The sequence below is a fragment of the Dipodomys merriami genome, unplaced genomic scaffold (assembly GCF_024711535.1).
Source record: "Dipodomys merriami isolate MVZ:Mamm:240054 unplaced genomic scaffold, mDipMer1.0.p SCAF_50, whole genome shotgun sequence".
In the NCBI taxonomy this organism is placed as follows: domain Eukaryota; kingdom Metazoa; phylum Chordata; class Mammalia; order Rodentia; family Heteromyidae; genus Dipodomys; species Dipodomys merriami.
Window position 1 is genome coordinate 7,349,906 of NW_027206069.1, and position 142,775 is coordinate 7,492,680.

General features: G+C 46.8%; 1 protein-coding gene across 3 annotated transcripts; it reads left to right on the forward strand.

The window, feature by feature from the left end:
- The first annotated feature begins 3,818 nt into the window (after window positions 1–3,818).
- Dicer1 (dicer 1, ribonuclease III) lies at window positions 3,819–69,788 on the forward strand. 3 transcript variants are annotated; one of them, XM_069997644.1, is made up of 29 exons: window positions 3,819–4,048; window positions 15,282–15,347; window positions 16,164–16,264; window positions 24,286–24,474; window positions 25,076–25,238; window positions 26,086–26,216; window positions 27,206–27,340; window positions 28,032–28,192; window positions 32,212–32,380; window positions 33,856–34,328; window positions 39,840–39,972; window positions 41,509–41,751; window positions 42,458–42,612; window positions 43,932–44,064; window positions 45,344–45,419; window positions 46,217–46,356; window positions 47,940–48,119; window positions 48,311–48,524; window positions 48,710–48,863; window positions 49,875–50,057; window positions 50,276–50,381; window positions 51,086–51,261; window positions 52,429–53,215; window positions 56,217–56,372; window positions 60,012–60,900; window positions 62,382–62,650; window positions 64,763–64,925; window positions 65,016–65,091; window positions 65,449–69,788. In XM_069997644.1, exons 4-29 carry the CDS (start codon window positions 24,331–24,333, stop codon window positions 65,612–65,614), a joined length of 5,775 nt encoding a protein of 1,924 aa, XP_069853745.1. In that variant the 5' UTR covers window positions 3,819–4,048; window positions 15,282–15,347; window positions 16,164–16,264; window positions 24,286–24,330; the 3' UTR covers window positions 65,615–69,788. The 3 variants fall into 3 exon arrangements, with proteins under 3 accessions (XP_069853745.1, XP_069853747.1, XP_069853746.1); XM_069997646.1 differs by lacking the exon at window positions 24,286–24,474; XM_069997645.1 differs by lacking the exons at window positions 15,282–15,347; window positions 16,164–16,264.
- Window positions 69,789–142,775: the final 72,987 nt, after the last annotated feature.

The following is a 142,775-nucleotide window of genomic DNA, read 5'->3' on the forward strand; positions in this document are numbered from 1 at the left end:
ATAAACTAGGAATTTCTTAACCAGTTAGGCCAATATATAACACAGTGTGGGGGTAGAACTTATTTTCTGTCTCAGGCTTTGGCTCTTTCTGATGTACCTCTGGCTGCTGGCTGAAGCAGAACCTTGGTTCCACTAGAACCTTGGCCACGATGCACACACGTCTGTGCACAACCAATGCTGTGTAATAATGTAGCATGCATCTGCCATTCTACTGCATGTAAGTTTCCTTCTAATAGAGCCACATAATAGCTGCAATGCTAACATCACTCAAAGAATTTTATGGGCAGAATCATTTCTGGTTTGATCTCATTTTTTGTCCAACTTTTTTCCTAATACTTTTAAAATTTAAGTCTTAACTTTTTATGATCTTTAAGTAGTTGTGCAAAGGGGTTTTAACATGTCAGTTTCTGAATAAAATGCATCTTGATCAATGTCATCCCTTCCATTTTCTCCTCCATCTCTCACTGATATTTCTTGTCTGATGATTGCCAAATTATGATTTTTATTATTCTATTACTCCTTTAAAAATTACAAACATTCTATTCTAGGGATTAGCTTTTTCTTCCTATTCTTTTTTTTTTTTTTTGCCAGTCTTGGGGCTTGAACTCAGGGCATAGGCACTGTCCCTGAGCTTCTTTTGCTCAAGGTTAGTGCTCTATCACTTGAACCACATTTCCAGCTTTTTTGGCAGGTTATTGGAGATACAAGTCTCACAGACTTTCCTGTCCAAGCTGGCTTCAAACTGTGATCATCCATTCTTAGCCTCTTGAGTAATAAGGACTACAGGCGTGAGCCATTGGTGCCTGCATATTTATTTTTATGTCAATATAGACTTGTGACTTTTTAAGAGAAAATGAAAATTAGCTCAAGGAAAATGTATACCACACAGCATTGTGATCCAAACAATGTGTAAAGCTCTCTTACAAGATTTTATATGTCCAGACTTAAACCAGTAGCTGGAGCTGATGCAGATACACTGTTGGAACAGAGTCTAGAAGTGAACTATCAAACAAATGGGTAGTGAAAGGGAAACTCTTTGGGAGTCTGGAAAGAAAATTATCTGGCACCATGCCTTATCCTGTACACTGAATCAATTTCAAACAAGTTTCAAATTTTCTTTAAAGGACTGAAAGTCTACATTACTATCAATAAAGAATTGGAAAATTATGGCATCTCCTTACAATAAAATGAGGGTTGAACAAAAGTCAGTAAGGAAGTCAGGCACCAGTGGCTCATACCTATAATCCCAGGTACTCAGAAGGCTGAGATCTGATGGTTGTAGCTCAAAGCCAGCCTGGGCAAGAAAGTCTCTGAGACCTTTTCTCCACTAAACTACCAAAAAAAGCCAGAAGCTGAGCTGAGTTCAACTCACAGAGTGCTATCCTTGAGGATAAAAGCTCAGGGACAGAGTCCAGGCCCAGGATCCATAACTGTGTGTGTGTGTGTGTGCGCGCGCATGTGCTCACACACACACACACACAAATCAGTGAGATACTCTGAACACATATAGATGTATTTTCTGGATATATTTTACTAAGAAGGTACCTAGGATTAAAGGCATGGATTATAGCCACCAGCCACCATCACTGGGCTCTTTCTTTCTGACAGGGTCTCCTTATGTAGCTCAGGTTGGCCTCAGCCTCATTATGTAGATATGTGTTTCTGACTGGCCTCTACCTTGTGATCTCCTGCTTCAGCCTCCTTAGTGTTGGGATTCAGGTATAAACCACCATGCTGTGTGCTACAGCTTTTGACTGGCCCTAAATCAAGAGACTTAGGTTGGCTCTTGGTGGATCACATAAATGGTTATGTGCACACATTTACCAACCAGTATAATGTTCATTTTATACACTTTACTTTTTGTCTTCTTTATGAATACGGTTGGTTCATAAAATGTTAAGCTATGCAAGTGCTACCAGTATTTCTGAGGGTTTATGCTTCAGAAATATGTGATTATTGCCTATTTTGTTGTGCACAGTGGCCTTCCATGTGTGCCTGGGTTCTCATGTTTACCAAATATCCTTTGAAAAGTAAGAAATGCCTTTATATTAAAAAAATCCTTCCTGAAATTTTATTTCTGAGATTTTTGATCTTTGGGGATTTTGGACATTAGGTGATTTTGCTCTTTTGTCATTTTAACATTAAGGATTATGGCATTAGTGATTGTGTCTTTTGGGATGATGACTGAAACTATCTTTTATACTCTTTAATATTTACATATTACTAATTTTGAAAGTAATCAATGAAGATCAGACAAACCTGCTAATGGAGAAGCCTAGTTCTTGACAGATTATAGAAGGATAAGGGGAAGGGCTGACAGTTTGCATTCCCACTGCCAGTGTACCCCAATGCACCTCCACTCTTTATGAGACATTACTCTGCTCTTAAAAGAATCATTACCAAAGATCCTTTACATATTTCCTGAGAAGAACCATTGCTCACCTGTGCTTGATATCAAGAGATAGGTCAAAAGCATTCTCATTCTTTCCTACGTTATGTTTGCCGGTCCTGGGCTTTGTGCTCTTTGTGCTCTATCACTTGAGCTACAGTGCCACTTCCGGCGTTTCATGAGTTTACTGGAGATAGGAGTCTCAAGGTCTTTCCTGCCTAGGTTGGCTTCGAACCTTGATCCTCAGATCTCAGTCTCCTGAGTAGGTAGGCTTACAGGCGTGAGCCACGGGTGCCTGGCTTCTTTCCTACTTTAGCTCGTGATGGTTCTACTTAGATGAACCTTATCCTATATTATGATAAATATATGACCCAAATCCAAGCAATTGAGCACACCACCCCCAAAGTCAGATTAGGCTTCAAATGTCAGTTATTTACTCATCAGCTGTTGTCGTTTTCCAAGTTCTCCAGTTTCTTGGGTTAAAATGGAGAGCCGTTTCAGCATCCATCTGGGGGAGAAGGGCACGTAGAGATGGCAGGCCTCGTGATGGGCAGGGCCTGGCCAGTTGTAACGTGCCAGCCACATGAAGCCTACAGTCTTCAAGTATTCCTTGGTAAAATAAAAGTAAACGAATGAAACCAGTATCGATCCCAATGTATGGGAAGACCTTCCACCCCAACCCCGGGAAGCGATCATCAGGGAGATATTTTGCCTCCCCTGGAGAAAAAGAAAAGAACAAGCAAGCAAGTGGTCCTTGGGGCGGACTTTCTCGGAACGAAGCCGACACCTGTTACCGTCCTTCACCTCCCAGATCCTTCTGGAAAAGACGCCTACGCCCTGCGATAAATCGAGCCCGCCACTTCCTATCCACCGATCCCTTATTCTGCGGCCCCCAGGCCGTGGCGGCCGGGTCCGATCGGCACGGCCAGGCCGCAGCTGCGCTCTCAGTCTCCGGTTCTCGCCTCCCCGCGGACGGAGGGCCCGCGCGGCGAACCCAGGGGACGGCGAGGCCCCGGGAGAGGCGACACGGGGCCCAAGTCCGCGGAGAACGATTACGACCAGGGCTGGGCGCCAAGAGGTGCCGTAATGGAGGCGGGCGAGCTCCAAGAGCCGGCAGAATGCGCCAGGGCGAGCCGGCGCCGCCGCCAGGACGCCGGGTCGCGGGCCGCCGGGTCTCCGCGCTGGGCCGCAAACACCGCCTCAGCCTCCAGCCCACGCCCGCTGTGTCCCGGCTTCTCAGTGGCCAGCGGCCGGGGGTTAACCTTTCACCGCGGCGCGCTGTCCAATCGCAGGCCCGCTCTCATACGGCCGCGGGGCGAGCGGAGCGTGGGGGCGCGGAGCGGCGTTGCGGCTCGGTAGGATTCTCCAAGCGCGTGTGCGCCGTCGCCGCGGGCCGAGCGCGGGCTGCGGGCGAGCCGGGCGCTGCGCAGACTCCGCAGGCGCCGGCGGGAGGGGTCGAGGCGCGGCGCGGCGCGGCGCGGGCTGCTCCCGGGCCCAGGTGAATGGAGTAACCTGACAGCGGGAGCGTGGCGACGGCGAGCGGCAGGAAATGGCGGCGGCGGCGGCGGCGCCGGGCGGCACCGGGAGGCCTGGGCTGTGACGCGCGCGCCGGAGCGGGGTCCGGATGGTTCTGGAAGGCCCGCGGCGCCCGTGCTGCAGGTGAGATGGGCTCCCCGCGGGGCCGGCTTTGTGTCCGGGGCGGGGGCGGCTCCGCCTCCGTCTCCGCGAGAGGCCCGCGTGGGCGCCCGGGGTCGGGCTGCGCGGGGCCCGCCGCAGGCCGCGACGCGGACCTCGCACTCGCGGAGTCCCAGAGCCCCGGAGCGCGGATGGCGCGGCCTGCGGGCCGGGGCAGCGCCGCGCGGCCTGCGGACCGGGGCTGGCCGACCCCGGCTCCTCCGGTCCCGCCGTTCCCGGAGCGGGCGCCGGTGCCTCCCGCACCGAGGGAGCCGCGTCCGCTCTGCCACCCCACCCCGACCGGACCCAGGGTTTTGACAGATCGGGCTCTGCGCGCGAAGCTGGTGCCGAACACCCGGCGTGCCCGCGCTGCACCGGAGTCCCGAGAGCGATCCGGGCCTGGGTCGGACCCCTGATCCGGGGGACCCAGTGGACACCTATGGAAGGCCGCGGCGGGCCCGGGGCAGGCGGCACGGCGCTGGCCTCAGGTCCCTCCCTGGAAGGACCGTGTGTTTATTGGCAGGTGACCAGATCTGGCCCCAGGGGGGGCGGGTGGCCGAGGCCATCTTTGCCCCTCCCCTCGGATGTTTTTGTGCGGGCGGGGGCGGGGGGGGAGGGAGCTTGAGAAAGAAGCCTTTCCCATGCTTTTGAATCTTGGGGGGGGGGGGGGATAAAAAGTCAGTGCGTTCTAGATTAGCACGTTAGGAGAATGTGGACTGTCTGTCAGAGCGGAGCCGCAATCATTTGTGCCTGCAGGACTGAGCTCGTATCTTGAAGATTTGCGAAAATTGGATGAGTTGGGGAGCTCCCGTCTGTGGTGGTTCAAGGGATAAGTTACAGTTCTCTGGATGGTCCGACTTTGAAAACCTTCATCTGATTACAGTGTATTTCTGAATCTTTACAGTTGTGGTTGGTAGTTGTCTTCTTGGAGCTCGTTTTCAGGTGCAGGAGACCATGAAGAGGGGCTCAATTAAGAGTCTGGCAACTTCGAAAAAAAAAAGGTTTCAGAAAAACGAGCCTTTTAGGGGGGAATGGTGCTAGGATTTGAACTCAGAGCCTCTTGCCTGCTAGTCAGATGGCCCACCACTTGAGCCACCCCAAAGTGCTTTCTCTAAAAAAGGATTAAGTAAGCTGGAAATGTATTGGTATAAATATTAAATTCTGTAAGTAAAAAGAGCTCACATAACACTGAAAGATCAATTCTCCTAACATATAGTAACTTTTGACATTATTATTATTATTATTATTATTATTATTATTATTATTATTTGGGTCCTGTCGTGGGGCCTGAACTCTGGGCCTGGGTGCTGTCCCTCAGCTCTTCAGCTCAACGCTAGCGTTCTACCACTTGAGCCACAGCACCACTTCCAGCTTTTTTCTTTTTGCTTATGTGGTGCTGAGGAATCGAACCCAGGGCCTCATGCATGCAAGGCAAGCGCTCTACCACTGAGCCACCTTCCCAGCCTGACATTATTAGTGTTTGGAAACTGGGTCCTGGAATAGTCTGTTTTGCTCCCTTTGGCACTCTGTATGTTATAGATACAGTATACAGATACATATATCCATACATATAATTACTTTTATACTTCATTTAGAGCACATTATGTAAAACTCAATAACAACGTTGCTTTTAATGTGGTTGCCAGTAATGCTGTTTATAGATTTACTTGTGGCACTGACATGTTTTAGGAAAAGCTGAATTAGTCCATTTTAATAAGAGACTTGTTCTTGAAATGGTTTTTGTAAGAATTTCCTTCCCATGCCACCATCATTGTTGTAGATCAGGTCTCAGGAGTGGATTGTGCCTGTGGTTCTGCTGTTGTTGATTTTGATTGACTTGATCTTGGTTTATATTTGTGGCATTATGTGAGAGGTAGTACATTATGTGATAGGCAGTGGAGCATTACTTTCTAGGGAGCATAACACTGCATTAGGATATTTTATTCTCTGCTTTTGTCTGTTTTGGAAGATGCTTGTTTCATTTGAGGAAGCAGGTATTCGTAGACAGTCTCTCTGTGATCTTAATGTGGTCACCTGAGCAGAGAGATAAGAGAAACAGTTGAGCGCTTCATTATTGTGTGCCAAGATGTGTCAGGCTCTTTATATGCATTCTTAATCCATTGTCTTCTAAATGTGACATACAAGTGAAGTAGGACACAGGGCTCATGGCCCTGAGTTGGGAATGTGTAGTGGCAGAGCCAGACTGAAGCATGGCTTGATTTCAGAGTCTTCCAGCATGGTCTTTGCACTGCGCGGTGTTCCAGGGCAAACTGTGCCGTATGTGAGTGCTCACTTCCCTGTCCAGCCTCAGGTGTTCTCATTGTGTCTTATCTGAATACTTCACGTTCTTTTTAGTATAGTAAAATATAAGCTATGACTTCAGCCATTTTAGCTATAATACAGTACACTTAAAATGGAGTAAATTGACATCCTTTTTCTTCTTCCCTAATCAAAAGTCTACCCATTAACATTAAACTCCTCTGTCACTGCTCCACCCCTAGGCAACCTCCATTCTACTTCTCCATGAATCTTACTGCTCTGGCAATTTCATCTAAATGGAATCATACAGTAATTGTCCTTTCCTGCCCAACTTGCCTTTAGGGTTCGTTGGTTCATAGCGTGTTACTTTCCCTCTTTTGAAGACTGAATGATATTCCATCTGATCACCAGTGTAGGATGACTTAAGAATTTTTAGCAATACATATTCTGTAGAAAGCGAACTTCAGATTTGATCCTTTCCTGGCCTACCACTGTGAGGAATGGTATGTCCTCACCAGTCACATGATCACAAGGGTCTACAAACAATACTGTAGGGTATACTTGTAAGCTAGGGAGTTTGGTAGGATAAATTTATCACATACATTTTCTACTTAGTATATTGTGGGCTTCTTGACTCCTGACTGGATGGAGAGGGAGGAGCTCCTGTACATGCCTTCTGTGTTTGTCATTCATTCATGAGTTGGTCTTGACTCCTTTGAACAGTACTACTGGGAATGTAGATACACAAATAGTATCCATTCTAGTCCCTGCTTCTCTTCTTTGGTGATAAGCCCAAAGTGGTCAGATTGTTTCTTGATTATCAAAACACTGGAATGTTAAGTTTTCTCAGGATTCTTCTGGACTTTAGTGCTACAAATAGTTCCTATATGTTTAAAAAAAAAGGCTAAACCCTTTTGAAAACTAGGAATTTCTCTTTAAAAAAATTGGTCCTGGTTTCTATCACCTGTCTTGCTATGCATATGACTGAATTCATTCAGCCGCTTAAATGTAGAGTGATGTGCTCTGGTGAATGCCATAGGAAGGTCTCTCTCTCTTTTTTTTTAAATAGGAGGTTGGAGCCACATGATTTATTTTACCTTTTCCTCTGATAAGGGCAGTCCAGAGTTTAGCTTCTCCATATGCCAGCATGTGTACTATTCTACCTGATGGACAGGGCTCTCTGTAGGTCTTCTCATGTACAGTGCAATCTTCAGTTGGTAGCATTACTTCCTTAATATCCTCCTTCCTAAGCCTGCGGGGCTTGGACCTTTTCCTATTTATTTTTTGATTCACTGACGTTTACCAAACCCAATTTTCACTTCTTAACAATCTCTGGTTAACATTAGAATCTCCTCTGCAGAGACAAGTGTTTAATACTTTATAACCTGAGAGAATCATGTTTTAGAAGACCACAAAAATACCAGTGAAGGTTGGTGGCATGAGGTGTGGAGGTTGAAAATTAGATGAGGAGCTTAGGGCAAGGATAACTCAGGGCCCACATGTAATTAAACTCCCTTTTGTTTTAATTTGCCAAAGTGAAAGAGGAAATGAGACTAATTCTAATTGGCATTGATTAATGAAAGGAAGTGTACCAATTAAGAGGAAACATTTCTTTGTTAAGAATAATTGATGTAGTGTGCTTAAAATAATAGCAATGTGGAAAATGTATGGTCATCTTATAGATGACAGAAATGCTTTTCACATACAGTTGTAAAGAAACTGGATAAAAGCCATAGGCATAATGAAAAAACATAATGGGGTAAAGTCTTTCAAATGGCCTATGAGAAGAAATACTTGAGCAAAACAACTTAAGGGAGAAGGGTTTATTTCAGTTAGGGTTTTAGTCCATACAGGGGAGGGTGGGGCAGAGCAGCCCAGCTCAAATCACTGGGGTTTGGGGGCAGAGGGATCCAGTCAAGGCGCAGTCAAGATGAGCCACAAGTAGGCACTGCTCAGCCAAGCTGTGATGCCAGAATAACCATCTATTCAGCAGTGAACTCCTGTGTAGACCGCGTGGGCTCTTTCAGGTAATGGGTGCCTTATGTGTTGGTCTAAACAGCAGGACTGCTTGGTGGGGCTGGTAATCCTGTAAATGAGAGAAGACAGAGAGGAGACATTATTTTTGAAGTATAGCAAATGAAATGGAAGTTTGGGAGTCATGTAAGAAAGCCATTGTTAAAATAAATTCCAAGTACAAATCTGCTTTCCCATTTACCTAAAGTTGTCGGTACTCAGCTAACCACCACTTATATACTATTAGAGTGTTTGCCACAAAACATTGTCTGAGAATGTCAGCATGACTGTTACCAGAAATAAAATGTGACAGGCTCCAGTTGGGCCTCAGGGTTTTGGGTTTCGAGGTTTGCAGTGACATTAGTGCTCTTGGCTGGGACAGGATAGAAGAATGAGAGTAGTGTTCCTGCGTATCCACCGCCAGGACAGTGCCTGGCCTACAGGAGGGGCCTAGTATTGTTGGGCAAGTACATTAGTTAACTTTATAATGCTTTTTGAAGTTTTTGGAGTCTTAACACAGTTGGGTGGAATAAAATTGCCTTCATATTAACATTTTTAGAAAGAGTATTACTATTCTTAAGTAGCCACCTGGTCCTTCTTCATTTGGGATGTACATATGACTGCATAGAAATGTTACAAAGAAAGAGGTGGTAAGAATCACAGGGCACAGTTGCTGTAACAATTGGAGATGTATTGGTATTGTAGACTTTCCTGTTGTTCATATGGCCTACCCCAATCTTTTTTTTTTTTTGGTGCCAGTCCTGGGGCTTGAACTCAGGGCCTGGGCACTGTCCCTGAGCTATCAGTATCCCTGAGGGATAGGCTAGTGTTCCGCCACTTTGAGTCACAGCACCATTTTTGGCCTTTTGGTAGTTAATTGGAGATAAAAGTCTCAGAGACTTTCTTGCCCAGGCTGGCTTTGAACTGTGATCCTCAGATCTCAGCCTCCTGAGTAGCTAGGATTACAGGCGAGAGTCACTGGCTCCTGGCTTCCGGTTTCTTCTTAAGTGACAGCTCAATATCACTTAAATATATTACAAAAGCAATTATGTCACAAAAGCGTATCTGAAAAAGTTCTTTTGTGGTTAGAAAAGTCAGTTAATTCATCTAGAATTTTGGAAAATGCTATCTTTGACTTATAATAAGAAGGAGCTCACGTAGTTTCGTGGTAGATCCTTGCCTAACCCCAGATTTGGATCCTAGCACTGCAAAAAAAATACGATTCCAGATAATCCAGAGGTGGAGGTTACTGATGGAATGGAATCAATAGCATAAAATGAGCCAGGATTAAGATACTTCCATTCAAGTCGGGCCTAGTTGTGTCCATTGATACTCCTAGCACTTAGGAGGCTGAAGCTGGAGGATCACTAGTTCAAGACCAACTTAGGTTATGTAGTGAGATTCTGACTTGTCCCTCCCCCTGAAAAGAAATCTATGTTTTATTTTAGTTTGAATTTCAGTAAACTCAATTTATGATTAAGGACAACTTGCCCTGGACTTTTCTAGACTTGGTTTTAATTTTCTCAGAAGTATAATGAGAAAATGTAGGAAGTCTTATATATCTTACGGTCAAAATTTCTGGAATGCCCATATAGTCCAGGGACACCTGAGTGTGGACAGTCTGAGTGTGGAAACGTGCAGATGTCAATGCCTTTCAAGCACTGAGGTTTGAAAATAGTGAGCAGGGTGGAGACCTAACTTGTTCTGGGCAGGAAATGGGGGTAAGACCCCTGGGAAGTAAGGCTTGCATGGGGCGATCAGATCTGGGAGCAACAGGTGAATTTTCTGTCTCCCCCACTAGATCAGTGTAGTGTTTGTTGGCTTAGGAAAATCTGACAGAATCCTTCAAAACTTTCTACCTGGTCTGTATGACAGAGGGACAGGAACCCACAGAGCGATGCATCGAGTAGGCACCTAGGGTTGTCTATTTTATTTTGCCAGTCCTGCGGCTTGAACTCAGGGTCTGGGCACTGTCTGAGCTTCTTTTGCTCAAGGCTTGCACTCTACCACTTGAGCCATAGTGCTACTTCTGGCTTTTTCTGTGTATGTGGTACTGGGGAGTCAAACCCAGGGCTTCATGCTTGCTAAACAAGCATTCTACCACTAAGCCACATTCCCAGCCTGGGAATGTGTATACTACTGTACTGCTACCACCCATTTTTTCAGGGTTATGCCTATTGTATACCTATACATTAAAAGGGGGAATTAAAAAAAGGAGACTCTAAATTCTAATTCTTCATTTATGTGTGTTTTAGAATTCTCAAGTAATCTTAGCCCAATCAGAATTGGAGAACTTTAAGGACAAGGCAGAATTCTTGGATAAAAATAACAGAACACCCTAAGGTGGCAAAGAAGTGCCATGTGGAGAGAGAAGTAACACTGAGTTGGATTTTGAGCAGGGGGAATGTCTGACCAATAGAATGAGTAGAACTGATTTTGTACTGCTATTTAATACTTGCTCTTAGTCCAATCCTCTTCAATCAACTATGTGAAGGCATTGCAGAAGAGTGCTTTCTTTTGCCATATGTTTAGAAGACTGAAATTCCACTGACATATGACAGGCCTCTGAAGGAGAGTTTACCAAGTTTATGTAAACCCCTAGCTTTCTGTTGCTGAATATTTGAGGGTTCTAGGACCTAATGAGACCATTCTTGGGTTAAGAACTTGGACATGAGGGTTGGGAAGGTGGCTCAGTGGTAGAGCGCTTGCCTTGCATTCATGAGGCCCTGGGTTCGATTCCTCAGCACCACATAAGCAAAAAGAAAAAAGCTGGAAGTGGCGCTGTGGCTCAAGTGGTAGAGCTCTAGCCTTGAGTTGAAGAGCTGAGGGACAGGGTCCAGGCCCAGAGTTCAGGCCCCACGACTGTCAAAAAAATACAAAAAAACAAAAAACCGAATTTGATATGTGATGTATTTTCAGATGACAAAGAAATGTTCTCAACTTTTAGCCCTAGAGAACACGCGCGCGTGCACACAAACACACATACACACACACACTATACAAGTTGTGCTTTGTCTAAGTAACATGCTCTGGCAAAAATGCTTATGAACAGTCTATTGTAGTTTCAGCTGTATTTGTTTATCTATGTTATTTCACTGTGTATATAATAACAATTTCTCTTAAAATAATACTTGTTATTTCACTGGAGGAAGAAGAAGTTGTTATACAGACTGAGTTCAGGATTGTGCATAGATTTAGCTGTCAGGTCACCTTATTCTCTTACTCTGGAAATTTCTCAGCTTGTGTCTTTTATAATGCTGACATTTTGAAAGCATTCAAGCCAACTGTTTTGTAAAATGAACCTTCAATTTGTTTTTTATGCTTCCTGTGGCAGGAAGGTTACATGAGATACATGCCAGTTTGTCTTAATACAGATGATCTTTGTTACTTTGATCTTAGAGTTTCCAGGATTTTCTACTGTGTAAAACAGTGGAAAAACACCAATTTTAACTATTCAAGTAATCTTTCAGAGGTGTGTAAGCTTTTTGTCATCGTTATTCAATAGTTTTGGTATCTGTTAATGACACTTACCTTAGTTACTAGTGTGATGGTGATTTTTTTCTGTCATTCTGGTTACATTTATTACACATTGAATGTTTTACCAGAAATAATTGATTTGGCAGTACTAGGATTTGAACTCAGGGTCTTGAGCCTGCTAGGCTGGGGTGATCCCATTGAGCTATGCTGGTTCTGCTGGTTACTTTTAGGGGATAGGTTATTTTTAGGGGATAGTGTGCATGAGCTGTGATCAGCCTGCTTTAGGCCTCCTGTTCTAAAAGGGATCACAGGTGGGAGCCACTACCTCTAGCTTCTCTTCTATGGAGAATCTTTCATACGTTCTACTGGACTGGCCTGACCCCAGTTCCTCCCAGTTTCAGTCTCTCTTGGGGGCACTGTGGTGTCCTGAGGAGGGCAGACATAGGGAGTGTGGCACAGCAGTTGTGAGGCTCTGCTGGCCCCTTTGCCTGGACTTGGAATGTTTAGGTGGTCTCTAGGTGGTTCTTGGATGATCAGTCCTTTGTTAGTATTTTTCTTATTACACTGTCTTAATGTACAGAAAATGGAATTCCTTTTTCATGTAGATATTTGTTTGGTGTAAAAGATGAGCAAAGGATAATCACAACTTGAATAAAAATTCTACAACTTGTTGCTGAAGAGTGAGGTACAGAGACTTGGAATTGTGTTAACCCTAAAACCTACCATGAAAGCTGGTGATGTGTTAAGTACTTAACCTATCTCAAAACAAAACTGGCCAGTCTGTGTCATTGTGGGTCACTAGAGGAAGGAGGAGGGTGTTGGTGCTGTTTTCCTGTTGGGACATTTTTTTGTTGTTGTTGGTCATGGGCCTCAAACTCAAGGCCTGGGCACTGTCCCCGAGCTCTTTTGTTCAAGGCAAGCACTCTACCACTTGAGCCACAGCACCACTTCTGGTTTTCTGGTGGTTTGTTGGAGATAAGAGTCTCATAGACTTTCCTGCCTGGGCTGGCTTTGAACTGTGATCCTCAAATCTCAGCCTCCTGAGTAGCTAAGATTACAGGTGTGAGCCATTAGTGCTGGGCCCATTTTTTTTATAAAGTAAATTTTTATTTATTTTGATAAAATAAAGTATCTCCATATGGAGATCTTTTCCATGTGGAGATTTTGATGGATGGAATTTGTTAAAATGGTATTTGACTTATGTTCGTTTTCACTTTTGGAATAAATCTAATTTTAGGCATGATTATGTTGAAGTCTAAACATAATAACATTTATGTTACAGATTTGGAAAACCCCAGAAGTTTGTTGAGTTCATAGAGGAATGTGTGGACAGAAGGGCTTTGAATCGGTGGTTTACATGACAGATATTGAATAACTTATCATTTAAAGGTTTAGGAGGGGAGCCTTCTTTTTAAATTTTCTTTTTTGGCTATATGGATTTGAACTCATACTTGCTTAGCAGGCACTATACCACTTGAGCCACTCTACCAACCTCAGGAAGTTTTTTTTATTAACCCAGAATCATATCTCTATAAACCGTTGTCTTCACAAAGGTCACTCATAGCTTGGATTTTTATTCCTCAGTTCGAAAACTAATACATTTCTGAATTGTAGGATAATTTAAAATGCAGAAAGGTTTAAGGAAAATGAAATATTCAACACAGGAATCAGACATAAATCGGGTGAATATTCCTCTACTTCCTCTATTACTGACCTTTTCTTTAGAAGTGAACTTAGATACTGTCATGGTCTCACTGTAACAAAAAGCATCCTGCTCTTTTCATTCTATAGCAGCAAGCTGGCACTGGGGCTAAGTCCTCCCTTGATGGCCTTTCCACTTCATTTTGAAAGGCTCTTTCAATTAACTCTTGCTGTGGTTGTAATCATTACATCCCCATTGTCAAGATACAATTGCTGACTTTCTCCAGTGGCATGTTTTACGGTTTGGACTCAGGTGACAAATTAGGCCCCTCCTGTGCTAGTAAAGTGGGAAATGTGTATCACCTTCCTGGTACTTGAAGATACCTTCCTTCTAGAATTGTGAGATCAGAGCTTTACAGTTCTGCATACTGAAGTCAGGGAAGAAAAAATAAATTCTGGAAAAGGAAAAGGGAGTTTTCTTCCCCTTATTTCCAATAGGGAGAATTATATTTTTATTTTTACTTTGTATTTGCCCTTCTGCCATATAACCTGTCCATAGCCATGGTGCCTTCAGTGACCTAGGCTTAGTCACAGTTAAAATAACGCTTTGGATCTCCCAGGACACTTTTGGTGTTAGGAACTTAAGCCCTTCAAAGATTTTTAGTTTTCCTTAGTAGGATGTTTGTTGGAGTTAGATTTTTAGTTTTCCTTAGTAGGATGTTTGTTGGAGTTAAAGCAGAGTGTTCATGGTGTGTGTGTGTGTGTGTGTGTGTGTGTGTGTGTGTGTGTGTGTGTGTGTGTGTGTGTGTGTGTGTATGTGTGTGTGTGTGTGTACGTACGTGTGTGCGCGCACACGTGCGCGCATATGTGTTTCTCTCTTACCATGGGACTTTTTGAGGATAGGCTGAAATTGATCATATTACCTGGAAATTAATTATGTCAGAATCTGTCACATGCTGAAATGGATGAGGTTAGAAGTTTCTGCTCATTCATTTTGAACATTCATACTAGGAAGCTGTCTGCTTTTCACCTCCACACTGGAGGGTTCTTGTTACTGGTCTTTAAAAGATATACAATACTACTTCATTTACATGGTAAAGGAGTTGTCTGATGGCTTGTATCGAAACTTAGCCTAAAACTTAACATCTGGTAGGTAGCTTGTCTATTTCAGAGTTATCTTAAAGGATATGAAACAGGATCTCTCAGATTTGTAATTTAAGGCATGGTTATGAATAAAAGTTACAAAGTCATTTATTGGCTTTGTATTACCAACATAAATAAGCCACTGTTATAGTTACTGTGTTATCTTTCTGAGATATAAACTTTATTGCCTAGGGAAACAATTGGATAATTTTGCAATAGTTATTGGATAATCCAGAGTAAGACACTCTAGGCCATGTTCTTTGTTCTTACCAAAGGACAATACGAAATGGATTTAAGTCACTTGATGAGGTAGCTAATTTAGGAGATGCACACGGACATGCTGGGATATGGGAAGATGTGTCCTGTGAAGCATGGCGGCTTATGTACTACAGTGTTTGCTGAGTATTTTTAAAGCCAAGAGTGTTTAATGCCAAGAGTTCTCCTGTGTATCTAACTGGATTGTACTAACAAGTTTTTCCCTCAGTGTATTATGATGCAGTACTAGTTTTAAACAACAGCCCTTTCAGAAATGTACTATCTTCTTGTCCCCAGTTGCTAAATTATTTTATGAGATCTTAATCCTGATAAGGTGAATATGAAAGTTTGATTAAGTAGTCAATTTCTGAAGATTGGTTTTTAAAGAATGAATTATCTCTTCTAAAATATTCTCTCTGATTGTTTTTAGGTTACCTAGGGTATGAATTAATACAGACTTGGAAACTCTGAAAGAACTTAGAATCAGCATTTTGAGGTAAATATGTATATACTAAAGTAGTGTGAAGGGTATGCCAGTCTGAGCTGTTTAGCTCATAGGAGAATACTTGGTGTGTGAAGTGAGAATCATCCATCTGTAATGATGTAAAGGTCTGGGAGTAGCCAGGTGAGAGGAAACCACTACCGATGCGTGTGTCCTCATGAACTTCCAGTGAGCAGGGACACAAGTCTGCCTCATGGCTAACAGACCACTACTTTTCCATAGGAATATTCTATGATCTCACCTAGGAGAGGCACTCCCAATTGGAATTTCTCCCCAACACTAACATTGTTAACTGTGTTCTTGAACTTCGTTAATTCATAAACTAATAATTCTATAAGAGAGCCTAATTTGTTTTTAACTTTGTTTTGGGAAATTGGGATTGCTGGTAGATTTCATGCATGTATGAGATTATTACAAGATTATTTGGATTTTCAGCCAAGTACCCCTACTGGTTACCTTCTTTATTTTATCTGTAAGTGTAAATAAAGGAATAATGCATAATGCTTTAAACTTTTTCTATTTCTAAAGCTCAATAAAGTGTGATCTTTGAAAATGTACTATTTTGAGTTCTTTGTATTCCGTTTGAAATCCTCCCTTGATGGCTTGTCCGGCCTTCTCTGGAAGTTAGGCATGCTATTGTCGCTGCTTATTCTCTTGTTCTTTGTGTTAGTGTAAGATATGGTGTCTTTTGTTTAAAATTTGATACAAAATAATGGCCTTTTATTCAGCTATGCATCTCAGTGGGTTCTTTGGTGTGTGTATTGAGTTTACAGGAGTCTTATACTTGACTATTTTTGCATTTATTTTTAGAGCAGAAGCGTGGGCATGCTGTGATTTTCCAATAATCTGCTATCACAATGTCAAAATGCAGTTCAGACAACAGCAACACAGAGCCCTCAAACACTAAAACGGTAAAGCTGCGTTTTACCATGTGTAGAAGGAGAAAGAGAGTTTATTCATGTGTCTTATTTCTCTTTTTGTTTGTTTTGTCTTGTTTTTGTGGTACCCAGGATGCAAACCAGGGCCTTGCACATGCTAGACAGTTGCTCTGTCATGTATTTCTGAGTGGACAATCTGTGGAAGCTGTGAGACAGCTTCATCAGTTTCATGACTATAAATTACTTGACCAGAAACTTAAAACCTGCAATGGAAAAACAGTCACCAGGAACGACTGCCAGAGCAGTTAACGACAGTCAGTTCATCTGTGAAACTGTAGAACTTTTACTACCAGCAGGAATTCAGAGCTTTTCACTAAGGCCATGTTAAAAGAGATCTGTTAAAAGTTCCAAAAGAATGTGGAATTGGAAATATCATGAGCTTCTGTTTTTACATTATTAGATTACCTATTGATTTAAACATTTTGAGTTTGCTTTCTCTTCATAGAAAGTATGTATACTGAGAAAGTATGTATACTGAAAATTAATTTAAATATTACAACCTTATGGAAAATAAAATTGGGAGGGTTAAACTGTTGTCTTTCATTTCCTTATAAAGAATCTTCTTTGCTCTACCTACCTGTCAGGACTGGTAGGAGGGAAGTAAAAGTGTATTTCCAGACCAATTAGAAATACATATTGAGCTGTCTAGTGAGTCTGCACAGTACATTACTGTGTAGATATTCACTTATTGGTTTCATTTATATGTATATATTGAACATTACAATGGGAAGTTTGAGATAGAAGAATGAGATATATGTCTTTTTCTCTGGGAGTCTGTGTTCCAATAAAGCATGTATGTATGTAGGTCTGTGTGAGTATATGTAAAATGATGTAAATTATGGAAGACAACTAGAAGCTATTTCTGTCATTCAGGTGATGTTTTCTTTCCACATACCTGCTTTCCCCCTCCCCTAGTACTGGAGTTTGAGTTACCATGCCTCCAGGTATAGTTTAGGTATATTTAAATAAAGTCCTGTGCATTTTACTGGAAGTCAGCCTCAGATTGATCCTCCTACCTATATCTCCTATTTAGCTGGGATTACAGGTGTGCACCACTATAACTAGCTTGTTATTTGAGAGGTTTTGCTGACATTTTTTTGCCCAGACCCACCTCAAACCATGGTCTTCCTATCTCCATCTTCCAACAAGGTTGGGTTGGCTTCATGAACCACTGCACTCAGCCTAAACCTGCATTTTTTGTTTATCATATTCTGACTGGTTCAGTATAATGGGTGATAGGCTAAATACAAGACTAGCTCCTGTATTCAAGGATATCCTAGTGTAATGGATTGTTTTAAAGCAAGAGTAGAGATTTAAAAGAAATTATCTGAGTAAGAATTGTAAAATTGCAGATGTATACTTGGGTTTACAGATTGGTGAATGGGATTGAGCACATAGGATTTAAAATATAGGCATCCAAAAAAAAAAAAATCCGGGCGCTGGTGGCTCATGCCTGTAATCCTAGCTACTCAGGAGGCTGAGATATGAGGATAGTGGTTCAAAGTCAGCCCAGGCAGGAAAGTCCATGAGATTCTTATCTCCAATAAACCACTAGAAAACCGGAAAGTGGCTCTGTGGCTCAAGCAGTAGAGCACTCAGCTTGAGCTAAGAGCCAAGGGTCAGCGCCCAAGCCCAGAGTTTAAGCCCCATGACCGACCAAAAAATAAAAAAAGTAAAAAAAAAATAAAATATAGGCATGAATATGTTTAAGTGATCATTTAGGGAGTATTAGGCCTGTACCTGGCAGAGATGATGTGTGATGTAGAGATGAATGGCGCTGTAGGAAGGATGGTCTGGTAAGCTGGGCAGATGATCTCAGTCAGGAGAGGATAGACATTGCAGGATTACATAATTGTGAGCAGGACATGATAATGTTTAAAGCTTCCTTTTTTTGTTGGTTGTGGGGCTTGAACTCTGGGCTTGGGCGCTGTCCCTGTGCTCTTCAGCCCAAGGCGAGCGCTCTACTGCTTGAGCCACAGCGCCACTTCCGGTTTTCTAGTGGTTTATTGAAGATAAGAGTCTCACAGACTTTCCTGCCCAGGTTGGCTTTGAACTGCGATCCTCAGATCTCAGCCTCCCGAGTAGCTAGGGTTACAGGTGTGAGCCACTGGTGCCAGGCCATATGATCACAGATGAATGTGTTTGAGTTCCCAATTTTAATAGCATTCTGTTTAATAAATTACCTTGTAATAGTTTTTTTTACTGCTTATGCATTTTTTGAAAACCTGATAGAATCATTGCCTTTTTTTTTTTTTTTTGGCTGGTCGTGGGGTTTGAACTCGGCCCAGGGGCTGTCCCTGAGTTCTTCAACTCAAGTCAAGCACTCTACTGCTTGAGCCACAGCGCCACTTCTGGTTTTCTGGTGGTTTATTGGAGATAAGAATCTCATGAACTTCCTGCCTGGGCTGGCTTTGAACTGTGATCTTCAGATTGCAGCCTCCTGAGTAGCTAGGATTACAGGTGCAAACCACCAGAGCCATCTTCATGGACTTTTTATTGTAATTTACATGTTTCCTTTCTGTTTTGCTACATTGATATTTCCTTTTACAACATTGTTTCTATTTCCTTTATGTAGAATCTAAATGCTGATAAATGTATACTTCCATTGTTGTTTGATGTTTCTTTCCAACATGTTGATTTTCAAATTGATTTTTAATAGCCAGCCACCTGCACTTTCCATCAAACTCTGCTGATTGTGGACTAAGGAAATGTATGTGAAATGTCATGTTCTTAAGGGGGAGCGTGGGGGGAATGACTTGCATGTTTTGAGAGACAAGTAGTATAATCTGGGCAGTCAGTGAGTTAATTTGCACCCGTTCTTTTCTCAGGCTATGTGCCTCAGTAAGATAACCCTCACTATTCTGATCTTAGGTCCTGTCCCTGCTGGCCTGCAGGCCCGCACCAGGACGATCCTGCGTGGGTGAAGTTGGTGTTTGGGTTCTGCTGGGCCTGAGGAGCAGTGGGGCTAAAGGCTTGTTGTTTGCTTTTAGAATGTGGACCAGCTTGCCTGGGCCATCCTGTTTTCCTTTGTGCTCTTATTTTGTTTTCAAATTAGAGTCTTTTTTCTCTTGTTTCACTAGCAAGGGAAAACTTTCTAGATTTCCCCCATTTATTTCTGAAATAAGCCTTTGCTCCTTTGCAGTTTAAAAAATGATTCACCTAACGCAGAAAGTCGGGGGTGGGGGGAAGGGGAGGAACAACCCTCATCCCTCATCCGCCGAATGGGCTTCCAGCTGTACGGCGCTAGCTCTTAGGGTCATGCTGTGGGGCTTGCATGTTATCTCTTTCTTTTCTTTTTTTTTTTTTTTCTGTTCTGGTAGCTTTTGTTTTTGTCTTATCCCTGGCTTCTTTTTCTTTTTCTCTGTCCCTCTTTTCTTTCTTTCTTTTTCCTATTTGCCTCTTTTCTCTTTTTCTCCTTTTCTTCCTAAAACCTTTTACAGGAAGTGATAATGACAAAGTATCAGTTGGAATACATTTGTTCTTGAGTTGCAGAAATTTCATCTTCAGTTAGCTTTGGTAATAAGGGAATTTATGAGCTCATGTCATTTTCAAGACCAATGTTATGCTGGACTTGCAGGTTGATAGATCCAGTAACCCAGTTTCTTTATTTATGTGTTCTATCTACTGTGCTAGTTTCGTCCTAAGCCTGGGTCCTTTCATGATGGTAATTTCAACAGCAAATGGAGCTATTTCCTGACCCATGTTCATAAGGAAAGAAAGAGTTTTTTTTTTTTTTCTCAACTATCAAATGAAAATCCTGAGCATTTGGCCATTGGATTAGCATCAGCCAGTTCCTCAAGCCAAGGGAGAGTCATGTACCCAGGGGCTTGGGTCTGGGTGACTGGCAGATAGCAGAAAGCTAGAAACTGGGTCTAGTGGGTTGCTGTCGGACTGAGAATACACAGAGTGGGGAATTACTGTTACTTTGGAAGAAGTACAAAGTGAGTGTTTGAGGAAGCCACAAAATCAACTGATGTAGTGCCTGTGGATATGTAAGACATGAGTTCTTCTTCTCTCTTTCTTCCTTTCCCTTTCCCTTCCCCCCCCCTTCCTTTTTTTTTTTTTTTTTTTTTGTGCTGGTCCTGGGACTTGAACTTAGGGCCTGAGTGCTGTCCCTGAGTTTTTGTGCTCAAGGCTTGCACTCTACCACTTGAGTTGCCTCTCCACTTCCAGCTTTTTGGTAGTTAATTGGAGTCTCACAGACTTTTCTGCCAGCAATGGCTTTGAACCACAATCCTCAGATCTCAGTTTTATGAATAGGTAGGATTACAGGTGTGAGCCACCAGTGCCCAGTGACGAGTAGTTATTTCAGTGATAATATGGATTTGAACAAGGGACTAACTAATTCTTTGTGAATAAGATCAGATCTCAAAGGAATACTGTTACTTGGAGGTTTAGTTCAGCATTATTCATAATAGCCAGGACATTGAAATAATAGCATATCTTATCAGCAGACAAGCACAGGAATAAAAGTGAAAAAAATATGTTGCAAGAATTAGAAAAGGACAACAAATGTGTGCTTTACCCATCAGCCTAATGTGCTTTTCCAGTGTCTGTCTCCCTATCTTCCTCTTCCCTCCCCTTTTCTCTTCCTCTCCTGGCTTATTCCTTCCTTCCCTTCTCTTCTGCCTCCACTTTTCTCTCTTGCTCTTAGTAATTCTTTTTTTTTGTGGGGGGGTCCGGTCGTGGGGATTGAACTCTGGGCCTGGGCGCTGTCCCTCAGCTCTTCAGCCCAAGGCTAGCACTCTACCACTTGAGCCACAGCGCCACTTCTGGCTTTTTCTTTTTGCTTATGTGGTGCTGAGAAATTGAACTCAGGGTCTCAGGCATGCAAGGCAAGCGCTCTACCACTGAGCCACCTTCCCAGGCCCTTCTTAGTAATTCTTCATATAGGTTTTTTTCCGAATCATTTGAGAGTAAGTTCCATAATTATGGCCCTTTATTTCCAAACATTCTAGGGTATATCTCCTAAGAATAAGTGTATTCTTTGACTTAGCTTCAGTTCCATTACCAACACTGCTCTTACCAACAGGGATTTTTGTTTGAACATTCCCCCCCCCCCCCCTCTGTACTGGGATTCAAATTCAGGGTTTTGCTAGGTAGCTGCCCTACCATTAGACCCATACCCCAGACCTAGTTTTAAAAATGCTTTCAATAATATCCTTTATGAATGAGATTGGTATCTAAGAAGTACTTGAGTTTGCATGTATAATGTAGCATTATTCACAGTAGCCAAGATAACGAAACAACTAAAGTTTTTGTCAATAGACAGATGAACACACTCTGGAATATTGGTCCTGAAAAGGAAGGACATAGATTAGCATGGAAGTGAGATAAGCCAGACACAGAAAGACAAATACTGTAAGGTCTCACTCCCATGTGGAATCTAAAATGAGCATTCCTACCGACAGAGTAGAGTGACAGTTACAAGGGCAGGAGGTGGGGATGTGGGGCGATGTTGATCAAAGGTACAAAATTTGAGTTACAGATGAGTTAACTCCAGAGGTCTACCATATAACGTGTGGGCCCAGCTTACTAATGCTGTATGTGTCAGATATGTGGATTCATTGCTCACACCACACCAGACAATGGAAGCTATATACAGAGATGTTTCCTGTGCATGTTTACATCAAAACACTGCTCTCTTCACCTTTAAGACAGTCAATGTCACCTTGAAAACAGTCCTATATGATGTTGTTCTCTTTTCCTGCAAAATCCAGACTGAGGTCAAGTATTAGGTTTAGTTCTCATGCTCATGTTTCTTAAGGCCTTTTTAAATTTGGAACATTTTCATCCTTTTTTGTTTGTTTGCACTTTATGATAGGGAAATTATAACAAAGACAGTCCCTCCTCTTTAAAACAATAGTATTTTCTTCTCTTTGATGTTGTAGACTATTTTTCTGAAATTAATTCTTATCCTAACCTGAGAAGAACAGGAGACAGTTGTAGGAGGGGGTTGCTGCTGGTCCCTGGATATACTGGGGCATAGGAAGTGGGCAGATGTGCTGCCAGCCCTGTCTTCTCTCCTTTCTGTGCTCATTCCTCAGGGCTCAGGCTTCTACTCCATCATAGATCTGGCTTAAGCATGTGTGCTGAGTGAGAAATGAGGGGGTCTCAGGCCTGAGGGTGAACAGTTCCCGTCAGCGAGCAGCTGTGGTTGTGAAGAAGTAGATCAGCACCTTGAGAATGGTGCGGGGTGCCCAAGTCAGTGAATGGCTGACCCCCTTAGTCCTGGACTTTCAGGACAGCCTGTTGACTGAACCTGAAGTCCACATGAACTAGACTTCTCCACAGAGCTTCCTGGCAGCTGTGCTGAGAGAAAAAGTAGCCAGTGCCATGAGCCCACCAGTCCTGAGAACCTGGGAAATGTGGGTGCCAGGTGTGGGGTGAAAGGCTTTGGTTCTGTTGAAATGAGCAGATTACTTCTCATGAGGAACATAGGTTCTTTGATCCAGGGAAAATAATGGCTCATTTCTCATGAAGTATTCTGCCAGACTTTGTGTATATCCTTTCTTCCTCTGAGGAGGGCCACAAGAATAACCGTTGGCTATCTGGCCGAGATGCTCAGTTGGGGGGTGGAAGAGTCTGAGATGATCGCCTTGCTACAGCACTTGCTGGATTCTGCTTCAGTGAAGTGAGCTCTGGAATTGGTGGTGGATCTGTGCATGAAGAAACTCCTTGAGACTGCTTGATGGATTAGATACAGCAACTTAACCCCATTTTGTGTCTGGTTGTAAATTTAACATGTCAGGAAGAGTCAGATCTTTTGGTTTTCAGGCAACAAAGAGCTGGATTTTTTCCAGAATAATGGCTGTATGCACTGCCAAGCTTTGAAGGGAGAAAATGTACATCTGAGAGAGGCAAGTAAGGGAAGCTGGTAACTAACTTTCTACTCAAACTTGAAGCCCTAGTCCTCTGTTCTGATTAGGCATTTTAAATTGAAAGACTCAATTTTTATTTTACTCTTTTGCAAAATGAAATTCATTTGTGTGGGGGGGAAACCTGTGAACTACAGAGAAATGCTTAGATAATATGAAAAATTCCTTTTTTTATTTTTTAAAATCAGTCTTGGGGCTTGAACTCAGGCCTGGGACCTGTCTCTGAGCTTCTTTTGCTCCAGGCTGCCATTCTACTACTTGAGCCATGGCACCACTTCTGGCTTTTTCTGTTTATGTGGTACTAGAGAATTGAACCCAGGGCTTTTTGCATGCTAGGCCAACTCTCGACCACTAAGCCACATTCCCAGTCCCCAAATTTTATTTTCTGAACAACCTATTTTGTATATTTTACAATCAAAATAATAACTTACATAATTACACAACAATTTACATATCAAATTTTCATGTCAAAATAATTGGTGAGTTGTACAATTTGGTGGATTGTCAATGTTCATATGGCTTTTGATGAAATTTTATAGGTTAGGTGCTCCAATCTTTCATTATGTATAGGTACCATGTTAAGTGCTTTTATGTGTTGTGTCATTATCAATAATATAGAATTAACAAAAATATATGTATATATATATTTTGTATACTTATATACACATGCATATTTAGGAAGGCATCTTATACAGGTTTTTAAAGGTGTTTTATGGACACTTCTGTCAGAAAATATAGATAGGTATTATAATCTTAGTAGATTTTAAATATCCCATAATCTATTTAAAGTATACCATAATCTATTCAGCTGATTTTTCTTCATAGATTTTTTTTTAGTTGTTTCTGAGTAATAATGCAGCAACATGTTTCATGTACATTCATCTTTGTGCAATTGTCTGATTCATTTTTGTAGGCAAGATTTCAGGTGCACAATGACTGGCTAGATACCGTATTTTGGCTTTTAAAGCAATCCTTTTAAATCAAGAGAAAGCTAGAGCAACTGTGAAGCATTTGAAAAACCCCTAGGAATGATATTCTGATGTTTTTCTTATTTCTGTGCTTTCTTTTGTTTTAACCCTGCATGGTTTTGTAATGGTATTCTTTTTCCCTTTGTAGTAAGCTGTGCTAGAACAAAAATGCAATGAAAGAAACACTGGATGAATGAAAAGCCCTGCTTTGCAACCCCTCAGCATGGCAGGCCTGCAGCTCATGACCCCTGCTTCCTCACCAATGGGTCCTTTCTTTGGACTGCCCTGGCAACAAGAAGCAATTCATGATAACATTTATACGCCAAGAAAATATCAGGTACTAATGAAAATACTAATACCGGAGCATTTTTCACTAAAACAGAATAAATAAGCGTATAGTTGACTCGGCTTATAAAACTCATTTACTCTTTCCAGCCTCCCTCTTCGGTTTTCTCCTTCAAAATCTTAGTCTTAATAGTCCTTGTCTTTCCTAACATCTGCTGGGTAATTGATTTATTAGGTGTATTGTGATGCTCCTTATTTTTATCCTTCACTGTAAACCTGGCCGTCTTAACGTGCGTTTGGGTGTGTCAGTCGCAGTGAGTCGGGTAGGACTTGGGTTTGCTTTGAAACTGTTCAGACATGATCTGGTAGAACCACAGTTGATGTGAGTTTAGTTCCTCCTGCTACAGCGGGAAGTCATTCTTAAGAAGAAAAACTTAGAAATGCTGTTTCAAAATAACTGCATAGCTGCCACAGCAGGTATTTATTCCTCCGAGTGTTATTCTCCTGTAGGTGTAGAAAGTTGTTCTTTGTCTGTTTCTTGTCTGTTACTGGCTAAACATTTTAGAAAACATTGTAATTTCCTAATTTAAACCAAATCCCATGTCCTTGGTGTCTACTTAGGTAAGACGTATGTGTCTTCACTCTATCTCTAGGTTGAACTGCTCGAAGCAGCTCTGGACCACAATACCATCGTGTGTCTAAACACTGGCTCAGGGAAGACATTCATTGCAGTACTACTTACTAAAGAGCTGTCCTATCAGATCAGGGGAGACTTCAACCGAAAAGGAAAAAGGACTGTGTTCTTGGTCAACTCTGGTAATAAAAAATTATTTTATCAAATTCTGTGGAGGAAATTGGATGTGACTTTACACTTAAGCAGATTGGTTTTTTTTTTATATTAAATCATGGAACGTAAAGAGAGTTGAAGCTCTGCTATTTTAAGTACCATTTTATTTCCTTATAGTACTTCTTCCCATCGTTCTGATTCTGTATTTCTCTCAAATGAGTTATGTTGACCTGAGTTAAGAGTCAAGTTTATTTGATTCTATAGCTTCACATTGTCAGAAGGTACTTGATTTTGAGATAGATGCCTTTTGGATTTATGATTGTGCTGCTTCATTTGTTAAAAGGAAGTTAGACATTTCTTAGATGTTAGATGCTGAGTGAAAGTTTACTGATTTTTTTATAGATTTAGTATTATATTAAAAAATAAAAAAACAAGCTGTGAGCCTAAGCTGTATGATTCTCAAATAACCATGGTCTCTTCTCCTTTCCTTAAAGATTTTCTCAGCATGGCTCTGTGCTTTGTTATATGAGACTATCTGATTTCATGGTGGATGGTGTGGTTTTATTGAAGGGATCAGGAGGGGTGGATCTGGACTGAGAGCATTCACCCAGAAGGGACGGTCTTAGTTGGAGCAAGCCTACTGGAAGGGGGCTAGGTAATATGAGGGTCTCTGGAATGAGTGACAGAAGGCACAGTGGCAAGTCTTAAGTACATCTTGGAGGGTGACATTGGAACTGTGACTTTAATTGCTATTTAAAGAACTGGTGGTTAGATACAATAGTAATAAAGATGTTCATAGCTGTATTTAATCATTCATAGTGCAGAGCCAACGAGGTAAGATTTCTCATTTACATGAAATATTGTATTTGTAATCAGCAAACCAGGTTGCTCAGCAAGTGTCAGCTGTCAGAACTCACTCAGATCTCAAGGTTGGGGAATATTCAAACCTAGAAGTAAATGCATCTTGGACAAAAGAGAAATGGAACCAAGAGTTTGCTAAGCACCAGGTAAGACTTGCAGAGAAATTCTGCTCTGTAACTTCTACAAGTCCTTGACTCAGTTATCTGAGTTAGGTTTGAAGATTTTCTTTTCTTGGTCTTTCTCAGTCTAAGGAGTAGCCTTTCTGTACTCTCTTACTGTAAGGTACATCTGAAAATGAATAGTTAGTCATTAGGAAGAAATGGCTTTCATTGATATTTATTTGCATGTAGAGTTGCTGGTATGGTGTAAACGCCTATAATCCCAGCACTTAGGAACCATTGACAGGTGCAGATCTCAAGTTCCAGGGCAGCCTGTGATCCACAATGAGACAGTGTCTCAAAAACAAAAACTAAACATATTTCCAACTTGCAATAATCTGCTTTTAGAAAGTTTATTCTTCAGATAATGTACCAAAGGAGAAGTTTGTTAGTTGAGTTCCTGGCTCCCTGTTACCTCCGTGTTTTCCTGTAGCCAGCATGTGTATGGTGCTGGGAAACAGAAAGTGGTTAAAAGCTGCTTCTTAACTCACTTTTGCCTACCCGTACTACACCATGCTTCTCACATGCTGAGATGAGCCCCTGTAAATAAAGCACCTAAATGTCCATAGAATGACAGGCTGGGAAAAGAACACGTTGTCTTCTAGAAAAGCTTGTCTATTCAGTAGAGGGGAATAATTCAAAACTGTGTGAATTGTTTCATGATTTGGCTAAGTTGGCAGGTCCCATCGGTCAAAATACAGCTATTGAAAAACCTGAAGTCATTTTAGTAGCTTTATCATAAAGATATGGTCTCCTTTATCAAGAGTTTTTTTCTTATAATCTTTTCTCGTGGTTTCTTAATTTATTTCTTGGTTCAAATTGTGTGAAGTTGTACGCATATGAAGTCTTTGTTTTCATTGTGTCTGGTGAATTTCTTAATCTCACCTTTGATATGTTGGCTTAATTATCTGTTCTCATCTAAGTATATCCAGGCAGGGGCACAGCTTGTTTGTATACTGATGCCTACTTTTTTTTAGGTTCTCATAATGACATGCTATGTGGCTTTGAATGTTTTGAAAAATGGTTACTTGTCACTGTCAGACATTAACCTCTTGGTGTTTGATGAGTGTCATCTTGCAATTCTAGATCATCCGTACCGAGAAATCATGAAGGTAGGTTTTTTAGACATTTTCAGATTTAATATTTCATGATCAAATGACTGAATATATACAGATTTTCTTTAAAATATGAAAAATAAGCCAGGCACTGGTGGCTCATGCCTGTAATCCTAGCTACTCAGGAGGCTGAGATTTTAGGATCATGATTCAAAGCCACCCCAGGCAGAAAAGTCCATGAGATTCTTATCTCCATTACTCAGAAAAAGCTGAAAATGGCAATGTGGCTCAAATTGTAGAGCACTAGCCTTGAGCACAAAGAGGCTCAGAGACAGCACCTAGGCTCAGAGTCCAAGCCTTAGGACCAGCAAAAAAAACCCCAAAGATAAGAAAAATAATATTAGTTACCACTGTTAGAAACCTAATTCCAGAATATGAATGAATGAATGAATTTTAATTTAGTTAAGTAAATATTTATTTAAATGTACATTGTTTTTAAGCATTGTAATATAAATGAATTTGCATATAATAATGTTTTAGAATATCTAAATATGTCCATTTGAAAAGCAGATCTTTTAAACAGACTACAGAATTCTGTTATATTTTACTGCCCTTGCTTGTACTGATGTTTCCACTGAAGAAGCTGATTTTTAGTGTTTGTCAGTGGTTGTGGTATTTTTTAACATGTTAGCATTTCTAGTATGACTTTCAGAATGAAGTGTTCACTGTCAGTGTTTTATTATGTTAGCTCTGTGACAGTTGTCCATCATGCCCTCGCATTTTGGGGCTGACCGCCTCCATTTTAAATGGGAAATGTGACCCAGAGGAACTGGAAGAAAAGATTCAGAAACTGGAGAAAATTCTTAAGAGTAATGCTGAGACTGCAACTGACCTAGTGGTCTTAGACAGGTAAGTGTTTCTGATTGCTGGCTTTCTGAGCCTGCTTGTGCCCAGGTTACCCCGTCTGAGGTGTCTGCCCTAGTGCCTTGCGGGGAGGCTGGTTGAATTGAATTGAAGGATTGAGACAATTCCATAGAGAACAGATGGAGACGAAACCGGGTCTGTAGACCTCAGGAGTCCCACGTTAGGTCCAGCACTTACCCCCATATAGAGACAAGGTGAAGGGCAGAGGAAGGAAAGTTACTACACAGCAGTGATGTGAAGACAGCACTTTTAATACACTTCTAGCTGTCTTCTGAGGTACTGACATTGGCTTCAGGTTAAATCATGGGGACGGAGTCTGGGGCTGGGAAAGATGTTCAGTGTTAGCATGGTTTCCGTCACAGGATGGCAGTGGACTGCTAGCTTTGCCTTTGACTCTGAAGGCCTGGCGGGTGGTCTGTGGCCTTCTGGCTAGCTTCTTGTTTTTTTTGTTTTTTGTTTTTTTTTGGGTCCGGTCGTGGGACCTGAACTCTGGGCCTGGGCACTATCCCTCAGCTCTTCAGCTCAAGGCTAGCTCTCTACCACTTGAGCCACAGTGCCACTTCCGGCTTTTTTTTCTTTTTGCTTATGTGGTGGTGAGGAATCGAACCCAGGGCCTCAGGCATGCAAGGCAAGCGCTCTACCACTGAGCCACCTCTGACTGGCTTCTTAAACAAGATAAAAAGAAGTCATTGCCCTTGAGTGGCACAGATGCTTCTGGTGAATCTCAGGTGTTCCTAAACCCCTGGATGGTTGTATTTTTATTTTTATTTTTTATTTTTTGGTACTGGGGATTGAACCTAGGATGTTGCACTTGCTAGGCAAGCACTGCCATGGAGCTGTGTCCCTGCTCTAAGTATTAGCTCTGTGTGTGTGTGTGTGTGTGTGTGTGTGTGTGTGCGCGCGCGCGCACGCACGCGTGTGTGCACGTGCGTGTGTGTGCACACACGCGTGCATACATGGATGCTAGTAATGGGACAGGGCCTGGGCACTGTCCCTGAGCCCTTTTGATCAAGGCATGCATTCTCCACTTGAGCTACCCCTCCAGTTCCTAGATGGTTGCTTTGTGAAGCAGCAGGGAGTGTGGTCAAGGTTCAGAGCCACAGATGCTAAGGAGGGGTGGACTGGGCACTCAGCTTTCAGTGAATTCACAGACCCAGCAAAAGCATCTCTTAGGTTGCCCCTTGTAGAGGCATCTCACCATGAACCCTTGTATCGCCTCACAGTCAGTCAGTTCTTCCTTGTTCCTGGTGCTGCTGAGACCCCACACTTTTTTGCACTTTTCTTTTCTGCTGATGTGTGTTTGTGTGTTTTGTTATTATGACCTAGATGTCTCACACTATGCTAACTTACTTGGAAATTTTTTGAAACACTATTATAATATAGGTTGTAGACTTCTGAGAAGTAGGTTCTTCTGATTTGTAGGTTTGGCTCTTTTGGAGGTTATGTTTTTGACCTTCAGTAATTTAGAGAAAAACATGCATACAACCTTCTTGATTTGCTAAAGTTGGTGGAGGGGAACCTATATAAGGAAATAGCTAGTTACTTTTTTTTGCCAGTCCTATGGCTTTAACTCAGGGCCTGAGCTCTGTCCCTGAGCCTCCCTGTGCTCAAGGCTAATGCTCTACCACTTGAGCCACAGAGCCACGTCCAGCTTTTTCTGAGTAGTTTATTGGAGAATAGAGTCCCATGGACTTTCCTGCCCCGGCTGGCTTCAAACTGCGATCCTCAGATCTCAGCCTCTGAGTAGCTAGGATTATAGGTGTGAGCCACCGGCACCCAGGGAATCTAGTTAAATTTTTAAGCAGGGGCTGGGAAGGTAGTTCAGTGGTAGAGTGCTTGCCTTGCATGCATGAGGCCCTGGGTTCGATTCCTTAGCACCACGTAAGCAGAAAAAACCAGAAGTGGAGCTATGGCTCAAGTGGTAGACCCCTAGCCTTGAGCTGGAGAGCTGAGCGACAGCACCTGGGCCTAGAGTTCAGGCCCCATGACCAACAACAACAACAACAAAAAATTTAAGTAAATGTGACTAATTCAGCTCATATCAAAATAACCGTTATTCTAGTATGAGTTTAAACAACTTTAATTGTTTCCCACTGTGGTGGTTCTCAGGACCGCTGGAGTAAGTAGAAAAAAAACTGACTGCTTTAGGGAGTTTAATAAGGCATGCATTTTATATTAATAATCAAACTTAATAATCAGCTAATTAATGATCACTAATAATTAGGTGTGTGACCATGGTGAATCACTTCCCTAGGCCTGGAAAGTGGTACTGACAGTGGTTTCATAAGATACCGTGATACTAGTTGCATTGGAGCTATGGAAAATACTTTATAGTGTTCTGGCATTTAGTAGGAATTTGGGAAATGGTCTTTGTAGAGCAAGAAAAAGATAACATTTTGGGCTCTACCAGTTTCCAAAATCCAAATCTGTGACTCTTGGGTATATGAGTTTTGATTTTGCCAAGCCTCTACTAGCTGTGATCTACACACATACATCTTACATGTTTTTTAGAAAGTTAAGCTTGGGCTTTTATCTGATCCAAGATTGTGGTTTGGCTTATATGAACAGGAGCCTTGGGGAGAAGTAGTTATTAGAGTATGTTAATAACTCGTGGCTTAGCATTATCTAATTCTCCAATGTTTTAGAGAAAAACATTCTCTAGTTAAATGTAAATTCTGATCAGGGTTGAGAAAAGTGAGCACTGTAGTATTAAATATCATCGCTGTAGTTCTTTAAAATCATCACTGTGTTTTTAGGATATTGATGTGCCATTCTGGTAGTCATGTGATGTGATCCAAGGAGTGATATCACAAATGAACGAATTCTGTGGCAGTTTTCCTTACAAGGGTAATGAAAATAAAGTATACATTTGCAGGTGTTAAAACTTCAGATAGTATGGAAGTAGATATGCTTTATGATAAAACTGGGAGAGTAATGAAACCTGTCCACACAGGCAGTTCTTTGAACATCAGCCTCATGATAAGCTTTTATTCCTTGCAACCTAACAGGTGAACATGGTATTAATAAAAACAAGTAAACTGTTCTAGGAAGCCATGGGCTGACTCTGCCTTTTGGCTCAAATGGAGATACACATTGAAACTAGGTAGAACTGTAAAGGGATCAGAATGTTGTAGTGTGTGTGGATAGGTTATTGGGGCTTAAATTCAGGACCTGGCACCTTCATTCAGCTTTCCCACTCAGGGCTGGCATTCTATTTGACTCATGTCTCCAGTTACAGCTCTTTGCTGGTTATTTGGAGATAACAGTCTTGGAGTTGTCTGTCGGGTCTGGCTATGAACCCCAGTCTTCAGATCTCAGCCTCCTGAGTAGTTAGGATTATAGGCATGAGTGATGGATGCCCAGCTCCCTGCTGTGAACTTAAAAAACAAAAACGAGGTGTCGGGGGCAGAGGAGGCAGTGGGTACAGTGGAGTTAGCTGAAAGCGCCTTCCGAAAAAGATAGTCCTAAGCTTTGGTAGACAGAACCACTTAGTATGTTTGGACTCTCATTTCCTTCAGAAGCCTCCCTGTGTGAGGATTAAAGTTTGAGGCCATGTGAGGTTGCTGCTGTGGTTCTTGCAGTGTAGTAGATGCCCAATTTGTATTCACACCTCCCTCTCCTGCTTGCCCTGGTTAGTGTTCTCTCTTGAGCCAAAGCTCCATTTCTGGCCTGTTGGTGGTTAATTGGAAATAGAAGACTCTCATGGATTTTCCTGTCCAGACTGGCTTTGAACTGCGATCTTCAGATCTCAGCCTCTTGACCAGCTAGGATTACATGTATGAGCCATCAGTGCCTGGTTGTATTCTCCTCTTTGCCCTTTCTCTCCTAAATAGTACTTTACTGGCTTATGGAAAACAACAACATATTTTCTGTGGAGAAATTTAATAGTGCAGAAAAGTAATAAAGAAAACTCTAAAATTGGTAATATTTTGGAATATACTTGATTCTATTTTCTTTTCCTGTTCTTTGTTTTTTCACCATTGTGTTCCTGACAACACTTGCAGGTACACTTCCCAGCCATGTGAGATCGTGGTAGATTGCGGACCATTCACCGATCGAAGTGGGCTCTATGACAGACTGCTCAAGGAACTAGAAGAAGCACTTAATTTTATCAATGACTGTAATATATCTGTACATTCAAAAGAAAGAGATTCTACTTTAATTTCAAAACAGGTAAGCAATACAAAATGTCAACAAAATTGTTTCTTTTTAATACTGAAATGAAATATGCTTCTAGTGATGCTATTTTTTATACATCTGATTGTCTCCTTGAACATCTTTCATTGAGAAGATCATATTAGGTTGAAGGTTGGGTTTACCTGTTTGATCTTACATTGTTAAGAATAGGCCTCTTTGCAGGACTTAAGGACATAAGATATAGGGGTCAGTCATGGTTATATAAGTGTGAAGAGTAGGCCTGGTGTTTACTGGCTTGTTTTTGGCCAACTAAATTAGTTCTTGTCCAGACACTTGGAATAAATGAGCCTTTTGCTCTTTTCTGGTGTGTTTAACTGGACGTGAGCCTGTTGTCCCTGTGGTACGGCTTAGAAGAAATCCTTTAGGGCAGCAGGGTCCCACCCTCTCAGCTTGTTAGAAATGCTAATCATGGGGCCCACTCAGACCTGATGAGTCAGAAGTTCTGGGGTGGGGTCTAAGGAGCCCTCAGTGATCTTGAAGGCACTTCAGGACTCATCCTGAACCTCACTCTGTGGGTGTGCATCCATGCTGAAGGCTGATGTTCTATACAGTCTTCATTTCTCCCATGCTGCTTATTCCTAGAGCAGCATGGCTGGACTTTTTCACCCTATTGTTTCTTGCTTGTTCCATACTTAACTTACTGTATCTTTCATTGCTATGCAATTCCCCTGTTAAAACTTGGCTCTGATCTAAAGTTGTATGTGTATAGGGGGTAGGGCACTCTGGGTAAGCTCCAGGCTCAGAATCTGGTTTAGCTGATCTTTAAGGATGAGCCCCACCCTTGGGGTAGGCAGAGGACAGTGCTATGGTGGGTTTGGGGTACTCCAGTTACCTTTGCAACTGCTGGCAGGTATCCTTCCAGCATTCATCCAGCACTCATAGCACTCACTGTGATAGAACATTTAAGACCAGATAGTGCAAGGAAAATTGTGGTGTCTTTAAAAAGAAGTTTTATTATTGTTATATTTGTTTATGAGGAGTCAAACCCAGTGCCTCTTGCCTGCGAGACAAGTATTCTACCAGTAAGCCACATTCCCAGCACCATGCGGTGCTCTTTTTGAAGGCCTAGAACTTCTAAAGTAAAAACTGCCTGCCCAGTTCTTTGAGTAATTTGACAGGAAGGGTAGGATTCAGTTGTGGTTCTAACTAAATCAGAGATCTAACATTAACTTTACTAGATTTTATTAGCCTTATTAGCCTTGCATCTTGTAATGACTATTTCATTATTTTTGTTAGAAAAAGACCTAGTTCCAAGTATAGATCCATGGAACTGTAGAGAAAATCTGAATTTTTTCCTGCAAAGCTGGAGACTGGACCTCACTGTTGGTAGTTATTGGTGGTGGAGTTGATTTGGAAGGGGCATTTAGAATATAGCTGGAGTAGGAGCTAAAGCATATGGAGTGAGCTGGACCATCAGCTAGCACCTGGCTTTCCTCCACTTTTCTTTGTAGATACTGTCAGACTGCCGGGAAGTGCTGGTGGTGCTGGGACCCTGGTGTGCTGATAAAGTGGCTGGGATGATGGTAAGAGAGCTTCAGAAGTATATCAAACATGAACAGGAGGAGCTGCACCGGAAATTCTTGCTGTTTACAGACACTTTCCTGAGGAAAATCCATGCACTGTGTGAAGAGAGCTTCTCACCTGCTTCCCTTGACCTGAAATTCGTAACCCCTAAAGTAATAAAACTGCTTGAGATCTTGCGCAAATACAAACCATATGAGCGGCAGCAGTTTGAAAGTGTTGAGTGGTATAATAATAGGAATCAGGATAATTACGTTTCTTGGAGTGACTCTGAGGATGACGATGAAGATGAAGAAATTGAAGAAAAAGAAAAGCCAGAGACAAATTTTCCTTCTCCATTTACCAATATTCTCTGTGGAATTATTTTTGTGGAGAGAAGATATACAGCAGTTGTCTTAAACAGGTAAATGTCCGAGGTTAATGTCTGTTTGCACTGGAAATAAGGGAGCTTTTGTGTTGTGAAGCAGTAGGTCATAAAAGTCGCTGTAGGGGGGCGTGTGCCCACGTCAGTGTCATTTACACAGTTCCTTCCTCAGTGAACAGGTGAGGCTGAGCACGGAGGCTTATGTCAGGGAGGCTTATTGAAACAGGTACTCTCCCTAAAGGCTTATTTTGACATGACTGACATTTTAATTCCTCTAAAATAGAGAACAAGTATAGAAAAATTAAGTTACATTCTAGTGAAGCATTGCTTGCTTTTTATTCTATCACTAGATTCAAGTCAAGTATTTATTGGCCTTTATATTTTAGGCTTGTGCTATTAAGCGTTCTACACAAAGCTTTTTCCTTATTAGGTACATTTTATCTGAGTATTGCAGCTCATTTTTTTCTGTTTTGTGATACTGAGTTATCTATATGTTTTTATTGTTGGGCTCCTGGCAGCAAGGTCCTAAAATCCTTAGAATCTTTTAAGTGATGTCTTTTGTATGTTAATGAGTCAGTTTTTGGCTAGCAACTACTGGATTGCTTCTGGATCATTTGGTCACTGGGAATAACAGGACAGAATTAGTGGAGGGGAGGAGGCTGAGGTGAGTTGAGCGTCAGAAGCCAATCTTGTCTTAATCAGTCATGCTTACTAAGGAAGCCCCCATAAATTACCCCATAGGACTGGGGTGGGGGGTCACTCTGGCAACTTCATGAAACCTGAGAAGTGGGTGTGGGAGGCCTGATTTCACTTGGGGTTTGCCATTGGTATCTGATGAACAAGCATGTCCAGGATGAGTGGCCCATGTAGCAGTTGACTCAAGGTGTAGTAGATTAAACGTCTTAGTGACTGAGCCTTGTGGCCTTTGAGATCTCATAATCTCTCCATGTAGATAGCATTAGAATTGTTTAAGCTAGCAAACACCCACCAGATATAGGCTTGTTTGCTTGCCAGCAGCAGGAAAATCCTGAGACCTTTCCAAGTCACAAGTCTTCTGAGGTGATTGTTGTGGTTCAAGTGCAGAGGAAAGAATTTCCAGCATACTTATTGTTGGCTTCATGTCGTCAAGGCTGAATTGGAAAAAATTAGGAGCAACAAGGCTTGCAGTTGGCCTTGGTTCAGACTGTGTACTACCATTTACTGAATGGGAAGGGAGAACGTTTGCAGCAGTGACAGTGAGTCCACATTGATTGTGGGTTCCATCTTCAGTGAAGGCTTATTTTTCTCTGATTGTAGTCCCATCCAAAGAGCTACACTTTCAGTTTGTGGCAAATGATCACTTAATGTATGGTCCTTTGGGTTTGTGGGTTGGATGCTCTATTACTTTCTGCCAAGAAAGAGTCCATATTTTATATTTAAAGACGATGTACTTTTCAGTGAGATCCATTAATTGGCCAAAGTTGATCTCTAAGTGCCTTTTCTGAAAATAGTGATCTCTGAGGAAATTAAGCTTTGTTTCCTGAGGTAATTTCTTTTTCCTTAACTGCTTCTGAATGTTTAGTCGTTTTAATTTTTTTTTTTTTAATAAATGGAAATTAGACTCAAGGGTAGTCGTCTGGCAGTTTTCAGTCTGGTAATTTTCATAGTCATTGAGCCTGAACCTTCCGACGACTACGATATAAAATAACGTCAGGTGCGGAATGACCTTCAAATCAAATTTGAGGTTGGAAGGGGACCCCAATGACTGTCTCGTCCAAGCCACTTAATTTTTATTTTTAAAAAGGAAATGCCATGGACAAAAAAAAAAAAAATGGTTTGCTCTGAGTTAAACTAGTAGTGAGTGGCAGGGATAATTCTAGTATTCCAACAACATCCTAACCCCCAGCGTCCACCTTCTGTTCTCACAGTGCCTCCTGGGCATCTCTGAGTGCCAAAGGCAGTGCTTTGCATTGGGAAGCACCAAGCGGAGGCCAGTAGCTCAGGGCAGCAGATGCATTGTTTCTTAGAACGGGGAAAGGCATTTCAGGGGTTGGAAATCTTGGCACACTTTGTACATCACATAATAACAAATTTTTTTTAAAACTGCACATTTCTAAGCCCAGTTATAGGCATAAAGGATGGCACAAATACTCAAATGTTCAGGGGTTTGGGAAGGATGAGAGTTGGTTTTCTTTCTTTCCTCCAGGTTTCTGAATGCTCCCCGCCATTCTGGGGATTGATCTTTATGCATGTGGATGGAGAGTCGTGTCAGTTTTCATAGCAGGGTTATTAGCCCAAAAAGGTTTATCTAAAATCAATCAGCTACTTCCTATTGACTCTAAGGATCAGATTAATTGTGATCAGCTTTCATAAATGTGTCTGGCATTTAGTGTTCCAGAACGAATCTAGAGCGGTCTGAGGGTTGACTTTATGGGCAGCTAATTAGACATACAATAGAAGTCCTGTTCCAGTAAGCTTTCTAATAAGCTTAGAAAAACTTCCTGAAATCCACATTCTTTCCTTTCCTTCCCTCAGTTAAGGGGGCAGTTTTTTGAGGGTGTAAGCTGTACAGTGCATGGCTGTTCTCTTCTCTCCTGATGAAATAAAGGATTGGCTGCGTGTGTGTGTGTGTGTGTGTGTGTGTGTGGAGTGTGTGTGGGGGGGGGGTGGGGGGGTGGGGGGGTGGGTGTAAGCTGTACAGTGCATGGCTGTTCTCTCCTGATGAAATAAAGGATTGGCTGCGTGCGTGCGTGCGTGCGTGCATGTGTGTAGTATGGATTGTCTGCTTTTGTTTGCCACACCATTCACCTCAAGGAGTTATTGGTTGCTCAGCAATGCTTCAGCACTGCCTATTACAGACAGAATGAGACATGTAAAGTCTGTGACCCAGCCAGATTTGCAGATGTCAGGCATCAGAAAAGACTCCCAGACACTTTGTTTTATCACTGGGTGATTTATTAGTGGCGTATGATACCGATGTTGAGCTAGCCCAAGTTCACTTCCTGTCTCTATCTAAAAGATAGTCTTCTCCTAATAGCATTTTCTTCTGGAATAACTGGAGACTTTTGGAAAGCTAGTAAGATAGCCTAGCATTGTCACATGTCCTCCCCCAGCCTCCTTGGCTTATATCATGTCACTCTATGTGTCAGCTAAGAAAACTCAACATTGTTTAATGCAGGGACTACACTTCAGACCTTATGTTGATCTGCCATTTTTTTCCCTTCCTGTTTTCTAGTTGTTTTGGAAACAAGAGTCTTGCTATGTAGCCCAGGCTGGTCTTGAACTCACGATCCTCCTGCTACAGCTCCCTTGTGCTAGGATTACCGTGCCTGACTCCACTGCCTTCCTCTTTTGTTTTTCCTGTCTGCTCTTTCATCCCAGGGATCATAGCTCCTTGCTCTCCTGTCCTCCATTTCCTCTTATCTGTAAGAAGTTGTTGGTCTTTGCTTGGTTTTGATGAGCACTGATCTAAGCATTTCACATTTTTATAAAATTTTACAAAAATATTGATTTCTGATGCATGGGAACTTTCTTGTTTTTTAACTTGGTTGTCTATAGATAGGATAAGAAGCACTGTGCACTAGAAAACAGGATAATTTACCAAATGGCTTGTTGTGGAACAACTCATATCAAGAGATGAGATTTTCTTTGAGCCATTCCATGGTGGCAAGAAGGTGCCGATTTGTATTTGTTTTGTGAAACTCCTTGTGGGTGGCGGGTGCAGGTTTTACTCTCTCAAAGCCCATGGCTTTGTCTTGGGGCATGGCTGGGCATCCCCTAATCCATCCAGTAGGGAGACGGCTTTCCTCTAAGTGCTAGCGGGATGGGCAGCATTTGACGTCAGCACCTCTGTGGTGTCTCTTCAGTCCTGCAGTTTTCACGCGGGACCCGTGTTGTTCAGGAGAGACACGCCAGCACTAGAGCGCCCTTCCATTTCTCAGCTAGTTGGAATGACAAGATTGAACATTTTGGTGAAGTCTTTGCTTCAGTTACAAGTAATTTGAAATCTGTTTAAAAAAAAAAAACAACCAAAACAACCAAAAGAACCTCTGTTACATTCAAATTTGGAAGTCCATGATGTTTCTAAGGTGATGTGTTACAGGTTTTAAGCATTAGGGTATATTATTTGTTTGCACATAATTCTGTCATCTGCTATTGACACCACACATCCACTGTGATAATGAAACAGACCTGGGACATGAGGAACTTTCTGATTCTGACAGGGTGAGTACTCGCCAGCTAGCCTGGACACACCAGTGTTCTACCGATTAAGGGCAGCAGAGACCTGGTGCTTTGATATTAGCCTGTTTCATGTATTCAAAAGGAAAAAGTGGTTTGACTTAAGAATGCAATTTTCCATTAGGAATTTATACGGTGTGGCGTGACTTCAGAGAAACCATGTGGGATCATTTAAGTCAGGTGTGGAACCATTTATCCTGTGTGCTGAGTTCTCCACTGAGGGGCTTTCCAAAATAGCTGTAATGGCAGCACTAACTGTTACCCTTCGGCCTCCGTGTAATGTGATCCTGTCCTGTAGCTCTTTTCCATGTCTCAGCCAGAAGGCCATGTTTGGTTTTCTGGCACCCTGGGTTAATACAGAGGAGCAGGCAGGAAGGGGCTGCAGCCCTGGGTAGCTTTTCTCATGACTGGATTGGTGGGAATTTTGTGACACTGTTGTGCTGAAATCTATACTCTGCTGAACTCTGGTTAGCAGCCTGGGGAGCAGAAAGTATTAGTACTGCACTTCTTTCCCAAGAGCTCTGTTTGTATCCCATGATACAAGGTGCTGGGTGAGATGAGAGAAACAGCTGTTTTTTGTTGGAAGCAGCTGGCCTGCTTTCTTCCCTGTGGAGGGTGGGAGTTGTTCTCTGGAGTATCAGGATCATCCCTCCTTTCTCTGTGTCACTGTGACCATGTGAGAGATTGTGGTAGCTGCCGAGGCCAAGGCGAGTGAGGACTGTGCTTTTAGCTCATAACATGGTCCCATCTTGGGCCACATTCCTAGGTCACCATTGCCACCTCAAGAGTTGGAGATAATGCAAACATTTCACTGCTCAGTGTCAGTCAGCCTTATATTTGGCAGGGTAAGATCTGTTTGCCAAAACAGGGCTGCAATTTCTGGTGGAGCGTGATAGGATTAAAATAAAAAAATAAAAAAGAGCCAGGCTCCAGTGGCTCACACCACTAATCCTAGCTACTCAGGAGGCTGAGGTCTGAGGATTACAGTTCTAAGCCAGCCCTGGCAGGAAAGTCTGTGAGACTCTTATCTCTAATAAATTACTAGAAAACCAGAAGTGGTGCTGTGGCTCAAGCGGTAGAGTGCTTGCCTTGAGCTGAAGCACTCAGGGACAGTGGCCAGGCCCAGAATCAAGCCCAACAACCGGAAAAAAAAAAAAAAAAAAGACCAAGACTTTTGTTAGGTATGTAGATATAGGTAAAATCAAAATAAAACCAATAAAAAAAACCCTACACTGTACATGTATTTGAATTTTAATAGAGACCTTAAAAACAGAAGTTTAAATGTGTTTCCCTTCACAGTATTTAACTTCCCAATGTGTATGATTTTCTTAGATTGATAAAGGAAGCTGGCAAACAGGATCCAGAGCTGGCTTATATCAGCAGCAACTTTATAACTGGACATGGCATTGGAAAGAATCAGCCTCGTAACAAACAGATGGAAGCAGAGTTCAGAAAACAGGAAGAGGTAACTCAATTCGCAGCGACTGGGATATCAGTCTTCTGAACATGAACTGACTAGCTGCCCAGAGGGACTGGACTCTACTCCCAGGGCCCTAGCAGTTAATCTCCTCCTCAGCCCTCCTCTCTCCTCCCCTCCCCTCCCTTCTTTCTTTTCCTCCTGTCCCTCCCCTCTCCCTCCCTTCATCCTTTCCTCCCTCCATATAAGGTACTTGTTCATGTATAGATTGACTGTCTCATGAGGTGACTGCAGTTATATTAGCTCAGAATTAAAGTGGCTATTAAGTAAATGAATTTGGTGTGTAAACAATTGATTTCCCTGTGTCACACACAACTATATCTCATGGAAAAAAACAGGACTTTGTGGCTACAGATCAACAAGCTGAAATCTCTTAGAGTATTCTTTTCTTTTTCTTTAAAGGTCCTCATTGGTTGGGTACTTTTTAAAAATACTATGTATTGTCTTTGTTTTTTGCCCCAGGGGGTCAGGTAGCAGAATTAGAATTGAAACTCAGAGTCCTGTTCTTCCTAGACAGATACTCTACCACTTGCGCCATGCCATCAGCCTTTTTTTTCTTTATTTTTCCAATGAGGTGTCTCATATTTTTGTTTAGTCCTTCTGTCCTTGTCTTCTAAGTAGCTGAGATTATAGATGTGTACCCCACACCTGGCTTATTGGTTGAGTTTTTCTTTTTCTTTTTGTATTAGGCTAGTGTTGACCTTCAATATTCCCAATCTCTGCCTCCCAAGTGGCTAGGATTAAAGGTGTGTGCCACAACACCTAGCCTTATTTTGCCATTGGCTTTTTAAGGTTTTATACATCATAGCATTATAAAGATGCTGAAAGGTAAAATAATGTTCTTACTTGCAAATAAAAACTTTCACTGAAAGTTTGTTATTTACCTTAAAATTGGCAAAATTAATTCTTGGTAAAGGAATTTTCCACAGTGTTTTGATAATAGCCCAGATTTGGGGTAAACTGCTCTAATAGATCTGACTATCTGAAGAAGTATTCTGTATTGTGGAGTAATGGGACATTACTCCACAATTTTGTGTAAAAGCTTTCATTTTGTTTGAATTCTGGCTCCTTGAGAATTTCCCAAGGTTCCAGGAGTAAGCAAAGCTTATTTTTTTATTTTTAATTCCACGTGCCTTCGGGATGCTAGTGACAGAGTTTGGCATCACTGGGGAACAGACCCCCAGGAGTGAGTGGCTGTTTGCTCACTTAGTTGGTTGGATGTTGTACAGCCCTTTGAGGCATGTGGCTTTCTGTGATGTGGGGTGGGACATGATTGCTCTGTAAAGTAGAGGTACTAGGGTTTCCCACACCTGTTGAGTTGAAGATTGCTGTCATTACATCAGTTTCTTTGCCCTTGTGGCTATGCGCCTGTGTTTTGGTGATGCTCTCAATCTTCTCTAGGCTGACCTTAGAAATACAGCCCAGGGTATGAGCCAGAAATGACCATTGTTAATAATTTTTATAATGATTTGTTTTCTTTGGCAGATTTTTTTAGGATTGCTATTCTTGATTAATATTTTTCAGGTACTTAGGAAGTTTCGAGCACATGAGACCAACCTGCTTATTGCAACAAGTATTGTAGAAGAGGGTGTTGATATACCAAAATGCAACTTGGTGGTTCGTTTTGATTTGCCCACAGAGTATCGATCCTATGTTCAGTCTAAAGGAAGGGCAAGGGCCCCAATCTCTAATTACATAATGTTAGCAGACACAGACAAAATCAAAAGTTTTGAAGAAGACCTGAAAACCTACAAAGCAATTGAAAAGGTAAGATCTTCATTGTTGTTTGTGTGCACGGAAATAGATAGGAGCACTTTCCCTACAAAGGAATCCCAACAAGTGTGCATCACAGACTTTTATCAGGACACTGAAGTATGTCACAGAGCCCAGCACCAGTTAGCAAAGTGCTTACACCATTGGAACACTAGTGCACAGAGAGATTGCTGGGGAAGGGACCCTCAAGTGTGGACAGTAGAGTGTCTGTTGGTGGGATTGTATTGTAGAGGGAGTATGGTGATGTCGTTATACTTGAGGTGTGTGTGTGTGTGTGTGTGTGTGTGTGTGTGTGTGTGTGTGTGTGTGTGTGTGTGTGTGTGTGTGTGTGTGTGTGTGTGTGTGTGTGTGTGTGTGTGTGTGTGGCATTGTAGACCTTGGACTGTATGGGAGGTGTCTCCACATGATGGGAGCTGGGAGGATTCTGTGGTTGCAGTTTTCTGCAGCAGGTGACTTTGGAGTTCCAAAAGTGTGTTCAGGAGAGGTTGATATGTCATATCAAAAGAACCTTCATTTTTGTGGGGCTGGTCTCACCATGTAGACTTGAACTTACCATCCTCCTGCCTCAGTCTTCCCAGTGCTGAGATTACAGGTGTGCACCACCACCCCTAGCTGAAAGAGATTTTTAAAAATAGGTACAGCTAATGTATGGCAAAGCAGGGATTTATTCCCATCCAAAGTTCTGTTTTCACACTTCCAGATTTTGAGAAACAAGTGTTCCAAGTCAGTGGATACTGGCGAGAATGACGTGGACCCCATTGTGGATGATGATGACATTTTCCCACCATATGTGCTGAGGCCTGATGATGGGGGCCCAAGGGTCACAATCAATACAGCCATTGGGCATATCAATAGGTAAGGTAGCTGGAATTGGTGTGGAAATACTGGTATTGCAAAATTTGTCATTGTTGCTTACATTACACTGTCACCAGTCTTTTCATTTATGGCTCACAGTATTTTGATGAAAGAAAAGTGGCATTTTTTATGAAACACAGCCTTTGTGTATAGCCAGTGTTCAGTATGTACAGTACTTTGTCAGTACTGACAAAGCTGACACAATGTACTCCTCCTCCTTTTAGAGTTATTTTTATAAATAACTTTTTTTCTGATTTCCCACCCCCATGTTAGTTTTTTTATTTGCTCCATAAAATTTAGATAATACTACAATTTTCATTAGCAAATGAACTTTTGGTCTTTTATTAGAAATACTCTTATTATAAATTATTTTGTATTTTTGATTATGTTCTAATTTATTTTGTTCTAACGTAACATTTCTCAGACATAAGAAAGTACGTTTACCTATTTAGTTTCCCTATCAGGATGGATTTCATTCATGGGCAAACTCATGGATTTTCTTTAACCTTGTCTCCCCTTACCCAGAGTTGCCATTCAGCTTTCACAGGCACATTTTTTGTAGCCAGTGCAGCCAATCTAAAACCAGGGCTCCTTGCTTTCCATCTCCCTGGTTTCCTTTAGCCAGGAGCCACTCTTCAGCCTTGACCTTGAAAGTTTTTTTTTTTTAATTGTTTGTTTTAATTGGTTATTTTGAGATGGAATCTTGCTATGTGGACCAAGCTGGCCTCAAACTTGTGATCTTCCTACCTCCTCCTGAGTGCCAAGTTCACAAGAATGAATCACCAGACTCATTTGGCTCTGACTTGAAACTTGGCTGTGGTCTAGTTATTTTGTAGTCTGCCTCTCCACTGGAGTCTATAGGATGTTGTCCACATTATGTAAGTCCAGGTTGTATAGTTTGGGCCATTACCTGGCTGAGTGATGCTGTGTTCTTATCCTGTCTTACCGTGGGACTTACGCCCTTACATGTCACTTAAGTGAGGTCCAAAAATATGCTGTTGTGAAGTGACCATTTCCTTACGCTTTAAGCAAAGACTGGGACTGTATAAGATTTATTGTTTCCCAGGGTGACTCGCTGGCCATGTAGCCATTGGTGGTTTGGTGGTTCTTACCTAACTGATGACTATTCTATATATATATATATATATATATATATATATATATATATATATATATATATATATGTGTGTATATATAATTATTAAGGTGTTGTACAAAGGGGTTACCATTTCAATCGTTAAGTAATGAGTACATTTATTTTTTTTGGACACTGTCTCCCCTTCACTTGGATCCCATATTTTTCTTTTTTTTCTTCATAGATACTGTGCTAGACTACCAAGTGATCCATTCACTCACCTAGCTCCCAAATGTAGAACCCAGGAGTTGCTCGATGGTACATTCTGCTCAACCCTTTATCTGCCCATTAACTCGCCCCTTCGCGCCTCCATTGTTGTAAGTGTGGAAAAGAAACAGTTGTGCATCTTAGTTTGTCACTTCTAGCTTGTTCTCATTTTTCTAGTACATGCAAGTTATAAAATTGATTGTGACATCCACTTTGAAAACTAGATTTTTATCTTGTAATCAGCTACATGTTCAGATTTTTTTTTTTTTGGGGGGGGGTCCAGTCGTGGAGCCTGAACTCTGGGCCTGGGCGCTGTCCCTCAGCTCTTCAGCTCAAGGCTAGCACTCTACCACTTGAGCCACAGCGCCACTTCCGGCTTTTTTCTTATGTGGTGCTGAGGAATCGAACCCAGGGCCTTGAGCATGCAAGGCAAGCGCTCTGCCACTGAGCCACCTTCCCAGCCCCCATGTTCAGATTTTTAATGAACTATATAGTTGTCCCCCTCTTGGAATGGGGCTGCATGACCTCTGACCTTCCCTTACTGAGTTGTGGCTTTAACACATACAGTGACATAAAATCATTACATGTAGTTGAACTGTTCTCACTGTGTTACTGACAACTCAAATAACATTCTTTTTGTAGCTCTTATCCTTTCTTTGATCCCAGCACCAACCTGCAGGTTCTATAGATGAGCAGTTTCTGTTCATAGAAAGCTGCTCAGTACTTGAGTCTGAGTTATAATTACATATCAGTGTAGCATCATCTTTTGTTGTATGTCTGTGGATTCATGAGAATAAAATTCTTTAAAATCGTACTGAAATATTTATCAAAATTGTAAACTCTTGTTTATAGTTTAGTTCTTTACTGGGCTGGATTTTTGTGTGTGTATGCTGGACCTGTGGCTTGAGCTCAGGGCCTGGGCACACTATCCCTGCACTTCTTTTGCTCAAGGCTAATGCTCTCCCATTGAGCCATACCTTCACTTTATCTTTTTGGTGGTTAATTAGAGATAAGATTCTCATGACTTTCTTGCCTGGACTGGTTTTGAACCTTGATCCTCAGATTTCAGCAGCATGAGCCACTGATGCCCAGCTTCTGGGCAGGATTTTTAAAGATGATATCTCAGGGCTGAGGATATAGCTCATTGATTGAACACTTACCTAGCAGGTTTGAAACCTGACTTCCACCCCAGCACCACCACAAAAAAGAAGGAAGACTATTTCAGATATGGAAGTTAGGCTTTTTAAAACCCTTTGCTGCTGTCATTTTTCAAAATCAGAATCTTGGTCTTAGTAAATTGAGCTTTAAAAACTCAGAAGTAGAGGCTCAGAGAGTGCATGCTGTGGTCATAAGCTGCAGGTATGTGATGGAAGGCTTTGTCGTTTTCAGGGCCCACCAATGAGCTGTGTACGATTGGCTGAAAGAGTTGTGGCTCTGATCTGCTGTGAAAAACTTCACAAAATTGGTAAGTAAATGGGTTTGGGAAACATTTGTGATAGAACTAAATTGGAAATGTAAAACAAAAAGTATCTCAAGGACTTCCCAGGTTCTAAGGGGTTTTGTGGACCTGGGAACTGCTGTTGTTGCTGTATAAGTGTTGGGTCAGGTCTTAAATATTTCCATTTCCCTTCAGTGTATTTGTGTGTAGTGTGTGTAGTGTGTGTAGTGTGTGTGTGTGTGTGTGTGTGTGTGTGTGTGTGTGTGTGTGTGTGTGTGGCTTTTTTTCTGACCTCCTATTTAGAAGGGATGTATGCTGATATGCTCTCCAGTTGTTTGTTTTGTTTTTTTTTTAATTTTTGAATCTTAGAATTTGCATTCCACTGGGCACTGGTAGCTCGCGCTTATAATCTAGCTACTCAGGAGGCTAAGATCTAAGGATCGTGGTTTGAAGCCAGCTCAGGCAGGAAAGTCTGTGAGACTCCAATTAACCACCAGAAAACTGGAATTGGTGCTGTGGTTCAAAGTGGCAGAGCACCAGTGTTGAGCAAAAAGACCTCAGGGACAGTACTCAAGCCCTGAGTTCAAGCCCCATGACTGACAAAAAGAAGAAAAAAAAATTGCATTCTTGCTCCTATTGACAATATGAATGCCAGAGAAGAGTGTGTGGTGTTGCATTGTGAATGTGTTTGCAGTATTGCAGGCAGAGGTGCTGTAGCTTGCATGATTCTTCCCTGCTTCATAACTTGATGCTCTGTAGAGTACTTACTAATCTGAAAGGCAAAATAGGGTTGTTTATGTTAATTGTCATTCTATGTTTGTTAGGCGAGCTGGATGAACATTTAATGCCAGTTGGGAAAGAGACTGTTAAGTATGAAGAAGAGCTCGATTTGCACGATGAGGAAGAAACGAGTGTTCCTGGAAGACCAGGCTCCACCAAGCGGAGACAGTGCTACCCCAAAGCCGTTAGTATTGCTTAGAACTGAGTGCAAGTACAGCCTTTCTTTCTGCCTGGTGCTTTCCAGATTCCTGCCTGGGCCCTCAGTCAGCTCTCCAGTTCACAGCCCCTCCCACATCTGCCCTTTTACTCACATGTCAAATCTCTCCCCAACCCCCAGCCTGGCAAAGGGAGTCTTGGACTCGTGTATCAGTTCTACACAAAATAGATTTATTTCACTTGAGCAGATATTCCTTCTTCCATTCATTTTAGCAGTGGCTAGGGCAGGAGCACTTGTGTGGGTGTGGAAGGTGCCCCGGGTGGTGGGCATGGTAGGTAGAGCACGCACCATCCCCCTTCAGCAGGAGATAGGCATGGGCTGCAGGTCAGAACAACACCTCTGAATCTCACTTCAGTTCCAGTCATGCTTGGCTTAAGAATTTATTTTTAAATTATTTGTTAATATTTTCTACCAATAAGAACCCCAAAGGCAAGATTTTGCTGTGTACTTAGCATAAATGTGGAGTTTTTGTCTTTTTCAGTTTCTCTTTTAAAATAATGCACCAGGCCAAGCATTTTCAGTATTCAAATCCTTCTCTCTTTCTCTCTCACCTTCCCTTCCCTTCCCTCCCTCCCTCCCTCCCTCCCTCCCACCCTCATTCCCTCTTTCCCTCCTTCCTTTCTTCCTTTCTGTCTGTCTGTCTGTCTGTCTCTCTCTCTCTCTCTCTCTCATTGCAGTGTTGGGTTTGAATTTATGACCTTGTACCTGCTTGGCCAGGTGCTCTACCATTTGAGCTGAGTCCCAAGCTCTTTGTTAAAAATATATATGTATTAATTTTTGTGTGAAATGCTTGTTTCCTTCCTATCCAGGGTTCCTATTAGACTGATTTTTAAGGGACCAGCACCACTGATGCTAGCCAGTGTTGGGAGAAGCCCACTCTGCCCACCTCCTGCTCATGCATTCTGGCTGTGCTGGTAGACTGCTAATCATAGCTGCCTCAGGCCCAGAGTTCTGGATGCTGTGATTTATCATTGCCTTTCAGAAACTGCAAGTCCCTAATCTGTAGGGTGTATTAGTATTGAGAGCTTAGAAACCATTCAAGACCATTTAACTACTCAGATAATGAGACAGTAATACTGATGGTTTCGGTTCAATGAAAGATAGTTTCATTGAAGTAACCAGAGATAAAATTCCACTTATCCCAGATACAGAGACATGCACAGACACACACCAGTCTGTCTGGTGGGATTGTGTATGTGCTGGAAAATATATGTAATGTCCACATATATGAAAAGGTGAAGAGATTATACAATATATTACAAATGATAGTGAGGTTCTCTTTGAGTGCTGTGATTTTTTAAATTGTCTATCTTTATATAAAGTCTGTTATTTTATAGTGAGTAAGTAAGTTAGAAGTCCAAGCAGAAGAATTTCCTAGTCAGAAGAAATAGGTGAAGTGAAGGTGAGAAACTCTGACTTCAGCAGCAGGTGGCAGAGTGATGTAATCGAGAGTTCTTCCCTGAGTACTTTCTAACCTTTTATGTGCCTGGGAATATATCGAGGCTATTTGTATTTGAGCACAATGCTTCATTGTTTCTTTCCAACTCTAGATTCCTGAGTGTTTGAGGGATAGTTACCCTAAACCTGATGAGCCCTGCTATCTGTATGTGATTGGAATGGTGTTAACTACCCCGTTACCCGATGAGCTCAACTTCAGAAGGCGGAAGCTCTACCCTCCGGAAGACACCACAAGATGTTTTGGGATACTGACTGCCAAGCCTATACCTCAGGTAGGCCTTGCCTGCTCACAGGGGCCTCTCACCTTAGTCTGTCACCTGAATCAGTAGTAGAAAACAGCTTACTCTGTGCATTTGATCTCAGCCAAAAGGCCAAGGAGTGATCATCCTTGTCTTCTGAAGTTTACTGTGTTGGAATAAGATGCCTGTTGACTGACATCTGCTTTATTTTTCTTTTGACCCAGATTCCTCACTTTCCTGTGTATACACGCTCTGGAGAGGTGACCATATCAATCGAGCTGAAGAAGTCTGGTTTCACTCTGTCTCTCCAAATGCTTGAGCTTATCACAAGACTTCACCAGTATATATTCTCACATATTCTTCGGCTTGAAAAACCTGCACTCGAATTTAAGCCTACAGATGCCGACTCAGCATACTGTGTTCTACCTCTCAATGTCGGTAAGAAGGATCTGGCAGTACAATGTCCCTTCACAGTAGCTACAGAGCAGAAGTCATTTTATGGTGTTTACTAGGAAAGCCTCCAACTATGATAACTAAATCAGACATGTGTCAATGTACCCCAAATAGGAATCTTATCTGTATTATATTTTAACAAGTTAAAGAGTCTTTTTTTCCCCCCTAAGTTAATGACTCCAGCACTTTGGATATTGACTTTAAATTCATGGAAGATATTGAGAAATCTGAAGCTCGAATAGGCATTCCCAGTACAAAGTATTCAAAAGAGACACCTTTTGTTTTTAAATTGGAAGATTACCAAGATGCAGTTATCATTCCAAGGTAAGTATTTATTACCATGATTACCAAGATTATGTTGGTGCTATTGAGGCTTCAGTGCTTGCTAGACAGGTGCTCTACCACTTGAGCCACACCTCTAGCCACCCACTCCAGGTAGGCATTTAAATAGGAAGGAACATGGTGCTGACATTCTGTTTTCAAAGCTACTTTGTTGATGTGGGGCCGTATGAGCAGTGATGTCAGCGTTGATAGTGTGGATAGGAAACATAGGTGTCTTTTCCATTGGGCTGTTCTCTGCGGTTCACTCACCTAAGAAACAGACCCAGCACCCTGAAGATAAAGGTCAGATCAGCTAAATTATACTCAGTCTTTCCTCTTAAAATCTCTTCCTTTTAATCCCCAAAATATTATTACAGAATTCACTCATGAATAATAATTTTGTTTCTTGAAGTTTCTATAAGGAATAATGTTATTGAGCTCAATGGGGATAATAATACTTTTTTATTTTGAAAAAAATACACAATAAAATTATTGAGTTTTGAGCCATAAAAAATAAAGCACTTTTCCAAGAATTAGAGTGCTGGGTACAGTTAGATATTTCTTCAGTTATTTCAGACATTATTTATCACTAGACTATCATTGTCACAGATGCTTTAACATATTTTACGTGGCAAGTATTCAGCATCTCGTGTTTTGCATTAGTAACATTCAAAGTGTTTATTCAAATATTTGGAAATTCCTGGTCTTCTGTATTGTTTTGATGATCAGACATGTTAAAATACTAATTAGCTTTCATGTGTTAGTAAAGTATAAGTTTTTAGAAGAATAACAGAGTAGGGGAGAATGGTGAGTTAGTTTTTACCTGATAAATACAATTTTTATTGTCTCAGATACATTTAAAATACCACCTTTGGAATTAAAGTTTTTATTAATGCTATTTATATTTAACCTCTTGTTAAATTCTCAATCATAATTTGTATTTCCATTTTAAACCAGTTGTTTTAGGAATAGCTGATTTAAAGGAAAAAGCAACCAATTGATTTTCTCTTTCAGATACCGCAATTTTGATCAGCCTCACCGATTTTATGTAGCTGATGTCTACACTGATCTTACCCCTCTCAGTAAATTTCCTTCCCCTGAATATGAAACATTTGCAGAATATTATAAAACAAAGTATAACCTTGACCTGACCAATCTCAACCAGCCACTGCTAGATGTAGACCACACATCTTCCAGGTAAGAGCTCCAGGAGTGCCATTTCCACTGTACTTGAAGTGTTCTTTGCAGAAGTGTTACTCTGTGCCCCTGTGCACCAGTGACATTAGAAGGCATTGGCACAAAACCTAGCCGAGGGAGTCAGCCAGTACCATAGATGTGATTTGTAGGCACAGCTGGAAAACTACCATGACATATATATTTCCATCTGTTTGATGAATTCCTTTTGAATTTTGTAGACTTAATCTTTTGACACCTCGACATTTGAATCAGAAGGGAAAAGCACTTCCTCTAAGCAGTGCTGAAAAGAGGAAAGCCAAATGGGAAAGTCTGCAGAATAAACAGGTAATGAATTATTACTGGCATACTTTTTTTTTTTTTTTTGGTGCTGGTACTGGGGCTCAGGCACTGTCCTGCTGAGCCACATGTCCAGCCCTTTTTGTGCTGGTTATTTTTATGTCCAATGCAGGCTAGGTGGTGGTGATCTATTTTCAGCTGCTTTCCATAGCTAGAACAAAAGATGCATGCCATTGGGCCCAGTGCTTGGTTGAGGAAGGGTCTCAGAAACTTCTCTGCCTAGGTTAGCCTCGAACTATGATCCTCTCCATGTCAGCTTCCCAAGTAGCTAGGATTATAGTGAGAGCCACTGGTGCTCAGCTTACTTATTAATTGAAGACTGTTTCAATGATACATTATCAGATTATCTGGGTGATTTATAATTTTGGGGAAGCCACCCAGCCCTTAGACTTTATTTCATGCCATCTTCAGTAAATTTTGAGAGTTTTGCTTTATCTGTGGACCATTGTTGTAATTACATTGTGAAATCTTCCTCATAAATCCTATTTAGACTTGAAGGATTCCACTTAGACTTGAAAGATTACTGTTTTCAAATACTTTCTAAAATTAGCTTTTATAGCATTTTTTATTTTTATCCTCATCCATGAGTGTGAAATAACCTTAATTTTCTTTTTTTTTATTCTGTGCCTGCACACTTGATCATGTATGTTTACATTTTGTATTGATCTACTCAGTTGTTTCCTTACTAACAGATCCTGGTTCCAGAACTCTGTGCTATACATCCAATTCCAGCATCACTGTGGAGAAAAGCAGTTTGTCTCCCCAGCATCCTTTACCGCCTTCACTGCCTTCTGACTGCAGAGGAGCTAAGAGCGCAGACAGCCAGCGATGCTGGCGTGGGTGTCAGATCCCTTCCTGCGGATTTTAGGTATGCCAGATGCTGTAGTCAGAAAGAGCATAGGTTGTGAAGTCCTACGTGCAACAGAATGGAATCAACTTAAAATTTTATTTTTCTGTTGACTTAAATGACTGAAGGAAAACATAGATGTTTAATGCATTGTCTGGCATGGTAGGTAAATCACCAGCACTCTGGGTCACCAGGCCCTCCGTTCTTGAAGGTGAGAGGTAGGCAGAATTAATGTCCTTTTTTCAGTGGTGACATTGAAATGGGAGTGCAAACAGTTAAGACTGCCTTTCTCTTCTTTTTTTTTTTTTTTGCTAGTCCTGGGGCTTGAACTCAAGGCCTGGGCACTGTCCCTGAGTTTCTTTTGTTCAAACCTAACACTCTACCACTTGAGCCACAGAGCCACTTCTGGCTTTTTCTGTGTATGTGATATTGAGGAATCAAACCCAGGGCAGGGCAGGCTGGGATATAGCTCAGTGGCAATGCACTTGCTTAGCAAATACAACATCCTGGGTTCGATTCCAAGTACCAAAAAAGAAAAAGCAAAAAAAAAAAAAAGTTAAAAAAACATAAAAGTATATTGTGTGTACTTTTGTCTTCACTGTTTTCTTCCCATTAGTAGACTATTCTGGGAAGTTTTTTTGCTCATCCATTGAAATTAATTTCATTTACCCAATAGAAAAACCAGATGGCTCTCAGGATTGAAAGGACTTTAAGCACAATGTGAATACTGTTATTTGTACTTAATACAGTGTGAAACATCAGTTCAAATGATATTCCAGTGATATTCCTGTATTAACTCATTACTTCTCAGGATACTCTGGTGTGGTAGTTGCTCTTGGCTGCATTACAAAAGCAGAGGCTGAGGCCAAGCAGCAATGAAAGTTGTCCAGAATTGCTTGGCTGATTGATCAGAGGTCTGGGTTCCACCATAAAGTCTGTGCCTCCGAGTCCTGCAGGCCACTTTCGTGCCTGATCTGCTGAACCACTGTGCTGTGCTCTGGGGCAGTCATTAAAGCAGCAACATCCTGCTTATTATAATTGACCTAGTGTAGAATTTCACATTATGTCCTATTCTGACTTAGAACTTGTTTCTCTTCTAAACTAGGGAGTATTTCTCATATCGTTGCTTTTTAGTTCAAAATGCTATCACTAGTCCTTTTGCAAAATTGTAAAAAAATGTCTTTGCAGGTATCCCAACTTAGATTTTGGGTGGAAAAAATCGATCGACAGCAAATCCTTCATCTCAATTTCTAACTCCTCTTCGGCTGAAAATGATCATTACTGTAAGCACAGCACAATTATAGTCCCTGGAAATGCTGCACATCAAGGTGCTAATAGAACCTCCTTAGAAAACCACGACCAAATGTCTGTGCCCTGCAGAACGCTACTCGGCGGGTCCCCTGGTAAGCTCCAGATTGAAGTCTCCACAGATCTGACAGCAATTAATGGTCTTTCTTACAATAAAAACCTTGCCAATGGCAGTTACGATTTAGCTAACAGAGACTTTTGCCAAGGAAATCAGCTGAATTACTACAAGCAGGAAATACCTGTACAACCAACTACCTCATATCCCATTCAGAATTTATACAATTATGAGAACCAGCCCAAGCCCAGCGATGAATGTCCTCTACTGAGTAATAAATACCTTGGTGGAAATGCTAACAAATCTACCTCAGATGGAAGTCCCGCAGTGGCCACGAGGCCTGGCACTGCTACGGCCAGTGCTGTTGATACACTCAAGGACAGGATGGACCGAGAGCAGGGCCCACCTGCTGGGCTGTCCTCGAGGACGCTTGGCCCTAATCCTGGGCTCATTCTTCAGGCTTTGACTCTGTCAAATGCCAGTGATGGATTCAACCTGGAGCGGCTTGAAATGCTTGGTGACTCCTTCTTAAAGCACGCCATCACCACCTATCTCTTTTGCACTTACCCTGACGCTCACGAGGGCCGCCTTTCATACATGAGAAGCAAAAAGGTAAGATGCGATGCTCTCTGCTTGAGCAGGGAATTGGTCCGTGGGCCTGAAAGTGGTTGGAAGGGTGGAGAAACTTCAGAAGATGGGGGGCAAGTGCCGCTCTGGACAGAGATTGCTCAGGCCACTCGGGCTGCCCCACCCTTCTACCAGACCAGCTAGAATTAAGCCGCCAGCAGGGGTCAGGTGCTTTCTGCTGATGACAGCTCAGGTTTGGGGGTTAGCTGATATATTTACAAGTATTCTTGTCTCACTGTAAGTATTTGTGAATGTTTATTTTCAGCTTACTTATCAACAGATAAGTTCGAATAAACCTCATGGTACAAGCACTTGTGGCCCAAATCCTAGGCACAGAAGTTAATTGGGGGAGCAAGGAGGAGGAACAGGTAGACACAGTAGTGAGATGCCATCTTTTCTGGCAGAACTCTGCCACATTCCAGGATTCCTGCAGGGCAGAGTCCCGGGCTTGAGAGACTACAGGTACCCTCCAGTGTTGAGCAGAAGAAGCCACATTGAGAGCAGTTGCTGATGGTTCCAAGGAAGGGTGTGCTCCTATACCTTGTGTGGGAGAATAATGAATAAAAGAGGTGCTGGAGCTCCCTTAGCCAACACTACCCTCCCAGCACACAGAGGAAGGAGCATCACCCGAGAGTCAGAGAGGGCGCTCATGAAGGAAGGAAGCTTAGAGTCTTCTGTGTCCCCTACCCCCCACCCCACTGGAACTGAGCAAAGGGAGCTGAACATAGGCTCTGAGTGGGGCCACACAGGGCCGTGTGGAGATAGAAGATAGCTGGGCAGAGGCTTGTGCCGGTGGGGCTGAGCCGGAGCCAGGCTGAGGACTTGCACCTAGTGCGAATGCTCTGGAACTCTTGAAGGATGTTTGAGCACAGAACTGTAAATATTAGTGAGATGATCTCTTAAAATACTAGTCTGGTAGCAGACTAGCCATCAGAACACCCCAACCAAAGGCAGAAGCTGAATGTGAGTTCTGTGTGTGACCACAGCAGACACCCTTGAGCTAACTGTTTGGAGAGGTGTATGCTTTCATTATCCCAGAGCAGAGATAGGGCACCAGGGTGGAGGCTGGCCTTGCCTTGCCCCAGGGCACGTGGCAAGCCAGGGGCAGAGCTGAGATTGAGCCCACACAGAGCTGCTTTGAGGAACTTGGTTTTCACTGTTCCCTTCTGATTCTGCCCAGCCCCAGGCATAGCTCGGGCCCTGTACAAATGTCCTCTCAAGTCTTTCTCCCCGCTGGGCTCTGTGGGGCAGCTACCACAGTCCCATTTTGCACTAAGTGTGCTCAGCCCGTGGGAGGGCAGGCGCTCTCATCCCAGAGAACCTGAGACAGACTGGGAATGCCCACGAATCTGTGTGGGCTGGAAGGCTGGGGACCGCAGCAGGAGTGGGAATGCAGGGAGTTATTTAAGGTTGGGGGTTGTAGACCTCTGGGAATATCATGTGGAGAAGTTCAGGTAATTGTGAATTTAGGAGTCCAGTTTGGTTTTGGAAGATAGGTCTCCTTAACTTAAGTAAATGAGTTTTCACAGGGATGGTTGCAGGAAGGAAGTACAAGGCTGAGCAGGAGTACAAAGAAAGAAGCAGCACTGTTCAGTAAGAATAGACCATTTGGTTAGAAAGGCAGTAACTTCCACTGGCAAAGTGTGTCCACTCATCGGATCAGCCCCCCCTGTGTTTCTGCAGAACACCTGTCCCTGCCTTCATTGCTGAGAAGGCCTGTTCAGAGGGCTCCTCCTTGGAGGGCTCTGGCCACACGCTGCCTGCTTCCCTTACTCCATGCTTTGCCCTTGCCCAGCCCTGTCCACACTCATCCCTCTGCCTCCGCTGATACTCTTCTCTCACCTGCTCACCTGTTGGATTCTTTCTGCCTCCTGTGAGTTTTGCCTGTTACCAAGACCCTCTCTGCCTGTTACCAAGACCCTTCACTCTGTTCTGCTCCATTTCCACCAGCTCTGGACATGCTTTCCTTCCTTAGGGTACTTTGTTCTCATAGCACAAGGGAGCCCAGCACTTACTTGTATCGGTTCCTCTGTAGGCAGCTAGGAGATTGCTTTAACCCTGAATGCTGGTTCCTACAGGCTCTTTTTCCAACAGTCTACTATGTACTCCACGAGAACTGTTCTTCTGGCCTCGGACTGGTTCCTGCTGGGCTTCCTAGCCAAGGGCCTCCCCCAGGCAGGTACTTGGTCTGTAGCTGCTGAGTCACAGGGACAGAGCTCATGAATTCTTCAATAGCAAGTCTGAGAAAATGGAATTGAGGTCAACAGTTCTAGACCAGAGTCTCCAAGAAAAAAACTAGAGAGAACTACAAAGATTGGAGCAAATTAGGGAGGGGATAGAAAAGAAAATTGAAATTGACCAGAGGGTAAATAATAAGACTGTTTCATTGATGTGAATAAACAAATGCTTTTTGTTAGCTTTTGTTCCATTTAAAAATGGTTGGACAACAATGTCATAAAAAGTTATCCAAAACAAAAGATAATTTTTGAGAGAATGTTATAATTAAATTACATTTCTGTCTTAGATTCTAGGGAAATCAAAATTGTTTTAGCTCTGTGCATTGCCAATTTTTACTAGAAAATCTGTAACTAGCATTGATAGCATTTATAACTAGAAATTTGTAAGTAGAGATTATCCCTTTCATTGAGAATATTGTGACATCTCGATTTTATTGGTGTGGACTCTTCTTGTCTTCTTTGATAGTTCTAGTTAGCAGTTTGTATCATACATCATCAAGTTGTTTGCAAGCTCTGAAATGGAATTGTTCCTTTTAACTCATTTATTGTATGTTTGTGTATAATAGATTTTAATAGACTGCATTTTATATTCAGAAACACCAGAGAATATAGAACACGGGAATTTGAAATTCTTATCCCATCATGCATGGCCGTTATAATGAAGAACATTTAGACTGTGCTAAGTGGCCCATGCGTGGTTTGCTAGACCATTTATGGCTAAGTGTCTTGTGCATTTTTTTCTGCTGAAGGTCAGCAACTGTAACCTGTATCGCCTTGGCAAGAAGAAGGGCCTGCCCAGCCGCATGGTGGTATCCATATTTGACCCCCCCGTGAATTGGCTTCCCCCTGGCTATGTGGTAAATCAAGACAGAAGCAACTCCGATAAGTGGGGGAGAGATGAAATGGTAGGTTTTCCCTGGTTGCCTTGTAAGTCAAGACAAAAGGAATACAGATAAGTGGGGGAAAGATGAAATGGTAGGTTTTTGGGGGAGCTGAAGAATTTTGGTTGGTTTTTTGTTGTTGTTGTTGGTGGTGGTTTGTTTCCCTTCCATGGTATGTTTACAATACAGAAGATAGTTGATATATTGAATAATTTCTTTAAATTGACTATCTTTTCTTTGTATTTAGAGGATGATTTTGTTACCTTCCTTTTTCAGAGGCAGAAGATTTTATGTTTTGATTTAAAAAGAAAAGCTAACTAACCTCTCCCAGTTTCCTTTCTTTTTCCTATTCTTTTGAACAAAATGACTTTCCTTGACCTGTGATTGCCATGCCATGGGTGAAATAATTCATTTCAGTACCAGCTAGCTTTGCTAGCTCAGGGCTTTCTCAGGACTGTTTTCTTCTCCTGTGATCTAAAGAAATGCCACCGTCCCTAAGGTTGTAATCTGGTGGAAATAACTTCAGCCTTGCTAATAATGGCTTTGGAAGACTTCGAGTATTAGCAGCCCTGCTTCCCTTTGTCTTGTTTGGAGGCCACCAGGGGGCAGCTGGGAGGCCTCAGCATAGCTGACCAACTCTGGCTGAGGCTGCGAGCTCCTGAGCCCCTCCCTCCTCACCGCCACAGCTATCCTGGCAGCTTTCTTTCCTGGGCTCACTTCTCACTCATGAGTAACTGGCTTGTGATCCTTCATTTCCAAAGAAATGTTGTATTTTCAAAATAGTATTTCTTTTGTTTCTGACATGCCTATCCTAGATAAATCTTAAATATTTACAGGGTTAACTTACTCCACAACTATGCTGATTTCTGCTTGTCGAGTGTTTTCCCTTGTTCTTGTTTGTTTTGTGTCTTTGCTTTTTTGTACTTGTTTGACAGTGCTTGGGTTTGAACTTGGGGGCCTGTACTACTTGAGCCTTACCTCTAGTCCTTTTCTGTTGTTGTTATTTGAGACTGAGTTCTATCGTGTAACTCTGACTGATGTTGAACTCGAGATCCTCCTGCCTCAGTCTCCTGAGTGGATTATAGTTGTGCTCTACCACTCCTGGCTTGTTGGACATATAATTCTTATAGCATTTGACTTATCACATAAATGGAACTTACCTGGAAAAACATTAAGATAACAGTTAAAGGCAAGTTAGGTTGGAAAACTGACATTACCTACTGATTTAGAATACATAGAATCTCCGAAAGCAGGTCAATTTTGAACATTAGGAAACATGCTGTATTTTTTCTGAAGAAAAGCTCCAATAACAATAATAATAATCCTGGCTGGGAAAGTGGTCTAGTGGTAGAGTGCTTGCCCACCATGCATGAACCCCTAGCTCAATTCCTCGGTACCACATAAACAAAGCCATAAGTGGCGGTGTGGCTCAAGTGGTAGAGTGCTAGCCTTGAGTCAAAGGAAGCTCAGGGACAGTGCCTAGGCTCTGAGTTCCAGCCCCAGGACTGGCAAAGAATAAAAAAGAAAAAAAAATAATCCTCTATTAATGTCGTTTCATGATATTATTGACTCTTCAAAAATATCACATAAAAGTGATATTACCATGTTGATTTGGTTTGGATTTGTAAAGAGTTCTTGTTTTCCTTAGTGTTCCTGCAGCTTGGCACTTTGGTTCTTGGGACACATTGAAAACACTGCTCAGACTTTAACTTAGGGAGTCACAGGTTCTGCAGTAGCCATTTGCATTCTGTTTGAAACCATGATGACTTTTTGTTGTTGTTGTTGGTCCTGGGGCTTGAACTCAGCCTGGGCACTGTCTCTGAGCCTCTCTGTACTAAAGGCTAGCGCTCTACCACTTGAGCCACAGCACCACTTTTAGCTTTTCTGTTTATGATGGTGCTGAGGAATCAAACCTCATGCATGCGAGGCAAGCACTCTACCACTGAGCCACCTTCCCAGCCCCTGCCATGGTGCTTTTGATCTGCCCTTCCTGTTCTCCCACCTGGCTTGTCCCTTTAGCAGACTGGTATCGGTGGTGGCACCTTGGCATGTGAAGGTCTCCTGGGAGAAAGGGTGGTGGTAACTCCATAGAACCTCATTTTGTGAGATTGAACCTACTCCTTAGTGGATGAAGATGCTGAAAATCAGGCTTTATTAGTCTTTTTGCTCATCGTCAGGCTGTTTATTTGTGATATAACTATTCTTTTGTGTTAGCATTAGCTTTTGGTAGCACCTTACTAGAGATTTTTTTACAAGGATTTAAAACAAATTTTTATAAATTATTCAGCCTGAGGTTTTAAATTGCAACTTGTCCTGTTTGGTCTTAAGAACCAAACAATAGTCAAAACCATCTCATGTTACCTTGGAAAAATACAGAGGTTGACAGGAAATAGTTCCTTGAGGTCTGCCACTGGAGTTTTTTTTTAGTATTCCTCCTTATTTGTCAAAAGTTTCATTTTTTAATTAAAAAACAGTGAGCAATACAGTTATATGTTTAGCCTCTCTGCTGTGATTTCTTTTCCTTTTTAAACAAATACAGTGTTTCAATCTCTTTTGAATCTGGTTTAAAATTAGCTGTTTTTCTACTTTTAAAATGCTTGACAAAAAGTTTGAAAATATTTTTTTCTGAGTACTCCAGAAAGTTGTTATATACAGTTAAAATTGAAGCATACCCTCCTGCTTTGCTCCAAAAGTAAAGTGGTATTGTGTGTTCTGTTTGTGTGTGTGTGTGTGTGTGTGTGTGTGTGTGTGTGTGTGTGTGTGTACCCATGTGTGCTGATATGTTTACTGTGTAACAGGAATTGGGCTTCTTTTAGCATTGCACAAAAATTCTACCTTTATTGTAACTTCCTCCATTATTAAGGTTGTCATTCACAAATAAGCTTTTGCCAAAGTAATTGGAATTAGCAAAGATCTTTTGACAGAAATTGAGTTGTTGTGTTTCATGTTAGTGTAAGTTTTCTGCTATTTTTGTCAGTTATGCTGTAATGTGTTACCCTGATCACTACAGCTCAAAGCAGAGGGAAAGAGTGATTTCTCAGTTCAATGCTCATTTTTATTTTTAAGCAAAACAGTTTAATCTTAGGTTGTAGCAAATGTCTTGTGATTTGCAATGGAAATAGAGAGATAAAGCATCATAAAATCCTTCTGCACAATCTTAGTGTTATAAAGTTTTGAAGATAATTTCATCTGTTTTTATATTATATTCTTAATTGAAAATACAATGCTCTTTTACCTGGAATTTCATTCTATTCACTTGGAAATCTTTTTGGAAGTCAGTTTACGTGTTTTAGAGATCGTGGGTGGGGGCTTGTGCGGCCCTCGGTGCAAGGCCCTCAGTCAGCCTTCCCCGGAGACTTGCCCTCGTGGACGTTCATTTGAACTTTATGTCCTTGTTCAGGACTCGTAACTTACAGCTTTCTATTGCGTAAAGGTCATTTTATAACCTAGAAAATGAACATTCAAAGAACATGTTTTACTTTGTTTATATGATTAAATAACTTATTTTATGTTAATTGAAAACAAATGGCCATGATTTTAAAGTTGCCTTTCAGTATTTGTGGTTGTCATTTGAAATTATCCATAACCCTTGCTTTTATTGAGTTTCAAACCCTTTTAAAAACAGCAGCTATGTTTCCCCTCCTTCTTCATCCCCCGTTTCAGACAAAAGACCGCCTGCTGGCAAATGGCAAACTGGATGAGGACTGTGAGGAGGAGGAAGAAGAGGAGGAGGAAGAAGAAGAGGAGGAGGAGGAGGATTTGCCTTGGAGGGCTCCCAAGGAAGAGGCCGAGTATGAAGATGACTTCCTGGAGTACGATCAAGAGCACATTCAGTTTATAGACAACATGTTGATGGGGTCAGGAGCTTTTGTAAAGAAAATTTCTCTCTCTCCCTTTTCCACCACTGATTCTGCATATGAATGGAAAATGCCCAAAAAATCCTCCTTAGGTAATATGCCATTTGCACCGGACTTGGAGGATTTCGACTATAGCTCCTGGGATGCAATGTGCTATCTGGACCCCAGCAAAGTTGTTGAAGAGGACGACTTCGTGGTGGGGTTCTGGAATCCGTCCGAAGAGAACTGTGGGGTTGACACGGGGAAGCAGTCACTCTCCTACGACCTGCACACAGAGCAGTGCATTGCCGACAAGAGCATAGCAGACTGCGTGGAGGCCCTGCTGGGCTGCTACCTGACCAGCTGCGGGGAGAGGGCAGCACAGCTTTTCCTCTGCTCGCTGGGGCTGAAGGTGCTCCCGCTAATGAAAAGGACTGCCCGGGACCTCGGCGGCAGCCAACAAAGGAGCCCTTTAGGGAGCTCCGCCACAGCCCCAGCGGCCGGCCCCCGCTCTGCAGGACGGACCGGCCTGGAATACGGCTCCCTGAAGATCCCACCCAGGTGTATGTTTGACCACCCAGATGCAGATAAAACCCTCAACCACCTGATATCGGGCTTTGAGAACTTCGAGAAGAAGATCAGCTACAGATTCAAGAACAAGGCTTACCTTCTGCAGGCCTTCACACACGCCTCCTACCACTACAACACCATCACAGGTAAGGAGCCCACACCATGCCGGCCCTGACCCGGAAACGCTGCCTGGTGCATAATTTGGGTCTTATAAAAAATGATCTATGCACGGGCAGTCTGAGTGCTTAATATGTGCGGTTGGGCGAGAGCTAGAGAAAAGAGAAAGATCTTTGTTTTCCTATCTTTTGGGGGAGGAAGAACTGCTTAGAAACTTGGACAGTGGTGATCTTGCACACTTTCCCTGATTTCATTTTATGTGCTGCATGGAGAGATTTAAGCTATAGCATTTCGTGTATTTACCGTCTGCTTCCACTCATGCTTTCTTCCTGCACATTCAGTGCTGCGTAGGGATCTTAATTGATCCTCGGCTTTCCTTTCCCTCCTAGATGTGTCAGAGGCCCTCTTGAGTTTTTTAAACCTAAAGACAGGAAAGTTAGTAGACACGGTTTCACAGGAAAGCTGGCTCTGCTGTCATGTTTAGGTGTTTGTTGTGCTCTGTTCAATTCTTTTATTTAGTATGCTCTTAACCCATAAGGATTGCAAGAAGCACTCCATCCCCCAATTGAAGATTAGCTTCACCTTGTGACTCAGTTTTGTTTTCTCTACATGGATGGTACATGCTTGAATCTAGAATGCCCAAACAAGTCCAGAGTTGTAGTTTCTGGAATAAAAGCAGTGTAGGCTAAGACGATCTGTAAAGTTTAAAACCAAAAGAGAATGACTGATTCTGGTTAGGAAACTGGCTTACTGAGTAAAGGCTGCCTTTCTTTGTGGGGAAGTGAACAGGCACCCGGCTTCCATACTGCTTTATACCCTCTGCTGGAGCCCTGAAGGCCAGCCTCTGCCTGCCTGTCTGCCTCAGTTTCCTCTTCTAATCATAGTGAGAAAACTAAGATGTTGCCTAGCTCTGAGAGTCTCTCACATCTTGACAGCCATTTTTGCCGAGGTCCTTGTTCAGTTCTGCAACTCTTCTTTCTCAGTGTCTTGGCTTGGATCAGAGTCAGTATTTCCAGCTTATGTTGAGAAGAGGGTCCTCTTTTTCCAGCTGTCACTGTGTAACCTGTGTGGCCAGGTGTGGTGAGAAGAGGTGTCACTTATCCACACATTCCAGAGTATGACAGTGTGCAGTGAGGGCAGCAGAGCAGTGTGTGCCACACATGGCGTAACTCAGGTGACAGTGCCCATGGGGCCCAGAGCCTGCCCGGCCAGCAGTGACCAGAGACAGTGTGCTCGAGATGGCACCTGGAAAATCATTTTTTTCCTGACAGGCATTTGAAACTTTTGACCCTCGTTTGTACGCATGTGTATGTGTATAATATGTGTGTATGTGCCTTAAGTTGACATTAAAACCTAATTTCCAGAGGCTTTAGTAAGCCGTTGAGTGTAATCTCATGGAGGAAGATGGGGTGTTTGATGATGACCCGAGGCAGCGTCTCTAGAGTGAGGCCAGGGTGCCGAGGGTGAGTGGTGTCACGCAGCCGCTGCTTCCTCTCTGCTCCTCGTGCAGATTGTTACCAGCGCTTAGAATTCCTGGGAGATGCGATTTTGGACTACCTCATAACCAAGCACCTTTATGAAGACCCTCGACAGCACTCCCCAGGGGTCCTGACTGACCTGCGCTCCGCTCTGGTCAACAACACCATCTTCGCGTCGCTGGCTGTGAAGTATGACTACCACAAGTACTTCAAAGCTGTCTCCCCCGAGCTCTTCCACGTCATCGATGACTTCGTGCAGTTCCAGTTGGAGAAGAATGAGATGCAGGGCATGGATTCTGAGGTTAGTACTGTTTGAAAATACATCAAGGAAGCCATCCAGCCAGAAGTCCCAGTCACTTGAGCTCTGGCTTCATGACTGACCCGAGGGACCACTGAAGGCCAGGGCCAGGTGGCTGCAAGTCACACGCTTTCTCTAGAGAACAGAAAGGCCCTTCAGGAACTCAGGTGGCCCTGAGACCTGCCTGCCCTCTCCATGACCACGAGGCCCTTCAGGCAGGAGGAGGAGTGGGCTTTCCAGTTACTTCCTGTTCTTGGCCCTTGGTAAGATCCTAGGGTTGAGTCAGCAAGCCACACAAGTGCACCTCCTTTCCACCCCTGGATAGGTCACTCCTCCATCTCTGTGTGTTTTAGTGGGTTCGAACACTGGCTGGTGTCACAGGTAAGCCTCACAAGAGTGTGTTCTGCTTTAATTGAAGTGGGGAGATCTCGTTTTGAAACCAAACTTCTTCTAGACACTGGCACTCGAGAGGCATCTCTTGAGACTTTGGCCGGAGGTTCTCTGGTGACCAGCGAGTGCCGACATGTGTGCCCCCAGCTTCACAGGGAAGGTGTTGCTCAGGCCCTCATCTCCTCCACCTCAGCGCTCATCTGCCTTGGAGGCACTAGGAGAGCACTCATGTTGTTTGCTTGTTTCTGTAGATTTTTTTCAAAGAGTCAAAGGATTTGTTCCTGATTGTTCTTGCTTTCCTTTGTACCGTCTCTCTAATTATCTCCAAGTGTTGTTGGGAGTAGTAGAGTCCTTTGGCTTTTGTGGGTCTGGGACTTCAGCTGTGGGGCAGATAACACTGAAGGAAGTCTGTGCACAGCTCATGTTCCCACTTGTCTTGTGCTCTTCTCCACAGCCAGCGGTCAAGCCCCGGGGAAACTCCACCTACACGTCTTCCACTCCTGGGGTCAGGCTTTGGGACACAGACACCCAAGCTCTAGATGGGAGGGACGTGTTACAATTTAAGTTCTCTTTGGATGCCAGGGAGCATACTGATCCTGCTAGCTTTTGTTCATTTCTTCTCTTTGTTTGTATAAACATATGTGTAGAAGTTACAAAAACGTATGGGAATGTCGTGGTCTGGCTTTTCTAGTTCAGTATTTGATCTTGAGGAAGTCTCTCTCTCTCTTGCAGGCCTTCATGTCCTCAGCTGTGAAGTAAGAATAACACTTGCTAAGTTCTAGAATTCCTTTCTGTTCCCCAACCGTGAGATGCGAGCACTAAGTCAGTATTGCAAATCTATAGAGCTTGGTGTGGCTAAGCAATTCATTTAAAGTTAATATGTCCCTCTATGTTTGGTATCCTTTTTCCCAAAGACTGCTTATTAAATTAGAAAATACAGGTAAACCAGAACATTAATTGAAGTTGTCAAATTATGCTTCCTCAGAAATAAGCACAGTGAGCATTTGCGATGCACCGTACCACTGTGAGGCATGGAGGGGAACTGTTGTGTCAGACGGTGGGTCTGTCCTCTTCCTGTGTGTGCTGGGCCGACAGGCATGACTGCTGGCATACGGTCGCTAGTATCGTGGGCCTCGTTTCTGTAAATGCCCTTTATGGATGTCTTTGATTAGGGCTTTTAGTAAATATAGGTGCGCTGAATAGATTGATATACCCAGTTACCTTTCTAAGAGAAGTTTCTAGGGACAGAATTTCAGTATCAAAGAATTGTGGATTTAAAAAAGTGTTTTCATATATATAGATAAACACATAAGATTTTAGCCTGTGCATCAGGAACTTTATTATAGTGAACTTGTGTTAAGTGATTTAATGAAAAGGAAGCCTGGAGGGAAACCCTTCCAGAACGAACTTCCCTGTCAAAGTGACAGAACAGTGCCGTGCTGTTCTGGGGAGCCTCTGCCCCCGTGTCGAGTACATTTGAAGAAGTGGTTTTCCACACATTGACTATCTCCAATGGTGTTGTACTGGCTTATGTTTTAATTTAGTAGCAAATTTTTTCCCCTTTGCTAGATGTAGACTACTAAATGGAGGTGGAGATTTTTTCTTCTTTGTGAATAGCAGATATGCCCTGGATTCTTTGTGTTGTTGCTCTTGTTGAAGAAATGATTCTTTTAAAAAATCATTACAAATGGGCTCTGTGCTTACATGTCACGCTCTCTGTAACAGCTCAGGAGGTCCGAGGAGGACGAGGAGAAAGAAGAAGACATTGAAGTTCCAAAGGCCATGGGGGATATCTTCGAATCCCTCGCTGGCGCCATCTACATGGACAGCGGCATGTCTCTGGAGACCGTGTGGCAGGTGTACTATCCCATGATGCGCCCACTCATAGGTATGGCCGGCTCTGCTCGGGTGAGGCCAGACCAGCCTGCAAAAATACCCCAAGCCTGTGACTCAAGTCCCTCTTCCATTTTGATTACAGAAAAGTTTTCTGCAAATGTGCCTCGTTCTCCGGTGAGAGAATTGCTTGAAATGGAACCAGAAACCGCCAAATTTAGGTAAGGAGAAAATGTGGGGGAGGGGAGGGACGAGCTACCTAAAAGCAAGAAATTCTCAAAGGTACCACCAAGCAGTTATCCTGAGAAATATTTACACTGGGGTGCACTCTTATCCAATTTCCACCCCTCATTCAGATTGACTGCTCTTTTTCTTCGTTTTGTTTTCATAAAGGAAAGCTGAGTTTGGGACGAAACGGCAGCCCTGTGGGCAACGTGCTTTAGTCCCAAGGCCCGCTTCCTTTGTGCCGTGTCTGCTCAAACTTGGGACTCTCGGCCCAAGAGTGCCCGCACCACGCTGACTGACAATAATAATAAATACTTCTGCCTGCTAATTCAAGCTGTCTGGACTTTTTACAGCCCGGCGGAGAGAACTTACGACGGGAAGGTCAGAGTCACCGTGGAAGTCGTAGGAAAGGGGAAATTTAAAGGTGTCGGCCGGAGTTACAGGATCGCCAAATCTGCTGCAGCGAGAAGAGCCCTCCGCAGCCTCAAAGCTAGCCAGCCCCAGCTTCCCGGCAGCTGACCCGTCGTGAGCTTCGGAGCAAGAAGCAGGACTGAGGGGAGGGGTCCGCACCCCAGGGATGATTGCGCATTGGTCCTGAGCAGAATGAATCGAAGGCAGAATCTAAAGTTTGTTTGATAACAAGATAGATAACAGAATAAAAACATTTAACGTAATGTATAAAATTTTTGGAACTAATTGTAGTTTTAGTTTTTTGCGCAAACACAATCTTGTCTTCTTTCCTCACTTCTGCTTTGTTTAAATCACAAGAGTGCTTTAATGATGACATTTAGCTAGTGTTCTAAGTACTGATAGACAGGTTTCTTTGTTGTTGTTGTTTTTTTTTCGTTGTTTTGGGTTGGGTTTTTTTTTTGTGTGTTTTTGTGTGTGTGTGTGTGTGTTGCATCTGTTTTTGTCAGCTTTGCTTAGCGTTAGAAGACCATGGAGCTCAACGCTCCTCTATCCTCCAGTCCCACAGAGCCCCAACCATGCTGAGCTTGTGCAGCGGTGGCCACTGAACCATCAGGAGCAAGACCGTGCCCGGGCCGCCTCTGTCCACCAGCTGTGCTCGGCCGGTTGCTGTGGCACTTAGTAATAATAAGGGACAGTTTAGCCACCATTGGCTGGCGCGTTGGTGAATCAACGCTGTTTCCGATGCCACATAGTCCTAAAAAGGTTCTTGCCTTAAAAGTGAAAACTTCATGGCTATTCTTCTTTAATTCTTATTATCTTTGGAACCAGTTGTTTTGTATCTCCTTGATTTGATTAGGTGTGAGATGCTGAGACCGAGATGGACAGCTCACCGTACACTTGTAACATATTGCAGGATCATGCTAGAATCTGTCACGTGTACCGAAGACATTTTAAAAAGCAGATAGCGTAATAAAAAATTAATCTGGGGTAAATATTCTATTTTACAAAAAAATAAAATAAAACCCTCCTGCTAGAGAATTCCACTGGTGGAATTTCTGTGGCAAAGAATTTTGCCTGTAGGCTGTTGCTCTAACAAGTACCCGTAGACATATGACCCCTCAGAATGCTGCAGACTTTCTATGGACCGCTGCTCACTTGGAAGCAGGGAGCCTGCTCCTGCCTGCTCTGGGAGCCCCTCCCCAGGCTCCCGCCAGGTTGCATGCGTACCTCCCCTAGCCAGGCCATGCTGTCAGCGACACAAACTTTAACCTTTGCCATAAACTGCCATCGTTTTGATACATCTGTGATTTTAGTCACTAACTTAAACTAGCTCATTATTTCCATCTTGGGAAAAAGGAAACAAAAATTAGGCTTTTGCCTAAGTTTCTTTAATTAGACTCATAGGCACTCTTCACTTAAATACCTCAGTTTTTCTTTCCTTTTTGCATGCATTTTTTCCCCCTGTTTGGTGCTATGTTTATGTATTATGCTTGAAATTTTATTTTATTTTTTGCACTGTAACTATAATACCTCTTAATTTACCTTTTAAAAAGCTATGGGTTGGTCTTGCACTCCCAGCATACCAGTGGAGGTTTGCTGCAATTTGCCCGGTTAATTATGCTTGAAGTGTAAGAAAGCTGAGCCCAGGAGCGAGTGCAGGGGCTGAGCACACGAGGCCTTCTTTGCCTGCATGTCCTTCTGGAGTTGAGATGAATGCTGCATTTCTGTTTTCATCTACAAGTGGCCTCTGTGCACCTGCAGAGAAATGCCTATGTGGATGCAGACTCGAGGCTGCCAGCTCCACCCTCCCCCCATACACACCCCCCTCCCCCGCACCCTGAAGGAGGGGGAGATGGAGCTTCTCGCTGGTTGTTTGGAGATCTCAATTACTGAATGATTTTTTAAGCAAATTAATAAGTGACTCATTTTTAAAATACTCTAATTTTGAACTTTAGATGTCTGTCTGAAATTTTTTTAAGCAACATTAACATGAGAGATCACAGCAAGTGAAAACCAAGCGATTCTTAACCTGCATAACTGTCTAATTGCACAGTGGCCGGACATCCTTGGTTTTGCTGCTGAGGGGGGGCTTGTGGTCCCATCACAGGTCTCGATTTAGAAGCCCCTGGAGGCCAGGAGCCAAGGGCTTGGCATTGTGTCCGTACGTTTATCTCACTGGTTAGGGAGTCTCTTGCTTCTTGGCACCAAAATCAGATTGTTTCACAATTATGATTTCCAGCATGAGGAAAATGCCTCAATATATTTTGTAACCTTTAAGAAGATGTATTTTGTTGTTGTTGTTGTTGTTGTTAATATTAAGAAGTTCAGACTTGGATATGGTTAGATTATCCATTCTCAGTGGTGCAAATTTCTTGCAACCATTCACAATGTCTTATCAGCCTCACGTTTTAGTTATTTCGTTGTTTTTATTTTGTCAGAGAAAAATAGCTGATACTAATTTGACTCACAGTTTGAAACATTCTCTGATCCCCTAGTGACCAAGTTAAAAAATAACAAGTTGCAGTTAGACATAGGAAATGGTTCTGAGCACGTCGGTCGGTCGTGCTGAGTGTTAATGCTGTGGAGTTTTCCCTGGGTTTGTTTGTTGCAATGTTTTGCATCTGTCAAGAAAAAAAATGCCCTTCTCTGTAGCCCTCCTTTAGGACTGTGTGTGACCCTCTCCCTCTCCTGCTCGGCTTGCCCGCTTTCCCAGTGTGAGGCAGAATGTAACACGGGGGCCAGCTGGTGGCGTGGCTGAGCCCCCGCCGGTGTGTAAGGACTGGTGAGGCACAACGTGGAAAAGCAATTGCAGAAATTCCTTGTGATGGTCGTGTGCAGCTTACTTGGCATGAACCTTCATTGTAAATGTCTTTTGTTTCTTTGATAACCTACTTTTCCGCAGTCCTAACTATGCTGCATTTGAAACCGCCTTTCCCCTCTGTTCTGTTCATGTAGCACAGGTCGGCATTGTTGCACTTGTACCACGCTTTACCTCATTTCAAGAAAAAAAAAATTCTTATACCTGAGAGAGGGGAAAAATGTGGTTTGGCCTTGCTGCTGTTTTGATTTACCGAATTTGAAAAAGATAATTGTCATGCCTGCAATGTGTGTCATATACTTGCACAACTTAAGTAGGTCATTTTTGTCTGTGGCATTTATACTGTTTGTGAAAATATGGCAGAGATTTGTTAACTGAATTCTTAATTATGTTTTTAAAATGTTAACATTTCTTTTACTTTATGTGAAGTGATTAAATTTAGAATGACCTCTCACACTCCTGTAATTATCCTCTAAATACTGATCCTTTTACTTTCTCAACAATAGCTTGTCCTCAGAGACGGGCAGACGCCCTGCCCTGAGTGGTGATGTGAGGGCCGCCCCTTCGTTCCGTTGGTTCGTTTCTAACAACCACTCCCCTGGCTGCCTGAAAGTCAGGGGAGGTCAGCGGTGAGGACGACCAGCCCGGCCATGGCTCTCCTCCGGGCCTTGTTGATTTAAACTCCCCTTGCTGGGCTAGGGCATCTAATCCTTCTGCATAGAACTTGAGCCAGCAAGCCAGGACTTCGGCATCCTCATGTAGCTAAAGCTGTGTTTGAGTCCTAGGCCAGCTGGCGTTGTCTGTGGAGGAGGAACTCAGGCCGCGAGTGTCACCTCTGGTTATTTTAATGACATCTACTTAGGTATATTTTTCCAACTGCTTTTCTGGAGTTGAATTATTTCTAAATAAATTCCTTTATTTTCTATTGTACATGAGAAGTTTTAAAGATACGTTTAAGACCAAGAATAGTGAGATGATTTTTCTGCGAGTAATAAGATGTAGGAATTTGCATTGGGGCCATTGTCTTGTCCACCAGCCGTGAAGGTGATTTTTTTCCCAAGCTAGCTTGTGAGTATTTTCTAACCACTGTTTGTTCTTGACGATTGAAATTCTGCAGATGCACTTGGTTCGGGGCGGTCGCAGGTTGCACAGCAAAAGTGCAGATGGAGATGGGCAGGGAGGAGGGGCTCTCTGCTCTGCTCTGCTCTGCTCTGCCCTGCTCTGCCCTGCTCTGCTCTGCTCTGCTCTGCGCGGGGAAGGAAAGTGACTCAGATCACGAAACCCGCGCAGCACTGCTCCCTCATTGTCACGGCCGCAGCTCACCCAGCCAGCACACGGGCAAGCTGCAGCCTGCACCTTAGGGGTCTCAGCCCCCTAAGCTGGGGGGCTTCTTGGGTTTTGGTTTTTGTTTTGTAATAACTGTAGCCAAGCAAATCTCCAATAAAGTATGGTCTGTTCACTTGATATGTACTTTTATCTTGTTTTGTCTTTAACCAAGTGGGCGGTAACATTTAAATCATGACAGCAAGAACTGTCTCTACAATGCTTTCATTCCGCGGGGAGGTGTGTGAGAATGGATGTTTTGTGTGGGGGGAGGGGAGGGGCTGGTATTGGTGTCTGGATGTAGCATGAGTGCTTTTTGGCTGAATGCTTTTTTTCCCCTGAGCTTTTTTGGCTCTCTACCACTAGAACCTTAGCTCCACTTCCAACCTTTTGGTAGTTAATTGGGGCTAAGAATCTCACAGACTTGCCTGCCTTGGCTGGTTCTGATGGAGATCCTCAAGTCTCTGCTTCCTGAGTAGCTAGGATTCCAGGTGTGAGCCACCAGCGCATTATTTTAATAACATTTTGTTCCCCAGTTCGGCCTCCCGTCCACCTGTGGAGTCGCACGGGAGCAGCCATCTTTCTCCAGACTCAGGCAGCACCGGGGTGCCACCGCGGCCCAGCGCCGGGTGCCAGCTCCCTGGGCGGTGGATGATGTGCTTATTTTGAATCTGTGGACAGAACGTTTGTTTGAAGACTTTCAGGACACAGTTCCAGTATTGCTGCTTAAGAAAGAATTCTACTCTTTCAAGTTTTTCATCCACCCTTCTTTTCAACAGAGCACTCAGAGGAATCACTCCACTGAACTTTTAGAAGGAAAGAAATGCTAATTCTTCGTAAGTGAGAGCAAATCCCTTCCTTTCCCCGCGGTTGTTTCTAATGAAAGTGGGGAAATGGGCATGCCTTTTAATACTGCATATATGGGCAAGGGCTGCATGCCTTTGTGTCACTGCCTAGTCTAGGCCAGGCCTTGGGGCCATGGCCTCTTGATACTACCATTGACCCCCACCTCCAAGGCCAGCAGTGACCAGCGTAGCCTGGTCTGGAATCAGTTTTCAGATTGGCTTGGGGTATACCTGAAGAGTCCAGACGGAACTGGAAAGTTCCACAAATGCAGCAAGCTACGGCTTGTGATAATTAATGCCAGCTCAGGTGTGTGCTGTCAGTGGTCTCTGCAGAGACGGCCGCAGAAGTTCTGACCTCTGCGCTGCTACCAGTGACTTGTAGATCTCTTTCTATTTTGGTTTGTGGTAGATGTACATAAAAATGACCGATTTAACCATTCTGCAGCAAATTAAGTATACTTGCATTATTGTACAACGTTGCTACCCTCCAGCTCCAGGATCTGTATCTTAAGCTGAAACTCAGTGGTCTTAAACTCTGAACTGCTCATCCCTGCCCGCCCTCTGTCATTCCCCCTCCACCCCCCCTTCCCCTCCCCCCCGCTGGTGTCTCTTCCGCTTCCCCGTGTACCTGTGGACGTGCGGCCCGTCCGCGTCTATTTCTTCATGTCTGGTTTCTTTCATACAACCATCTTCAAGGTTCACCCATGTTGTAGCTTTTGTCAGAGTTCACTTTTCAAGGCTGAGTGATATTCCACTGTAGGAGGATCCATCTGTTTGTCCATCTGTCCCCGGATGTTAAGGTTGCTTCTGCATTTTGACCATTGAGTTGGACGCTGCTCTGGGCTTCCATGTGCAGAAGCTGTCCCATTCCCTGCTTTCAGTTCTTGGGCCTGTCTGCCCAGCCAGAAGTCGAATTGCTGGGTCACATGATGATTCCACCTTTGATTTGTGTGTGTACACGTGCATGCGCACGTGTGCGAACTCAGGGCCTGAAGTGCTATTCCTGAGCTTTTTTGTTCAAGGCTACTGCTCTACCACTTGAACCACAACTCACAGCTTTTTGGTAGTTAATTGGAAATAAGAGTCTCACAGACTTTTGGGCTGGCTTTGAATTGTGATGCTCAGCTCTCAGATTCCTGAGTAGGATTATAGGTGTGAACCACCGGTACCCAGTTGCCTTTGATTTTCTTTTCTTTTCTTTTTCTTTTTTTGCAGTCCTGGGCTTGAACTCTGGGCCTGGCCACTGTCTCTGAGCTCTTCAGTCAAAGCAAGAGCTCTACCACTTGAGCCACAGCACCACTTCCAGTTAATTAGAGATAAGAGTCTCACAGACTTTCCTGCTGGCTTTGAACCATGATCCTCAGATCTCAGCCTTCTTAGTAGCTAGGATTACAGGCGTGAGCTATCAGCAACTGGCTGTCTTTGATTTTTAGAGGGGCTGCCATATAATTTTCCTTCTGCTGCACAATGTAACACTTCCGCTGACTTCACGTGCACTGCGAGGCTTTGGTGGCAGCATCCTAATAGATGTTGTGTCCCATCTTGCTGACTTCGATTCGCATTCTCTAAGGATGAGGAATGCTGAGGGTTTCTCCTTTCCAAACATGAGTCTTTTTTTGTTGTTGTTTTTTGTTTTGAAAACTGCCTAGTCTTTTACTCATTTCTGAATTGAATGTAAGATCTTATTTGGCACTCCAGCTGGACTGGAACTCATTCTGTAGCCCTAACTGACCTTGCACCTGCAATCCTCGTATTTCAGCTTCTGGAGTGCAGGGATTACAGGTGTGCACCACCATGCCTGGCTAGTTTTAAGAGTTCTTTATATGGTCTTATATTTACTGTTCTAGATAAACATTTATCAGATGCATCATTTGTAAGTATTTTCTCATTCTTTGGGTAGCCTTTAATAATTTATTTTTTGGTGCCAGTACTGGGGCTTGAACTCAAGGACTGGTACTGCCCTTTAGCTTTTTCATCCAAGACTGGCACTCAGCCACTGCCACTTAAGCCATGGCTCTACTTCTGTTTTTGTTTTTGTTTGTGTGGGGTTTTATTTTTGGGTGGTTGATTGGAGATGAGTCTCATGGGTTTACCTGCCCAGGCTGGCTTTGAACCATGATCCTCAGATCTCAGCCTCCTGAGTAGCTAGGGTTACAGCAGTTAACCACCTGTGCCCCGCTAGCCTTCATAGTCTCTTGATAATGACATTTGACGTCCACAAGTTTTAATTTTGATAAAGACTCGCTTATCATTTTATCTGTATTTCCCCCCCCAGAAATCATTGCTACATCCAGTGTTTTGAAACTTTTCCAATGTTTTCTTCTGAGAGTTAGTTTCCACTTCTTTTGGGCCGCTAATTCATTTGGAGTTGATTTTGTGTATGGGAAAAGCTAACAGCCCAATACTCATTCTTTAAACTTCAGTATCCCGTTCTCCCTAAACTAGTTTTTGGGCCATTTTTTTTTTTTTTTTTTTTTTCTGTGCTAGACTTGGGTTGGAACTCAGAGCCTGGGCATGAGTGTCCCTGAGGTCTTTTTACTCAAGGCCAGTGCTCTACCACTTGAGCCACAACTCCTCTTATGGCTTTTTTAAAAAAATGGTGATTAATTGGAGATAAGAGTCTCATATACTTTCCTGCCCATTCTGGCTTTGAGCCATGGCTCTCCAATCTCAGCCTCTAGGATTACAGACGTGAGCCACTGGTGCCCAGCTAGACCTTCTCATCTTTATAACATTCTCCTGTTAAACAGCCTCTACCCAAGCAAACAGCTTCCTCAGGGTCAACATTGGGTGTGATCAGCCATCATGGCTGCTACCACCCAGATGGGGGAAGCGGTGCACCCCTATGGGGCCATGTCACGGCCTCCGGGCTTTCCTGCTGCCAGTCTGTCCTTGCTTGGTCTGTACTCTGTAGCCAGAATGATCTGTAAAATAGATCTCATAGGTGTGGTCTTGGCCCACATGTCCCCCGGCCTTCCTCGTGTGCTGGAGGCTCCTCAGCTCGGGGTTCACGCTGCGGACTCTTCTGCACCCAAAGTCTGCTCATCACTGCCTTGCCCCTGAGCGTGACTTGCCGTCGGGAGAGTGGCAGTCCTGGGGCCGTGAGGACGGTCTGAGGGAATGAGGGAGGGCGTCGAGCTTGGGCCTGGCATGCAAGGTTCCTTGCTGGTGACCTCTGAGCACCACCCTTAGCGGTCAGCGTCTGTGGCCTCAGCGCTAGCACGCTGTGTATGGCGTTTACCCAGGCTGGAGGAATGCTCTGGCTGCGGACCTGGGCCTGGCTCCTGCTGTGAGTCGGGGCTCTGGGCCCCGGTCACATTTCAGATGTTTGTCCGCCATGGCCAAGCTGGCCTGGAGCAAGAGGCTGAAAAGCATTCCTGTGGGTTCCGTGTGTGCCTGGGACCTGACCCAGCCAAGGGTGGGTGTCGGCCGAGAGTCAGCATTCACTTTTGGGGTGCTCATGTGCCCATCGTCCCTTTTACACATTTCTCCAAAACATAGCTGAGCTCTCTTCTGCCTGACACACTCCCTGGCCCAGGCGGTGCCTGTGGTCACGTTGGATGACCCTCTGTGCCTCGCACTCCGGTCCTCATGGTCCTGTCTGGATGCTTCCCTGTGCATTAGGTTTTTGTCTTTTGGGGGCCGGAACTAGAACCCAGGGCCTTGAATGTGGTTAGCAGATCTGCATCCTCAGCTCTGTGTGTGTGTGTGTGTGTGTGTGTGTGTGTGTGTGTGTGTGTGTGATGGGGCTTGAACTAGGGCTGAGTGCTGTCTCTGAGCTCTTTTGCTCAAAACTAACACTCTACCATTTTGAGCCACAGCAACACTTCTAGCTTTCTGGTGGTTAATTAGAGATGAGAATCTCATGGACTTTCCTGCTGGCTTTGAACTGTGATCCTCAGATCTCAGCCTCCTGAGTAGTTATTAGCTAGTCGTGAGCCAATGACTCCTTGGCTCTTTCTGCGTGTTCCCAAACCCATGTCTCTTGCCCCTTGGGGAGCAGTCCCAACCTTTGCACTGTTCAAATCAACTTTGTATGTTCCTGAGGCAGGGAGAAAGGACTTGAAGAATTAAAGCTCAATCTCCATAGTTCAGGAAGTAAACTCTGTGTGTGTGTGTGTGTGTGTGTGTGTGTGTGTATGTGTGTGTGGTTGTGTGTGTGCGCACATGCCCACTGATCTGATCCTGGCCTGGGCACTGGCCCTGAGCATCTTTTGCTCAAGGCTAGCTGCCACTTGAGCCACAGCTCCATGTCTAGCTTTTTGCTAGTTAATTGGAGCAGACTTGAACTGGCGTAATCCTCAGATCTCAGCCTTCCGAGTAGCTGAGATTACAGGCGTGGTCACGGCACCCCAGCGGCCCCCATCAGGTGTTTGTGTTGTTCCATTATTGGGTATCAGAATCGAAGGCATGCTTGCAGTCCTTGCCCTCTGCCTGGGGCACGCGAAGGGAGTGACACAGGTGTGAATTCTCAGGTTGCAACAACACTGAAAAGTCAGTTTTTGACACAAAACCAGACCTCAACTGAACTGCGCCTGCTCACACCAGTCCTGCCCGGGCTGCCTATGAGTGGGACACATGGCGGCAGTAGAACTTGGAAATCGGGCCTGGAAAACCCTGGCCTCAAGGATCGCAGGTGTGCACGTGTGGGCCACGGATAGCCCAGACTTCTTCGTGGGGGAGGAGCCAGGTCTGTGGTCCTTGTGTCACATGTCATTGACTCTCGTGCGCAGTACAGACTAGTTGCTTCTGGAGGGCAGGGGTGGGGGAGGTGTTCAAGTCAATTGGGGGAAGAAAGGCTGGGCACAATGGCACCCCTCTAAGGATCTCTCCAGTAGACTGGCTCCAGGTGCTCACTTTGGGGGAGGTTGTGGGAGGCAGGGAGAAGGGGCGTGGCAGGTGGAGACCACAGAGCGGGGCAGGGCGGGGCCTGACCTCCAGGCCACTACTCTGAAGTTTGAGGGTTTTATTTTTATTTTATGATGATTGTTGTTGTCTGTCATGGGGCTTGAACGCAGGGCCTGGGCAGTGTTCCTGAGCTTTTCTGCTGAAGGCCACTTCTCAGTTCTTCACTACAGGAGAGCTGGAGGTGGAACCCACGGTCTCAGCACCCAGCTCACCCCGGTCTGGAAAGGTAGGGTGCACCCAGTGGCCACTCAGAGCCGCCGGCTCAAGGCCGGTCTTGCTAAGGTAAGCCTAGACTAAACACCCTGCTGGGTTCAGCAAAAAGCAAGCGTTCTCTTTAATATCTGCTCCCGCTTCCTGCTCCCACAGCCCCCGTGGAAGGAAAAGCCAAAGCCTTTACCTCCACGCAACATGCAGCATCTGCTGCGATGTGTGGCCCCGCCACGGCAGACGGCAGACACCCAGCCTTCTCAACAGCTCACCTGGCCGCCACCGCTGTGCCTTTCTACGTCTGAGCAGCTGGGACGGGAAGGATGTGTCTCCCTCACCACCATCTTTGTGTGTCCAGGACCCGGGTAGAAGTGGCTGCACCAGAGCCTCGGCCTGCATTGACCTCAGTGCTCTGTGTGGACCCTGATGCGTCTGGTGCTGATGGCTCCTGAGGGGGTGGAGGGGGCGGGGAGGGCTGGGGGAGGGCCAGGACAGCCAGCAGACTGGTGGGCAAATCAAGTCCCGATTTTGCTTTAAGAAAAATCCCAGTGGATTCTATAAGGGGAGTGGGGGTGGAGCCCCTCTTCTGAATATTAGGGTGTTTCAGATATGGGGGGAGAGGTGGAGGCGCACGGCAAGTCTGACACCACTGGGACATGATGAGCAGAATTGAGAGGACCTAGTGCAGCAAAGTCTTTCTTAGAGATTTGGTTAGAATAGATTCTACATCTTGTAGTTGACAGTTCCCCTTTTTGCTTTGGCTGCTAGGCAGCTCAGTCCGTCTTCCACCTCTGTGTGCAGGCCCTGTGGGTGCTGGGGACACCAGGTGAATAACACATGATCCTGTTCTTTATAGGCAGACAGTATCCCACGGGGAAGTCAGGCCTCGGCCCGATCACGAGATTAAAACCAAGTTTTATAGCAGGAGGAGTTTTCACCTTGTGCTGTCCCGTGACTTCGCCCTCTCCCCAACAGGCTCCTTGGAAACATGGGGTAGACCTCAGACCAGCTCAGCACTGTTCCTCGGTCCAGAAGGTGCTTAGGAAACAGCAGCTATGTTGCTCCAGAAGGCTGCCCAAGGCCTGGGTGCACGCACAGCCGCGCTGCTCTTCGCCCTTGATTTGGCTGCTCCAGGCAGGAGGGGGACACGGGGGTCCAGCCCGGGTCACACACCGCCTTGTGCTGAGCACCAAGACAGTGGCCTGCTTCCCTGGGTTCGTTCGGGCCGGGCCCCGGGCGGGCGTGCAGGGGCCAGCGGCGAAGGCTGCGCTGCGGGTCAGTGGTGGGGCTGAGTGTCCTGAGCAAGGGCTGCAAGGCCTGCGTGTTGGGTTTGGTGCGCCGGGTTAGATCTTGGATACGTTTTTCTTTGGAGCTTATATTCCCTCCCCGTGGAGGGAAGGGTCGGGCCTACGTCCACCAGACGGGCCACGGGGCCAGCTGGAGGCTGTGTTACAGATAGAACCTCTCCACTTGGCACAGCAGAAGCTGGCAGAGAGCAGTTTTGTTGACAGAAGGGAGGCTTTGTCAAGGCCTCCTCGGGCGTCGGGACCACTGGGCCCCAGGGATTGGCCCAGGCCCTGGGGACAGCGGGTCCCCGGGGGGGGGGGAGTCCCAGGCATGTCCCCAGGGCGATCCCGCATGTTTGGGAGAGCTGCTCGCTCTTCACCCCCATAACCTGCTCAGCGTCCGTACCCACAGTGGAGTTGACCCCGAGGATCCACGAACACGGATAACTCACCATGCCACAGCACGTGACAAGTGAGGGTGGAAGTCACGGCCGTGCGGACTGTGTCTGGCCAAGGCTTCGCATCCTAAAGCTGGGTTCGCAGTGTTCACCCACTCACCTGCTCTGGCAAGGCCTCTCCCCGGGGGGCGTGGAGGGGGTGAGATTTGGTTCAGGGCACCTGTGTTCCCCGAGAGGCAGACCTCCATCAGCAAGACTGGGGTTTGGAGATGGATACGTGCTGTCAAGACAATACACCAGGGAGACGCCACTGGATGACCGTAAGGACTTGACCACACACAAGCGGAAGGTTAGAACATGAAAGGAGCCTTCGCACGAGGGATGAGTTGAGCTGGGTTTCGTGTGACAAGTAGGAGTTCTTATGGGAGCTCGCACTCTAGTAGTCACTTGGTGACTCACGGTCCTGGGTCAGCAGATGTTGAATTGATCTGATTATCCCTGAAGGAAAGAAGACACGAAGGGTTAGGCGAAAGAGTCAGGCCCAGATGCATAAGAATAGTGCATTATTCTTCCATGAAGCTTTTACAGTATTAGCTTTTGGCATCTGGCTGCCTGGAAGGGAAGAGGGGTTCAGTTATCAGTGAGTCACAATGGAGCAGGATCTCTAAGGTAAGAATGGGGGCTGTGCCTTTTAGAGCTGTCATTCATGGGAGTAGAGGATGGGGCCCCGGCTGGGGACCCCTGGTGGAAGCAGCACCCCCCAGCTGGGCAGCACATACCACGGTGGCCAGGGAGAGAGGGTCCCCATCTTCCATGAGCTTTCAGATGGCCCTGTGTTGGGCCATAGAGCTTGGCCACCAAGACACATTTGAAACAGCTGGGCCAGGAGCCAGCCGGGGCCACACCCCCAAGCCAGGCCCAGCCCGGCTCCCCTCCCTCGTAAGGGACTCATTCCAGCCAAGGTTTTGAGAACCTCGTTGTGAATTATGACGGGGTGCCCTGGTATTTGAGAGCCTCTGGAATCAAATATGAGCTATGACTCAAACGAGGCTCCATTTCATAGGGGATAAATCTTGGTCGTGTACATTTAATATAATTTGATGGTTGTAAATCCAGTGAATCTACTGCAGGAATTCGCTGGGCGTTGCACGGGCGAAGTATTTAGTCAGGTGTTTTGAAAGGTTCAGCTTTTCTCCTAAGGTGCTAATTTTGACAGGCTTAAGGAGAGAAAGTCAGGCTGCTGGAGCACCCCTTCTGCTTGGGGACTTTACAAAAGTGCGTGTCCCATCCTGAAACGCAGACGTGACCCTGACAGCCGACACGTGAGCGGGCAGACTCCAAGAATAACTTTGAGGATGAGAGAGAGAGAGGCTGGATAAAAGCGAGCTTGGATGTGATGTTTAAACCATCCGCCTTCGGAAAGACTCCACGCACCTGGCTGAGAAATCGTTACCATGTGGATATTGGGGTACGTTTATTTGGGGAGTCAAGGGATGCAACTCCATTGCTGGCGGGGGAATTCAGTTGCTGTTGTTCTGTAATGATCTAGCACCAGTAACGGCTTAGAACACACATGCGTGGGCTTGCCGAGCCTCTATGGGATGTTGAGTCTGGGCGCAGCCTTGCGGGGGTCTTCCCTGCAAGTGTCCCCAGGGCTGAAACTTCATGGGGCTTGGGGGTCCTGTGGGGAAGGACCCCCTCCCCAAGCCTGCAGTTTCCAGGCCTGCTCAAGAGCTCCCTGCAATGCTCACTCTCTCCTCACCCCCATGAATGCACGGTCTGCTGACTCCTCCCACCTTTGCCCAGGGAGAAAGCCTGGGTGTGTGCCCAGCCCCAGGTTGCATTCAACTCAAGGGCAGAGTGTTTTGCACTGTGGCTGTGACTGAGGCATTTTTAGGATCTGCCTGCTTCACTTTTTTTTTTTTTTAATGTAGGTCCTGGGGCTTGAACTCAGGACCTTGGCACTGCCTCTTTATTTTTCCACTCAAGGCTGCCACTCTAGCTCTTGAACCACAGCTCCATGTCTGGCTTTCTTGCTGATTAATTGGAGATAAGTGTCTCATGCACTTTCCGGCCCTGGCAATTCTCAGATCTCAGTCACCTAAGTAGCTTGGATTATAGGCATGAGCCACCAGCACTGGACAAACATTACTCTTGATGACCATTCTAATTGCGGCCTGTCTGAGAGGGTTGTGGTTGTGGTTAGAAGTCTGCACCTGGGAGATGTGGTATGTGTCCTGGGCAGGCAGGCTGCATCTGGATGGATGAGTAAGATACGAGGGCCTCCCACAGACTATATGGCGCGTGCAAGGCCCAATTCCCCATCCATCCCACAGTCAAAGTCACTTCCAGGAGACTTTTCAGGGTAATGGCTTCTCCATGGGCCCATGCTTTAGCAGGGGAGCAGGACACACTGCGTCTGACCTTTGACCTTGCTTATTTCTTCCTCTGTCCTTCAGGATCACAAAGACCAGAGAAGCCACACACACACCCTGCTTGCCCCCTGCCATATGAGGAGTTCCACTCTGGGGGAAGGGAGTTTTCTCTCTCCTCCCTCCCTCAGTGATTCCCCAGTGGTTCCCTCCCATTTCACAATTAATACAGAGCCTCCGTGCAGACAGACAGGGACAATTTTTTAAACAGATGCTGCAGGTCACTGAGAAGTTTATTGGTCAAACAGCACTTGGAGCCCAGATAGCTGCTTTTGCCATTGCGACTGTAGGCGAACCTGGTGAGCGCACCGTCCTGATTACAAATGCAGAGAAGGGGGGTGGTGGTCATAATGTGGGGGTGGGGGTGGGGGGGAATCCATCTTATTTAAAAGTGTTTTAGCGTCACCAAACACATTGTGCTGTCCTGAAGCAAGTTTGGGGGAGGAAGGACACATTCAACTTGAGGTTTTTAATTTGTTTGAAGTATTTTGCTAAAACAGAATTATGTTGGAGTTTATATAAAAGTAGAGAAATGACATGAAAAGTTTTAACTTAAGCAGCAAAATATAGAGGCTAATCTTATTTAAAAGTAATATGTATGTCTTGATTGAGTGCCCAGATACACTCAATTGGGACTTCCCCCCCTTTTTTTTTCTTTCTTTCTTTTTTTTTTCTTCTTCTTCTTTTTTTTTTTTTACCGAAATCAGGTCTAAGCTGTTACACTGAGTTAGAGCAAGCAGGTTTTTCCTGAGCTTATATTGCCAGACCTGCAATACTCTTGTGGCTGCATTTAATAAAGAAACGAAAGTCTTGAGTAAGGGGATATGATTTTTTATGACAGAAGGAATGCAAATAACTTTTGGTCTCATTGCCTTGACCGGGTTTGGTTTGATTTGATGGAGTTTAATAATGACTTATAACCTGTGCTGACAATCTGCAGACCCCGCACAACGTCATTTAACTCATTTATTCTGAATGCTGTAAAAACAAAGAGATGGCAAATAAATATATGGAAGGTTCATTGTTTGTCAGAGGGCCCAAGCCAAGAGTTTTCAGTGACCTTTTAAAATATGGTCCCAGGCTAGTACTAAAATGTCTGTCACTCAACACACACACTTGCAGGCTCTGGCCTCTTAACCCACTCAGCTTAGGGGTTTTTTTTCTTTTCTTTTTTTTCCCTCTTTTTCTCCCCCAACCTCTTTCAAACGGCCGTATGAATTTCCAATCAGCTGCAGCGATTTAAGCGTTTGCATTGGAGGATTACTGTAAATTGCAGCCTGACAATTACAATACACAGGGCACTGGCGAGTTATTAATGGGCTCGCCTACTGATGGCCTATCAGCGCTCGCTCAGACCTGCCGAGCTGCAGCTTAATTGGATCCAGGGGTGGGATGGGATGAGGGGGGGTGGAGAAGCAGGCTTCCTGGGACTCTGCTCCACCCCCTTCCCAGAGGAAGATATCAATCGATTATGGATGGCTCCTGCCTGCTATGTCGAGTCTCTAATTCACCTCGGCCGTAATGACTTGTATTGGCTTAAGGAACTCAGTAGGATTTGACAGCATCGAGGCTCAGTGACAAAGACCAGCAGGTGACTTTAATTGCGGACTTCTATGGCAAGAGATTTTATGCAAGACAGACTAACGGTCTAGTGGGCAAAAAAAAAAAAAAAAGGCTTGTTTCAAAAAAAAAAATTCCATGGCAGTTCTAGAAGGAGCCATAGACGGGCCTGCGCTGAACTACTTTCCTTTCCTTTCTGTTTTTCACCCCTTCAGGGGTGGATCAAGAGGGAGACCCCCTCTCCTACCCCCACTCCACCTCTCCACCCCTGGAATCTGCAGCCGTCTACCCTCTCTTGGGTTTCAATATTTATCTTTAGGGATGAATTATGTCCAGGCATAAATTATGTTTGACACATCTTGATGCTGGGGGGAAAAATTAAATTTTTCACTGCTCAGACAAACATTCTGCAGAACCCAGCATGCTCGAGTATGTCCTGAGAGAGCTGAGCGTGCTGTTTAGTTTTACAAAAATCCAATGGACAGCCTGTCTGAAGCGGCCGAAGGGTTGGTGGATAATGATCAGCGAGCGAGTGAATGAAAAATAAAAAGCAGATAGGATCACAGACTTGAGCCCCCGAAAGGAGGAGGGTGAAGCTGAGTCTGGCCACAAAGTTCCCCACTGTTAGGCTCAGTTAGGAAACTTCCCAGGAGACCATTGTCTTTGGAGGACTGAGCAGGCTGCAGGAGGGGTGTCATCTAGGTGACTGGGGCAGCCAGTGTTTGCTGGGGATCCTGATGTGAGCTCGGTGCTAGGGCTGGGGAGAGACTGTGTCCTCTCTCCTTCTCGCTTGATGCGGCACCACTGACTCTCCCAGCTCACCCAGTTTCTCACCGTTATCCAAACATGACCACATCATAGTACTTCCTTGCTTCCAACTCCTCCCTATCCATCCTTTAAGATTCTGTTTGGTCTCCTCCTCCAGGAAGTTTTCCAGTTCTTCCTCCTCCCATCTCCCCGCAATCCCTTAGACATTCTGATCTCAGAACCCCGCTCTCATTCATCTGCAAAGCGATGCTTGGCTATTCTGCATGGCCTCCAGAACACAGCTGAATCCCAAGAAAGTCATTGATGGAGAGTGATGATTCTGAAGGGGGGGGGCGGCAGTGGAGAGGCAGGTGGACACGGAGATGGGCAGGACCCTCGGGCTGTTCCATGCAGAGCTCAGCCTCTGGAATCCAGCCCAGTACTGGGGGAGATGGATGGTGTAAGGGCTGGGCATGTTGCCCAGCACTGCTGCTTTGGGACAGGGAGGCTCAGCCAGCTCCCCTCAGCCTAACAGCCTCGCCCAGGTCCCACGGTGCCCATGGTGGGCAGATGGTTCAAACCTGGAAATGAGCCGAACATCCGTAGCTCACGTCTGTGCAGCAGTCCCTAGCTACTCTACTCTGGAGGCTGAGATCTGAGGATCACAGTTCAAAGCTAGCCAGAGCCCATGAGACTCTTCTCTACAATGAACCACCAAAAAAGCCAGAAATGGGGGGTGGAGGCATGGCTCAGTTGATAGCCCTCTAGCCAATGAGTGAAAGCGTCAGGTATCGAGTTCAAGTCTGGATCTCAGACCAAGAAAAAAGGCAAAAGTGGAACTGTGGTTCAAGTGGTAGAATGCCAGTCTTGAGCAGAAACAAACAAGCAAAGAAAACCGGAAAGCATTCAGGCCCTGAGTTTAAGACCCTGTCTGCATATAAAACAAAACCCAGAAATGAGCAAATCCTCCCAAGATCATGGCTTTGGGCTCTGCCTCTTATCTCCAGATGGCCTCCTCCTTCCTCTTGGCTGTCCAGTGCCTTCCTGGGAAGCCCTCCTGGATTCTGCATGTTGGTCTTCTCAGGCATTTTTTCATGTTCCCGGGGTGAGCCACTGAGGCAGGTTCTGGGCCAGCGCTTGCTCAGCATTACCCAGGATGGCTGACTGACTGAATGACAGCACCACAGAGGTGTGTGGACACCGGGGAAGTGACGTTCGTGTGATTTGTTTGATGCTTGGAACTGCCTCACCGTTGCCACGGTGCCACTTCTGGTTTTCTGGTGGTTTACTGGAGATACAACTCTCACAGACTTTCCTGCCCTGGCTGGTTTTGAACCTCGATCCTCAGATCTCGGCCTCCTGGGTAGCTAGAATGACAGGCGTGAGCCACCGGCACTTGGATTTGGGTATTTTTTATGAGAGGAAGGACATGAAGACTTGCAGTGTTCCTGGCTGTCCAGAGCCATCAGGATGCCCATGGCACAGGGACCCTTATAAAGTGCTCTTCCCCTCCCCCTTGGCCAGGCCCAGGACCTGAGAGGAGATGGCGGTTGTTAAGTATGGAATGATGGGGCTTGGCAATGCACGAAGCTCATCCTAAGCCCACGCGTCCCGCCCTGCCCTCACATCCCAGCCAACCTCACGCCCCCTCCCATCGCTCAGCAATGGCTCCCCGCTTGCCCCGCAGCCCTGTGTGGCTTCTGCCCTTCCTGTAGCCACCTGAGCCTTTCCTGGGGTCTTGCGTGGTGGCTCCATGGCCGGTCAGGCTGCCCCTCCCTCTGTCCAGCTGTCAGGGCTTGTGCACAAGAGCCTGTGCAGACAGCCCCGGTCTGCTGCCCGGGGCTCCTGGGTGATCCCTGCGTCATGGCCTCAGGGCCCTTTGTTCTTGAGCGGCTGAGGAACTTTGTGGGCAGAAGGACAGGGTGGCAGGCATGTACCCGACGCAGGTGCACCAAGCTTTGGAGATGGAAAACTGGCCTGGGATCTGACTGTGCGAGTGAGCATGAGTGGGGGCCTGTGCCTGGGTTTTGGGGGGTCCTGATCACAAAGAAGACCCCAAGAGGGGCAGTGTGCATGTGGCCCCGCCAGCTGTGCCTCAGCCCAAAGCGAGACGAAGGGTGCATCTCAGGCTGTACCCCCCTTTTATTGGGGTCAGCCTTGGATGAGCTCTTCCTGAAAGCCTACCCTAGGGAACCAGGCCACCAGGCAGCCCCCAAGCCACCAGGCAGGCTGGGAAATGACAGCTGGGCCGAGGCCTGGCTGGGCCACTCACTCCATGACTGCACCGGGCTGCTGGCCGCCCCACCTTTGGCCCACCTTCCCCCCAGGGACTCCACACAGCTTCACTGGGCCTCAGGGGGAAGAAGGGCTGGCTGGGTGGGGGCCTGGGACCCAAACCCAGGCCCTTTGGTGGCTGGAGGTCATCTTCCTACCTCCTCACCTTGGAGAGGAGGGAAGGAGGGACAGGTCTTCCTTCCTGTTGGGAAGCTTGCTGAGGAGCAGGTCTGAATTTCCAGCTGCTCCCACATGCTGGGAAGTGGGGTTCTTTGGGTTACCCCTGCACCTCTGCCACCCTGGGTGTGTAGGGGGCAGGGAGCTGGCTGGGAAAGAGATAAGTGGGGTACAGGGGTATGTGAACAGGGGTAGGGCTGTGGGGGGCCCTGTGTTGGGTCTGTCCCTGCAGGCATCAGGTCTTAGTGCACCCGTGCACACACCCCGCCCTCAGCTTTTCCAGAGAAGCATATAGAAAAGGGAGTAACTATCAGGCCAGTCAGGGGCAGAGCCCTCCTCCTACAGTGGATGGGGATGCAGGCTAGACTTCAGGAAGGACCTTACCTGCCAGTCCCCCTTTCCACCCCCCCTCCCGAGGGTCACCGCCTGCCTCTTACTCAAGACTGGGAATGATCCTGCACAAAGCCATCCTGCCCTCCCAGGCCATTGGGCCCACCTGGAGACTGAGGCCCAGAGAGGGGACACCGGCTGTGTACCCCCTGGTGGCAGGGATGGGATAGCAGCTACCCACCCAGGCCCACCGCAGACCCTGAGATCTTCCCCCTGTCCACTTTCTCCTCACCTTCCACATCCATAGTTTTCTTCTCCAGGAACTTCACTGAAATCATCCTCCAAGCAAAATGAAGTAAGGACAGAGGGGAATTGAAAAGCTGTGACAACTGTGCACCCATGGCCTGTGTAACCCTAGCTACTTAGGAGGCTGAGGTCTGAGGATCGAGGTTCGAAGCCACACCAGACAAAAAGTCCACAAGACTCTGTCTTCAATTAGCCAGCCAAAAAAGCTGGACTGGAAGTGTGGCTCAAGTGTCGAGGATCATCTCTGAGGAAAAAAGCCAAGCAAGAACACAAGGCTCTGAGTTCAAGCTCTGCTACTGGCTCCAAAGGATATAAGAAATGCAGTGTGTGTGCATGAGAGGTGATTAGTGGTGGGAGATAGCCTGTGTGGTGGAGAAGGGAGCATAAAGAGAGGGAGTCTACAGGGGAGGACAAGAAAGGAAGTCTCTAAGAACCTGAGATCTGTGGTCTTGTAGTGGCTTGGGTGACCTAAATCTTTTCAAAACAAACAGAAGAATGATACAAACAAATAAATGATGATGATGATGATGATGATGATGATGATGATGATGATGATGATGATGATGATGATGAGGTTGGCTGTGGTGGTGATAGTGATCATGATGACAGTGGTATGGTGATCATGGTGATGTTAATGGTGCTGATGGAGGTGGTGGTGATCATAGAGATGTAAGTGATGGTGTGGTGGTGGCGGTGATTACTGTAGTAATGATGGTGGTGATTATGGAGCTGGAGGTGGTGTTGGTGATGATGATGTTGGTGATATTGGTAATTAAGATGGTGCTGGTGGTGGTGATCATGGTGGTAATGGTAATACCATGGTGAAAGTAGCATAACATCATCATGTTAACTTATGGTGTGGCCTTGAAGAAGCCCTTTCTTTTCTTTTTTGCTTTTTGGTCAGTTGTGGGGCTTGAACTCTGGGCCTGAGCGCAGTCCCTCAGTTCTTCAGCTCAAGGCTAGCACTCTACCGCTTGAGCCACAGCGCCACTTCCGGCTTTTTCTGCTTATGTGGTGCTGAGGAATGGAACCAGGGCCTCATGCATCAAGGCAAGCGCTCTACCACTGAGCCACCTTCCCAGCCCAAACGCTTTATTTTCACCCCATCAGTTTCTTCATTTGTAGACTAAAAAGGTTTTCATCTCTTCACTCTTCTACAGCCAGAGAAAGGATCAGAGTGGTACAGGTAAAGCAGGGACATGGTGCGTTGAGACACATGGGCAGAAAGGAAAAGCTGATTCAATCCTGGGTCAGAGGAGCATTGGGGGCCATGACAGAGAAGGCGGTGGCCGTGGGGACACCTGCCACCTCCTGACAGTCTCTCTCCTTTCTGTCCCTCAGCAGCCATGGGTGGAGTGAGTCTGCCTTCTTCCACAGCCCTGACTTCCAGCCTGGGAACTCTCACCTGCTAATCACATCTAGCCTGGCTCCACCCAGAATTTGCTCCTTGAACCTCCCCCCCCCCCAAGGGTCGGGAGCAAATCATTAAGTATCAGGTTTCCAGGCCCCTGGAGGATGAGAAGGTGCTAAGGAGAGGCCCAGCACCATCAGGTCAGGACCAGCGGGTGTGGAGGGGGTGGGCACTGTGGGAGGGGCAGAGCAGGGCTCTGGGAAAGAGCTTAACCTTGGGGGCACCAATTAGTTGCCCTGTTTGGCTCCTAGAGCCAGACAGAGCAGTGGGGACCTGGGGGAGACCCCAACTGTTGGGGCAGGATTAGGGCCAGAGAAATTATGCTGCACAGCACTACAAGTTCAGACTACACCGTCTGCTACAGCTTCTGAATGAGATTTTTGCCTAGCTGGGGCAGGAATCAAATGGACGGTCATTATGATATGACTTTGCAGGCAGCAAAGCATTAAGAAAATGCAACTCATTCATGCATTTTTCTGATTGAGAGTCGTGTGTGTGTGTGTGTGTGTGTGTGTGTGTGTGTGTGTGTGTGTGTGTGTGTGTGTGTGTGTGTGTGTGTGTGTGTGTGTGTGTTCATTATGGGGTTGAACTCAGGGCCTGGGTGGTATCACTGAGCTTTTTCACTCTATCACTTGAGCCACAGCTCTACTTCCAGCTATTTGGTGGTTAATTGGAGAGAAGAGTCTCATGGACTTTGCTGCCTGGGTTGGCTGTGAACTGTGATCCTCAGATGGCAGCCTCCCAAGTAGCTAGGATGACAGGTGTGAGCCACCGGTGCCTGGTTCCCAAAGGCTTTTAGAGCCTTGTGTTCTCCAAAGCCAGCTTAAAGCTGCGCCTTGGAAGTAGAGCTGTGATTCTGGTGATAGACAGAGCACCAGCCTTGAGTGCAAAGCCAAAGGCCGGAAGGCTGTGCTTGTTTCCCCACTCATCTTCCCTTCCTCTTCCATCAGGTTCTTTCTCATTCCTCACCCTCTGAGCTCTGGTTGGGTCTGCTTCCTCCCAGCTCACCTGGGCTCACACCTGGGCTGGCACCTGGGCTCACACCTGGGGTGCTTTTCTTCCTTTCACTGGGGCGCTTTCACTCCAGCGCCTGCCTCACTCAGCTGCTAGACATCTTTCCAAGATGCAGGTCAGCGCCTCACTCCCAGGACGTCCCTGGCGCTCCGGCTGGCTCCCTCCAGGGGACACGCATGGGGGAGGGTGCTCCCTGCAGGGACAAAGATGTGAACGGCAGGGGGTAGGAAGGACAGAGATCCGAGGCTGCTTCCTAGGCCATCCTCTCTCTCAGTGGGGAGGGAAGGCCCATGTGTGGACGTAGGAATGGAGTGCAGATTTGGCACCGATGAACGTGAGCCTGGGGACCCTGCAGAGTCTCCTTACAATGAGCCTCTGGGACTTAGAGCTGGTTCTCAGATGTAGCAGCAGCAGCAGCAGTAGCAGCAGCGTTTCCTCTGGCTTCAGGTGTCCACCTGCACCCATGCTAGATGGAAAGGCCAGGCTCAAGATAGGGCCTATGCTACTTGCTCTTCCCTGATTGGCCTCCCTGCACCCTTGATGGCATTTCCTGGGACCCTGCCCCTCCCCAACTTGTTCACACCAAAGCCTGGTTTTAAAGTCAGCTCCTGGAGGGTCAAAAGCAGGGGCTGAACCATCAGAAGCCAGAAGCAACAGGGAAAACAAACATGATGACAATAAAAAAATAAAAATAGCTGCCCATCAGCCCAGCACGGCACACGAATCATTTTTCATGCTTTGTCTTCTCCCATCCCATCACTTCCCCCAAACAGCAGGAGAAATTTACAGATGATGGAGGATGGAGGTGGAGAGAGGTTCCACCATTTGTTGGCGGCCTTGCAGCCAACCAGGGTGCAGGCTGTGTGCCAGCTCCCGAGGGACCGCTCAGCAAATCAGCTGCTTTAGCACAGGGAGAGGAAAAGCACAGGGCAGGCTGCCGCCCTGGCGTCCGTGGCTGGGGCTGCTAAGGCATCGTGGGTGTCAGCTTGGTTCCCTCATCCCACCGCTGTTTAGAAAGCACTCTGCCCAAACAGCTGATCTTGTGTCTTCTCACTTGCAAGATGCAGGGCTCCACTCCAGCCCCTCCTCAGCTGATAAGAAACAGAGCAGAAACTCAAGGAGGAGCCTAAATGGTCCTTGTCCCAGGACAAGGGGTCACCTGGGGAGGGGGCCAGATCACCCCCCACAGTGAAGCAATACCAAACTCGGCTTGGCTACTGTGGTCTTCCAGGAGACAATGAATGTACTCCATGACCAGATCAGAGCTTATAAGGAAAGCTTACAATCTAGACTTTACATAAAGTATTCCATTTTAAAATATTGATTATTGGCGTGTGCCAGAGGCTCATGCCTGTAACCCTAGCTGCTCAGGGGGCTGAGATCTGAGGATTACATTTGGAAGCCAGCCCAGGTAGGAAAGTCTGTGAAACTTATCTCCCTTCCACCAGCACGAAGCTGGAAGTAGAGCTGTGACATAAAAGCTAAGAGACAGTGCCCAGGCCCTGTGTTCAAGTCCCAGTAGCAGCACCATATTTGTGTGTATATGCATATACATGTATATATTTAAAAAATCCATTGGGAGGCTGGATTTTTTTCCCCCCACAGGTGTCCATTTGCTAACTGGCTGTAAGGAAAACCAGCAGAAACCTTGTCGGTCATGGGGTTTGAACTCTGGGCCTGGGTGCTGTCCCTGAGTTCATCAGCTCAAGGCTAGTGCTCTACCACTTGAGCCACAGTGCCAGTTTTCTGGTGATTTATTGGAGACAAGAATTTCACAGACTTTCCTGCTCAGGCTGGCTTTGAACCGCGATCCTCAGATCTGAGCCTCCTGAGTAGCTAGGATGACAAGAGTGATCCACCAGTGTTCAGCTAAGCCAGAAGCTTTAAGGATGGATTTATTGTTGTCTTTCTGACTGGAAATCTGAGATGCTGTAGCTTCCATTACAGCAAGATTAAAGTGCTCAGGGAGTGACCCTGTTAGGGTTGTATGTACCTCCTTGTGCAATGTGGGGAAACTGAGGCCGACAAGGGCAGGATGCCAGGGTCCTCCTCCTCCACAGACAGTGTCCGAACCAGAAGAGAACACACCCCTGCCCACTACCTCAGCCGGTGCCTACCCCGTCCTGGCTCCGGCCGTGTCCTGGGGGGCTCAGCCAGGCCGCCGCTGTAGGAATTCTCTCTAGCCGCTGTGGGTGGCTCAGCCCACGGCTTTGTTTTTAGGGTCTGGGGCTGTGGGTTTGCTGAGAACTGCCAAAGTCCCGGGTAAGTGGTGAGTCACCAGACTTCAGAAGGCTTCGAGTGTTTATTTAAAACCTTACAAACAGTTTACAGCCAATGGACCATGGTTTACAGGCCGGGAATTCACCCTGGATGGGCCTGAGGCCGCAGGGAGGCTGGCCCCCTGGCAGCCTGTAGTCACTCGGGGGTGGTGGGATGTGTGGGGGGGTGCTGGCCCTTCCTTGGGGCCGTTCCATGGTGAGTTGGATTATCTCCCCTCACAAAAACTATGCCAAGTCCTCACCCTGGACCCCTGAGAGTATGAATTTGGAGTGAGGTTCTTTCAGATACAGTCAATTCATATGAGATCAGCCCCTCATCAAGCCGAAACTCAACTGTGTCGGGCTGGTGTCCTTATTAAAAGGCCCTTGAAGCTGAGCACCGGTGGCTCACACTTGGAATCCTAGCTACTTAGAAGGGTAAGATCTGATGATTGGGGTTTGAAGCCAGCCTGGGCTGGAAAGTTTATGAAACTCTTCTCTCCAGTTAACCACCAAAAAGCTGGAAGTGGACCTTTGGCTCAAGGGGTAGAGTGCCATTCTTGAGCAAAAAAACTCAGGGACAGTGTGTAGGCCCTGAGTTCAAGCCCCAGTACTGGCAGGCAGGTAGTTGGGCCTGCATGTGTGCACATACACGCATGCATGCACGCACACTCACACACACACACAAAGGCACACTTAGGCAGAGACACAGCAAGAAGATGCAGACAGAACCTAGACAGGAGGAGAAAGACCCAGCTAAACAGTGCCTTGGTTTGAGGCCTGAAGAAGTGAGAAGAGGACAGAGCCCCTCCCTCGGGACTGGCCTGGTCCAGCACACGGCTGCAGGTTAAACTTCTATTCTCCAGGATGGTGAGCACCACGGTGCTTCTTCTAGCCCGGGGCTGTACCTGGATGGGGTGGTTCACATCTCACCCAGGGCTCTCCAGCCACACCCTACTCACCCCCGTATTCCCTGCCACCTGAATGTCCCTCTGGGACTCCCCCTCATCACTGGTGCAGGGTCTGTGAGCTCCTGTGGGGACCTGATGGCCTAGAAGATTCCACGTTCCCATCCCGTGGGACCAGGGTAGGTAGACATGCCTGGTGATCCAGAGACCTGGTGATGAGCGGCTGGGAGAGGAAAGCTGCCTCACCCCCCAGGTGGAGGCAGCCAGGGGGAAACAGCTGAGGGCGGGGCTTGTTCCTTGCCACTACAGGACTGGCACCTGTCACTCAGGACCTGCTTCTTCTACACCTCGGGCCCTCAGCTGGGGTTTCCACAGGAGCTGGGTGTCTGAGCAGGTGTGTGGGCGTTTTGTGTTAAGTAAGAGGAGAGGACACGGGGGCTTTGGGAGGCCCAAAGCTCATTCTCCTGCACTGTTTCCATTGCAGCCAGCCATGCCGCGCAAAAGCTGTGATACCCTCTTGAACCCTTCTCTCTTGATTCCGGTTACCAAGCCCCAGGGACCGCCACCAGAGAAGGACAAAGCCCCCCACCCTCCCCTGTCCTCTTATCACACCGGAAGCTTCACACGGGCTCCTACTGCCCACCAGAGGCAGAACTCCATCTTCTCAGCTCTCACCATCTCAGCTTCTGCTTGATCCTTCACTGTTCCTCTCCGTGATGTCCTGGAGTGAGATTGGAACCCCTCCCTACCCACCAAGATGCCTTCCCTGTTCTCCACCCACCCCTCCACCTCTGTTCTTTTCTGAGGCTGTGCCTGGTGAGGGCCAGACAGGCCGTGAGCCAGGGCCCCGTGTCCCAGAATTGTCTTTGTGGTTCATCCAAATGTTCACACATCTGGAGGCCCAGAAGGAAGGCCTAGGGCTGGGAAGACCTGAGGGTGGAGGTCTCAGGCGGTGTGATGTCTCCGTGAGTGGACATCTCTGAGCACCGACCAGTGTGGCCTTCTGTGGAACTTCTGGTGGGTGAACTGCAGCCTTATCTGTGTGCATCGGTGACCATTCCCAAGCTTGTTTTCTGCTCTCTGGCCAGAAGGCTGCTGTTGAAGTATCTGCTGGTCTCTCTGTCTACAGGGACAAATGCCACTTACCAGTCAGTCTTTATGGGTTCAAGAGGTGTGGTTTTGCATGCTGATAAAGACAATACAAGTGTTACTGTTCTTTTCTTTTTTCTTTGTGCCAGTACTGGGGCATGAACTCAGGGCCTGAGTGCTGTCCCTTAGCTTTTTCACTCAAGGCTGGTGTTCTACCACTTGAGCTACAGCTCTACTTCTGGTGGTTTATTGGAGAAAAGGTTCTTATAGACTTTCCTGCTAGGGCTGGTGTCAAACTGTGATCCTCAGGTCTCAGTTTCCTGAGTAGCAGAGATTACAGAAGTGAGCCACTGGTGCCTGACTTTGGTGCTTTCTGAATTTCAGCATGTCCACTCCTCTGTAATACAGCCACTTTCTCTCTGTTGCTTTATTTTATTACAATTACTTGTTATGATCATTACAGATATTAAGGTTCACGCATCTTTGAGAGACAGCTGGATGAATTTTTACATCTGTAAACACTCAGGTAACCATGACCAGCTTGAGATGCCGGATGTTTCCAGCCCCCCAGTGACTCCTCCTAGCCCCCATCCCACCCAGGGCAGCCGCCCCCCGGCCTCTGTCACCCCAAGACTTTTGCCCATTCTCGAGCTGCACAGAAGTGGACTCTCTCAGAGGTGCTCCTCTGCCTGATGTCATTCTTTCTCTGTATGAGGTCCATGAGAGCCTCAGAAGGTACCAGGTAGGGCTCCTCTTCCATCACCCGGACCTGTCATCTTACAGAGGACAGCAGTGGATGATGGACATGTCCAGGGTTGCATGCATATTAAACGGTGACTCCAGCAAGCCAGGCTTGTTTAGTTCCCGCCACCAGCTGATTGGAGAATAGAGCTAGAAGGGGGAGGACCTCCGAGTCAGAGGAGGAACGGGGCCTGGACGACTCCAGTACATCCAGCAACTTCTCCAGACCTAATCCCGGCTTTCTCCCCTCCAAGGGGATGGGACAGGCTCCATGAAGATTAATGCATTCTTAATAAATATCACTAGAGAGTGAGCAATGAAAGGCAGGCCTGGTGTGGCCTTCCCTCCCTCCTCTTCAGGCCTGGTGTGGCCTTCCCTCCCTCCTCTTCAGGCCTGGTGTGGCCTTCCCTCCCTCCTCTGCAGGCCTGGTGTGGCCTTCCCTCCCTCCTCTGCAGGAGGTGGGCAGGAGCTGTAGGCTCTGAGGTGGTGATTGCCCCCTGGTTTAGGTCCTGCCATCCTAGTGGGTGGGAGTGGGGTCTTTGCTGGGAGGGGGGAGGGGGAGCGGCTCTGAGTGGCTAAACCGGCTGGTGAGATGGAGCAGCTCCAAGGTGCATGGGCATGCTCACTGTGACAAATTATCTTTGCCACTCAGAAGGTCAGACACCAAAATGTTTTCACAGGCAAAATGCTGCTTTCTCCCCGCTGGCCAGCCCCTGGGGACATGGACATGGGCCTTGGGACCATGGTGGGGGCTTCAGGCAGAGGGACCCGATGCAGGGAGAGGGCCTGGCTGGAGTCAGATGTTTCAGGGACCTCAGGGGGGTGTGGGGGGGAGGCATGGAGGCACAGGGGGAGATGAGGATGGAAATCCAAAAGTCTCTGAGGAGAATGGGAGGTCCCTGCTCCCAGGAATGGGGGGATGTTCTCTTGAGCATCCACCATGTGGCCATCTGTGGTGCTGTGAGCTCCCACATCCCTCCTCCTACCCCCCAATGTGTGAGGCTGTCCTTCACAAGCACCACAGGCTGCGTGGCTCAAACAGCACAGGTGTGAGTTTGTAAGTCCAAGATCAAGGTTATTGGCAAGCCTGGTTTTCTCTGAGTGTCTATCCTTGGCTCGTGGGAAGCTGTCTCCTCTCCCCATTTTCCTGTGGTCTTCTCTGTGTGTGTTTGTACCATAGTTCTTACTCCCCCCCCTTCCACACACACACATCCTCTTTGTGAGACAGAGATACAGTAGACACTGTGATCCTCCTACCTCAGCCTCCTGAGTGCAGAACTCCCACACCCCCAAGTCTGCTCTCCTTAGAAGGACACTAGTTCCACTGGATTAGGAGCCCACCCTAATGACCTCGGCTTACACAAGTCACCCTGTAACTGTCACATTCTAAGGAGCCAGGTAGCCTTCCACATGCAAGGATGAGGGAGGCAATGCGACAGATAACACACAGAACTCGGTCTCCACTTACTAACTTAGTCACCTCTCAGTGCATGGCGGGCTCACGCTCCATCTCAGCCCCAAACGCTCCTCTCCATCAGCCTGGAAAACAGAGCATTTTCCTTTCTTGGTGTGAGCTCCAATCCCCGCAGGCACCTTCTCCGTGACAGGGGCCTGTTCCGAGACCCGGCCCCAGCCACATCGTGTGTCACCCTGCTGGTGGTAGCCTCCTGTAATCCAACACTTCTGAGTCAGACATGGCAGAATTAACAGCCCTCCGCATGGTATAAACAGTCTCAATCAAGTGCCAGGGAAAGGGGATTGCCTTTTAAATAGGTCCTGACAGCCGTGGAAAATATTATGCCCAAATAGAATCCTTACATATGACAGACATTAATTCTTAAAGAACCCCTAAACGGGACCTCTGGATCGTTTGTAAGATTTTATTTTATTATGGGTTGGGTGTATTGAAGTAAGACTATAATCGTATTGTGCTCTGACCTCTGTTTTTATAGCTCTGTATAAACAGCAGTTACCATATTAGATGGAGAGATGTTTACGGATGGAGAAGTAAAAACACTTCCATTTACTGTGCTGTGGAAACTCGAAACCAGCCCCAGCCAGGGCCTGGGGTTTGTACGTCAAAGGCCCTGTCCTGATGGGAGCAGACAGCTTGGACCGGTGGGGCTTGGGGTATGGCCCTATGCTCCTGTCCATTGGGGGAGCCTCTGCCTTCAACCCCAGAATGCCAGGCTCTGCTGCCAACCTCCTTCCAGTGCTCTGGGATCCAGACTATGGGTAGACACGAACTAACGAGAAGGCTCCTGCCAGGAGCAATGGGTTTTCTGTCTAGTGCTTCTGTTCTTCCAGGCAGGGGCCTGGGTGGGTTTTAGAGAAGCCAGATGTAAATTGTCCCTGGTTCTTCAGCTCCTGGGCACCCTGAGCAACAGCCCCCCCCACCTCTCCCCCCCCACCTCTCCCCCCCTGACCCTTCCTTGGCTTTCACCTCTGGGGTGGGGGAGGGGACCACCTGGGTCATTCGTTTCACTGAGGGCTAGATGATTGGGGAAAGCTCCTTCTCAGTCCCCCCTGTTCTTTTGGATTCGATGGCAGTTTCCTGGTGGTGGGCCTCACAGTCCCCCTTCTCTCACAGCACAGGCTGCTCCATGGAGACCTGTGTGTCCTGGTGGGATGTGGTTTGTTTATGTCCCTAGACTCCGATGGCTCTCCAGGCAAGGGAAGCTGGGAGAGTCTGTGGTTCCCACAGCAGATTCTGGCTCTGGCAGCGTGGCAGTGACACGCGTATCAGCCATGTCCTAGGATCACCTAGAAATGGCAACAACAAAAAAAATCAAAAACCAAACTTCTACTGGGAACTCGTTAAAAACGAAGGGCTTGTTAGTCAATTTAGAAGTTAGAATTGTTCCTGTCGAAGTGGTTGCTTGCCATCAGCACCTTCATTTTAAAGGTGGACACCATTTTGTAAGAAAACCGCTTTAATTCATGGTTTTTCTAGGGCCTGGGGATGGCTCAAGTGGTAGTACCTGCTGAGTAAGTGCCCCATTTCTGACCATTTCCTGCTTCGGCTGGGTGTGGGTAGTGGCTGATTGCTCAGATAAACTATTCAAACTAGCCAATCACACAAGATTGTGAAGCCAAGTTCTGACCAATCAGAACAAAGGGCAGTACCGTGTTAGGGATAAAACCTGGTGGATCACCTGGCCAGCAGCACTTGCTTACTGGGCTTCTTGTCAGTGGCATGTCCTTCTGCAGAAATAAACTTTGCCTTGCTGAGTTCCTTTCCAGTTGGTGTTCTTATTTCCATGTGGCAAAGTGATGTGGAGACCTGGGGCTTGAACTCTTGGCCTGGGTGCTGTCCCTGAGCTTCTTATATTGAAGGGGAGTGCTCTGCCACTTGATTTACAGCACCATTTCCAGCTTTTTTCTGTGATTAATTGGAGATGAGTCTCATGGGGACATTCTTGCCTAAGCTGGCTTCAAACCACCTCAGAAGCTAAAATCACAAGCATGAGCCACTGGCACCTGGCTTACTAAGACATTATCTTTTCTTTTTTTTTGGGGGGGGAGGGTCCAGTCGTGGGGCCTAAACTCTGGGCCTGGGCGCTGTCCCTCAGCTCTTCAGCTCAAGGCTAGCGCTCTACCACTTGAGCAACTGCGCCACTTCCGGCTTTTTTTTCTTTTTGCTTATGTGGTACTGAGGAATCGAACCCAAGGCCTCATGCATGCAGGGCAAGCGCTCTACCAGTGAGCCACCTTCCCAGCCCTTACTAAGACATTTTCAACAGCAATTAATATCATCTTGTGTGTGGACACACAAACACACATACACATACACAAAAACAAGAACACATTACATAGTTTTAGACTAGTCAATTAATAGCTAACTTCCTTTTCCATAGGTGTTGATAAATATAGTGTTGATGCTTCCTGAGCAAGCCTGGCTGATGTGACCTCTAAGTTCACGGCCAAGTCCAGCTTTGGGGGTGCTGTCCTCCCGCCCTGTGGTCTCAAGTCCCAAGCAGAGCTCTGAACTCCTGCTCTATTCTCCTCTATCCTCATGTCGTCAGTCATGGCATTCTCAGCTTCAGAGGATGGCTCCCTGCCCTCCTTTCTTTGTGCCAGTACTGGGACTTGAACACAGGGCCTTGTGCTTTTGCTTAGCTTTTTTTGCTCAAGTCTGGTGCTCTACCATTGAGCCACAGCATCACTTCTGCCTTTTTGGTGCTAAGAGATAAGAGTCTCTCAGATTTGTCTGCCCAGGCTGGCTTCAGATGGAAACTGTCAAGTCTCAGCCTCCTGAGTAGCTAGGGTTATACTCGTGAGCCAGCTGCGCCCAGCTGGCTCCTCTCTCCCCCTTCTCATACCCCTCCCCCCACCTCCATACACTTTAACTTTGCTGTCTCCCAACACTGGAGTGAAGATTTGCTTTTCATCTCTGCCCTCTGAGGGCAGCCCTGTGAGTTGCTATGTCCACAGCTGGGAACAGAGCCAGCCCCGTGTGGAAAGAGACAGACTGAATAAAGAGAGAGCGATGTGTGGTTGGCAGACATTACCTGTGATCATGAGCCATGGAGGAAGTAGGGCAGCAAGAGTGCTTCCTCCATGCAGGCTGTGCAGGGCCCCTTTCCTGGGACGGCATTCCCCTCCTCCCCCCACTGGAGGGAAAGGGGGACACTTCCTCAGCCTCCAACCTGGAAGTTCCTGGGCCTCCATCCTGGAGACTTACAATCATTTTGTACCTCCAATACAAAATGTGTATGAGATGAACAGCAGACCTGAGGGCATCACCCCAACCTCAGCCTTGTGTTTATTACCACTGCACCTGGGCCTCCTGCCGTGGCTGTGAGGGCCGCAGGGCACCGCACAGCTGAAGACACTGAGCCCAGAGTTGGGAGATGCTCCAGGTGCAGCGCCTTCCACGGGCCAGGCCTGGGCTCTGGGCAGGTGTGGGGAGGGGAGGGGCCTCCCTTCTCTCAGGCTTATACCTGGCCTTACCCAGAGTGCACTTGGAGAAGAGAAGGGTCTTGTGGCTGCTGGCCTGGGGCACAGGGCAGGGAGGGGTGGGGGCGCAGATGGCTTCTGGTAGGTCCCAACAGCAAAGTGAACCTCAACTCAACCCAGACAGACCTTCGGAGCAGGAGCCGTGCCCTGGAGGAAGGACTGGTCAAGAGCAGCGAATGCAGGAGGCCTCGGGAGACGTCTGAAAGGGAAGGTAGGGTGATGGCCTCTGCCGCCGGGCCAGGGCTGGAGGGTCTGGGAGTCTGGGGGTCTTTTTATCTTCCCACCCATCAGGGTGGAGACCTTGGGCAAGCTTGCTATGGGGTAAGGGGGGCATTGCTCAGGGCATGGCTGGGGTTGGCTGATAAATGTCCTACAGAACACAGCACCGACACTACATGAGAGCATTCTCTGGCTGGAAGTGTCTGTAGTGGTTAATGTCAAGGTCAGAGGGCCGGGTGTCATCAGAGGTCAGGGCACTTATGAAGTCAGGGAAACTGAGGCCGAGCAAAGGAACCTTAGAATCACACAATGAATCCAGGTCAGAGCCCAGACTAGTACTCTACTGACTCCTCATCCAGCACTTGTTCCTCTGTATTGATTATTGATGATGAATTACCAATTGGTGATCAATTACGCAGTTCACTCTGGATGTCCCCCTGTGTCTGCCAGCCCTGACCAGTGTAGGCAGCTGGTTCTCAGGGTCTAGCCAAGGGTTAAAACAACACGGAGCCTGCTGGAGTGTAGACAGTTGCTGCTCGCTGTGTGGCCACAGGCTGGGAGGGATTTTCTTCTTTTTTGTTTGCCGAGCCAGAACCTGGCCCAGACCCAAACCAGACTTGCCATCTTATCCCGGAGCCCCGAAACCAAACAGGCATCCTGTGCATTGAACTGGTCTAACGCAAGCCCCGGCTGGCAACGTTTCCACCTGCAACAAGAGCCAGCATTGCTGTGGCCTGCGGCCCCATTGATGGGTGAAAAGCTCAGCCTCTCTGGGACAAAGTGGTTCAATGGAAGGTTCTTCATCCCCAGGGTGACTGGGGTGGGTCTGCAAGGAGAGATTCCCATCTGGTCCTTTCCCTAGTACCTCTGGAGACCGAGAGCCGGGGTGCCAGGCCTGGGGTGTGAATCGCACCTGATCACAGGAAGATTTTTCTCTTCTTGCATACAAGTTTTCCCCCTCAAAATCTGGTGCAGGAGACTCCTGTCTCCAGGAGTTTATGGGACTGGATGGAGGCTCTGGCCATCGAAGTGGTCACCTGGGGCAAGGCTGAGAGACACTGCAGAGGGTCGAGCAGACATTGCCTGGTGCAGCACTGATGGAGGAAGGGAAGGGGGAGGCAGATGGGCTGAGCCTGGGTGGCATGTGGATTCTGCCTTGCTGGTTCTTTTGAAATAATGATAGGCTCAGAAGGAGTTGCAAAAATAGCACAGGGCAGAGCTGTGTGTCCTCCCCTCCCCCCCAGCATCTCCCAGGGGTGACACCTTATGTAACCCAGCATATCCCCTAAATCAGAGCCTTATCCAGTGCCATAGCCTGTAATTAACCGACTGCAGCCTTGACTTGGATTTCAGCAGTTTCTACACGCGTCCATGTGGTTTCATGTTTGTGCATCTTTGTGTATCGTTCTCTGACATTCTATCCCATGTATAGATTTGGGTAACCACCACCACCAAGACACAGACCCTCTGGTCAAGATGAGGGCTCAGAGTGCTCCTCCACCCGGTCACTCCCTGCCCTCAGGCCTAACCCTGAACTGCTTAGCTTTTCTCCAGTGCTAAAACTGGGTGAGTTGGATAATGTTAAATAAATGGAAAAACTCAAAGTCACCCCTTGACATCGAGTTAGTCCATTGGTGGAATTTCCTCGCTATTCATTCACGTGGCTACACAAATCCATGGTTTGTTCTCTCTGTGTGTGTGTGTGTGTGTGTGTGTGTGTGTGTGCGTGCGTATGTGTATGTGTGTGTGCACGTATGCGTATGTGTGCGTGCACATGTACATGTGTGCCAGTACAAGTACTTGACGGCAGGGCCTGGGCACTGTCCCTGAGCTTTTTTTCACTCAAGGCTGGTGCTCTACCACTTCCGGCTTCTTGGTAGTTAATTGGAGACAAGAGTCCTACAGACTTTCTTGCCTAGGCTGGCTTTGAACCATCATCCTCAGATTCTCAAGCCTTCAGAGCAGCTAGGGTTATAGGAGTAAATCACCAGGGCCCAGACTCTGGGGAGAAAGCTGAGTTCAAGTTCTGACTCTACCCAGCTTCACCCCACTTTGCTTCTTCCTCAGGACCTGGGGGAGAGCCGCAGGGACCTAAGAGGACACTGAGGGCTTGATGTTCACAGCATCTGAGTCCTCTCATGGGGGGTGAACGGAGTTTTATCTAGCTTGGTCAAACCAGCACCAGGCACAGGGTTGGTGCTCTGAGCAGGCTTGTGAAGTTCTTCCTTTGGATGTCATGGAGTTTCCTAGAGCTATGTGGTGGGGCCGGGTAACTGTGGGGCTGTGTTGTAAGGTGTGGCCAATGGCGCAGGGTGATGGCTGTGCTGTGGGGTGGTTCATGCTGAGATTCTCCCAGGGCCTGTAGATTTGCTGGGACCGGATTCTCAGAGTTTACTTTGGAAAGTTAAAAGGAGGGATCTCCAAAGAAGGGGGTTGGAACAGATGACTCTGAGCCCTCCAGGAGCAGAGAACTACCTATGCCCTTCCTTTGAGCTGGACATTCTTTCTCTTTTCCTTCTGCCCATTAACATTGTCAAAGTCAAGCAACGTAGTCCATCTGCGTGTATTTTGGCAGCCTAGGCTTTGGCTCCAAAAGCTGTTGTTAAATCGTTCGATTGATGGTGTTTTTGTCCCTAGGAGAAGCTGGCTGCCCCGGTTTCCGGTCCCCGGCTTCTGGTCCCCGTCAGTCTTGGGCTGTGATGGATTAAGTCATGGTGGATGAGGTTGGATGAGCCAGGCTGTCTGAGGGTTCCTGGGGTTCCCTGTGGTCTTTCTTGGCAGTCCAGAGCTTCTGAAAGTAGGTGGAGGTATTTTATTATTTGGTAGCGTGTAACTTCCTCTGCGCGGCCCCGTGGGGGGTGATTACTGGTGAACTCAGACATTCATTGCACGTCAGATATTATCCTCTGACAAGGCAAATCACTCAGCCAGCATGTGCGTTGTAATCAAGGCTGTGGATGGTGGAAAGGAGGCAGAAGTGAGATGTCCAAGGGAGGCATGTCCCCCCACCTTGCTGTGGCCACGGTCACTTCCGGTCGCTGTTCCAGGCACTAGTAGGTCTAGGAGTGCTCACAGGTAGGCTGGTGACTGAGAGCACTTTTTTTTGTTGTTGGTCATGGGGTTTGAAATCAGGGCCCAAGTATGGTCCCTGAGCTTTTTCACTCAAGACTAGTGCTATACCACATTGAGCCACAGTTCCACGTCTTCTTTTCTGATGGTTCATTGGATTTAAGAGTCTCATAGACTTTCTTGCCTAGGCTGGCTTTGAACCACGATCCTCAGATCTCAGCCTCCTGAGTAGCTAGGATTACAGGCATGAGCCACTGGTACCCAGCCTGACAACACTCTTAAAGAGTGCCAAAGCCTAGTGCTGGTGGCTCGCACCTGTAACCCTGGCTATGGAGGAGGCTAAGATCTGAGGATCATGGTTCCAAGGCAGCCTGGCAAGGAAACCTGCAAGTCTCTTATCTTCCAAACAATCACCAAAACATGGAAGTAGAGCTGTGGCTCAAGGGATAGAGTTGTAGCCTTGAGTGAAAACACAAAGAGACAGCACCAGGTCCCAAGTTCAAGCCCTAGTACTGGCACAAGAAACAAAAGAAATAAAGGGAAAACAAGAATGCAGAGAACAGGACTGAGTGCTCGTCGAGTGATCAGCACTTTGACTAGCATGGAGGGTTTGGGGTGGGTGGGGGCCTCCCGTCTGGACCCCTCCATGTGCCACTCAGGTCAGCTGTGTGGCATACCCCAAGTAGCCACGAACTCACCATGTGCTGATGCCCTGGCCTTGTGTTTGTGGTTGGGGACACTAGCCCTTTCTTTTCCCCAAGGACAGCAGGGCCCGATGTGGGTCTGTGTCCCGGGCTGTCCTTCTCTGTGCTCTCCTCTGGGACCTGCATTGACCTCAGGACATTGTCCTGGGGTGGAGTTGAGAGCTAACATGGAGGACACAGGTGCTGGGGAACCCAGCCCCATGCAGACCCACAGGACAGGAAAGGAACGCTGGGTACAGGTAGTCAGGGTCTGAGAGACACTGTCTGCTACATTGCTGCTTATTCTGTGAGAACCCAGGACAAGGACTTCTGCCCCGGCCTCAGCAGAGCTTAGCTTCCTCAGGCCCTGCTGGGATTGCTGTCAGCACACAAGGCATTGAACTGTGCAGTGGAGAGCCTTCCAGACTGTGCATGCAGGGTTGTAGACTCTGGAGTCAGGAGCCTGGGGTCTGAAAGGCAGCTTGGGACGGCCACAGGGTGGGGGTTCTGGGGGAATGGCACGCAGGCGGTGGGCGCTCCTCCCTGTAGCCCATTTTCATCTGTTTTCCATCCCATGGTCCCGTTGGCTGCTCCCATGGTATTGACACTGACAGGACAGTGTTGGCCACTATCTGCTCACCTGCCCTGGCTTCAGGCTTCATCTTGCTACTCTCTGTGTGCCCTCTGGCTGGTGTTTGTGGATTACATTTTCTATGTATTTTCACACCCCCTGATCCTCTCTGATTTTAAGCCAGGCAGGGTAAATCGATTGCCTAACTCACACCCAGTGGTTGTGCCTTCCCTCTGTCACTCGGTGTGCAGTGTACAGGCCCCAGGTTGCAAGAACTAGGGCCAGGTAGACATAGGGTGGGGTAACCTCCATCTTCTCCCTGCCCCATGTCCTCCGTGGCCCTTCATGCTAAATTCTGTCCTGTGTCCTGACCACACACCATCCCAGGCAATGCCCCACCCACTGTACATCCTTGTTCTTACCCTCCCCCCCCTTCTGAATTCCTGCCCCAGGCTGGGCCAGATTTTCTTTCTTAGAATGTTTGTTTGATTTTTAACTTTGCCCTGTAAACACTGGAGGAGCCGTGGGACATGGAAGGCACCATCTAGAGAGAAGCAAAGAGTTTGTTCTGAGAACTGGAGATTTAGGCTGGGGATTGTTTTCCTGACAGAGTCTATTGCCCTTGGAGGAAAGGCAGGGCTGGGCTTAGCAGAGTGATGGTGCAGTTGATGAGGGGGCGCTGAGTGCAGGCCGGAGACCCAGCTCTGCACCCAGGATTCTCCTAAGGATGCTGGACAGCCCCTTCTCCTTCCCAGGATGTGGTGGCAAAAGGCAGGAGTGGACCTGTGCTTCCCCAAGCAGCCCACAGCTCCTTCCTGGATGCAGTGTTTAAGGAGAGGGCCCTTGGTTGGCCTGTTGGTCCCCACACTGCTCTCCCTCCCAAGACCTCTCAGGGGTATCAGGGAAAGGTGGGGACAGAAGTAGAACTTGCCTGCATGTGTCTACGTCTCTGCTGGATCCTGTCTACTAGACATGACCTTGAGCTCCAAACCAGATCCTCTCCCATGTTCCCTTCTGGTAGGTATTCATGTGCCCATACCAACCATACCAACGATATATGTCTGGACATATATCGTATCCACACATCCCAGGCCACCCAAGCACAGTTTCAGTACTTGTGTGCACTTGCATGAACACACACACACACACACACACACACACACACACACACACCTTCGCTAACACTTTTTTCTTTCCTGGAAGTGTGGGCATCTGTGACAGACACACACACACACACACACACACACACACCTTCGCTAACACTTTTTTCTTTCCTGGAAGTGTGGGCATCTGTGACAGTTAATTTTATGTGCTGACTTAACTGGGTTAGGGGGTGCCCAGGTTGTTGGTCAAACATTGTTTCAGGAAGAGATTGGCATTTGGGTCAGCAGACTGACTAAGAAGATCCACTCTCCCACAGGTATGTGGGCACTGCCCAATATATGGAGGGCCAAGACAGTACAAAAAGGCAGAAGAAAGGAGAATTGTCTCTCTCCGTGGGCCAGGATACCTTCCTTCTCATGCTCTGACATTGCAGTACCTGGTCCTTAAGCCTTCACACTTCAGGACTTACCTTGGTGCCTCTGCCTTCTGTTTCCAGGACTTAGGTCCTTGGACTGAATTATAGCACAGACTCTACTTGCTCTCCAGACTGCAGATTGCAAATGGTAGGTCTTCCTAGCCTCCAGAGTTGCCAAAGCCATTTTCCCTAATCAAGCCATCTATGCTTAGATTACTGTCTTGCTGACAGCTGGTGCTCTACTACTTGAGCCAGTCTGCACTTTGCAGATATAGTGTTTTCTACAGATGGAAGGCTTGCAGCAACCTTTGTTGAATAATTCTACTGGGCTACTCCCCCCCACCCCCCAAAGCTAGGCCTCTTGTTGCAAATAGTTAGCTAATCTGTGAATGCAAAGGGAAGGTTCTTAAAGGAACTTGGAAGTGTCATCCCAGTAAACACAAATGACAAGAAAATGGAAGAGCCTTCCTGTGGATATGGAGAAAGTTAGTGATTTTGAGAGATGAAACCCACCACAACTCCTTTAGCCCAAAGCTTACCAAGAGCAAGACTCTAGCTGTTTTCAATCCTGGAAGTCTGGAAGAGGCAATGCAGCTGCAGAAAAAGTGTAAAGTCAGCAGAGATTGACTCATGAATTTTAAGACTAGACGCCGACTCCCTAGCACGAAAGTTCAGGAGGAACAGGAGGTACACATGGAAAAAGAGGAGCAGATGGAGAAGCGTGACAACTTACCCGAGACTCCAGCTAAGGTCACAGGTGAGGAGGACGCAGCATCTGCGGCTGACCATGCCGAAGTCAAGGCCAGGGCCAGGGCGTCCGGGGACTTGAAGCGGAGCAAGTGCGCGCTTACAGTTCGGAAGGTCCTGGGCTTTGCTGGTGTCCTGTGGACGGAAAAGCAGCCTGGCGACCGCACGTCTGTGCACAGCCTGGTTACTGACATGTTAATGTCCGTGTTGAGACCGACTGCTCAGAACAAGGCTTCCGTGGGAGGCTGCCCCCAGGGACCAGGACCCCTGGAGGACGAGGGACCAGAGACGCAGCCCCGCGCTGCAGCCAGGCTCCAGGAGAGATCCACGCGCTGACAGCTGCCGTAGGCGGTGCTTTCCTCGGTGGATCTGGGCAAAGCAATTTGAGAACTTTATGGAAAGGTTTCCCTGTTCTAGATTCCACTAAAAACATTTATGAATCCTGGGGGGGGGGTGAGGTTTGGGAAGGGGCGGAGTTTGGGGAAGGGGTGGGGCTTGGGAAAGGGGTGGGGCTTGGGGGAAGGGGTGGAGCTTGGGGAAGGGGTGCAGTTTGGAGAAGGGGTGGAGCTTGGGGAAGGGGTGCAGTTTGGAGAAGGGGTGGAGTTTGGGGAAGGGGTGGAGTTTGGGGAAGGGGTGGAGTTTGGGGAAGGGGTGCAGTTTGGAGAAGGGGTGGAGTTTGGGGAAGGGGTGGAGTTTGGGGAAGGGGTGGGGTTTAGAGAAGGGGGTGGAGTTTGGGGAAGGGGTGGAGTTTGGGGAAGGGGTGCAGTTTGGAGAAGGGGTGGAGTTTGGAGAAGGGGTGCAGTTTGGAGAAGGGGTGCAGTTTGGGGAAGGGGTGGAGTTTGGAGAAGGGGTGGAGTTTGGGGAAGGGGTGGGGTTTAGAGAAGGGGGTGGAGTTTGGGGAAGGGGTGGGGTTTGGAGGTGAAGGTGGGGCTTGGGGAAGGGGTGGGGTTTGGAGGTGAAGGTGGGGCTTGGGGAAGGGGTGGGGTTTGGAGGTGAGGGTAGGGCTTGGGGAAGGGGTGGAGTTTGGGGAAGGGGTGGAATTTGGGGAAGGGGTGCAGTTTGGAGAAGGGGTGGAGTTTGGGGAAGAGGTGCAGTTTGGAGAAGGGGTGGAGTTTGGGGAAGGGGTGGAGTTTGGAGAAGGGGTGGAGTTTGGGGAAGGGGTGGGGTTTGGAGAAGGGGGTGGAGTTTGGGGAAGGGGTGGGGTTTGGAGGTGAGGGTGGGGCTTGGGGAAGGGGTGGGGTTTGGAGGTGAGGGTGGGGCTTGGGGAAGGGGTGGGGTTTGGAGGTGAGGGTGAGGCTTGGGGAAGGGGTGGAGTTTGGGGAAGGGGGTGGAGTTTCAGGAAGGGGTGAGGTTTGGAGGTGAGGGTGGGGCTTAGGGAAGGTGATGGGGTTTGGAGAATGGGTGGGGCTTGGAGGTGGGGGTGGGGGTTGGCTAAGGGGTGGAGCTGGGAGGTGGGGGTGGGGAAGGGGTGAAGTTCGGGGAAGGGGGTGGAGTTTGGGGAAGGGGTGGAGTTTGGAGAAGGGGGTGGAGTTTGGAGGTGGGGGGCAGCCTTCAGCAGAGGAAGCCATTGTAGAGATGGCAGAATTGGCAGATGGAGAATTAGAGGTGAAGTCAAGGACCTGGTTCTCGTTCCTGAGAACACCTGCCTGGATGGCAGGACAAGGAACACGGCCTCTTGAGATAGCGCCTGTTCCCAGTGCGGGAGTCTGTGGAAAGACACAAAGGACTTGGGCTGTCGGCAAGCTGAGCGGGACTCCAGCACGGAACATTCTACTGCAGGGAAGATGCTATGAGACTGCATCACAAGTGCAGACAGAAAGGAAATCAGCCAGCAGGCAAACTTTATTCTTATTTTAGGAAACTACACAGCAACCTTGAGCAGCTACCACCTCTAACCAGACAGCATCTAGGCCAGCCCTACCCCAGCAAAACCAGTAGTTCCACTCAATGAAGGCTCAGGCCAGAACCAGCTTTTCTCTTGCCTTAAAGTTCTTTTTTTCTTCTTCTTTCTTTGTGCCAGTACTGGGACTTGAACTCAGGGCTTTTGCTTGGCTTAAAATGTTGTTCTACCACTTAACCCACACCATCACTTCTAGCTTTTTGCTGATTAACTAGAGATAAGTCTTTCAGACTTGTCTGTCTGGGCTGGCTTGGAATTGTGATCCTCAGATCTCAGCTTCCTGAGTAACTGAGATTACAGGCTTAGCTACCAGTGCCTGGATGACCATAACATATTTGTAAATTAAGATCTGTCATTGTACAAAAAGAAATGGACTCATTACCTGACCTGTCTAACTGTAACCCCTCTGTACATCACCTTTGTAATAGCAATAATAAAATCACAAAAATAAATTAAGGTCTGTCTGTCAGATGTTATGCATATCTAACAGACTATAGTATAGTGCTAACGAATTGTGTATGTCCTGTGAAATGAGAAAATTCTTGTGACTTGGTATTCTCTTTCCTACCATAGTTGGAAATCTATCCTACAACATAGTAAAGCCTTGTGTTGGTTTCTGTCCCTCAGAACCCAGGCTGCCTTGGCTTACCTCCCTGCGAGGGCCGAGGGCCTTGAGGAGCATACCTTTGTCCCCTCCTGGCATCAGGAGTTCCTTTGGAGAACCTGCCCCCACCCCCTCCCCCATCTCAGTCTATAGGGCTGCCACCTCCACCAGGGAGCATTTCCTGATCCTCCAGGTTGCCTCAGGGGTCTCCCCCCATCCCGCCCCATATTCCTGTGCTCAGTTCTACGTACTGTTGATATCGTGTGCTGGGAGCATGCATACTTATGAAGTCATAACTCCCCCAGGGACAGAGACTGTGTAGTTATTTCTGTCTCCGCCCCTCCAGCTGCCCACACTGGTACCATGGCAGATCCATTGTCCTTTCCCTGTACCCCTAGTTTCACCTGTGGCCAATGCGGTTCACAGAAACACTCCCACATTGTCTTCCTACCTGTTGTCTTCCTCCCCTACTGTTGTCTTCCTACCTGAGCTCCACCTGTAGCCTCAGTGGGCCAGGGTCCGTCTCAGGCCCTGGTAGCTCTGCTGCTCTGCCTGAGGTTATTTTGAGATGTTGTTCCCAGCTGGTAATCGCCACTCAGGACTACAGACTTGTTCCTACCTGGGGCAAAGCCCCATCGCAGGGGGCCCATGGCGGCCCGCTCCCCCGTCAGTGAGAAAGGCAGAAGTCTGTATTGGGTCAATGTTGAATTCCTTGCAAGTTTCCCAGAGTGCCCTGCCCCTCCAGAGCGCCTCCTCCAGGCAGAGCTCAGCTGCCTGCAGAGTTGACCAGCTCATTAGCATTAGCTCCCCAGTCTCCTTATTCTTCCTGGGGGCAATCTAAATAAACGATTGCACCCAAATTCTACACCCAAGAGTCAGTTTGGAGGAATGTAAATAGAATCTGGAGGGTAAAACTAGACAGTCCCTCTAAAGAGTTTAGCAGCCTCCCTGACACAGAAGTCCCCATTAGCGTGGTCCTCGCCCAGGCAGGTCATCATGATCAAGGTTGTGTCTTCCCTTTAGGGCCTCACTGGATGCCAGATCTTATCCATCCGTCCCTCTGCTTCTCCTGCTCAGAACGTGGCCAGCAGGCGCTCTGTATATTCATGTCCCCAATCAGCTGCCCATCAGATGTCTTGAGAATCTGTCCTCAGTCCCTCACACCTGCCAGGGGCCCCTGCGGCTGCAGCTGCTTTTCTGTCTTTGAACTGGGAGGTGGAGGCTCCAGTGTCCCCTCGGGAGCAAGTCCAGGAGAGGCAGCTCCTCCCTGGGGGCCCGGCCATCCCACCAGCAGGCAGGTCCCCTCGGGAAGAGCCAGAGATTCGCAGAAGGCAGTCATTTTCTGGCCCAGATGGCTACACCCCAGATCCCCTCCCCCAGCAAGATGTGGGTCCCTCCTGCTCCATGCCCATTGATTAAAGCAAGCCTATTCAAAGCAATGCGTTCAGCCAAATCAAAGAGAAGACGAAGAATGCATAAAACCCCAGCAGTTTAAGTTTCATATTGGAATATCAAAGGAATATTGAAATATAGGAATATCAAATACCAATTCGTTTTTTTTTTAATGTTTTGCATTTACAGACTCAATTTCAATAGGATAAAGCTCACTGTTAGAATATAAACTTCATTGATTTTTAAAAGAAACAGATTGGAAACCTGGGGCACAGATAGGTTCCCTCCCCCTTCTCCCCCAACACACACACACTCCCTCTGGTGCCCCCTGGGAAAGGGAGGAGAGTGCAGGAGGCCAAGAGAAATCCCTAGGGATCCTGTAGGCCTTCCAGTGTCTCAAACGTCACTAGGGGATGGGACACACACAGAGACAGGGGAGATGGGGATTGCTCCTGCGTTCCAAACACTCGCTCATCCCCAAACAAGACTGACCTTTAATCTTGCTGGTTAGAATTTTCTAGAACCAACTATGCATCTACATTCCTGACTAGGTCTATGTGTAGGTCTGTCTACAGTCATCTGTCCTTGTCTGCGGGTTTTACATTCATAGACTCAACCAACCGCAGATCGAAAGTATTTAAAACATTTGCATTTGTTCTGAACATGCACAGATTTCTTTCTTGTCATTATTCCAAGCAAACTAGTACAGTATTTACCTAGAATCTCATTTGCATTACATTAAGTATTCTTTTTTCTTCTACTGGTTGGAAGGCTTGAACTCAGGGCCTGAGTTCAAGTTGTCTCAAAGTTGTCTCTTAGCTTTGTTGTTCAAGGCTAACACTACCATTTGAGTCACAGCTTCACTCGTAGCTTTTTGTTTGTTTATTTTTTGGTGGTTAGTTGGAGATAAAGTCTCATAGACTTTCCTGCTCAGGCAGGCTTTGAACTGTGATCCTCAGTTCTTAGCCTCCTGAGTAGCTAGGATTACAGGTGTGAGAGCCAGTGCTTGTCTGTGTAGGTATTCTTAGTAATGGAGAAACAATTTAAAGTATACAGAGGATTTGCTTGTAATAAACACAATAACAAAAGACAAATCGGTTTTTTAAATGAAGAATTTAAATACATCGCTCCAAAGAAGATACATGCATCTGCAGTCAGTAGGTGTGTGGAAGGTGCTGAGCCTACTTCTCTTCTGGAAAACGGGAAGCAGAATCCCAGTGCTTCCCAGGGAAGCCTTCGTGCCTGGCCCTTTGGAAACAGCCTGGCAACATGTGGTTAAACAGTTACCCACAGAGTCACTGGTAATCCCGAGAGGAGAAAAACACGTGTCTTCACTAGGCATGGGTGGCTCCTGCCTGTAATCCTAGATACTCAGGAGACTGAGCTTTGAGGATCGCTGTTCAAAGTCAGCCTGAGCAGGAAGGTCCTTGAGACTCTTATCTCAATAAACTATCCCCCCCAAAATCCAGAAGTGTAGCTGTGGCTCAAGTGGTAGAGTGCTAGCCTTCACAAAAGTACTCAAGGACAGCACCCAGGCCCAGAATTCAAGCCCCAGGACTGGCACAAAGAATGAAGACATGTGCCCTATTTAGAAACTTACACATGGTAAAGCATAATGACCCCAAGTAGCCAAAAAGCACCCGTCAACCCATGCATGGATGAAGAAAATGTGTTCTAGCCACACAGGAATATTAGTAGGTAGCCAAAAGGAATGACATGCTGGCGCCTGTTGCAATGTGGAATAGCTTTGGTAGTGCTGTGGAGGGAGGAGGGAGAGAGTCAGAGAAAGACAGACACAGACACACACACACAGTTCTACAACATACCTGGCTGTGAGCTTCCATGCTCACTTCTGCATGGCGGTGCCCTTGTGCATCAAGGGGCATGCAGGATCCAGACAGAATGAAGTCGTGGTGCCCAACACCACCCTGAGACCCAGACGCAGTGTTAGGCACCTGGGGTGCGCTGGTGGGGGGATTGCTGTGGGTCTGTCCCACTCTCTTCCTTGGAAGTTTCTGGAGGACAGGATGGCTCCCTGAACCCTGCACTGCCCACTGGTGCGCGCCCCGGGCCTGGCACGGAAATGGGATTGGGCGAGCCTTGTGGTGGGACCCGCCGGCTGTGACCCCTGGACAAGTGTCCCCCCCCCGGCAGAGGGAACCCCCAATCCTAAACTTGAGGCCCTCCCACAGCTGGTAGGCAGGCCTGGGGTGGCTCAGACGCATGCCGGGTCCCAGGCTCGGGTGCACGCACGCGCGTGCGCTCGGATTTGTTCTGCGCGGGTGGAAGCTGTGCTGTGGGTGGCTCAGGCCCCACTGCTTCATGGTGTGGTGACCGAGGCAGGCCACATCCTGGAGCGGCTTCAGACGGCCCGGCCGCCGCCACTGTGGACCGGCAGAGCAGAGCCAAGGAATGTTCTGGACCGCAGGGGTTGCATCAGCCCTGGCCACGGGCCTGGCCCGGCTTCCTGCCGCGCGGCTTCCTGCCGCGGGGCGGTGATTGCCCAGGCAGCTGGCATCCAGAGCTCGGCCCGTGGGCCAGCACAGGGGTGTCCCTGCCCCCCCTCACGCGGCCGGGGCTGGAGAGAGGAGAGGAGGCGCCAGCGGCGGGCGTGGAGTTGGGGGACTGGGGCCCCCCCTGGGTGCTGCTGGGTGCGGCTCCCTGGGGAGGGCGCGCTCCCTGGGCTGCCCCGGGTGCCTGCCCCTCCGCCTCCGTCATCACCCACCGAGGCACGCCCGGAGAGGGGCGCCTGCGCCGGCGTGGAGGCCGACCCCGCGCCCGCCTGGCCCTACGCTTGCGCGGACCCCAGGATCCCGCTGCACTGCGTCCGGGTAGACCTGACCCGCGGGTGAAGACGTCTCTGTGATTGTCACAGACCTCCGAGAGCCCTCATAGACCTCAGCTCTGTTCCTCCACATGCACGCACGTGCACACACACACACATGCACACACGAACATATGCATGAATGCACACACGCATGCTCATTCATACATGCACGTGCACAAACGCATGTACATGCATGCACACGTGCATTGCACGCAATGTACACATGCACACACACTCTTCATGTCCGACTTTATCAGATAGCAGTTATGCATGAAAATTACGTATGAATTGTTCCCTCCTCGTCCTCTCTGCCGCTTCTTTCTTTATGCAGCCACGGCGTGTCCATTGGCTCTGCGCTTTCTTTCCAGACCTTCTGTGGTGCACGTGTTAGGGGCTTGGTTCCAGGCTGGCACCTGGGGGAGGCGGGGCCTGGGGGAGGCGGGCCAGGGAGGCGGGGCCTGGGAGGAGTGAAGGTCATTGGGGGCGTGGCCTCCCAGAGGATGGCTGAGCTGTGTGATCATAAAGGTGATAAGCAATTCAGGCGCCAGTGGCTCAGCCTGTAATCCTAGCTTCTCAGGAGGCTGAGATCTGAGGATCCTGGTTCAAAGCCAGCCTAGGCAGGAAAGTCTGTGAGACTCTTATCTCCAAGAAATCACTAGAAAGCCAGAAGTAGTGCTGTGGCTCAAGTGGTAGCGCTCTAGCCTTGAGCGGAAGAGCTCAGGGACAGTGCCCAGGCCCAGAGTTCAAGCCCCACGACAGACAAAAAATAAATAAATTAAAAAAATAAAGAAAGGTGATGTGCAGAGGAATTGCAGTTACATAAGTCAGGTAATGAGTGCGCTTCTTGTTGGCAATGTCACCCCTTCCCTCGCTCTTTCCCAGTTTTTCCCTCCCACCTCATTTGTAAGTTGTATAGTTAATTTTTCAATTCAGTGTTCATGAGTACCACTGCAGCATTTGTTCACCCTTTATTTTTTATTCTCCCTCTGCTTCCTGGCCCCTGACTTAAGTGCTTTGGTTACCATTTGTTCCCCCCCCCCCCAATTCCCCAGAGGCCTAAGGCATAGAGGCCGCTCAATCTGGGAAGGAAGCTCCAGAAACAAGAGCTAAACAAAACATGCAATGAGTTCATTGTCTGCAGGGTTTCACTCTTGTGACAAAGCTTGGGGAACACACCCGTTCTGGGTGGAGGGGCTAGGGAAACATTCAAGAACTTTCTCCCAAGTACTTTATAGTGGTTTGCCCCTGGGAAAGAGAGTGGGTTTCAGTGAGTTTTCCAGTCACGTGGCTTGTGAATGCCACCAGGGTACCCGAGCCCAGGTGCCCGGCTTTGTGGTGATGTCTGACGGGGAGGCGGGCTCCCTGTTGGGGGAAACCAGTTAGTGGAGAGTGGGTTGTGTCTCCAGTCCCCTCAAATGCGTCCAGTACTGGCTGGTGTCGATGCTGTAGTAAACTTCCTTCCCCAAGTGGGGCTAGAACACTGCCAGCACTGAAACCAGACTCTTACAGAAGGCCTGGCTTCCGTCCCAGCCTAGACACGCTCTCCCTTGCTCTTTCGGATCAGGAAAGCTGGCTGCCATGTTGTATGACTTCTCTGTGCAGAGGCTGAGAATTAAGAGACCAGGGAGAGCCCAGCCTGCATGGGGGCTTTGCCAGTGATGCCCCGCCCCCCACATTTGAGCCTCCACACAGGACAGCAACTGTGGTCACGTGTGGATTCCTGACTACAAAAACTGATGCAATAAATGTTTACTCTAACATGCTAGAGATTTTTTTTTAATTGTAGGCCAGTTTCTGCAGTTCAGAAGCTGAACTGTAGACATACTAAACAAAATGGTAGTGAAATCCAGAAATATATTAATACATGATTAAATGTAGATGGATTCCAGATATCTAGGGCAGAGTCAACATTAGGAAATGTTCTGGGAAGTCCGGGTGTGGTGGCTCATGCCTTGTAACCAGAGCTACTCAGAAGGCAAAGATGGAGGTTTGAGGGGTCCTGGGAGAAATATATGCAAGAATCCATCTCAATCAACAAACACCTAAGTGCAGTGGCACATGCCTGTCATCCCAGATCTTTGGAAAGAAGAAATAGAAGGCCTGTGTTCTAGGCTAGCCCAAGCATAAGAACTAGGCCTTGGGGCTGGGAAGGTGGCTCAGTGGTAGAGTGCTTGCCTCATATGCATGAAGCCCTGGGTTCAATTCCTCAGCAACAAATCAGCAGAAAAAGCTGGAAGTGGCACTGTGGCTCAAGTGGTAGAGTGCTAGCCTTGAGCTGAAGAGCTGAGGGACAGCACCGAGGCCCCAAGTTGAGACCCCAGGACCAACAACAACAAAAAAACAGAACAAGGCCTTACCTGAATCATAAGCAAAGCACAAAGGATTAGAAGCATGGTTCAAATGGTAGATTGCCTGCCTAGCAAGCCAAGGTCCCAAGTTCAAACCTGAGAAGAGAGTCTACTAGGAAAATGTGCCCTATTAATAGCTTGAAGGAGACAAATAATGGTGCAATCAGTACTGCTGCCCTTAGCCTTGGAGAGGCTGGTTACGGGGCCAAGTACCTGTGGCAAATGAGGTCCCAACTGTGAAACAGAAAAATCCAGAAAGAACCAGTTCAGAAGTGTTAAGTAAAATTTTATTTCTGGGAAGTGTGATGATACCTTGTATCGCCCTGCTCTGTTCCTCCTGAGAAGCAAATTTGTCAGTGTGTCCATAAAGTATGTAGTACCCACCCTGTAATCGCTCAGTAGTCATCACTCAGTGCTCATCACTTGGTTGTAATCACGTGGTACTCATCACTTAGTGATCATTACTCAGTGCTCATCACTTAGTTCTAATCAGTTAGTAGTCATCACTCTGTAGTCTTTCTTGTTACTAGTACTACTGTGGTTGTGTGCACATACCCCTTATTTTATTTCACTATGGCCCCAAAGGGGTGATCCAGGAGCCCCAAGAAGATGATCCTCTTTCCTCAAAATGTCAATAGTAGCTGTGCCAGTGATTCACACCTGTAATCCCAGCTACTCAGGAAGCTGAGATCTAAGGATTGTGGTTTGATGCCAGCCTGGGCAGGAAAGTCCCTGAGACTGTTATCTCCAATTAATCACCAAAAATCTGGAAGTGGAGCTGTGGCTCAAAGTGGTAGAGTATAAAAGCGCTCAGGGACAAGACCCTAAGTTCAAACCCATTACTGAAAAAAAAAAAGTGAATAGTAGTATAATACTACAGCAGGATATTTACATCACTGTGTGTGTGTGTGTGTGTGTGTGTGTGTGTGTGTTTGTGTGTGGTACAGGTCTTTAAACTCCCACTTAGTAAGCACTAAGAGGAAGAGAAGAGAAGGAGACACAGTGATCCCCCCAACCTCTTTGCTTTCAGTCATTTTTCTGATAGGGCCTTGTACTTTTTTCCCAGAGTGGGCCTGGGACCTCAGTCCTCCTACCCATGTCTCCATTGTCGTCAGAATTACACAGGTGTGGCCCATCACACGGAGGGTCTCACCAAGCCCTCAAGAGTAGCTTTCGTTACAGGTGTGAACTGCCCTCCTCAGCACCCAACAAGATTATTTTCCAACAGGAGGAGAGAGAAAGCATCCATGTAACTGTATGACTGTATGTGGGTAAAATTGCTCTCGTTTCCTGCCTGCTGCTGTTGGTAATCTCTCGACTGGGTGGATTGATAAATTAACTTCGTCACACACATATGTGTGTAGAGGTCAGGTAGCAGTATCCGTGGGAAGGGGTCAGCACTGACCAGGGCAAGTGTGTCTTTGGGGGTTTTGGAATACATCTGTGTGGAGAAGGGAAGTCTAGTACTTACAGAGAAAATCCCTGTGTTAAGTTCCAGGCGTGGCAGAAGCCCCTGGCAACTCTGAAGGGAATTTCCTGAAGTTGATGAAGAGCCTTGCTAAACCTGGCACTGAATTTTCTGATCAAGTGTTAAAAATGTTAAAAATGTAATCAGAGCTATTGAGGAGGCTGAGATCCAAGGATCACAGTTTGAAGCCAGTCCAGGCAGGAAAGTCTGTGAGGCTCTTATCTCTAACCACAAAAAGCTGGATGTAGAGCTGTGGCTCAAGGGGTAGAGTGCTAGCCTTGAGCACGAAAAACTCAGGGACTGCACCCAAGCCCTGAGTTCAAATCCCAGGAGTGGTATGTACATGCATACACACCCACACATACAATCAATAATATGACAAAAATGTTTGCTGCCAGGGCTTCTAGTTTCCATTTAACTGGAGATCCTGGACAAGAATGTAAGAAAAAGAACTAGAGATTGGAACTATCGGGAAGGCAGAAACAGGAGCACGGTTATCTACACATGGCATCCTTGATGGCAGGATGTCTGAGTTCATCAGAATGAACAGTTGAGCAGGGGGCCACATGCGCAGTCCCCATTGTGTGTGCCCCGCCCCCGCGGTCCCCCTTCCTGTGACTTCCAGTGGGATGGTACTTGGGAACGGGGCCTTGGAGGAGATTGTTGGGGTTACAGGACACAAGGCCTCACCAGGAGCAAACTGGGAGCCTTCTCTCCCCAGGACCATGAGAAGAACAAAACAAAGCAAGACATTTCCTCCGTTTAAGCCTCTGGGGGCAGCGGTATTCAAACTCCAATACACTAGGCATAAAAGTAGCATATGCAACTGGCACCCGTGGTGCATGCCTGTAATCCTCAGAGTCAGGAGTCTGAGATCTGGATGATCATCATTTGAGGCCAGGCTGGAAAGAAAGTTTCTCGGCCCTTATCTCCAATTCACCAGTGAAAAGTTGTCCTGGCAGCATGGCTCAAGTGGTAGAGCACCAGCAGAATAGGTAAACCAGGTGATCATAAGGCTTTGAGTTCAGACTCCAATGCCGTCCCAAACAAGCACACACACTAAGAAACAGAGCAAGCTACATGTTTCCAGTTTGTAGCATTACCTGCTGGAGTCAATGCTCAATAGTCTTGACTGAGTGGTGACTTAATCAATGCTGGTAGCATTACCTAGAGGCTGAGCAGCTGTCCCTGGGGAGGGGAGCCTGCTCTGCTCAGCCGTAGGCTGGTGAGGAGGATCCGTCCAATGGATTCCCTGAAGGTGACATGTGTGTGCACACGGCTCTATCTGCTGTTGGATTGTCCTTAGCGCACCTATTCCGCTGTGAGTGCTTCTACCGCATCTGCTGTTAACACAGTTTCTCTTGCTACGTGCAGCAGAGCGGCCACGGATCGCATTTGGCTGCCATGTTTGTATTTTATCAGGCTTGAATGCCTTTTATTTTGAAATTTTCTCTTTGGCTTCAAAGTTTTAAAAATAATCGCCTTCTCAGATATTTAGTTCTATTTTTTTTAAACTAAGCTTTGACGGATCTTTTAATTTGTTTGTGCACAGCTTTTTTTTTTTTTTAATTGGAAGAAATCATCCTGTTAGGTCATATTCAACATTGTAGAAAATACTGGAAGAAGGAAAAAAAGGTTCATATACACCGCCCCCCCCCATCAGAGCTATTATTTTTTGTTAGTCCCTTTCATTGTTTTTTCCAACAGCTTATATATTTTACTATAGTTTACTCACAAGCAGAAATGACTTCTCAGTCTACTTTTCCCTTAACATACTAGCACAAGCATTTCCCACACTGCCTCAGCCTTCTTTTTTTTTTTTTTTTTTTGGTCAGTTGTGGAGCTTGAACTCTGGGCTTGGGCGCTGTCCCTGAACTCTTCAGCTTAAGGTGAGTGCTCTACTGCTTGAGCCACAGTGCCACTTCCTGTTTTCTAGTGGTTTATTGGAGATAAGAGTCTCATGGACTTTCCTGCCCGGGATGGCTTTGAACGGTGATCCTCAGATCTCAGCCTCCTGAGTAGCTAGGATGACAGGCGTGAGCCACTGGCGCCCGGCGCCTCAGCCTTCTTAAGAATACTTTTGATGGCTGTATAATATTTCACAGAGTGAATGGATGTACTACATACCTATGGCTTATTGACTACACCTTATTTTTGTCTGCTTGTGCTGCTTTCCATTTCTCGCTGTTATGTTTTACACAGAAAGTCTTGTCGGTGTACTTCTTTATAGCAGAATCCCAGAGTTACATTCCTGGTAGAAAGCCTCCAATTCCCAGGAGACAGACACAGTTGCTCTCTTCTTCCTCAGACTCCAGAGGAGGGGCGTCCTTAGTTTAAAGTTACCTTCCCACATCTCCCTGTGGTTGGAGAAGCCAACAGCGCCTGTAACTCTAGGACCAGGAAAACTGCTGCTTGCAGCTTTCCAAAGGAGTGAGCTTGAGAGCAGGGCCTGGAAAAACAGAGAGCACTGCGTCACTGAGGTCATCTTGGGGCTGCACGCCAGCCCGGGACCTCTGGGTTCCTGGAATATCTCTATGTAGTCCGCTCTTCTTTAAGCTCTTCTAGAGCAGCATATCATAACCCTTCTGTTTCCCAGAGGGAGAGGAGCCTGGAGGCTGCTCTGGGGAGGGCACGGCCATGCTGAGCCTCCCTCACAGTTGCGTCAGGTGCCTGGCGCCCTGTGGCTGTGGCTGAATGTGTTTGGGCTTTCTCCAACTTGACCCAAGACTCCTGTGTGGTGGGACTTCAGGAAGAGCAGAACCCTTGTGAACCAGCTCAGAGCCCTGGGGAAGCTGTTTACCTTCCCACCCTAGGAGGGGAAGCTAAAAGGCATCTGGTGGGATGCACAGCATGAGCCCTCCCAGACATCAACTCTGCCAGGGCCCCATGTCTGGGGAAGAAGCTTCTGGAAGGTTCTGACTTGGACTTCTCAGCTTCCAGGACTGTGAAGTAGAAACCTGAGTTGTGTCTAAATGATCCAGTCTGTAAATCCCCTGTGGCACCTGTGCCGGGCATCTCCATGGTAGGCATTGTTCTCATCACTTTGTAGATCAGGGAGTGGGGTGTGGGAAGCCCCCACGGTGTCCCCAGGTTTTCTGGGTGTTAAGCTTCAGGGCTAGGGCTCAAGTCCTGATCTCTTCAACCAAAAGCTCTGTGATTGTTTCAAGCCAGGCACCGGTGGCTCACTCCTGTCATCCTAGCTACTCAGGCGGCTGAGATCTGAGGATCACAGTTCAAAGCCAGCCCGGGCAGGAAAGTCAGTGAGACTCTCATCTCCAATTACCCACCCGAAAACTGGAAGTGGTGCTAGGGCTGAAGTGGTAGAGCTGAAGAGCTCAGGGACAGGGCCTTGGCCCAGAGTTCAAGCTCTATGACCCACAACAACAACAACAAAAAAGAACCCTGGCTAAGTAACTCAGGAAGAGAATTCAGCAATCCTGTCTATCAGGGGAATGCAGGCAGAACACAAACAAGAGATGCTGGTGCTTGCACTGCTGGCGGGAACGGAAGCTGGTGCTCACGCCCTGGAAGTCAGTGCAGAGGCTCCTCGAGAAACCGAAACTAGGGCCAGCATGCAGCACAGTGGTAACATTCCGGGTTCAATCCCCAGTACCAGCCTTCTGGGACATGTATCTGAAGGAATGCAATCAAGATGCGATAGAGGCACACTGCAGCAGTATCCACAGGAGCCAAGCGATCGAAGCAGCCCGACGCCCTGCTGCTGATGAAAATGGGTGCCTGTGTACAGCGGAATAGTACTCAGCCATAAAGAAGAACGAAACTTTGTTCTTTGCAGGGAAATGGATGGAACGGGATATCATCATATTAAGCAAATTCCATCAGAGGGCACATCTTTTTCCTCATGTGAAATCTTGTCCTAAAAAAATACATACACAGATCTATACGTGCAAATGAATACACATAAGTACACGTCCATACACTCATGCATATATGTGGATATTTACACATGTATATACATGTGACTATATAACACATGACTGTAACTGTGAGACTACTGTGGGGGGTTGTGGAGGGAAGAGGGGACAGAGAATGGCAGAGAGTGAGCAGTATTACAATGCCTCGTGTCTGTGTGTGAGGATGACAGAAGGGCGGTCACTGAGAGCTGTTGAATAATGGCGCAGTGAGGGAGACAAAGCAGGGGAGGGGCTCATCTGGGGAAAACAGGGTGCACCCCCTTTCTACAATGATCACGCATGGAAGGCAATGGATGACAGGAAGGTACAACAGGCTGGGCCGGGGGAGGGCAGATGGGGGGGGGGAGGGCAGATGGAGAGGGGAGGGAGGGCCAGTGTGGTCAGAGCTCTCTGTCTGTCTGTCTGTCTGACTCTGTCTGTCTGTCTGTCTGTCTTCTCTCCCTTCCTTCCCTCCCTCAAGAACAGGAGAGGATGAGGGACCCTGATGCTCTCGGGAAACAGCACTGTGAAGCCCTCCCATACATACAGGCTAGCAGAAATGATGAAAGGAAGAGAAGGAAGGAAAAAGGAAGGAAAGAAGGAGGAAGAGGAAAGAAGGGAGAAGGAAGGAGAACAAAAAGGAAGAAAAGCAAATGTAAGGGGGTAGGAAGGAGAGGAAGGAAAGAGGATAGGAGGAGGAAGGAAAGAAGAAGAAAGGGAGGAGGGGGATGAAAGAAGGAAGGAAAGAAGGAGGGAAGGAGGGAAGAAGGAAGGAGAGTGCAGGGAAGGGCCTAGTGTCAGGTCCTGAGTTCAAATCCTGAAACAGAAGGCAGGTGGCTGATGTCACTGAATCCATGCTCGCTCTCTTCTTCTGGGGACCCCACTCTGTGTGAGGCTTTGTTCTGGGTGCTGGGGACCTAAGGTGGATAAATCAGCTCCTGTTCTGACGAGTCTGCCTGCAGTGAGAATTAGTGGAAACACACGTTGTCATGAGAACACTCCTATCCATCACAGGACTAATCATGGAGCACTCAACGTGCTGAGCGCTTGACTCATCCCAGTAGCTAACATGAGCCCAAGGATTCACCTTCTAGAGTTTCCCAAGACCCATCTTTCAGGTCATTTATTTTCCCTCAGCTGGCACAGTGTATGTGCCTCTCCCTGCCTCCCTCCCTCCCTCTCTCTCTCCCTCTCTCCCTTCCTGCCTCCCTCCTTTTCCCTGCCTCCCTTCTTTCCCCTTCCTACCTCCCTTTTTCTTTACTAGGGTTGAAACTCAGAGCCTTTCAATTCCTAAGCAGGTACTTTTCCACTTGAGCCATACCTCCATCCCTTTTTCCAAGTAGGGTCTCAAATTTATCGTTGGCCCAGCCTGGACTGTGATCCTCCTATTTACACCTTCCACCTGGCTGGAATGACAGGCACATGTGCCATGCTAAGCCTTTGAGATTGAGATGAGGCTTCATAAACTTTTTGCCCAGGCTAGCTTTGACCAATTCTCCCGATCATTGCTTCCAGAGAAGCTAGATTACAGATGTGAGCCACTGTGCCTGGCCTCATTTTTTTTCATTTTGTGGATGATGTTACCATTTTAAAATATGCCATGCATGGGGGTACTGGTGGCTCACACCTGTAATCCTCACTACTCAGGAGGCTGAGCTCTGAGTGAGGAAAGCGGCTTGGGCATGGAAGTCTGTGGGACTCCCTCTCTAATTAGTTAGCAAAAAGCCTGAAGTAGAGGCATGGCTCAAGTGGAAGAACATTAGCCTGTGAGTGCAAAAGAGCTGAGTGGAAGCACAAAGCCCTGAGTTCAAAACTAGCACACACCCACATCCAGACGCCCCCCCCCAGCCCTCCCCCTCCCCCACAGCACAGTGCTGAGATGCTGGCTAGTGTGCTGTGTCTGAACACAGCAGCCATGGGAAAGCAGTGTTTGAGTGCATCTTCAGCTGTGTTCAGGGGTGCAGACATTGGGTTCCGGTTAAACAGGGAGAGCTGGGGACGGGCTGCAAACAGGCAGAGTTAGAACAGCATCACAGGTGAGGCCTGTCCTTGGAGGAGTTCTGAAGAGCTGTTCTCACTGTATTACTGAACAGAACAGGAACGAACTAGTCTCCTGAGGCTTTGGCTGTTTCCTTAAAGATGAGAAGAAGAGGGCCTTGCCCATTGGAGGGGCCGTCCACACGAGGCGCGCCCACACGAGATGACCATAGGAACCTGGTCTTTCCTGGAGCCCGAGCTGGTTGTACAGGGAAGGTAGCAGAGAACGGCTCAGATCGTCTGACCGGAAGGGAAACGTTTAGTTTATTCACAGGGCCCAGCGAAAGCATCTTTTCCGTTGCCTCTTACATGGATAAAGCCACGGCACATTTTCAATAAAGTGTCCGGAAGCAGGAGCTCCCCTAAAACCAGATTGCCTACTGACTCTTCAGCAAAACTGTGAGCAGAGGAAGCTAACCTGTCTCTCCAGGGAGCTCCGTAGAGGGGACCCCACAGGTAAGGGGCACCGCTGCTAGCTGGTGCTTCTTGCTGTGGTCTTGGAGGAACTGAGCACAGAGAAGTCATGCAGTCACTTCCTACACATTATTATGGGTGTGGTTTATTTATATATATATTTTTTTTGGGGGGGGAGGGCTGGTCCTGGGGCTTGAACTCAGGGCCTGGGCACTGACCCTGAACTTTTGTGCTCAAGGCTGGTGCTCTACCACTTAAGCCACAGCTGTACTTCTGGCTGTGTGTGTGTGTGTGTGTGTGTGTAATTAGAGATAAAAAGCGTCATTGATTTTTTTTCCTGCCCAGCTGTCTTTGAACCTCGATCCTCAGATCTCAGTCTCTAGAGTCTCCAGGATTACAGGTGTGAGCCTCTAAACTACTTCTCAGGAAGCCAAGCTATCCCTTTCCAGCCTGAACCTTGGGAAGGGCGGGTTTATTTTCTGTCTCGCACAGAATTGCCCATCCCCTCTTGCCCCCGCATTTTAATTGTCTCAGAAGGGTCTAGGGCCTGGGAGTGCAAACCTTCTTCACCCCTAACCTGGGCAGGGTACAAGGGTCCCCATTTCAAATTCTCCCACCCCTCCAACTTTTGAAGCTTAATAGCCTTAAAATCTTACAAGTTGTAAAAACAATTAGAGCAATAATCTTAAAAAGAAGCAGAGTGAGACCTTCAAAGGGATGTGAGCCGTTCACACTTCGTGGTTAAAGGCAGGGCCGCCAGAGCTGGCCGGGGCCTGAGGAAACGCAGAGGCGCCCTGTGAATTTCTTGATGCCATTTGGACAGACTGTTTATTTTCATGATTTCATGGAAGAATTTTAATTTAATGAGTGTTTTATACTCTAATGTAAAGCATCGTTCAAGCCCTGTAATTACTGTGTCAAAATCGGCTCCCTTACACACAGCAGCGGCTCAAATGCCCAGGCTGTGCTTTGCATAGGAATCAGGCAGAGGAGAGAGGGGCCGCCAGGAGCTGTGGGGGTTTAATGGAATCGGAAATCAATGCGATGGAGGGCTGTGGGGGGGTGAAGGGGCGTGGTGGAGCTAATCTCCCCGCCCTGCTTTTCCCCCAACCTGTGGCTCATATGCTGGAAATGATAGGCCAGGAGACAATCATCTTGAATCTTCTAATGTTCTTCGGCAAATCCTGTTTGTCTCGGGTGCCCTGGTAGAGAAAATGAGACTTGGAATTCAACTCTACAACCTGTGGTGTTTTGTTTTTTTCTGGGCTAGTACTGGGGTTTGAACTCAGAGCCCGGGCACTGTGCTTTAGCTTTTTTTACTCAAGCTTAGGGCTCTACAACTTGACCCACAGCTCCACGTCCAGCTTTTTGCTGATTAATTGGACTTAAGAGTCTTGTGGACTTTCCTGCCCAGGCTGGCTTTGTACCATGATCCTCAGATCTCCGCCTCCTGAGTAGCTAGGATGATATTTTGCTGACATTTTGCTTTGGGCTCTATCCAATGTACACCCCACAGCATTTTTGTTGTTTTTCCTCTCACATTTTGTTTGAGAGCATGGAAACGACTTTGTACTGTCTGGAAGGGGAAATAGCTGCTCTCGGCCCTCCAGGCCCAAGCTGAAAATTTCCCCAGCTGCAGTGACTTCTCCCTGCGTCTCTGTCTGCTACCTGCCCCTTCTCTCCACTCTCCGCTTCTGCTAGGGCGCACATTCTTCAGGCTTTTCCCAAATGGGGCTGGAGATCACCTTTCCAGATGTGGCCCAGCGCCTCATCTTTCATCCTGGCCCCTTCGGCCCTGAGCAGGGATTCCCCCCAAACAAGCCATTGGAAAGTCTTCTCTGGGTGCTTTTTCATGTTAAGCTGCCTGGATTTTGTGCTCCTTGTTCCAAAGTCCAAGAATCCAAGGCTGCAATTTGATCCCTTGCGATTTCCATCCCGAGCAGAAGTGCTGGCCGTCGAGGAGACCGAGGCACGGGTCTTTGGTGGAGCGCGACGGAGCGTTGTTTGCCTCGGGTGACCATGCCTTTGCAGTGGGCAATGCAGGGTCACCAGGGGTCACCACCTTCCCTGAGGAGGGGTCATAGGGCTGGAGTGGGCTCAGGAAGGCCCAGCACATGGCTGGGGTTCTCCCTTGGGACTCTCTTGACTCCCCGCTCAAGATTTCTTCCCGTGAGGATAGCCAGATCTATTGGGGTGGGGGGACTTAGTTAACATTTAAATGTAGAGGCACAAAAGAGTAATTGTTAAGAATATCTGCACAATATTTGGGGCACACGTATACTAAAAAATAAAAGCGTTGTGTCTGTCTGAAATTCAAATTTAACTGGGCCTCCTGTAGCTTATCCGGCTTCATCAAGGTGTAAATCCTCCAGGTACAAACTGGCGGCTCTGGCTCAATCCGCCAGCAGCAAAGTTTGTTTTGGATGATGGGCTTGGAATTTGAATTGGGGGATTTTTTTTTAACGGAGCATGCGCTCTGCGGCCTCCATGGCCCCTGCCACTCCATATATGATGCTGGTGGCTTCGAGGGTGACTGCCGGGTCTTCCCTCGCCTCCTACCCCCCAGCCTCTGAGTTGTGAACCCTCCTGGGTCACTATGGTGAATGTTGTTCCCCAGTGGACTAGGGCTGGATGATCCCGTAGAAGTTTCCTGAAGCCCTGTTGTCAGTGAGCTCTTGAAGAAGCAAAGAAAATGTGGCCAGGACGACACTGTAAAGTCAGCGCCAGTGGCTCATGCCTATGATTCTAGCTACTCAGGAGGCTGGAGAAAGCCAGCCCAGGCAGGAAAGGCCATGACATTCTTATCTCCAATGAGCCACCAAAAAGTTGGAAGTGGAGCTGTGGCTCAAGTGGTAGAGCACTAGCCCTGAGCATAAAAGCTCAGGGATAAACCAGGTGCTGGTGACACTCATGTTTGTAATCTTAGCTACTCAGGAGGCTGAGATCTGAGGATTGTAATTCAAAGCCAGGTAGAGGAGGAAAGTCTGTGAAGCTTACCTCCAATCATCTACCCAAAAAGCTGAAAGTGGAGCTGTGGCTCCAGTGGTAGAGCACTAGCCTTGAGCACAAAAAAAAAAAAAAAAAGAAAAAGAAAAGAAGCCCAGGGACAGTGCCCTGCCATGAGTTCAAACCCCAGGACTTGAAAACACACACACACACACACACACCACACACACACACACACCTCTACCTGCAAGGCACACACACACACACACACACACACACACACACACACACACACACACACACACACACACACACACACACACACACACACACACACACACACACACACACACACACACACACACACACACACACACACACACACACACACACACACACACCCCATTCCATCCCAGCACCTGGGAAGTAGGTGTGGCCATCCCCACCTTTTCTGCTGAGGTCAAGGAGGTCCAGGAAAGATGAGCAATTGGTGGGATCACAGATCTGGCTGCAGGGCTCTGAGCCAGGTCGCCTGGCTCCAGTGTCTCATCTTTCTACCCACCAGGAGTCTGACTTAAAATAACCTTGTTTATTTCCATGAGCAATATTTGCCGGGCGCCCTCCATGTTGCTGTTCTGGGTCAGTTACCTAGCTGGTGATTTTTTTTTTTTAAACTTCTTTCACTTGGACAAAGCCTCAAACTGAAGATCTTTGATGATTCTAATCCTGAACTACAGGATCAGGTCTTGGGTATCTTTTTAAATTTTAATTGTTAATATATTTAAGAATATCACATCTTAGTGGAAAATGTGCTCTTCTCATTTTGTGTCTTTGGTATGGCTAAATTGTCTGCTGGATTTCTTTCAAAGCAAAAAAAAAAAAAAGAAGCAGCCACGATTGCAATTCTTCTGCTGTAGTTGCTCTTTTTAACTCAATTACGTTTTGACAATTCGGAATGAAACTTGGGGGCATGTCTTTGTTTAAGCCGTGGGCCCTGCCTGGGAATAGTCAACTCAAGGTACATGGCTAGTGTCAGGACTAACAACCTTTGACAAGGGCATTTAGCGGTTGTAATTCAAATCTAATTCAGAACATCTTAGCACTGGACCTGTCAGGCCCTTGAAACACACTGAAACTCTAATACCAAGGGCAGTACGCCTGAAGCCAGCTCTGCAAGGCCTCGAGTTGCTACGTCCACAGGAATAGTTACAATTAGGGATTCTTTCAAGCATACTAAACTAATTTACAGTACTCTGCAAAAGTGGGAAAAGGACCCGGGGCTTTAAAAAAAAAAAAAAAGAAGAAGAAGAGGGAAAAGAAAAAGAAAGAAAAAAAAATCCCGGGACTTCTAGATTTCAAATCCATAGCACATAAAAATACAATTAGAGATTGGGACAAAATAGCACACAGGAGGACTACTACTACACTTTGGGTTTTGTGTGTGTACTTTTTTTTTTTGCCCTTAAAAATAGATATGCTTTTTTTTAAAGCCCCCAAAATGCATGCGTGCAAGTAGTTAGAATATAGTGATAATAGTTGACTCCTAACCACTTGGGGAAAAACAAAACAAAACAAAACAAAAAAAACCTTGTCAAGTCTTATTAAGATCACGTTGTGGGTTTGTTGAACCTTAAATCGGCAACACGCCTATTTATTATTTGTGGATGCTGCCTGTAATCGAATCTGTCTTAATTGGGGGGTTCTTTCTTCTTGATGGGGTTCCCATATTGAGCCAATGTGGTCTGGATGGTTTGAGATGGAATGAGAAGCTGGGCTGGGAATTAAAAAAAAAAAAAAGCTAGGGGGTGGCGAGGAGCATGCCTGCCCATTGGATGCAGACAGGATTAAAGCAGCTAACATGTAATTTTACCATCAAGAGGACCGGGGTGCGATCTGAAAGCAATGGGGTGATTCTAGGCAGCTGTGTGCTTTTAAGAAGCACTGCTTTCGTGGCGGGATGAAGGCTAATGGGAATGTTTGCAGACTTTGCTTTTATGATTTATCTACTTTTTATGCACGACAATATAGACCCTGCACTCCAGAGACTCATAAATGTGATTTTACTTCCCAAATTACAAAGCTAGTCAATTACTCAGGAATGAGTCATTCATTCAAAAGTGTCGGTAATGTGATGTGTTAACCATCAGGAAATTTTACACCAATTGGAATTATAAACACCAGATTTAACAAAAAAAAAAAAGAGAGAGAGAGAGAGAAAGAAAGAGAGAGAGGAAAAATTGAAAAGCAAAGACAAATCTTCGCTGGCAGTTAGCTCTATTTATTAATGGTGCCTCCCATTAAAAGCAACTGAAAGAATGTAGACTTGAAGGAGGAGATGTAGGTGGATTTCTTCTCTTTTCTTTCCTGCTTTTCCACTTGCGCCGCAGAGCTGGAGTTCTGTGAATATACTCATCTGTGAGACTGAGCTGAGCTCCCTGCTTGGGGCAGAAGCCATGTGGACCAGCATGGGCAGAAGCATGGTCCCCACTTGAGTTCTTGAGGGCCCTTCTTTGTGGCTTCCTGAACCTCGGGCTGGCCCCACTGGCTCTGATATGATCCCAACTCCTCACCCTGCGGGCAAGCATCAGAGGAAAGAAACCAGAGTCTGGCACCAGCCAGGCAACGACTCTGGAAAAGTTGAGCAGCTACAGTGATGGCAGTGGAAGTGCAGAAGAGAAACCTTGGTGTCCTTGTCCCATAACTGCGCTCCCAGAACCCCACGAAGAGTCAGGACCAGAGAACCGTGATGTCAGAGCTGAGCAGGGCCTTGGAGACCCTGTCACCCTCATGTCACCGTGGTCCTGGGGTTTGATTGCCCAATCCTGGACTCCCCAGAGACCCAGCCTGGGCCTGGCTTTGATCTATTTCTGGCTTCAGTATTTCCAGATTTCTCTTGAAACAGCCTTCTGCGTTAATTCCTGACTCGCAGCCTTCTTTCTCTCTTGCCATTTCCAAGGTCAGAAGTAGGGGTGGGAGGAGAGGGGAGGGGGAGGGAGAGAGATTGAGAGCCTGGCCACCTTCAGTCTTTCGGTGATGGACCTGCTCACCTGTATCTTACAGGTATCATCATGACCCGGGGAGCACAGGCCAGGTTAGTATAGGAGCAGCGTCCCCCAGGGGGGTAGTTATCCCAGGACCCACCCAGAACCACACGGTCTTTATTACCTGTGTTCCTGCAGCCTTTCTTAGACCCTCAGCTTAGAGCAGAAGGTCCTTGGTTGACCGTGTCATTTCAGGAGCTACTTTCCCTGTTCCTTCTGAGTTTCACAGAAGCAAAATCATTCTGTCTCTTTGATAGGAGCTCGGGGAGTGCACCAGGCAGGGGAGAGGTGGATCCTGGCAGACAGGCAGATTCTCAGGCCATGTGAGTGTCCATCTGCAGTCTTTCCTGCAGGGCAGTGGGGCTCTGAAACCTAGGTGTGTGCACAGCGCTCACTAGGGCAGTTGTAAAGTGCAGGCAATCCTGTTCTATTCTCTTTTAGCCTCTGGAAGCCAGCAGAGCTTCGAGGTGGCTGGATGCTCGGTGAGTTGTGCTCACATAATTGTGAATGGAGTTGCTAGTCAAGCCCATGACTCACTCCACTCTGACTCCAGGGGGCGCTGTTCCACGAGCCCAGCTGGAGTGACAGGAAGAAATGGTTTTCTGTGTGGCAAGGAAGTATCAGTGTTCCGCACAGCAATAAAATCAAGTAAGAATGGCTGGTTATGCACAGCTGGGCACTAGTGGCTCATGCTTGTAATCCTAGCAAATCAGGAGGCCGAGATTTGGAGGATTGTAGTTCATGGCCAACTCAGGCAGAAAATTCCATGAGACTCCATCTCTAAAATTACCAGCCAAGAGTAGTACTGGAGGTGTGGCTCAAGTGGTAGAACATCAGCAGAATAAGCAAGTCTTCAAGCCCCAGTGCCATCAATCATGAATGAATAACTAAATCCATACATTAATAAACAAAATGCCCAGCCCACCTTCATGTTTTCAAGAGAAGAAAAATCCAAGACCTGCCAGGCACTGATGACTCACACCTGTCATCCTAGCTACTCAGGAGGCTGAGGTCTGAGGATTGCAGTTTGAAGCCAGTCCAGGCAGGAAAGTCCGTGAGACTCTTATTTCCAATTAACCATTAAAAATCTGGAAGTGGAGCTGTGGTTGAAGTGGTAGAGCATCAGCCTTAAGTGAAAAAGTTAGGCAACCGCTTAAGGCTCTTGAGTTCAAGCTTTAGTACTGGTACACACACAATTATTTTTTCATTCCCGGAGCTTGAACTCAGGGCCTAGGTACTATGCCTGAGCTCCTTTTTGTTCAAGGTTAGTGCTCTACCACTTGAGCTACAGTGACACTTCTGCCTTTTTCTGTGATTAATTGGAGGTAAGAATCTCAGACTTTCCGCCGGGGCTGGCTTTGAGCCTAGATCCTCAGGTCTCAGCCTCCTGAGTAGCTAGGATGACAGGCGTGAGCCGCTGGCATCTGGCTCTTGCAATTTTCCCCCTATGAATAAATTATCATCATTGCAACCATGCTGTGACAAGGGAGAGATGTGATGTAACTTGTCAGCACAGGGACCTGCTGCTGAGAAATCACAGCCATTCCCATGTGTAGCTCATGGACTCAGGCTAGATGGTGTCTGGCTCACCCCACTTCTACAGCCAGCTCCCCTAGTCCTTCTGGATTACCCCAGAGCGCTGGATGTGTGGGGGCCACCTCCTCTGTGACTCAGGAAGGGTTTGGGCAGTGGCTTGAGCTGGTGGCTCCCCAGGGACCTGGCTTCGGGGACCCTGGTTGGGATGAGATGGGGGCATGTTGCTTTAAGTCTGCAGACCTTCTTAGAGTCTTGACACTAGTGTGTGCCACCAGTTTCCTGAACACAGGTGTGGCACGTGCAGTTTCCCAAACTCCCTCACAGTGCTGCTTCTATGTCTCTTGCTTCCCGAGGAAGCTGCCTGGCATTCCACGGACCCACATGGAGAAATGGGCCGCCATGATGCTTGAGAGAGGTCACAGGAGCATTTTATCAGGACCTCTTCATTCCAGGCAAATTGGTCATTGGGTTCCATGTGTTCAGAAGCAGGGAGGCATGGTGGGGCTATCCTTAGACCTCCTGTCCCTTCCCATGGTGGTGGTACTATGAGAGGGCTCAAGAAGAACTGAGTTCTAATCCTGACACCCTGCTGTGTGACTTTAGACCTATCACTTAACTTGTCTGAGCCTCATTGGTCTCATCTATGAACTGGGAATCATGCCACTACTGCCTTGGTAGCTGAAGTTGAAATTCTAGGTGACAAAATCCTTAAAGCTTTTCTCTCTCTCTCTCTTTCTTTCTTTTCCCTTCCTTCCTTCCTTCCTTCCTTCCTTCCTTCCTTCCTTCCTTCCTTCCTTCCTTCCTTCCTTCCTTCCTTTTTCTTTCTTTCTTTCTTGCCAGTTACTGGGTCTTGAACTCAGGGCCTGCGCTCTCCCTTTGGTTTTTCTGCCTCAAGGCTGATGATCTACCACTTGAGCATCCACTCCTGGCTTTTTTGGTTGGTTTCTTGGAGATAAGAATCTCATGGCCTTTCTTGCCCAGGCTGGCTTTGAACTGTGATCCTCAGAACTCAGCCGCTCGAGTAGCTAGAATTCCAGGCATGAGCCACCAGCACTCAGTCAGTCAAGTTTTAGTCTGGGGCTGCTTATCTATGGGAATGTGTGAGGTTAGTCAACTCCTACAACTGGTTGTCCCTGGCTTCTTGGCCGCTGCCTGGGGGTCAGCTGACGCTCCTGGCCATTGTTGGGGGAAGGCACCCCAGTCACTGGGAGGCTTCCTGACTCCTTGTGCTGGCAATAGTTTGAGGCTCGTGGGGTCTGCCAATTTCAAGCAAGTCCCTGAATTCCAGAGCTTCTCTATTTGGAATCCAAAGGATTCCTTTTACAGAAGCAAAAGCCAACTTCTATTTTCACTGTAACAAAAACAGATTTAAAAGTAAGCCTACTAGCTGGGTGCTGGTGGCTCACGCCTCTAATCCTAGCTACTCAGGAGGCTGAGATCTAAGGATTGTGGCTTGATGCCAGCCTGGGCAGAAATGTAAATGAGACTTTTATCTTCAATAAACCTACTCAGAAAAAGCTGGAAGTGGTGCTGTGGTTCAAGTGGTAGAGCTCTAGCCTTGAGCACAAAGAGGCTCAGGGACAGAGCCCAGGTCCTGAGTTCAAGCTGAAGGACCAGGGGGGGAAAAAAAAGCCTGCTTACTTATCCATAGGAAATACTGGGAGAAATAGCAATTGTGGTGCACATTTGTGTAGTCATGGTCCCAGCAATCCACACTGTTGGCTTTTCAGTCTCTAGAACTTCATTTAAAAAGGAAGTCAGAGCCCGGCTCCAGTGGCTCATGCCTGTAATACTAGTTACTCAGAAGGCTGAGCTCTGAGGATCATGGTTCAAAACCAGCCTAGGTAAGAAAGTCTATGAGACTCTTATCTCCGGTTAACCTCTAAGAAGCCAGAAGTGAAGCTGTGGCTCAAGTGGTAAAGAACCAGCCTTGAGTGAAAAAGCTCAGAGACATTACCCAGGCCTTGAGTTTATGCTCTAGTACCAACACACACACACACACACACACACACACACACACACACACACACACACACACACACACACACACACACACACACACACACACACACACACACACACACACACACACACACACACACACACACACACACACACACACACACGTTCAGAAGTGGCAGGACTCAGAGACATATCCAGTTTTCTCTCAACTGAATTTCCTTTCTAGAACACCACAGTGGACAGGGAACACTTGTCTCATGAGCCAGAGTGGAAAACAACCCTCACAGGCCTAGAAAACCCAAAGAGTATGTTCTCAAACATGTGCCTTCTACTTGCTCAGAACTCATAGGTTGAAGATTACAGAGCTTGTGTGAAAAGATGTCTACTCTTCCCCTCTATCCTGAGCTCCACAGGCCCCATAGGGACAGTCAGTTACCAGTTAGCCACACCCCTGGCCCCGTTGGCTCTGGTTATTTTGAGATAGGGTCTTGATCTTTGCCCAGCCTTGCCTGGATTAAGATCCTCCTTGCTACATGCTCCAACACCCAGCTTCTTGTTTCCTCTGTTTTGAGATGGGGCCTTGAAGCCCTTCCCCCTCTCCTCCCCCCGCCCCAGACCAGGCTGGTCTGAAACTGTAATTCTCTGGGTCTCAGCCCCCCCTAGTAGCTGGTATTATAGGTGAGAGCCAACAGTGCCCCATCTCTAAAGGCTTTTTTTCAAGGCTTGCCTGGTATCTTCCTGAATTTGAGGATTATCTCTTGTTCTATTATCTCTTGTTCTAACATATCTATTTGTACAATGAAGCCTGTTAGAATTGCTTTAAGAATGGGGAGTAGACTAGTGTAAAGTGATAGATGAGGTTGGAAATGTCAAGATTAAACTCCCCTTTTACAATTATACATGCTATTACAAATAAATACAATACATCAGGCTGGGATAGTGGCTTAGTGATAGAGTGCTTGCCTAGCATGCATGAAACCTGGGTTCAATTCCTCAGTACCACATAAACAGAAAAAGCTGGAAGTGACACTGTAGTTCAAGAGCTAGAGTGATATCCTTGAGTACAAGAAGCTCAGGGGCAGTGCCCAGGCCCTGAGTTCAAATCCCACGACTGGCAAAAAAATACAATGCATCTACATGCGTTTAATAACAGAATAACAGATATCATTGCATTCTGAGTACCAGACTCTGGTTAAAGCTTTTCAGATATATGTACTACTGTTACTGGTATTTGTAAGATGAGAACAGAGAGGCTCAGAGAAATTGGAAAAGTCAGAAAGTCCACAGCAGAGTGGGGTGCTAAGCCAAGTACTCCAGCTGCAGTGGGCATGCAAGCTGCTTTCCTAGGTGTCATAACAAAGCCACAAAGTCTCTGCCTTAGATTATGGAAACTGAAGGCAGAGGTCTGATGGCCGCTTCCTCTGAGCTCTGTATAGAATCCTGAGGTGTGTGTGTGTGTGTGTGTGTGTGTGTGTGTTTATATGTGTGCACATGCGTATGCGTGCATGTGTGCTGGTACTGGGGCTTGAACTTGGAACCTGGATGCTATCCCTTGGCTTTTTTTGCTCAAGGCTGCCACTCTACCACTTGAGCCAATGGTTGCAGCTACTGAGCCTTGGGCTGTGCCTCACTGCAAGTCGGGGGCCTCTGCCTCACAGCCGGGTACTGAGCGGCTTCAGACGTCAGAGCTGTGACTTAAGCATGTATAGAAACGGCATTGTCGTGGTTTTATATAATCACTAACTTCAATGGCTTGCAGAGGGCATCGCTTGCTTATTAGAAAGGAAAAGGAAAGAGCCCTTGGGGTGTGTGATGTTTTCCTTGGCCTCTCCCACGGAGGAGACTGCGCAGGAGCACGTGGATTGGAAGGCTTCTAGAAGAGGGCTTGGAAACCGGCCTCTCTCCCGAGCAGTCATCTTACAAAGTTGCTAGGGATGTTTCAGTAGGTGGAGCCACTTCCGAAATGTCATCTTGGGCCTTTGGTTTCCTACCCCCAATTTCCTGCATGCCAACCCCACCTCCCTGCAATGGAGAACTCTGGGGACCAGGACAGGAAACAACCAACTCAGCTGGGGGGGGGGGGGCGGGAGGTCCCAGCGGCAGGCTTCTTCCAGGATGCTTCCTAGGAAGAAGGAGCAATGGACGCCAGTCAGTGCTGGGGAGGGGCCACCCAGAGAGCAGGTGCAAGGTCAAAGGCCATGGGTGGAGTCTCCTGAAAGGGGCAAGGGCGGGGTCAGCAGCCTGGAGTCTCTGGGATTTTATTGTGTGGGGAACCCGATGCACCTTCTGCCCCGCAGGATCTGGTTTCCTCCTTCTGGCTCTTCATGGTCCCTCCCTCCTAAGCAGGGCATTGGAAGTCCCAGCTGGGTGTGGCAGAGTATGAAGACTGTGATCGGCCCATGACTGTGTGAACGTCAGTCTGGCAGACCGTGGTCTCCATCCTAGGGCTGCGCTGACTCTAGGCCCTATGGATGAGAGCTTATTTGGAAAAGGGGTCACCTGCTGGTATAATTAAGAATACTACATTGTGTCAGCCTGGGTGACCCCCAAGTCCAGTGACCAGCATGTTTATAAGGCCCGGGACAGGAGAGAAGGTGGGGACAGAGGAGGCCAGGCTACTAAGGAGGCAGGGACCAAGCTGATCTGAACCTCTATCCTCAGATCTCAGCCTCCTGAGTAGCTAGGATGATAGTCGTGAGCCACCGGTGTGGTTTTAAGATGCCAAGTTTGCTGTCCTGTGCTACACAGCAGTCCTAGGAAATGAAGCCCATGACTACGGGGTCCCCAGCTCTGTGTCTGTGGCCCCAAAATTTGCTGCTGGGCTTCAATGAGGTCTCTTCTGAATTTCATTGCTTCACTGCCAGACCACCGTTCTCCCACATCCCTCCTACCGTTCCCCATACCCCTTCTTCCATCCCCCATCCCCCTCCCTCCCTCCCTCCATCCCTTCCTCTGTCCCCCCACGCCCCTCCCACCATGTGGGCTATGCCAGTGTGACAGGCAGACCTAGCTGTCTCCCTGCCCTCCTCCCTCCCCGCTCCCTCCCCGCTCCCTGCCCCTCATCTCCCTGTCCCCACACACAGTTATTCCTACTGTTGATCTGCGCAAACCTATCATCAAAGAATTACCAGGAAACCTGGTATAATTCAACAAAACCAGTACTTCCTTTGTTTCCAAGGATTGTGGGGAGAGGCTCACCACCCACCCTGACACTGCAGGGCACAGCAGAGACTCTGAGGGGGAAAGAGGGTTCACAGTGACCGCCGTTAGGCAGAAGGGACCCTGGAGACCCAGACACACGGACACCTGTCACACAGGGTGGCGTCCAGCCAGCACACTGCACGCATGACAGTCACCTGGGGGCAAGACATTCAATGCTGAATTAAAACAAAGCCAAAACAAAACACACTGGTCACTAGGAGCTCACACCTATATTCCTAGCTACTGAGGAGGATCATGGTTCAAAGCCAGCCAGGGCAGGAAAATCTATGAGACTCTTATCTCCAATTAACTACCAAAAAGCTGGAAGTGGAGCCATGGCTCACGTCAGATGCCACCTTGAGGCATGCTCACCGTGCCCTGGTGTGTGTGTGTGTGTGTGTGTGTGTGTGTGTGTGTGTGTGTGTGTGTGTGTGTGTGTGTGTGTGTGTGTGTGTGTGGTTCACTCCTCCCCATTGGTGTGCAGAAACATGGGTTTCATTTCCAGGGAGAGGGTGAATGGCTGGGGAAGCACAGCTCTGTGGAAGGCTGTTGATAGGCGCTGGTATTGGACAATGCCTGAGGAGTTCTGACTTTTGCAAACAAGATTGAATACTCATGCGGGGAAAACGTGAAGCAGTGGGGAGGTGCCAGGGCAGGGCTGCAAACAGCACAAGACGCCATGTCTGGGTTCCAGACACAGCTCTGCCACACACTTGATCTCCAAGAAGGCCAAGTCTGGTTTTTCTTATACTTGAGATGAGCAGTTGCTCCAGTCTAGTGCTTTCCAACATTTGGTTATGCCATGTAGTGGGATACGAGTTTTTTTTTTTTTTTTTTAGTCCATGGACAAGTATTTTGCAAATGGCAATAAATAGCCTGGCACTGGTGGCTCACGCCTGTCATCCTAGCCACTCAGAAGGCTGAGATCTGAGGATCGTGGTTTAAAGCCAGAAGTGGAGCCAAGTGCCACAAATTTTAAAAGGAGGGAACTTCTAGAGTAAGTGAATAATGAATGCTATTTGTGGGAAACTTGCACAGGAATAAATGATGCTGCAAAAACTGTTTTAAAAAGTTAATGTCAAATTTTAGAGGAAGACATTTTACACCAAGCACAGCTAACCAATAGAAGTTGTGCAGATGTGCAGCGACCCCCGTGGGTCAGGGTGGACATAGTTCTCTTGAGAACTCTTCAAGGAGGCATGTCTGTTCACGGGCTTTGTAATTTTTTTAATTGCAAATGAATCTCTCACAGAAGTCATCATTTATAGGTCTGCCCTGCATTCCTGATTGCTATCATTTCTGCACATGCTCTTTGAAAGTTTGTTTGCTTTTGTACTAGGAGTGTGAGTGTGTGTGTGTGTGTGTGTGTGTGTGTGTGTATGTGTGTGTGTGTGTGTGTGTGTGTGTTTGCCCCTATGCCCCAGTATTCCAGTATTAGGGCTTGAACCCAAAACCAGAAGACTATCCCTTAGCTTTTATGCACAAGGCTGGTACTCTACCACTTGAGCCACTTCTAGTTTAATTGGAGATAAGAATTGGTTAATGGGAGATAAGAATTTCATGGACTTTCCTATCCAGACTGGCTGTGAACTGTGATCCTCTGATCCCAGCCTCCTGAGTAGCAGCTAGGATTACAAGTATGAGTGGCCAGCATCTGGCTCCATGCTGGTGACTTTGCAGAAATTATTTAGCCTCTCTGAACTATGAGCCAGCACAAGGTGAGATATAGCATAAGTATGATGGTGGGGCATGTGTGTGATTTCCCAAAGGAAATGCAGAGACTGTGGGCCCTGGGTAGGTTAGTGGATTTCATGTGGGTCGGGGGAGGGCCCGAGGGGGAGGGGAGGGGTGGGAACATTTGCACGCTAAGAACAGCAATCAGGGAGGAGAGGGAGAGGGAGGGGGTGTTTGAGGAGATGGGAGTGACAGAAAGGCCTTCCGGGATAGAAGAATTGAAGAAAGGAGCGATAGCAGGGTGGCAAAGGAGCCTGCCTGAGGGCTGGGGTCATGGACTCAGCCAACACACAAGTGCCTGTCTGTGTGTCATAGGCGGTTACAGTTCATGAAATCTTAATATGCATGTGTCATCTGTCCTGGTGACAGACTATAGAAGCGAATTCCCATTTCACAGAGGGAAATAGCTTATCCAGGATCATGGTTAGAAAGCAGGGCATCCAGGAGCAGAAGCCAAGACTGGCCCCAAAGCGTACCTTTAATCCTTCTAGGATACTCTGATGACTGCTGCAGGCCTGTTTAGGGAGCTCAAACGCGATTCTTACATTCTTACGTATATTCAGCGGGGAACTGCTGTGTGGTATCTAACCCAGGCTGTCTGATTCTGTCTCTAATTTGGCTGCAGAGTTAACAGTAGCTTCAGTCAAGTCAGGTCCTCTTGGTAGGCCTTGATTTCCCTCTATACAAGTAGTCTTTCCTCTCCCCCTATTCTCTTCCAGATCTGTAAGAATATGGTGGGGTAAGACCCAGCCTCCTGGAGCATTCAGGAACTGGGCCTGGCATGGACTCTAGCTCCTTGATGTGAACAGGGCAGACACCCACCAGTCTTCTGAATCTGGAGCCGATCAAAAGCACAGATGGTAGAGGGCAGATCTTGGGGTGCACTGGACAGAGCAGCCATCCAGGAACTGCTGGCCACCTCACAGACCAGCGAGCCTGGCAGAGGAGGAGGAGGAAGAGGAGGAGGAGGGGAGGATGGAGGAGGAGGAGGGCACTTGCTGTCACTCTCCCCTGTAATTGCCATGGGCTCTTTGTTATTAAACAGGCCAGCCCCAAACAAAAGGGACACTGTTTCTTTTATGAGTAATGTACTAACTCAGCCCTGAAAAAGAAAAAAAAAGCAAAAGTTCAAGTCCAGTGTAGGGACTGAGACAGCATAAGATTTATGACGAAGGCTACAGAAATTATTCCACCTTCACAGTGCTTGTAATTGTCTAATTATTTACAGCTGTTTCCAATTGGGCTCCGGTTGTTAATTAAGGGGTGCGAGTCTTCCCCTTGCCAGGCACCACAGTGGAGTCAGGGGGGCCAGGGAAGGCCTCTGCTGGTGGAAGGAGCCTCCGCAGTGACTCCTTTAGTCCCTGACCCTCACGGTAAGTCAGAGACTGCCACACAGGTGACAGGGACAGGCCTGATTCCTTCACCTCCTCTGGTCTCCTTGGGGCCCCTTGGGCACCACAGGAAGATGCTAGCCTGGCGGAGAGGAGGGCAGGCCATACCCCTCACTCCCATTTCCCTTCTGGACACCTGGCATCCCCTCCATGTTTCCCCTTCTTACTCTGCTTTGCTTTTGAGCCAAGTCATTATACTCACTACTGGCCAGTGTTCAAGGCACAGAGCCAAGCAGTGGAGTTGTAGCCATGAGTACGCAGTGTTCTGCTCCCCGCTATGCGGTAAGCTGTGAATTCTAGGATCCCCAGTCACTGCTGACTTCTGAGTGCCTAGCAGAGGGGTTGGTATGCAGTAGGCGCTCAATAAATACATTCTAGCCAGGTGCACTGGTGGTTCACATCTGTAATTCTAGCTACTCAGGAGGCTGAGATCTGAGGATTGCTGTTTGTAGCCAGCCTGGGAGGGAAAGTCTGTGCGATTCTTATCGCCAATAAACCACTCAGAAAAAGCTGGAAGTGGTGTTGTGGCTTAAAGTGGTAGAGTAAACTGCACCTGGGACCTGAATTCAAGCCACGTGACCAGTACATAAATGCTGAATAAATCAATAGATCATAGAAAATTCTGGCTAGAAGGGACTTTAATGACAAGTATGAATATCCCTTGGATTTAAAAAATGTAGATCTACCTATAATCCTAGGAGGTAGAGGCCTGAGAATTACAGTTCAAAGACAGCCAGGGTAGGAAAATCTGTGAGTCTCTTATCCCCATTTAATTATCAAAAAGCCAAAAGTGGAGGTATGGCTCAAGTGGTAGAGCACCAGCCTTGAGTAAAAACCTGAGGGACAGGCAGCACACAGGCCCTGAGTTGAGGCCCCAGGACTGACCCAACCAGCCCCCACATCTCCCTGAAACAAACAAGACATTTAAATGTCCTTCCATCCCTCCCTCCCTCCCTTCCTTCCTTCCTTCCTTTCTGCCAGTCCTGGGGTTTGGTCTCAGGGCCTGGGCTCTGGTGCTCCTCTGAGCTTTTGTACTTAAGGCTAGTACTCTACCACTTGAGCTACACCTCTATTTTTGACTTTTTGTGGTTAATTGGAGATGAGAGTCTCATAGACATTTCTGCCTAGTCTGGTTTTGAACTAGATATTCAACCTCCTGAGAAGCTAGGAATATAGGCATGAGCCATTGGTGTCAAGCTAAGACATTTGAATCTTTATTTTTACTATTTAAAATTATTATAAAAGTGGTATACAGAGGGGTTACAGTTACGTAATCCAGGTGAAGAGTACATTTCTTTTTGGACAGTCACTCCTTCCCTCATTCTCTCCCAGTTTCTCCCTCCCGTCCCCACCCACACGTTGTATGGTTTATTTTCAACATAGTGCCTAATGAGTCCCACTGCTTCATTTGTTCACCCTTTGTCCCTTCATTTCTGTGTTCCCCCTGGCCCTCCCAAAGTCAGAAAAACAAAGACAAAACTAACACAAAAACAGCAACAAAGAAAAAACCTCTTGTTTCCATTTCCTGAGGTTCATTTTGATAAAAAAAAAATAATAATAATGGTTGTGGGGCTTGAACTCAGGTCCTGGGTGCTGTCCCTGAACTCTTTAGCTCAAGGCTAGCGCTCTACCACTTTGAGCCACAGCTCCACTCCTGGTCTTTGAGTGGTTAATTGGAGGTAAGCATCTCACGGGGAGTTTTCTGCCTGGGCTGGCTTGGAACCCCAGTCCTCAGATCTCAGCCTCCTGAATAGTTAGGATTACAGGTATGAGCCACTGGTACCCAATGATCAATATTATTTTATATGATCTGATGCATGTAGGTATTGTGTCTTTAACCTGAAGACAGGCACTGAAGCCTCAGAATTTACCACAGAGGCACAGAAATGCCAGCAGCACAACAGCTCTGTCCTGAAGACCAGAGCACAGAGTTTACAGAATCCCTGGTTGCTGGGAAGTGAATGGAGGGACCTTAGAATGAGGTAACTTAGAAAGAAGGAGGCTCAAATCTGTTATCTGAAATCTCTCATGGGCCACTGGGCCATTTCTGCACAGGCCTGGCTGCCAGAGTCTTGCTAAAAGATAAAAGAAATGAACTGAGACTTGAGCTGCCGCCTAAAAGACAGTTTTCAGTTTGTATCTGACTCTGTGAAAATGACCTGATAAGCCAAACAGGAAATCAGCACAGAGTTCAGTTATAACACATGACAGGCATGCTGTCTAGAATACAGTCCAAAATTACTTGACACACACACAAACAGGGGAACAGGACAAAGCATAGTCCCAATGTGGCAGACCGGGGTTTTTATAGCAGCCATTATAAACTCAAGGAGGTAAAGGGAAATGTGAAAAAAGAGGACACACAGCAGGAAATAAGCTGGGAGACCTGAAGAGCATCATGTCTGAAATTGTGGGGATAGTAGCTCTGAAGGTTGTCCTTGACTCTAACTTGACTGTCTTGGAAGACACATGAGATCAGGAAAGAACACCTCGGGCGCCATCCACAGGCTGTGCCAGTGTCTCTTAATGTCTTTCTCCCTCACTGTCTCTTTCCCTTTCTCTCTCTCTCTCTGTGCCTGTCTCTGGCTCTCTCAATACAATGTCTGTCTCTGTCTCTTTCTGTGTCTATTGGTCTCTCTCAGAGTCTGTCTCTATCTCTGTCTGTCTGTCTCTGTCACCATCTCTCTCACTGCAAGCCCCTCAGTGTGGTGGTGGGGCTGGAACCCTGCTAACCGCAACTCTGTTTTAGATTTTAACTGTTAGCTGGGTGGCTCACACCTGTAATCCTAACTATTCAGGAGGCTGAGATCTGAGGATCCTGATTTAAAGCCAGGCCAGGCAGGAAAGCCTTCAAGACTCTAATCTCCAATTAACTACCAAAAAGCCAGAAATGGAGCTTTAGCTCAATGTGGTACAGGGCTAGCCTTGAGCTCAGAAGCTCTGGGACAATGCTGGCCATGAGGTCAAGTGTTAGGACCAGAACCAAAAATAAATAAATAAATAACCAATTGTTAGAAGTACCATCATAAAACAACCCCAAACATCTAGACCATCCTGAGTAGCAAATATTGACGCTAATTTTTCCTCCGACCCAAACGAGACATGGAAGGAACTCGATATGGACTGCTCACGGATGGACTGTTTCCTCTGAGGTTTTTCTTTCTACCCCATTGCTGCTGAAAGCTTAGCTGGTATCTTAGTGACAAACCAATGTGTACAGCTCACCTTGGGGCAGCCTCTGCTGCCAGGTCAAAGGCCAGGGGACCATGTCCTCCCCCTGCCCCTCCTCCCAAGAAGCAGCTGGGGCCTGGGAAGAGGAAAGACAGAAAGATCTCTTCCCAGCATCCTCCTTGGTCTTCCAGTCACCATCAGGGGATAGAGGCCCTGACACACAGCAGGTGCTGGGAAGAGGAAATGGATGGATGAACGAGGCCTTCTCTGGACTGTGTGTCACTTAGTTACCCACTCATTTACCTATTGGGAAGTATTTATAAGGTCCCTTCCATGTGCAGCCCGGGTCCTAGGGTGGCCAAGACCGAGCCCCTTCCCTGAGGACCCAAGGGGGAAGTTGTGGCTCACATTTTGTTTTTTTTGGGGGAGTTGTCTAGATTCAGATTGGGCAACTCTAAGATTCCGTAGCGCTGTCCTGTTCAAAGTAGGTGTTATTCTAAGATTAGTCTAAGATTCTGTGACTCCACCTCTGCCCTCCCACCCTCGACATCTGCCTCTATTTTGGATCCTCTATTGGCGAAGTTATCTAAATCACCATCTTCCCAGTTCATTGCGTGGTGACTGTGTATCAAGCGTCGATGAAGAGGTCACCTCTAAGAAATTTGTAGATTCAGTTCAAGGTCAATTGAAGCTAACTATATTAAAAGTCAGATCTTATCTCTACCCATGAAATATTAGCCATTCTTTTTATGGGCGGGGTGGGGGGGGAAGAGAAAGAACGAACGAAAAAAAGAAAACCTTAGAGAATGAGGCCAAAATAGTTGACATAATGAAAAAAGAGATTGCACCGCCCTGTGGATGCACGAGGCTCACGTGGGTCTCTAATTGTGAACAGGAGGAAACTCCAGGGTCAGGCGGAGGGTACGTTGTATGCGGATGCACACAGGGGGACAGCTCCGCAGCTTGGCCCCCCCCCCCAGCTGAAAGGAAGGCCAGGCGACCACATAGGAAGGAGGTCCATGACAGCCACCATGGCCACAAAGCTGAGGTGCAGACACTGTGGCCTGGGCTCCCATCTCCACGCGTGGCTCCAACACCCAGACTGCAGCTTGGCAGAGTCCAGTACTGTGGTGGGCACACGGGTCTGTTTCTTCAGGTTACGAAGTAAGTCTGTGCACCGGCCACTTCTCATAGCGTTTTGTTTGGCTCCAAGTACTGGAGTCTGAGAAGTCTAAGACAGAGAGGCTGCATGTGGAAGACAAAGAAAAAAGGAAAGAGGAAAGAGAAAAGAAAAGAAAGAGGAAAGAAAAAGGAAGGAAAGAGGAAAGAGAAAAGAAAAGAAAGAGGAAAGAAAAAGGAAGAAAAGAAGGAAAGGGAAAGAGAAGAGACAGAGAGGAAGAAAAACATCATTTAGTCAAGTATCCACTCTCTAGCCAGGTGCTGGTGGCTCACGCCTGGAATCAATCCTAGCTACTCAGAAGGCTGAGATCTGAGGATTGTGGTTCAAAGTCAGCTGAGGCAGACGTCTGTGAGACTTTTATCACCAGTTAATCAGCAAAAAACCAAAAGTGGAGCTGTGGCTCAATTAATAGAGCATTAGCTTTGAGCAAAAACCAAACCAAACCAACAAAAATGCACAGGGCCAGTCTCAGTGCCTGAATTCAAGTCCTGTGAACAGCATTAAAAAAGTAAAAGTAAAAATAAAAAAGAACCCCCTCTCATGATAATTGACCCATTCCAGTGATAATAGCATTAATCCCCCTTCTAACCACTTCTAAATGTCCTTTCTCTGAACACTTGCACTGGGGCTGAGGTGTCAGGATGTGTTCACCACAGTCAAGGTGTTGAGTAGAATTCCTGGGGATAGATTCGAACTTCCCTCTCCCTCCTCTTCCCTGCCTCCAGTTCAGGTAGGAACTGCCGCTTCTCTCTGAGTCTTTCTTCAGAAGTTAAAGATGTGGAGTCTGTGAGCCCCAAGTTACATCGTCTCAATCCCCAGGGCTGTTCATGGTGGTTCCTTTAGGTGAATGTTATTAATTACACAAATAATATGAGGCCCCTGTGGCTATGGACAAGCTGTAGAGCAGACTGAAGTCTATCCTGAGTATCTCTAGCTGCCGCCCAGGCCCTGGTCCTTCTCCCCAGAGAAAGCTCTAATCGGCTTGTCCGTGAGTTCACGCCACCAGGGCACTGTACACCTCAGCTCTCCACGTGGATGCTGGGGTGCTTTGGGTTTTGTTTATTATTCTATACTCTCTGCCCTAGAGTGCAGAGCACATGGGCAGCAAAGATGGCGTTGGGAGAGAGTAGAGTGGGTAGAGCCCAATTTGCCTTATGATCATTGCCTAACCAGCCCGTGAAGGCTTAGGTGCATGACAGGGTGACTTTGACAGTGATTGGTTCCTCTTCCTCCCTTGCCATGCCACCTGCCCTTTTTGGCTTTAAAAAGGGCTGCTCTCTGTTAATAAATGAGTTTTCTACCTGCTGGATTTGGCTCCCTGCTGTGTCTGATCGTCTCCTGGGCTGAGGGAGGCTGGGGAACGGGCGAGCGCTTACCTTTCCTGGGACCTCGTCGGTCTTTCGT

What these genes read in the sequence shown, in the direction of transcription:
- Dicer1 (XM_069997644.1), top strand. Translation starts at nt 24,331, where the DNA reads ATGAAAAGCCCTGCTTTGCAACCCCTCAGCATGGCAGGCCTGCAGCTC. An exon ending in GCCATTGGGCATATCAATAG is followed by an intron (nt 42,613 to 43,931) that starts GTAAGGTAGCTG and finishes TTTTCTTCATAG; the next exon opens with ATACTGTGCTAGACTACCAA. An exon ending in GATGCAGTTATCATTCCAAG is followed by an intron (nt 48,864 to 49,874) that starts GTAAGTATTTAT and finishes TTTCTCTTTCAG; the next exon opens with ATACCGCAATTTTGATCAGC.